Source organism: Falco punctatus, assembly GCF_963210335.1.
Source record: "Falco punctatus genome assembly, chromosome: 6".
NCBI classification, from domain to species: domain Eukaryota; kingdom Metazoa; phylum Chordata; class Aves; order Falconiformes; family Falconidae; genus Falco; species Falco punctatus.
In genome coordinates, this window is record NC_137585.1 from 79,769,269 (window position 1) to 79,913,447 (window position 144,179).

The window sequence follows — 144,179 nt, forward strand, 5'->3', positions numbered from 1 at the left end:
CAAAAAAGGTTGGCACCTATTACTGGTAAATGTGATGGTATTTTACTCATTTGAGGAAATTCAAGACAACTCTGAGTCACTCTCGCTCACATGATGTTCAAGTGCCCACACATGAAAAATAATGTACACAACATTTTACCCCAGAGACTTTACACCTCAAATGTCTTAGGTGCTTTCACTCTAGTTTCACTTTTTCTCAATATAACACTCTGAAAATGAAATCTTGCCAACATGGGATCGTATCCTCAGACCTGTTTCAGGAGGCATCGTTGGCTCAACCATTCCATCACAGGATTTTTCCTCCATCAGGGGATTCCTTACATACTTTTGAGCCATGATATTGTCTTTACCCTTTTTCCTAAAGCTTAGTCAGAATGGGAAAAGCAAAAAATGAAGGAGCACTGCTGTGGTATCTGCAGTTACAAAAATAGCTTCCAATGAATGGGCTAGAAACAGGACAGTGGAAAAGTGACAAAAAGCCACCTTTGTCACCTCTCTCCAATTCTGTGTCATAAGCAGGTGAGAAACTTGTGGAGACAGAAAAAATCATAGCAGTAAACCAGAGTATTTAGGAGGGGAGAAAAACAAGTCATTTCTGAAAAGCCAGCACTCAAGTTCTCTCTTATTTTCAGTAGGACTGCTCAGAAGGTGGCGGGGGGGGGAGGGCGGAATCAACATATTGTGCAGCAGCAGAAATAATATGGTAAAGAAGGAAAAAAGCCAGATAAGGAGGAAAAAAACTAGAGAAAACAATGGGGCATTTCCAGACTTAGAAATCTAACTATGGGTATATTCATTTTAAAAAAGCCAATGGGAGTCTTTAGGCAAGAACAAAATAGTGATTTCTAAAATGGCAGAATAATGGGGAAGTGGCAAACTGAAAAAAAGCCACAAGTTAGGACAAACATCGAAATTGCCCCTAAGCTGTAGTGAGAAAACAAAACTGGCATGGGTGATTTCTCAGTTACTAACAAGGGAGTGATCAGTAGACAGTTACTCTATTGGGGTCACAGCATTGAAAAATCCCCGTCAATTTCCACATCGGGTAGGAGGCACATGCAATATGCTCAGGATCTAGTGAACATAGTCTCAGATTCAACAAAATAAATGAAACCACAAAGAACAAAGAAAAATTCATATTCGATCAGAAAGGAGAGTGACATGCAAGTGCCAGGCTAAATGCTTTACATTAGAAAATTATTCATATCTTTATTTATGAAAACTGAGTGTAAAAAGAAACCAAAGCGAAATGGTAACATTAAAATCTATGACATATAAGATAAACCTGTCTTGTGCATACGTTCATAGTTTATCGTGATATTATTTTATTGTGTAACTCAGGCAACAGCTTTGCATTTAATGAACACTTTTCTAGCCATTGTTACTCTATGTTTTTCACTTTTCTATCTTATCACCCAACAGCCTTAGTCTTACTAAGAACGTGGCACCTTATTTTTTCATATATCCTCAGATAAGCAAGGCAAATGCAGAAACTTTCTGTGTTAGACAGTAGAAGTTAGAGGGAAAAGAGTCACAAAGGTCCCAAAACTACAGTGAGTCATTTGGGCATGACATAGAGAAAGTCTTACAAGAATTTTGGCTAGACAAAAGTAGCAAGGAAGAAACACCATTCTGGAATTCAAAAAAACATGAAATCAGACAACCTTCTTAAAGCTACAGCAGGTTTTATTTTTAAATTAGCTGTATACATACTGCATTGTATACACGTATGTGGATTGTATACACATTCTGTGCATGTATACCTATATATTGCCTATATGCCTACGCAGTTCCAGGTACTCCATCTACATCACAGCTTGGGTGACACTGGACTCTGCACTTACACAATGTGCACACGCACAAAACAAGTGCACGCAGCACAACATCAGTGCAAGCTGTGCCTCCGGAGCCATGGCGTGCACATTTAGGGGCATCTCCTCCACAGGAAAGTCAAGCCCTTGGATGCAAGACAGACATTTCCTTTATGGAGGCCAAGGCTCCAACTTGGCCAGAATAAGGAGGAAAAAACCCAGATAAATCAATAGTTTAAAATAAATAATAATATAAATTATAAATACTATTTTATACAATTTGAATAATTATAAATTCATTATACTGTATATAATTATGTACTTTATATTAGTTTAGCATAATTTATTAAGTATAATAATGTAATTATAATGTATATAATTAATATCAGGAGTCTTCAACTTGCACAGAAGGAACTGGTGGAGAAGCATAATTGCATTTAAGATCAATGAAAAAGGGCATGCATGGTCTCCTTTTTAAGCATCACATGTTTTGCAATATGTTGAAAGAATATAGATCCCCCTTTCTTTATATCTAAAAATACATAGTGACATTTGAAAGAAGGAAGTGTGGTCCAAATATAGATGTGGGAGATTTCAGCGTTGTCATCCTGTGCTGCTAAAAACTGTCATAAAATTACTGAACACCCATTGTTCCATATATGCAGAGCCATTACCAGAAACTGAGCAATTATAGGACACTGTGTATTTTCCATACATTCAGGGCATGATTTTGATGTCTTTTCTCATACTTAAAAGTGCTTTACTTCTTGAGTAGCTCCATTTATGTCAGTGGTAGCACTCATGCAATACTAATAAATGCATTCTACAATTTCATTATTTCTTAATAGTTCTTTACTGTTCTCTTCAAATGTAAGTAAATATAAATACATCCTTCCATTTTTGTGGGTTTATTTTTGACGTTTTCTTTCAAGGATAAATGGACAGAAAAAAATCACCAGTATATTTTTAGCAGAGTAAAATAGTAAAATGGTTACTTTGAAACTTAGGTAAATCACAAAAAGATAATGGTCTGCAGATAAATTGAAAGGCTAAGATTTTTTTCTATTAATTATGATTATTAATTGAAAAAAATGTTCTAAGTGCTTTGGCAAATATGAGACAAGTGACTGCCATTAGGAAAGAAAAAGTGTCTTAGATTTTTGACAGCCATTCTAGCATTTTGTGATAAATTGCTGAACGCACCTATTTCTATATGACATCTAGTTGTACAGACACCTCGGGGGCAGTAGCACATGAATAGGCTTCCTACCTCCATCAGATTTGTAGAATTTGAACACCAATAAAACATCAGCTGTGGGGGTTCTTTCTTTTTTTAATAGACTTTAAACATAAATTGACCATAGAAGAGATGAAAAAATCAGGACCTGGTTACCTCCTTAGTGTCAGAGATTTTAAAGAACACACTGTCATCTCATTTTTTTTCTCAATCTTTCATCCAGCTTCCTTTTTCTTGGTTTGAGAAACCTCTGACAGCCTGTCAGAGAGGAGATTACTTTCCTACTACCTTGCACCAGGCCAGCTATTCCAATTAGAAAATAAAGTTCTGGATCTGTCACTGTGCCATTCTAAAACTTCTGACAAAAATCAGCAACGATGATGCAACTATATTGTCCAATGCCATTTATGCGTACTTCTTGCACTCGAGAGGTGAGAGGAAGTCGGTGTGAAAGAGTTTAATTGGGTGTGAGATCGTGACGTTACACCAAATTCTACATCTTTCCAAATCCTGTACCAGATTTGCTGCTCTGTCTTTCATCAAAAGCACAACAAAAAGCCAAGAGAAGAGGGATCAAGGCCGCTAAACTATTCTTTCACCTCCACACATTGGGTTTTGCATGGCTAGAAATCTTTCCTCTAGAAAAGCATGACCCCGAGGGAGGCACCACAGCTTGAACAGGACGAAGCCGTGAGACTTGACCCAGCTGCAGGATACACCAGACAGCAGGAGAGGGACAGCCACCGCTGCCTCTCCTGTCTCTCTTCCCTTTGCCCTGCCGCAGCACAGATGTGGGGATGCACAGCTGGAGCACAGGCAAGAAGCTGCTTCAGGTGAGGGCATCAGCCAGCACCAACAACTGATAAGTGCTGCACTTGCACATGCTGCTGTAACAGTGATTTTTTAGCAGCGTGCAGCCAAGAATACGTTTCAGCCAAGAACAGCAGACCTGTGCCTAAACTTGGTCCCAGTCTCGTGAAACACTACAATAGCTGTGTAATAACATCGATGTACGCGGTATATCAAATGCAAAATTTTACACAGAATCATGAACTTCACAGCATCTTTGAAAAACAGATAAACACACTGGTATTAGTGTTACTCTTCCCCTTTACACATTAGTTTTCTCATTTCATTAACCCTTCAAACTATGATAGAAAGCGTTTTATGGTAATTAAACGTCTTTTGCTGTTTTTTCAATACAACGATCCCCAACCTGTTCAGAATGTTACTGGGCACCACTGCAATAACAAACATATAATTAAAAAATATTTTAGTTCTCACAGCTCACTGCCATGAATTTAAGTCTTGATTTTTTTTTAAAATAAGTAATATATTTCTATCAGTAGCATCTGCTTTCTTGTTTCTATTTCCTGAAGAAATATTCTGAAAAACGTTACCTTCAGTAATGCTGCAGGCACATGATTTGCTGTATGTATTTTCTGTATTGGCTTTTCAGACACAGATCATGTTCTCCTTCAGTTCTAAATGAGCGACTGTGTCTCCCCTTAGACAAGGTCATGCTATATAAACCAAAGTCGCTTCCTCTTTTTCACAGAAAACTCATTTCCTATTTATTAAACAGAAATGTTAAGCTGTGACTAATATAAAAGCCTAACTATAACTATTTTGACTACTCTTAGCCTCTCAGAGATATTTCACAATATTACTTTAAAATAAGAAACACCAGGTATTTCTAAAATGCTGTTCCTCTAGCATAATTCTGCTAAAGAGGCTATGAAAAATGCTGCAGTATCTTCTAGTAAGTGTCCAGCACTGCATATGATAAAAAACCAAATACATGTATTTAGTCTGATGACTAACAATACTATTCAATATCAAAAGCTAAACGAAAAAGAGCACAGATGGTAACTATTTTCTTATATGGTCAACGGCATTTAGAAAAAATGAATATATGTAAATATTTTAACATTGACTTAAACTATGGGTATGATTTCTCTCCTTGTCCAGTTTAAGCATTCCAGCAAATCAATACACAATTTGTATTACATTTTGCAGACTATAATATAGATTTTTTTGGTAATATTATGAGCATATTTGATAAGCACTGTGATGGTTAGATTCAGAAAATATCATGTGGCATTTTATTATTAACACTCGGGAAGCAAAACGTATTTCCTGTCCTGAAAATGGTTCTGAATCCAATTTTTATTCTATTGCGTTTGGTATTGAAATGTATTTTTTGTCTATGAGTTTTAGATGTTTTTCTGACCCATACAGGAGCTTTTAGGAAATAAACTCTTTATGTGAAATCTCATTTCATCATTAACGTTGCATTTATTGTACACAAAGATGGCATCTTTGAATGGAAAAAGTACTGTTCACTTCATGGAGGTTTACAACAGAGTTTGAGGCAGTCCCTTCCAAAGTTGCTGTGCATATGGTTTTGCCTTGGGCCTGTTCTCTTTTTGCGTAAGAAACCTATTTACAGGCAAAATTTTTAGGATTTTTTTTGTCTTTGTTTAGAATTCTAAGATGCACTTCAATGTATTCAAGATGTAGTCAACTCTGGATGTTTCTGAAGTACATGGGCTTCTTTGAAAGATCAGGTGTAGTACGATCAGGCCAAATTCATACCTGTGAAGTATGTTGTCATGTTACAAAATTTCTGATACGTAGACGTAGGAACCTACCATCTGCAGGTAATTGAGTGCTCTTCAGAGCCTCAGGCTTTATAACTTCTGAGCTTAGTGCATGCTCATAAGTAGTAACATATCTGTCCAGGAAATCTTCCACCCAAGTGCTCCTACTCTTCCCGTAAATAAGGATCAACATTTAGGTTTTGACATTCCTAACACCTACACACAACTTCCAAATCCAAAGGACAGGAGTACGTAACTACGAAGTTCAGCAACTCTGTCCTCACATTTGGTTTCTAAATTCTTTACTGTAAGCCGTTTGCTTGCTATTTCTGAGTCTTGCCATTGAAATGCAAGTGAACTATAGACACATTGACAATTTACAAAGTGTTGGCACCGCTGTTAGTCCGGCCAAAACCCACAGCCCTTTTGCTGGCCGAGGAGCCAGACTGATACCTCGCGAGCATACAGGAACCACCTGGGTTCCTCCCGCCCCTTCTGAGAGAGCACTGAAGGCCACATTCCCATCTTAACATTAGGCATAACAAAATCTGATCAAATGTGGGTTATAGACCCTCAGGATGTCATTTTAGTTGATTTCCACCCACGCTACCCTTCACTATACTCCCACAGTTTCATCATATTGCTTCACTTGAAATTCCCTGACTAGATACCCTGCTCCCCACCCACGCATACAAATGCTGCACCTCAAGATGCCGTTCGGTTCGCACAGTCTTGTGAAGGAACTTTAAGGGAAAGCATTCCTCCCCAAAATCTCCCTTTTCCATAGTATAACTTCACGGCCAAGTAGATCTTCATACCACAACAGCTGTCATAGGAAGCTGAAGAGTAGTAACAGCAAACGGCAGAAACTGGTAGGTCGCTGTTAATAATAGTTAATAAATTTATTCTTTGTAATGAATACATCCACTCTTCATGTCCAACCCTTCATTCAGCATCAGTAGCAAAATCTCCTAAGCCTTTAAAGATGAACCAGACCTTCTAGCCTGTAATATTACATACAGTCTGCTGTGATAGGCCATTCTAGAGCATCCTCTAAGAGCCAAAGCTTCTGACCACTTTGTGTCTCTCCAGAATTTTCAATTGTCTTGACAGTCATGCTGAAGTAGGAAAAAGGAAATATTACTGGCATTTTAGTTGCTATCTATTTTGTTACAGGAAGTTTTTCTATGCTTCCCTACTTTAGTTAATGGTTACTTCCTCTTTATTCAATATGACTAATTTATAAACTAATAACAAAGTAGTTCTTGTTAGAAACTCCCAGGAGGTGTTGCTGCAGCAGATGCTTGAGTTTAACTGCTGAGTCACTGTGTCATCTGATCATTGCAAAAAAGAACTTCTGAATTTACAGGTTTATAGCAAAATTAAATCAAAATCACTAGATAGATTCTTTATTCTGGATCTATATTTGTAAAAAACTACTGTAAAGCATTCAGGATTAAGAAAATTTACTGCAGACCTTTACAGTGGACTGTCACGATCAGTCTGAGCTTCCTATCCATCACCCAGCAGGACTGCATGTTCCTGTCACCCTGGAAGCATCCTTATGCTAGAAAATAGTTTTTCTTAGAGTTCAGATGCAAAAAAACCTCCAGACACACAGCCTTAACTGACAGTCCTCAATGTAGAGAAACATCATAGGTCGTGTAACATTTTTTGATACTCATTTCATTAGCAATCTATGCAGAGAGAGATGTTAACTGATTTTTTAAAGCTAAATCAAATGCATAGCAATGACAGTAAACAGGAAGATGGAAATGAATAAAACAATACGAGTGCCAAGACAAGGAGATGACCAAGATGGCCTCTGTCCCTCCTAAAATATCCATAAAAACATGAAATTCAATACAGATATTGCAGGCTGGGTGCTGTCACAGGCTGTGTCCTCAGGAGAGAGGCAGGCAGAAGGGAAACTGAGGCGGGGGGGGGTGGGGAATAGAGAGAGACAGGACTATAACCTGCAATAGCTGAGCATTGCCAGTAGTACCTACCAGTCCCCGCTAATTATACGCTTGCCCTAGGCAAACTAGTTGTTCCACTTTCCCCTCAAAGATGAAAACCTAATTTCACCAATGAAATTCTATGTCCTATATAGGTTCCCTTGACTAATATATGCCCCATATGTACTCTCAACTGATTGCCTGCTATCTGAATGCACAAACTATCCAAGTCTGGGAGAAGAGGGAACCAAGCCATAAGGGAAAAAATTAGTCATTTTGTGTTGGAGCACAACCAAACTAGTAGGTTACAACAAGGCTTTACCGTTGGTCAGTTTCTACTGTCTGTGCTGTAGCTCCTTCCTCCAGACATGAAACCACACTGCTCCTGCTCCACCTGACCCCCTCTCTCACCATCCTCAGGGGTATTTAACCACTTAGTGGGAACGAGCTACACCTGCACATCATCCATGTCAATCAACCCACTGCCGCTGAGGCAAGGCCACAACTGCATGTTATCAGTGCTAATCAACCCGCTGCCTTCATTCCTCTACAATTTTGTACTCGGGCAATTCTATCTTTGGTCATGTATCAAGAAGAAAATATTGAATGACAAACAATAAATTATGTCACAAATTAAAAGGTTTTTCTTTGTGGTAAATAACTGCATGTCATGCTAGAAGAGGAACAATATTTATTTCTTCAAAGTCAAAAGGAGAGATTCTTGGAGTGAGACCTACACAGTGACATACATGTTGTCTTATTCTGGCTTGCAATTTTATTCGTGATGCTTATCACGTGACAGACATACTTTTAAATTCCCTGAAAAAAAAAAAACTGATTCCTGCAATTCATACAAGTGAAGAACAGCTGCACACAAACCGCCTGCCCCACTGCACCTTCCTTTAAATGAGTAGCCAGGTAAAGACATGGGAGAACATTAAATAGAAGAAGATATTTCTATAACTAGCAGGAGGTCCATGATCCTTTCAGCTCGCTGGGTGTATTCAATATGGGCCTTACTGAGTGAGAGTTTGGCAGCTTTGCTCTGGAGACAACAACCTCGCCTGCTCCCTAACACCACTGTCCTCAACAGGCACAACCTGTTGCAATGAGGAAGACCGTAAAAATGCAGAGTGAAAAGGCTTAGGGTTCTGGCTTCAGTAGCGAACTGACACAGGGAACAAGGTGTTACGTACTGAAAGATACGTTGGGAGAAGTCACTGCTGCGGTGTGCATTGCTCCGAGCCCCAGCAGTAGCCTTCCCTAACCCACAGTCAGCCGCTAGAGGGAATGCGTACATTCTAGAATCATTAACATAGGAAAAACAGATGTTTGCACTTTCCTACTTGTTTGTATTCCTTTTAGAATTCTTTTATCAAAATTGTCATGTACGTAATGATTCTGAAATGTGCTCTACTGAGCCATTTCAAGTCAGAGAAAGTACAGTATTAAGGTTTAAGTGAAAGTGAAATTCCTTGAAGTAAAAAATTGTTACCTGCAATTCAACTTTTTGCAACCCAACCTGCCTCATTTTCCTTCAGATTTGCAGAAAAAAAACAACAATATCACTGTTTCTGAGTAAATCTAAGTGAGAACTTTTCAAGGAACATAACCTAACAGAAAATGCTGACTCACTAAAGAATCATTTTTTCTCAGTAAGTTCCCAATTTCAGTCTCCATGGAATTTCCAGGCAGAGCAGAAGTATGAATTACAATACCGGAGAAGCAGCTCTCCCCTCCTTTCCAGCTTTCTTGCATCCCAGGTGAGGGGCACAATGAAGCAGCTCTTGGATAACACTGAGTTGGTCTATTTTTCAGAAGCTGTTTCAGTTTGCATAAACAAATGAGAAAACTAATTGAAGCAGGATTTCTTTCCTTTCCTTATGAGGTGAATGCATTAACTAGAGGCAAATTTGCTACTCTGGAACCTGTTTCTCCAAGAAATTCTAGTTTCTGGTTTATTCCAAGATGACACAGGACTTTTTTAAGGTCAGAAACTTCTGTACAAAAGAAGATATTGGCCCCTTTCAGCTTAACACTTCTTCATAGCTGTCACAAACAGTACCATGTTTTGGTTTATTTTCTTTGATGGGAAGCACACTTACAGAAATAGAATTAAATTCTGCCTATAGCTGACCTTCTTTCCCTTTACTTAAAAAGTCTGCAATTTTAAATCTGAGCTTGTCTGACTTACAGTTTCATCTGGACCAGTTACTCTTATGTTAAAACGGGTAGAAAATCATTACATGAGTATTTGCTTTTAAGATTTAAAAAGTTTTACACAGTCTTGACCCCTGGCCAGAGAGAAGAGCATTTCCTATGTACGGCACTCTAGAGTATATGGCAAGACCGGTATATCTTCATCAGATATATAAGAAAACTCCTTCAGCCATCAACAGACAAGCCTAGAAATGTAAAACAGTATAGCATGTAGAGAGCTAAATATCTATCATCCAGACTGTTAATAAGGTTTTTAAGCTAGTAATTTAAAAGCTTAAAAAAAAATTCCACAAAATAATTAATAGAAAACAGACAAAAAATATACATAAGCTCCAATTAATAAAATATAAAAATGTGTAATTGGGGTGGGGTGTTAATACCTGCTGAGAAGATTGACCTCTAAAGCACCAAACGAGGCAGTTAAATAAGGCAAAAAATATAGAAGTTCTGGGCTTTTTAATGCAATTAAAGACTAAAATTAAAAATTTGGACTAAGGACAGGCGGCTAGGCTCTCACAAGATCATCTACACATTAAGGAAAATATTTTTTTAAATATTCATGACAGTGTTGCATTACTTGTAGGAGAAAAATACTTCACAAACCCATAAGGTGGCAGCAAACCCCTTTTTAGTTGAGAGTGGGAACTTCTGTTTTGCACAAAGTTGGTGTTTTTGATGTGCTTCAACACCGCCCCCCCATAGTCCAATTAAAAAAAAAAAACAAACACCACCGACCAACCAACCAACTAACCAAAAAACAGCTTAGTACACCAGTCACATACGTATTCCTCTAATTTTAAAAGTATTATTTCTCACCAGGAGCATCAGATGCTTTCATACAGTAAAACCAAATGTCATTTAAATCCTCAGGAAAAACAAACAAACAAACAAAACAAAACAAAACAAAACCACCAAAAACAAAACTCCCACAATGAAAGGACAGAACGTGCCCCACTGTGAACTGACTGGTAACTTCTTTTCATGACAAACCAGCTGAGCTCGGTACTCCGGCTATTGAATGAGAGTAACTAACAACATGGCTTATGCAACGGTTCACTGTGACAAAATCCCCTTCTCTTACATTTTCACGTTACTGAGCCCCATGCCATTTTAATACTCAGGATCTCCAGAAAGCATATATTTGCAAGCAGCATGGAAAAATATGCTAACTTTTCACAGTCGTGTTTAAAGCTAAGAAATACCTCCATCTGTGCACTAGCTTGGTTCAGCGTCAGAAATAAACAAGCTGTATTGTACGTGAAATATTCTCATTGCTACTACAACCCTATGGCTGCAACATAGTGTCTGCGGTGCTGACAAGTCTGGAAGAGTCTCATCTACAAGCCCTGGCCTGTCTTTCAAATCTGCTTGATACTGGAAACAAAGTACCATGTGTTTGGGTTTCCCCAGATATATTTAATCCTTTTTTTGCACTGAAAATGTGTCCAGGCAGAGTGAGTGGTGCTGTACATCTGTCAGGGGCTGCAAGGCACAGGATTACGGCTAGACTCCTGACCATGCAGAAATCCCAGACACAGTTACTCTGCGTATGCATTTCTAACGTCAGTACACACAGAGTTAGCCTGGAACTTGGGATTTTACACACAGCAGAACCTCTCTTGCAATATGTTTGATTTTACACACAGCTGAATCTATATTGCACAAATAGTCCCATAATTTCATGGTACTTTCTGATTCCATACAAACGCTAGCCTACAGCACCCACTGTACCTAGACCAAACTAACAAACACATGCAAAAAAGTCACAGTTCAGTGTACATATCCATTTTAATTTTGGTCATAACCTACACAAGCCTAACCTCATTACTGGAGTCTATATTTAACAGCAAGAGTTTGTTTCCTCGGTTTCCAAATAAAGGAGTTTTTTATGCTTGTTACCCTGGCAATCTCAGCCTGCAGTTTTGCAATCCAAGCTATGTTATAAGCTGTTCAGTTTGTAAAACAGCAAGAATGAAGGCTTGTATTTCTGAGTTGTTAGAGCCTTCCTTGGTTTCACCGACAAGCTAATGGATGAGTGACTTGTGGCAATCCATAACAGCGAGCCAAAGCAGCCTGCGGAACTAGACCTGAACTAGATCACACTGCCTCATCGTCTGCAGGATTTACAGCTACAACTTGAACAGCTGTCACCTTTTCCTTGCCTGTGACAGAGCGAGGAGGACTGAATTTGCTGTTTCCTGACCTTCTCACAGATGTTTCCTACTCCTCAGCCTCTCCTAACTTAGTTCTTGTACAGTTCAGTAGACACTGTTTTCCCTGTGTCTGCTTCTATAAACAATCACTGAATGTTGCATTTCGTCGGCTGAGACAAAAGAGGTCAGTGCGCGCCATGCTGCTACACAAACACCCAGTGTCAGGACATTCCTCTGACCTTCAAATATGACATCCTTTTTTATTTGAATTTCATGCATTACTGTGAGTTTTTATGCTTTCCCGATTCTGTAAGATCATATATTACTCTGTCATAATTAATGCACCAAGATTAAGTGGCTATGCATTAAATTAAAAGCAGGAAACAGAAAAAGAATGAAACAAGTCCCACATCTGCTCATTAAATTAGTATGATATCAGCTGTGAGCTAAACTTGTCAGAAAATTGAGCTGTTTTACTCAAGAAGATTTATCAACAAAGCTTTTACATGGAAGAACTGTGACCTTTAGTTAGCACTATACTTTATTCTTTGGACTATGTTCAGGAGCTAAACTAACTTTGACTCTTGGGGCACAACAAAATAAGCAATAAAATATCTTCTCTATGTAATAAAGAAAAATTCTTTGGGCAGCTGGAAGATGTTAGTGCTTTAACACATACATATTTTGGGAATGGTTTAATGAACCATAAAAAAATACAGTGGTCTAATTCTGAAAAGTTTAATATATTAAATACACAAATATTTATACATGGAATAAAATCATGGTATGGGAAAGATGTCATACAGTTATTCAGTTCCTTTAGAGCTAGAAACAGCTCTCAGGATTGCCTTCTTGGGCAATGGAAAACATGGGCCATTCATACTGCTACTTCTTATACCAGCCTCTCCCTCATACCTTTCCCTTTTCTCCATGTAAGCTGTGACAATATCAAGCTCATTTACATTACCCGAACCCTTAGGAAAATTGAGCTTTTTAAGCAAGACGCATCTTGGAGAATTTTTTGTATGTACTTTCAGTCTAAATGATTGGTATGAACAGCACTGCCGGAGCTAGATTTCTTACCGCGGTAAGAAGTTATCAGCCTCACCTTTTCATTCCATTTCACTTTCTGAGATGTCTGCTGAGTTGTGCCAATTAAATTGTTTTCAGAGCCATGTAATAAACGAGGCTGCTGTGATCCCCCCCACATCAACGTGGGCACAGAAATATGCACATGGGCACAGCTAAGAAGGAAGGGACTGCTTTAGGGGAGTCAGTGGTGATTTAGATTTATCTCAAACTACAGCCTGGTGATGGTGTTTTGACAGCTTTGGCCTAAGCCAAAGGTGTCACAGTTCCCTCTGGTCACTTGTTTCCTCCCATCCCTTGATGCCAACACTGGCAGAGTGAGCTAATTCCAAGAGGTAAACTTGCAGAATATGACTTTTGTCTAGGTTTCCTGCTGGCTTAGGAAGGCAAGAAAGTTCACTGCAGGGTCAGACCAGCAGAAAAGAGGTTGTAAACCCCTGAAACTAGGAGCCAGAAGGTGTGGGGCAGCTTCCTCCTAACATCAAGTTTGGTCAGCTTGAACTGATGTGGAAAGGGAAGTGCAAAGGGGCAGCGCTTCACTGGGAACAACTCTGTGGCTTTCAAAAGGCAGGCAGTGGGTAGGGGTCAGGGGAAAGGCAAGCTGTTACCTTACAAAATTTTGACTGATTAGCTGGGAAGCTTTGGGGACCAACAGTTAAATGTAAGTGACTAACTGATGCCTATGATGTTATTTCTTTGGTTTTCTGCTTCACGTAAAAGTAATTACATTTTAATTTTATTCCATTATTTTGTCAAAGTGAAATGCAGCTTCAGTCCTTTAGTACTATGAAAGGGCAAAAGACCTTAGTATTGCTATCACTGATTCAAGCATTGATTAAAATTTGAGGGGGGGGGGGGGGGGAAGGAGTTAAGCAGAATGGATTTGAGGAAGAAGAGGCAAAGAAACCAAAGTCATCTGTGTAAGATAAAACCCGCTGGCTAAACTCCTTTGCATTATGTCCACAGCTACATAAATCAAAATTCTACTGACTCAGCACCCAAGTTATCTTTGCGTCCTGTGAATAACTTGGTTAAACTATTTGGTTAGGTTTCTACAACGTAAAGGAGCTTTCAAGGTTACTTTCTTCTGAGTTTCTACGAATAGTCTTGTGTTTGGTGAAAAGCTCTCAAGAGAAACTCACATGCCTAATAACATCTGAGCTAGCCAAACTAAAAAACATTTCTTGGAATCCTATTTAATGGTTACTCCCAGAGAAGATGTTAATTTATACAGTCCTCCTGCCACCTTCGGCTCTCACCAAAGTCCAGAGACCCTTCCAAGCTCAGCTGTTCTGTGACTCCGTCAAAATGAGTTAAGCTACTCTGGCCTCAAGGCTGCAAACACCACAGCTAGGGGTGATCTGACAAGAGTGTGATTAACTAAACATCAAGGATAAAAAGAAATTGCTGTCTCTGAATAACATCACCCTAAGCCTGGGGTCTAAGCAAGCCAGATGAATCGCCCACCAGCAGTACTTACTTCCTTCCATAGACTCCAAAGGGAGCTCACAGGGACTAGCTGTGACTCCTACGTTTAACTCCTACACATCTGGAACTGAATGATGAAAAGCTCTTGCTTAGTAATAAGAGACAGCTGTATCTGTCTTCAGAGGGACTACAACAAGTTGTGGACAACCCTGCAATCTGCGTTTATACCGGAGCAATAATCATGATTGGACAGATTTCAACTAACCTCTGTTAAAGTGGGTACTATTAGTAGCAGCACCGCTGATACTCCACATACAGCTCCCATTGGTAGCTCTTTTCTCCCCTGTAGCTGGGTTTTGTTCTTTCATTTACTTATTCTGGTTTGGGGGTTCTTCTGTTTATTGTTATTATTCAGATTGGTGATTCTTATAACTTCTTGTAACATCTACCAGTAACAGTGCTCTGACCAGGAGGTTGGAGTAGATGAACACCCTTCCATTCTGAATGATTCTGTGCAATATTCTTTTTCCCCTCCATCATTTGTAGGCAGTGACAAATCATGGGTAACTCTGAACGGGAGTGAATGTAACTGAGAATGGTGAGGCTCCCACTCCCATCTGTGCAAGCTGTTCCCTGGAAATCCCATCTGGCTTGCCACATTCATTTCTTACTTTTCTTTATAGGTAGGAACCTTAAAAACATTTAAAAATACAAAACATAGTATTTTGAGAACAGCATCACCTCCCCTTCACTGACCCCTGAGGCACACCAAGATTACGATCTGTGGTATTCTAAGATCTCACTGTAGTTTGATGATCTGCTTCTCACAAGATTCACCTTCCCTTCAAAAGAGAAAAGAAAATAATGAATTATTTTTCCCACAGAAAAAAAATCATACCAAAATAGTGATGGCAGCCATGGCAGAATTTTATCCTTAGTTCTATTAGAATTTCAAAGCAGAAGGTATACTTGTGCTACACTATACTAAAATAGGGTTTACAATTTAAATCATAATTATCCCTGAAAGCTAATTCAAAATTGCTGGCATTTTATAATGATCATCCAAAGACGTGAAATTCTGTAAAGCAACTAGAGCGTTCTCAGACTTCACAACAAGACTACTTTTAATGTAATTATAGCAATTAAGACCCTTCTATTAATAACTTTCTTTTCAGATTAACAAGCCACTAATGTAGTACAATATAAAGAGGTTTCTAATTACAGTGACAACATTGTGATTTTTGAAAACTGTTTAATAATGTGAGATAAGTGACTGCCAACTTGCATTAAGATGTTTTAGGAATCCTGCATAGACCTGATGTTTGATAATTCTGTTTTGAAGACATGATTTGAATTGCAAATTGTATTCAAAGGAAAGTGTAGAATTCTTCTGCCAGAAGGAGTAGAATCTTTATTTGCAGTGCTGAGCAGACCTTTAAAAGCATAGCAGCACTTGATAAAACAAGTCTGTAATTTGTTGTTATTTAATGTAGCTGCCCATCTGATGAAAAGCACGGTGATGACAGAAAAATTTCTCTTCATAATTTGAGAGGATCAAAATCTTAAGTGAATTATCTGGTTTAAACACAGTATTCTCTCAATAGGAATGATAAGCTAGTCCACAAGAAATAAATAAAGATATGTTATTTGACTTAGCATCAGGAAATTGTAAAGTGTTGGAACTGAGTTTCTGTTGGTTGTTTCAGAACACTGTATCTATTTTTGGTATATAGGAAGTTACTCACTCGCTGTATACAAAGCTCCTGGATTCTTGAATACTTTTTTTTCAAATGTTATATGGGTTTAAGGAAGAGTTATTATTCATATTTTATATATGAATACTAAGATACAGTTACATCAGATTTCTCAAAGAGAAATCAGTAAGATGTAAAGAATGTTAGGTGACTACTTTTCTGATTTTTTTATCTGCAATACACTATTCAGAGTCATGTAACCTTGTCAGGTTACTGAGCCTAGGGTGAATGCTTGCTGAGCTACATGGCATTCACAGGTTTCAGACTGAGATACCAGATCATGACAAGTTTTTGTGAACACAATTTTTCAGAAGTTTATAATATGGCAAAGTTAGATTCAAATTCACCTATTATTTACACACCATGGAAAGAGAAAACTCAGGCTTACTTTCTGCAAAAAATTCAAGTATTCATTGCACAGATTAGAAGTGCTGCTTACAGTCGGATGCATTTTTTGAGGGCATAACTGAATTAACAAAAAGGCAGTTTTACTTCATCTGATGTCATTTGTGAGGCTGGGCTAAACTTGACAAATAGGTTTTATTAAAAAAAAAAAAAAAAAAAAGCCATTTACAGGGGACTTTTGCAAAACCAGAAAAGTTAAAAAAAGACTTTTACAAAACTTTATCTGCTATGCAGAATAAAGTTTCCAGGGATTATAGAAATTTCCCAGTTTATATATTCTAAGTGTGACTACACTCGCAACTATCCCATATTAAAGGGAGTGGATAATTAGCCAGAAGCAGGGGTTGCTCCTTCAGCAGGGCTTCAGCACAAAAAGGGATATATTAGAAAAAGAACATTTCTTGTCAAAGCTCTTCTGCTCAGTGTAAAATATTTTAAGAACATACTTGGTGAGACAGAATGTTTCCTTGCCTTAGAGGTTACAGGATTTGTGTGGGAGATTCAGTATAAAAAGACACAGTATTAGATGAAGATCTCCCATACTACTACAGCTGAAGGTCCTGACCTCAAGACTATCCAAAAGGAGATCTGTACATCCGCTTCGCTTGTTTGCTGGATGTAGCCATTCACTTCTATTCAAAATGCTTCCAAAATGAGAATAGGCACAAGAATTTTTATCTCTGAAGAAGGCAAAATAATCTCCAGAATTCATGTTTTAGGAAACACCTTAATTATCTGGCATTAAAAATAAATCAACTTCTTTCTCTCCTCTACCGTTCCACATCCACGAGCAAATAAAAGAAAAAAGAAATGACCATAAACAATTTTTTAAAGAAGAAATATACTGGGACGTGAGGCAGCAAAGCTTTCCTCTGAAATGGTTGATGTTTGACAAAGTCACAACAAACTGAAAATAGACTCTGTACTGGGAAGTGTTGGATAGTCTTGGCTGTTGGTACTGTATTTTGTCATTCATGGAAAAATGAGCAAAGAAAGAAATGAAAGAAAAAACCATTGAGAGGCAGACATGTACTTGGGCACACTGACTGCTGACTTTCTTTTCTTGTGTACCTTTTTGTATATATTATTGCCTTAGTATGATAAATGCAAGATGCTAACAAGCTGTATTAAAATACCTTTTTTGAGAAAGAAAGGCAACACAGGGATGAGAAAAGTAAACTAAGACTTCAGTCACCCCATATAAGGGAATGGGAAGAAGATGGAAACTAAATAACAGAGAGCAAAGGGTAAGAGAATGCATACATAGAAAAAAAACAAGCGAAAATATACGAAAAGCTCTGATCTGATGAACAATGTTGTTCATACTCTTTCTTTTTAATAACGTCTTGTGAATTTTTTAGTCTTTACCAGTAAAACGGTATAGCTGGTGCATATATAAAACAGCTGTCAGAAATTCTGCTGTAATTTTACATGCCTAATACAGACAGAAAAGAAGAAACACACTACATGGGCAATGAAGTGAAAACACAAAATGAGATATAATTTCAACTGCTTCTATTTTCTTCAGCATTAATGCATCATATTCTATCCAAAAGCTTTGAGATAGCAATACACCCATTGCTCATTAGAACTAGATGCTTGACCAGTGAATGATTTGTTTTTCAGTCTTTAGCTTATATACTGTAATTATTTTACTACTGCCCATTGAACAAGCCCGAATCTAGACAGTACTGTACTTCAAGGTGCGCAGACATACTGATAATCGTTGGGACTCACAGATTTGTTTTTGTACAACAGACAGTTTCCCAGTGATACAGTATAGAAGACATGAATTCTGGAGTGTCTCCTGAACAACCAGCCACCCATGCTTGCCTCTGCCTGACCCATCTTCAAGGTCCAATCCCTAAACTTCTTGGTGTCCCCTCTGGACACTATTTTGTAGTAAAGCTGTCTTGCAGCTGCATTTAATAGTACTACTGCTTCTGTTTCTGCAATGACTTCTCCCTTTATCTGGCCCCCTCATTCTGGAGTTCCACGAGAACTTCTCCACTCCCAGCTACACCATCATGCCCCTCTCCTTCTGCCCTCTCTGGTGTTTGATTTCCTGCACAACCAGTTCAGCTCACTAAGGTGATGGGAAACTAATTAATCAAAAGACAAGTGCATTTCTCCTGGTCTACTGAGTTGAACTGGCTACCCAAGGAATCAGAGGAGCACCAGAGGTGGCACAAGACAGGTCGTGAGACTGTGCAAAGGGCAGCAGGGAGGGAAGAAGGGAAGAAAGGGAACTGCTGCTTTATTCAGAAATGGTTGTTAGATATGATTAGTTGTCTTCTCTAATTGCTTCTCAGCTACATAGGTACCTTTATTGAATTGGTTTTTTAAGTACATGAAAATCTTTCAATTGTCCCCAAAACACGCTTGTTAATTGTATGCAAGCCAATAAACCATTTAAAGTCACTGGCACTATGTGGCTGTGTGAAGCTAAACACATAGGCAAACTACTTATAGGACAAGACCTAACAAAGACCTAATGCAGTAAGTGTACATAAGCATCAGCCTGTGGCTGAACTCATGCCTTTGTAGGCTCTTTGTTGCTTTTGAAAATTCTTTTTCATTTGCTGAAAATGCAGTTTGCCCTGATTCTTGATCTGTTCTTGAGACGTCACCTTTTTTTTGTAGTGAATACCACTCCTGCAGATCAGTCCTCTTCAGCCATGCTTTTCATCTGTTTCAGAGCTAGAAAACCTACAAAGTCCTTGAAGTCAAACATACAGTGGCCAAAGTGAATCACATCCCACAGATGCCACAAATAACATGTTTTTCAATTTAAATGAAGGCACAAATGTAGGGAAATTCCCTGCAACGATGGCTTAAGAATCTCAACTAGAATTCTCACCTGCTGGATTAGGGCCTAGAAAATTTGTATTAAAATAGAGGCAGCAAGTGCTAGACTCATAGCAAAGTCATATCATTATATGACACCACTTAAGTGTGAAGAAGGATTAGAGTGCAGTAGAAAATCTTCCAGGACTGAAAAAAAAAAAGAAGGGGCAAGCCCAAGCAGGGAGTTTACCTACTGTAGCTTAGATAATTGTCCTAATTTTGATTTTTTTTCTGTATACCATACATAACAGTAGAAACTATAAATCATTTCCACTGAGACTAGTCCTTTGACAAGCTGTAAGTTACTGGATAAGATCTCAAATTGGTACCTTTCTGGTTGAGCTAAGAGTGGGTTTGATCAGTGACAGAAAAAACAAGAGCATCTGATCTATTGATGTGTCAGCTTGGAGATGTATGACCCTAATGACAACCTCAGTCCACTTAAGAGAAAAATTTCTGCTTGGAGGGCCAAGCCAGAAGTTTTTTCAATGTCTATAAAAGGAGTCTCATATGCAGGAAAGCTGATGATCAGTACTTGTTTCCTAAGACTTAACAGGCTTGCTTTACCTCAGATCTAGGTGGCAAATATCCTAAGAGTCTGTAATTATGAATGGACACATAAAGAATTCAATTACCTATTAATGTTCCCTGGCATTTGTAGTCACAAAAGTGACTTTTACTTACTTCCAATAGTGTTAGACATCATCTCTGCAAGCCTAGGTTGAAGTTATTAAACATACATTATAGCAAAAGAGTCACTATGTTTCCATCCAGCTGGTACTTACATTATCCTTTTCTAGACATTATATACAGTCTTGATGTAAATTCTTACTAATGGAAAATCTGAGAACTGCAGAACATTTGCTGAGCTCTCTTGCATGGGAAAGAAGCCAAAGAATTGCTCATAACATTATATTGTCAGCAGAGCTGTATAGGAAATTATTTCCCATGCCATAGTTTTGGGAGAGATCAAAAATTGTCTTGCATTGCATTGGAATGAAACCAAGAATGTTCAAACTGAGAGACCTGGCAGAAACTCCCCTTGCCCTTTACTTAACTAACTACCCCCACAGTGAAAAAGTGAAAAAGTGAAAAAAATCAACATGTGAATTTATAACCAAAGTGAAAAAAATCACCATAGTAACATTTTTCAAGTCTGAGCCAGGTAGAGCAGGTTCACATATTGGTCTTCTGTAACTCACGTAAATACCTTACTCCTAGGTGAGATGGAAATATTTTTCCTGTGTTCTCTCACTGTGATCAGAAATTCCACTCCTAGCGTCTGAATTCCTGCAGAAAGTTTTGATTTCAAAGAACTGGCCTGCTCTCATGATAAAATAAAAACTGTTTGGGATAAAATTTCCAAATAATTCTAGTTTCAAAATTTTGCTACTGGAGATTGAGAGACCTCTGACGCAATTTTCAACAACAAAAAGGGTTTAAACTCATTGACTTAGGTAAAGTCAATGCAGCCAATAGACAAACATCACATTTTTCGATCTCATCAGATGGAAAATACAAGTGTCTAGATAGGTGTCCCAAATCAAAGTAAAATGTTAGAATCCAACAGAAATTATAATGAGGAAAAACTGCCTTAACAGAATTCCTAAAAAAAAAAAATAAATCATATTTGCCTTTAGCTATTTTTTCACATCTTCAGGTGAAACAGCACCTCTCTCTCGGTACTGTCAAAAATCTAGTAACAGAATCACAGAATGGCTGAGGTTGGCAGGGACCTCTGGAGGGCATCTGGTTCAACTCTCCTACTCAAGCAGGGCCACCTCCGGCACGTGGCACAGAACCATTTCCAGTTGGCTTTTGGATATCTCCAAGGAGGGAGATGCCATAAACTCCCTGGACAACTTGTGCCAGTGCTCAGTCACCCTCACAGTGAAAAAGTATTTCCTGATGCTCAGAGCGAGCCTCTTGTGTCTCAGTTTGTGCCCATCGCCTCTGGTCTGTAACTGGGCACCAGTGAAAAAAAAGCCTGGCTCTGTCCTCTCCGCGCTTTCCCTTCAAATATTTACAAATATTGAAGAGATCCCCCTGAGCCTTCTCCAGGCTAAACAGTCCCAGCTCTCTCAGCCTTTCCTCGTATAAGAGATGCTACAGGTTTTTAAGCGTACATGCTGGCTTTCACTGGACTCTCTCCACCAGACCTGTGTGTCCCTTGTACCAGGGCGCACAGAACTGGCCACAACACTCCAGGCACGGCCTTACTAGTGCTGGGTAGAGGGGAACGATCATCTCCCTCAACCTGCTGGCAATACTCCTCCTAATGCAGCTCAGGAGACCATTTGCCTTCTTTGTTGCAAGGGCACGTTGCTGGCTCGTGGTCAACCTGGTGTTCACCAAGACTCCCAGGTCCTTTTCTGCAATGCTGCTTTTCAGCTGGTCAGCCCCCAGCATGTACTGGTGCCTGCAGCTGTTTCTTCCCAGTTGCAGGATTTTGCAGTTCCTCTTATTGAACTTCATGACGTCCCTGCCAGCCCATTTCTCCAGCCTGTCAAGATCCTTCTGGATGCCAGCGTGACCCTCTGGTGTATCAGTCCCATCTCCCAGTTTTGTGTCATCAGCAAGTTTGCTGTGGATACACTCTGCCCCATCACCCATTAATGAAGATGCTGCTCTCATCTACCAAGCCAGTCATCTCAACATAAAAAGTTATCAGGCTGGTCAAGCATGACTTCCCTTTGGGCAATCCATGCAGACTATCTTTTTGTCCTTTATGAGCCTGGAAATGGTTTCCAGGATTACCTGCTCCACCACCTTCACAGGGATAAAGGTGAGGCTGACTGGCCTATAGTTCCCTCAGTCCTCCTCCTTCCTTCTTCTAAACACAGGAGCAACATTTGCTTTCCTCTAGCCTTCAGGCACTTCTCCCAGTCACCATAACTGATCAAAAATTATCAACTGACCTCACAATGATATCATCCAGCTTCCTTGGCAGTCATGGGTACCTCCCATCAGGGCCCACAGACTTACATATATACATTTTGCTTGTGTATGCCCTGACACGATCTTATTCCACCAAAGGTACATCTTCCTTGCTCTAGTCTTTCCCCCTGCTCTCTGGGATTTCTGCAGGCCAGTCTTATTACTAAAGACTGAGGTGAAGATGGCTTTCAGTACCTCAGCCTTTTTCATGCCCTGTGTCACCAGGGCCCCTGCCCCATTCAGCAGCAGACACATTTCCCCTACTCTTCCTTTTGCTACTTGTGTACTTAAGAACCCCTTCTTGCTGCTTTTGACATAACTTCTCAGGTTCAACTCCAGGTGAGCTTTGGCCTTCATGCCTTTGCATGCTCAGGCAGTGCCTCTGTATTCCTCCCAGGTTATCTGTCCCTGCTTTCACCTTCTGTACATTCCCTTTATGTTTGAGTTTGGCCAGGAGCTCCTTGTTCATCCATACATTAAATATTTACGGAAACTTACTATACAATAAGCTTTCCACAGAACAGAAAGTGTAGCTCTGGCTTAGTACTTTCCTGATACCATATTTAAAAAAATTTAATAATACAATTTATGATACATTTTGAGGGTTTTTTTTGGTCTAAGTAAATTTACCTTAATTGGAGATTTAATAATGCAGGAACTTTCTCCAGGTTGGCATGTTTGTAACCACTGATTTTGTGACTGGGACTAAAAAGCAGAGATGAATTAAAGAATTAGCTCCGTTCTCCAATACCTAATTTCTGACTTATACCCAGTAAACGACTAAAAAGCCTAAAAGTTACACACTATAATGCTTGGCTTCTACACTTGGACACCTAAAGCACACAGAGTTCATGGAGCACTTCCATAATCCAGAACAGACTCCAAGCCATGAAACACTGAGCAAGCAAAGAACCACAGTCAGCAAGCAGCTGCCTCCCAGCTTATCTGAATCACCCATACTTGATAGAAAACATCTCTGCCAGCAGGGAAACACAGCCTCCTCCTATCCCGGTTCTTTCAAAGAACAAAGCATGGCTCATTCTTTCCTGTTAGAAAAGATTTTTCTTTTATTGCTTTCTTCCCTTCTCTTTTTGCCTCTAATACTGTCCACAAGGTAGAAGATCTAGGTTCAAGTTCCTCTTCTGATTGAAGGAAGCTTTGATTTTCCTAGCAAGTGCCATAACTGTGACGCCACAGCACATTTTTCCACAATTTTGTCACTGTTTCAAGAACAGAAGAGTCAGAGGGACAGAGATGAAGAACAAGAAAGAGCAGGATTGTAGCCTGTGTTAGAGGTTCTTTGGATAACAAGTTGTCCTCAATTGTAAAACTGTAGGCTTACTCCATACTTGGTGAATGTAGGTCTTGGGACTGCGTACCTGCTAACTTAGATATACAAACCACTCTCTCACTACCTCAATGGGCCTCTTTTTCTCTTCTGTACAGTGGTACTATTGCAAAAGCGTAGTTAAAACATTTTGTTTAACTGTGTAGCCAAAGTCTGCTAGCTAGGCCACAGTCCTAACAGATGGAAGCTGTAGTTTGAATCCCCATCGAGGGGGATTACAATTTTGTATTCCAATTTGGGAACAAGTTCACTATCTACTCGGGCATTACAGAAAAAGTCTGTTCTCACTGAATTCTTTTAAAAAAGCAATAGCTGTTATTGAATTTTGTAAGGATCTTAAAGCAGCCTCTATTTCACGTGTGGTCTCAAACTTCCTAACACATTAAACCTCTCTGAATTGTTAAATACAAGAAGTTTAGTCCATAGAACTTGACTGGATCAAGCACGATCAAGGTGTCAAATTACTCTGTCATTCACAGAATCTCAAATCTAAGTAAGCAAAAAGTAATGCATTTAACAAACAGTGGAGAACTAAATATAGGCTTAGCTGGAAAGCAGATACTCAGTAATGCAGTAAGATTTGTATTTTTTGGTTTAGGCACCCAAGTGCCCTTCTGGGTTTTTTACTGGACCTACCTCAAGACATTCTAGGTAACGTTCCCTTGTTCTATCCAAATGGATACAAAAAGGCAAATGTTATTCCTTTCTCAAACTGAGATTTTTTGTACGAACAAAATTAGTGTATTAAGCCACTTAGAGGCAAGACAGACTCCTATATTTATATTGCACTTAAGAATATACTTACAAAAAAAATAATCTTAAAAGCACACAGTTTCATTAGTTGTAACGTACGAAGCACTGAGTAAACAGTACAACCAGAAGAATTTAGATGGAAGCTAGTCTGAAGTATTTGCTTCAAAGTTTAAACAAATGAACTGTTTATTAAATAACAGCTTTACTAGAAACAAATTTTCAGCATTGCTAAGTCATTGTAACACTACCCTTTCTCACATACAAGGATAAACTCATAAATTTTATAATATCATGTATTATATGGACTTATAATCTACATATCTAATGTTTTGCGATACATAGTTACTCCAAATGCATTCATCGTTATGGTATCTAAGTGCAAAGAAAATCATAAAACCAGGAAGACAATCTGACAGATCATCCATTCTCTGTTGTCTGTGTTCCCAGAAGTGTGTATGGTAGAAGTATTAGCTTTTTCCCATCTTCTGCCTGTTCTCTCCATGAACTTTGTTGTGGGAAAGTTGATGCTGCGATGTGTCTTATTCTTTCTTCAAAAAATACTAATATTTAAAATAGCTGTTCTGTATTTCCTAGGAAGTTATGAGAAAGCCCAGCTCTCTGCCCTGGCACATTTCAGTGCTGTGTGAGCCTGGCATCTTCAGAATCCTTAAGGGGAAGAGCTATACAGGATCACATTCACAAAATACAAAGTTATTTCTGCCAGGCTAATTAAAGTCATAGAAAACACAGAAAAGAATTAGAATCTTACAATGCATTCTTTATTGATCAAGGTCTCAGAGTAACTGTGTTCCAAGAACAATCTGCTGGTTTGCAAAATAGAAGTCTCACTTTACTGTCTGCATTTTCCATTACTTGCACGAATTTGTAGGCTCCATTTACAAATTCATAGATAGGAAGGCTGTTAAAGTAGACTATATTTTGGCACTAAATTACACAATTGAAAGATGCACAAATCAAAACCAGAACACCTCCAACTCAAGAGGTTCAAGAAAAATATAAGCAAATAAGTTATTATTAAGCCAGCAGTATCATAGCTTGGGGGGGAGAAGAAAAATGACATGATCAAAGCTATTATTTTGCTATTATTCTCAGGGAGATAAGAATAAGCAAAATATACCTAAATCATACAAGATTTCGTTTCACCTTTTTAACTTCCTAAAATGAAAATATGCTTCTACATCCATTCCCAAATGAAAAGCATATAATGAGACTATGATACTTTCATTTCTCTGCTTAGCACAGTCAAAGTACCTAGCGAGTCTTTGTAATTGCTGGCATTTTTCACTATTGCATTATATCATTTGACAACGCATTCACTGAACAGGAATAATCTCCTGCTTAGTCCTTTGATTTTAGTCTGAGGAAGCTGTGAACATGGATGGTATTCAAACTATACGGTCCCAGGCATACCAGCTCTTCAGGCACTCTTAACTTCCCCTGGTCTTTCATCCCCCAAATCAGCAGGAAGGAACTACTAAACCAAACAAAACAGAATGAGAGCAAGAAATTAAAAACAACATTTTAAAACAAAACAAAATTCATGCAACAGCCCTTATTATTCACCTCTCTTCAGAACAGGCACACACTGAGCACAGCAGCGTTACTTGATGGTCTGTGTTCTCTTATTTTTTCTGTTACAGCTTGAGACCATCCTCTTTTAGTTTTGTACTGAACTTCTAGGCCAAGGACTGCTGTATAGATTCATTAGTAGGAGCGGTTGGCCCATACCATACACCATGATGCCTGTCCCAGCAGAAAAGTCAGAGTTTTGCTTCTACCCATTAACAGACAACAAACAGACCCAGTCTCATTTTCATTTTGTTAAAAACATCTTTCAACAAGTGATGGCAGATCAAAAAATTAAACACTGAAAGAGAAGTATGTTTGGCCTCCAGGGAAGAAACAAGATGACCTAAGAATTACTTGAGAAAAGCTGGTATTGTGTGAAGAGAAAAATTAGTTTCGACAGATGAATGACAAAATAGTCTACCAAATTATTCACCACCACTGTCTAGGGTAGCTGTAAAGTCTGTATGAACATTTGTTACTTTTTCCAAAGATCACAAGAAATATGAAGGAAGAAAATATTTATGGAAGTATTCAATCTTGCAAATGCTTGATTATTCTGTCATTTTATGTTACATATGCATGATATATAAAATATATTTTATCAGTGACATCCCAGGACTGAGCACATCCATATGAGTTTGAAGACTAGAATTAAAGTCTACATGTTTTTCACAATATCCATCCAGCACCAACAGGAGAAAAAACTGTCGTTTGGTTCAATAAATAGGAAAAAAATCACTGCTGTAAAACATGTGGTAACCCATGATGAGATCAGGTTCTGGTGCATCGAAATCTCTTGAGTGGATGCAGGTGAAAGCAAATCCACAGGGGCAAACCCCGCCATTTCCCCCAGGGGTAGCAGGGCTGAGAGGGAGCAGAGCTGGGCCACAGAGACCGCGTCAAAGAGTGGTTCTGTGCAATTGCAGCGTTTGGGCTGGGCAGAGGGTCGGCACTGGGGTCTGGGCTGGGCAGAAGGATGGGGGCAGCGGGGTCTGGGCTGGGCAGAAGGAAGGTGGGCAGCGGGGTCTGGGCTGGGCTGCCAGCAGTAGGCTCCTGCCCCAGCTGCCATACCTCACCCTTGGCCACCACCTGCACAGCAGCCCTGCTCCCCACCCGGCCCTTTACCAATGGGCACAACCAACTCTCCTCCGTTGCCTCCTCGACAGCTCGGCCCCGCAGGGTGAAACTTTCACTGCTTTTACCAAGGCGTGCCCAGCCCGCCCGCAGCACGGCCCGAGCACGGGCAGCCCCTGGCGGCTGGGGCCCGGCCCCCGCAGGCACGGCCGCGGCTGTGGGCACAGTCGGCAAGGCGAGGGCTCGCCCGCGCTCCGCGCCCCCTCTTACTCATGTCAATAAATCACCGCAGTCCGAGACTTTTCCTTCCGCCCCCCTTTCGGCAGGCACCGCGTTTCCAGGCGTCTGTAACTCAAAGGTAAACGGCCGCGCCAGCAAACGCCTTGCCCTGAGCTTATCGTCCCGCCGGGGATGACTCAGGCGCCCTGCCCGCGGGCAGCCCCGGCCCGGCCCGGCCCGGCCCGGCCCGGCGAGGATGACTCAGACGCCCTGCCCGGAGCCAGCCCCGGCTGCCCCGCCGCCGGGCCGAGCCGAGCCGAGCCGAGCCGAGCCGGCAGGCCGGGCAGGGCGGCGCGGCGGCGGCGGGTGATTGGCTGGCGGGCCGGCGGGGGCCGGGCGGGGGCTGGCTGCCGCCCTGCCTTTGTTCGGCTGCGGCCACTGCCGCAGGGCAGCGGAAGTTTGAGCGCGGCGGCGGGCGCGAGGGGCGGCGGGAGCCACCTCACCTCCGCGCACCGCAGCCGGGCGCCGCCGTCGGGAGCCGCCCCGCACCCCGCCCCGCTCCGCTCCGGAGCCCGGCCCGGCGGCAGCATGGACCTGGAGAGTAAAGTCAAAAAGGTAAGGTGGGGGCTGCCCGCCGAGTTACCTGCCGCGCCGGCCCGCGTCCCCCTCCCCAGGGAGTGGCGGCCGCGGACCCGGGTCGCTCCGCGGGCGCTGGGGCGGGCGGCGGGGCCGTGTGCCGCTCCCGGCGGGCTGCTCCTCCCGCTGGGGCTCCGCCGCCCCGTCTGAAGGCGTGAGGGGTGGGGGGCTGCCGGCGGGGTGACCTCCCGCCGCCGTGTCCTCCTGCCGTCGCCGCGGCCTCGGGCGGAACAAAAAGCTGCTCCCGGCGCTCGGTGTCCCAGGTAGGCGGGTGGGTACCCCTGCCCTGTCAGGCAAGTGAAAGCATGTATCCCCTTCCCCCCCCCCCAAAAAAAAAAAAAAAAAAAAAAGGCAGACAACCCGCGAGGATGTAATAGTTATGTTCAGGTACGTGCTCTGTGTGTGTAGGTGTGTGTGAAACCCAAACTACATCCATCCGAAACGCTGTTCGTGGATATGCTGAAGATGAATTCCAGACCTTTGATGTCACTAGCCCCCTACAAACGCGTTGTCAGCGTCTGTACGGATTGCCCTCCCGAGACAGTAACTCAGGGCTGTGTTGTGGGTTCGGTTTTTTTAAAGGCATACTGACTAGTTAGTTTGGAGTCAAACTGGGAAGAACTGAAGGGTAAGTAACAGGAAGGGATAGGTAGACCCGTTGTATTGGATCACTTTCCAAAACTCACTATTAAAACTTTCATATGCAAAACTGACTTCACGTGGGATGCACTTCTAAAATTTTTAAACTAAATGCAGCACTTAAGCGATGAATTTTTAGTAAAAACTTCTTTACAGTATCTGTTGTGACACCTTGATGAAGGCAGAAGGAGCTTTGTATATGGACATAGGTTAAATCTATATGTAACCCTTATTGATATATGAAAACTAGTCTCTTGAAATGCATGTTGTATGATCATGCATGGCTTGTATTCCTAAATTGTTACATTTAAGGGTGCCAACTGGTTTTAAAGTATGCATATGCACTTTTCTATACCCGTGTGCTTTTCCAGCTTGCAGGCTGGAAACGGACTCAGATACGGAACTATCTGTGCAGTGTGCAAGGCTACCTGTTAAGTCAAGACTGAGTCCTAGTGAAGCATGTTACCCTCTACTTTTAGCTTTCTTCAAGTGATGTCACCTGGATGAGGGTCCCGGTTTGGAGAAACTACCTATCTCACCCACCCCCTTCAACACTAGGCCATCAGTGATAGATGGGTGTAGCTAAGTACTATCAATGTCTTCAGAAGCTAGTTATGTGCACAGGGTTGTGCCCCTTCTGTGACTGCTTGTGTGTAGTGAAAACAAGTTTCTTGAATAGATTTGCTCATATTTTGTAAGCATGATTTGAAACTTAAACTTGATTTCATGGAGCTTGTTCACTCAAAGTTGGGTTTTTTTTAACTCCAGAAGGGGAGAGATGCATATTTGTGGAAGATAGAAAAATTCTGAATAGGAATGCTCTGTTTAAATAGAAAAGAAAAAAAGTGCTGTGAAACACTGATAAAATTCTGCTGATAGTGGAGTCTTGGTGTAAATGAACTTTGGTTGCTGAACGTGTGCTTTATATTGCACTGTAATTATTGGGTAGTTGTGTGTGTTCTAAGTTTATTTGACTATTTTTGTCATATTTTTCTTTGGTAATTTTTTACTCTTCTCTTTCATCAACTTCAAAGATTCCTGAAGACTTTTTTGAACCAGCTCAGACAGACACGGAAGCTAGTGCCACAAAAAAACCCAGCAAAGCTCTGATTGTAGGAAGTAATGTACATTTTCTATTATGTTCAGCTTTAGTATTAATACAGCTAAGAGGTGTTTATGATGTGAAGAACTTCACATTTTCTCTGTTTCTACTATGTATATGTTCAGAAAACTTCTGTTCTTCCTCTCTCTTCACTCCTTTGTTCATATCTCCTCACCACCTCTTTCTTTGTAGCTTGGGTGTGGAGCTCATTTCCCAAGATAACAGATAAAGATTTGTGACAAGTCAGTGCAGGGAGAACTGGGAACCTTTGCTATGTACCAGTGTGTTCAGTACTAAATCTTTCTCTCTTGATTACTGATACTTAAAAAATCTGCAGAAGTTTTTATTAAGTATGCTGAAATGAATAACAGTTCACATGAACTCCACAACAGCTGCATGTCTTCAATCTCCATCCTTCAATTCCTATTCTCAACCTGTTTCCTTATCTCTTACTTCTCTCCCCCCAGCCTCCCGCCTTTTGTAGAACATTCTGGAAAGTTTGCAGTCAAGTTCATCAAAACCAGTAAACTACTTGGCCTTTATGACAAATTTGTCTTGAGATAGAGATGTCCATGTCAGATTTGTAGTCCACCAGCAGTAATGGGTTATTTAACCACACGTCGTGGTTCTCACCCCTGTCTGTCTTGTACCCTGGCCGAAAATAATTTGAGTCCTTTTACAAAATCTGCTTGCTACCTTATGTTAACTTCTTATTTTCTAGTGACTTGTACCTATTTCCCACCTGGCAAATGGAGGTAAATGTTAGAGAGTAGTAAGTGGCTAACCTGCCTGTTGGGTAGGAAGTTCCAAGAACACTGGGCAGAAGAAAGCAGGAATTGCCATGTTGTCCCTAATTAAGTTGTCCTTCCCTTGCTCTTCTGAACTCAAGTCCAAGGTCAGAAGTTGGCTGTTTCATAACCCTGATGTTTAGCACAGCAGAGGGAAATGAATGCCCAGTGGAGCAGTGTGTGGTATAGAGGCTCAGACACTGCTGATACCGTAGAAAAACTTCTTCCCCTGCCCACAACTGCTAACGTATAACCACAGAGGGTAATGTAACGGGATGTTTTCTGCTTCTAGAAAACTCTAGAGATGTAGTTTCCAAGGTGATGTTTCTGAGATTTCTCCCAAGTATCAGTACTCCATTCTGCAGTTGTGAGCTTCTGCGTTGTCTCTTTGGGAAGCTGCTGTAGGTTTTCAAGCAGCTGGTACTGTACTGGAGAGAGACATGCGCGTGTATGTGAATAGTACATTTATATCTGTATAGTGTGCAACTTCCCTGTAGTCGGGTCACTATGCTTCGTGGACACATAAAATGACTGGCAGATGCCTAGGCAGTGAAGGTGGGGGGATACAGCTGCAAGGCAGTCTTTTCCACTACTGTGTGAATGCTAAGTCTGATACCTTGCTGTCTGTTACAGTTTCCCTTTAAAAGGGATGGGGAGTTTAAAGCTGACAATAGTTTTCTCCTTTTTCTCAGGAGGAATTGGATTTGCTCTGGCATTTGAGAATTGTGAAGATAGCTTTGTATATTAAAAGAGATTGCACAACAGAGCTGAAGCCTGAAAACAGTAGCTCCAGCTTGAAAAGCACTTGTGCAACAAACAGACCACTAATTCTTCCAAATACAATATATGCTGTGTTCTCAAACCTTGCTTTGAGGTTATAGGGAGAATGAAGATTTAGTGCTTTTGGTTGAAGACTCTGTTAAAACAAAGTTCTGCTAGTCTGGATTCCTGCCCTGTCTGTCACCTCTGTCAACTTGGTAAAATGAATCAGTAGGTCATGGTCCTGCTTTGTGGTCCTGCTGGCAGCATGGTCTCACGCTTCAGTGGAGAAAATAAGATTCTGGCAGCGGGTCTGTTCTGCATAAGGTTTCACAGTGTGGTACTTTCTTTATAAAAGGAACTTTGATTGTGATGGAGAAGGGGCAAAAGAGTTTGGGGAGAAGAGGTACAACTTCTCCGATGTGGAATGTCTGCATAGTTCTTTTTCTATGGCATGAGGCTTGGTTTTGTTCTGTTATGGTGGAAAACCAAACGCAGAGTGCTTTAGACGTTATTAAGTCAACAACTGTAATACTCCGATAAATTAATGGTGAGTAAAGTATGTATAGGAGCAAAGTCAACTTTTTTCATGTTCTGCAAAGCATGATTTAGTAATACCTGCTGGGCTGTGCTTCCTGTTGAGGTCACTGTTTGTTTTTGGTGTTACTGCCATGGAAACCCATGATAGTAGAGCTTTTCTGTTTTTCCTTATGTAGTAAGATCAAGGAAAGGCAGTTTTATTCATGGCTGGGTTTTGCCTGCAAGGAGAAGTATGGAAACAAGTGTGGAGATGTTAACAAAACTGAAGTAGTTCCTGTCACAAGGAAACTGAGTAACTGTTTCCTGCATATGTTGTGTTGGGATTTCCCCCGCTCCCCCTCACACTTCTTTTTTTTTATATACTGACATGAATAGTTTTCTGCAACGCCTATTTGAATGCACACTGCTGGTTACTTTTTGTCCAGCGTTACATGGATATCACCTTGACAAGGCAAATACGGCACTGCTAAATTAAACTTTTTGATGTTTTTCCTGTGGCAAAAGTACTCCTCAGGTGTTTGACCATAAAATATCACGAAATGCCTGAATAGCGAGCTAAGAATGCAGGACTGCATGACTTCTAAGATCAGGTGAAACTTTATTTGATATGGTGTAAATACAAGCCAAGTGTTAAATTGTAGTATGAAAGATTAACTTCCTTTAAATTATATCTAACAATAAAAAATACTTTATGTAAAGTATTCTGTCGTTAAGGGAGCAAACATCTTTCTGCAAGTGTTCCTGGAAAAGAAATAATTTTCCTTTCCTCTAAGTAAACTAATAATAAGTGAGTAGCAATCGTGAATTTTATTGGTAAAAGTTATTTAAAAACACATTTCCCTTACCTCAAAAAAGTATACTGAATTTGCAAATTAATGGTTCTTCCCAGCAAATACAAAGTTTACAGATGTAATAGAGCAGATGTAAATTTATGTACTGTATTTAACAAATATATCTTACAACCTATTTTAAATAGATACGCATGTTTCATTTACATATATATAACTACTATATATGTGTATGGGATGTGTATGTGTATATATATATGCTTTATGTAGGGTGTATATGTAAAAGATCCCCAATATCTACTTTCTGCTAACATGTGGAATGGGTGAGGTTCTTTGAGGTGCTGGAGACATGCAGGAAGAGTAGGGCCGTGAAGATGAAAACTTGTCACACCTGTTACCTTGGGTCTTAGACTTGGTCAAATGAAGAGGTCAGGGGAGTAAGGAGACTTCTGTCATGACAGTTCCTGATTACAGCAGGTGTAACTTCACTCTGGTACTGTTGCATGTGGGTTTCTAGTCTTTCTGTTTTTTTTTAAAGTCTGCCTAACCCTTCCTGTATGCCTTGTTTTCAGTCTGAGGTTGTCTAGCTGCAGCTTCTAAAAGCACTGATTGGGAGGGGGGAAGGCATGTAGGTTTCCAGCTCTGCTTCTGAAAACCTAATATTAGAAGATGCAAGTGGGCAAGAGTATTGATACCAACACAAAGCACACCAAATATTGTGAAAACGCCGCTGCAGCACTGGGTGATGGATAGTGCTGTATCAGAGGTTTATAGGCAGTGCTATAGTGTCAGCTGCATTCAAACCTAGCTAGTGTCATACTGGACTTTGAGTAAATAGCACTTGTTTTCTGTCAGGCTGAGATACCTTTAATAGCTGTTAGTCTTTTGACAGTAAACTGTATAGCAATGCCTTAAATATTTATATCTTGAGCTGTTTGTTATTTAGTTGAAGATGTTGCAATAAAATAAATTCTTAGTACTTGTATACTGTCATAGACTGCTGCAGCATCTTGATTTGGTCTTCTGTTTTTCCTGCCTGGGTCATCTTTCATTTTATTTTTTTTTTTCTTGGATGCAACCACTTTTTGGCATTCTTCTTTCTGTGCAAATGGACTTCCTTACCCAAGCTTCTACATCTTAATTCCAGTCAACTTTTCCCTAGTTTGCAATGTATATTTAAAAAAAGCTAGGACAGACTTGCCATCAATTTTAGTGGACATTTTAAATAATAACAGATATAGAGTGGTTCGTGGGATACTGCTCTTTATTACAGATGAAACTTCTCATAGTGTCTGTAAAAGTCTTGTAAGAGCATTGTCTAGATACAAACATGTATTTTGTTTGTTTGTTTTTTTTTTCATTCTGGAATCATGAGAAATAACACAAGTCTTCTGTTTTTAAAGTTTAAATGCTGGTAACCTATTTTAATTTCCAGTTTGTTGTGTTGCCCTACTAGAGAAGGCTTCTGCTGGTGCAGAATATTGTCATACAAGGTCAGGTGTCAGCAGTAAAGCATGCACAGCACATGAAAGTTCTCATGTGTCTTGTTCTCATGGTCTTTGGGTTTTTTTGCATACTTGGCTTTACCTTCACATCTTTGGAAGCTCCTAAGTACATTGTGATATGCTAGAAATCAATTCTGTTGTGCTGTACAGGTGTGTTTGTGTTGTGTTGGAAATGAGAAACAGTATCACTTGACGTGGCCCTGCAAATATCCAGATGGATTAATACTGGAAGATTCCTGGGATTTTATGGTAAATCCAGGAGTAGCTTTAGCATGGATCTCTTCACTTCTGCCCTTGGAGCACTCAAGAACACAGCAGAAAGATCTGGAAAAAGGATAGTGAAGAGAATTTTAAGTCTGTTCTGGCACTCTCTTAATGATTGCAATCCACTAATGACAACTTTCTTGCTGTGTAGCCACAACCTTTCAGTTTCTGGAGAGGTCTCAAACAGCGGAAGAACTTCTGATCTTCTGCAGCAGCAAATACTGGTATTGTGTCTTACTGGCTGTGGCAAAGTAAAAGACTAATACAGCTCACTCATCTGGTGGTACAGAAGTCTCCTCAAGGAGAGGAAGGAAAAGCAGCCAAAACCCAGGTTAGCTCTGGTCTTTTGGTGGGACTGAGGAGGTAAAAGAGATCTGGTGGGAAGGAGACTAGAAATGCCAAGTGGAACTTCTGCATTTTGTTACAGCTTCCTCTTTTACCACCTTCTTACTGCTGTACTCCAGGGGCTTCTTTGTAAAGAGGCAGGAAGGTCAGAGCAACTACCTTTATTTGAGGGCTATATATGTACTGGGTGTGATGACTATTAAATGGTAACTATTAAAATAAAGAATTCCAGTGGAACTCTGCCAGGATACTCTTTGTATTGTTTGTGCTCAGCTGCTTAGCGGGAGGAAATAGAAAAGACAGAATTGGACTCTAGTCACTGTAAAGTGACTATATATATAGTGATAATATAGAGAGACAGTGGGCAGAAGCTGCAGTGTGAGAAATTAAGGTTAAACCTTAGATTTTCTTTCCTCTGTGTGGTCCAGTGTTGTAATGCGCTATTGAACCAGCAACTGGCCAAGGCCCTGGGCAAATATGATTTCATTGCATCTGTTCTTTGTGAGCAATTGGGTGACCTCCAGAGAGCCCTTTCAACTTAAAATAATCTATGCTGATTAAAAGCAAGTATAGGCAAGCTTTAAAAACTACTGTGCTGTCTTACATTTTAATTCATCTAACATTTCTTGGGGCTTATTTTTGTTTTTCCTGTGACTGTCAACAATAATCTTGTGTTCTGTGACGTTACACTTCTTTAACTATTAAAAAGCTAATCCTCCATTCATCACAACATTTTTTTCAGCTGTGCTGTGCACTGTGGCCCAGTTTGCTCCATGAAGGAACAAACTTCCTAACAAACATCCATATTTTACCACATAAGAGAAACAATAGCTGACAAAGTATAATTGCATTTGTATCAGTCTGCAGACTAAACTGGCATTTTCATACCATCCTGTGTGGGGAGATGTTTTGTCTGATGATCTCTGAAGTGTGCTGTATTTACAGGAATACAAATTCTGAAATTAATATTCTAAAATTGCAACAAAGCAGGACTTCAACATTTTTTGGCAGGTTTAATAGAAGGGAGAGACGGGACTTTTTGGACTTTTATTCTTGGTCATGTTCATGAAACTTAATGATAAACCCTGCTGATAAGGCAGGTTTAAACTATTTCATAGCAACTGCTGTGTTTCTCTTGCACATCAGAACAAGACACTTAAATAGGAACATTTGGATTTGTAAACTGACAGTAAGCGCTTTTCTACACATGACTTCTTAATGTAAAGACAACCAGCTTTTGGCACTGGATTCCAGTCTGAACTGAAACGGGGCAGTCTTTCACTAATTCTCACTTAGCTGTAACCATTTAAAATTCTTTGCCCTTAAGGACTATTTAACCTTGAAAGCAGCTTGCAATGGATGATCTCAGTTGTATTTATATAGTCTTCTGTAGTCAGACTATGTAAATATGTTAGGTATGTTAGTAATACCAGATGGTTTTGGATAGCTTTTTCTGTAAAATGAAAATTTTCAGTAGACAGACAGGAGCCTTCTTCTGGCAATATTTCAGTTGACCTATCTATGCCATTTCTTCCATAACTCCATTTATGGGGAAAATTGATTCCCTCCTATTCCCAGGAATGCATTCCCACTCCAGTGCACACTCAGCCTGCTCTGCCTCTGGGTGCTCAGCATGGAGTTGGCCATATCCTTCAAAAGGCATGGGGAGTAGATGCATGCTGCAGCTTTAGGCTCTTTGAATTTTCCAAATTACAGCAGAATCAGACACTGAAGAAGAAATGGTCGCTTCTGAAGCTGATGCTTCGTTACCACTGAAGGATGTCTTGTTACAGGACTGTGGAGCAGTATTTGACATGCGCTGACCTCCAGATAGTCAAACTCAAAAGCATTGTGTGCTGTTGTTTTATATCTTTATTTTTGGCAAGCAGCCACATAGTTTCTCTGTCTGAACAAAAGCAGAGGCTGTGCGTGCATCTGGAATTGCATTGAATTTGGTTCTCAATGTGCCCCTTAGTTTCTAGCTAAACCCTTTCCATAAGGTGAGCAGACATTGCATATAGAAAGGTCTCATCCTTTCTGTTTCGCAGCAAACTGAGAAAGTTTGCTTTGAAATATAGATCTTGTTTGCTAATTCAGTTTGTGTCAAGCTGTATAAGCATTTACTAATGATGTGCTCTTTATTACTGGGGAGGGAACATGTATTTCTGAAGGAATCTGCTTCTGGAGAGGTATTTTTAGCTGAAAAAAACCCTTAAAGGTTAGGAAGCTTGGAAATGGATATGTTTTAAAAGTGCAAAAAAAACCCCACTTTTCCTTTTCTTACATTTCAGATTCTGTTTTGAGAGTTCTTGAAATGTTAAGGCTATTTCTTTGTGTACTGTACAACAGCGCTGTATACATAAATGGTCCTAGGTTTCTAAGGCTTAATCACAACAGTAATAGAATTACCATTATTCTCCTTTCTTCCCCTTCCATTCTTCTTAAGGGGAGAGCTGAAGCATAAAGAAATAATGCCAATTTGTAGCTAAGTAGCAGCAAGAGAGAATGGGTTAATGTTGGTGTTGATTATTGGGGGGGCAGGGGCAGGGATGGGGTTTTGGTCCTGGAGGGAGCATTTGTTTTTTAGGGCACTGCAAGCACATCCTAAGTGTAACTGGTTTTAGGGAGGGTAACTTTATAAAACAACCAAAAAAAGAAACCTGTCCCCCCAAAAAAAAACCAACCAACAAACCACACGCTTGTTCTGTGTTGCTTTAGCTTCCTCTTTCTTTTTAGATAACGTCTTGGCCAATATTGTTCTCCTCATGTGTGACAAGAGTGCTCAGTTGTTTTCTTAGGTACAGCGTCTGTGCATGGGGTATGGTGTGTATATACGTGAGGTACATACAGTGGGGCTCTGCGTTCCAGATGAGAAAACCACTGTAAGCACCCATCTTCAGTAAAGATGATTTTTTATTAACATGTTAGCTTTATATATCCAACACAGACAAAATTTTGATAAGTTGATGAAAACTTAATTTTTAAAATTATGTTTATTTAGATGTCTACTGGTCTGAGTTCAGGTTAGTGTCTGTATCATGTGAACTTCTTGAGCCCTTAGGCTGTCAAAGATGTCACCATGATCACAGCAGGCTTGTATTTCTTCTTCCAGATAAGAAAGGAAGAAATAATTTCATGTCCCTCTGTCCATCCCTGCAGTTGCAAGCAGTAGGTTAACAGCTGCCAAAGTATCTGACCTCCCTAAATAGACCTTAATTTGCAGGAAGACTTTGTAATTTCCTCAGGGATATCTAATGACTGTGGAGGCAGTAGTGATCCTTCAAATTATAAAATAACAGAAAGCACGGGCTTCTCTGAATCTTACCATGCTCTCTGTGTTGAGCAGGTGGCTTGTTAATAATCTGTTCCTTCATTTTGGACAGAACAAGTTGAAACTGGAGGTGTTTGTATCCTTGTACATACAAGAGTAGCAGTGTGGCTTCTCAGAGTAAATCACAAACGTCTTAATAGTAAAACTCTATCACCACATCTAACCCTGGCATTGTATTGTTGTCAGAACTAAGATTAATACCAGAACTTGTCAGCTATAGTTTACTTTCTATTCATGGTAAAAGCAAATCTATAGGTGAGCGGCCTCCTTCGTGACCATCCCTCCCACTGCGTCTACCCACAGCTAACTGGGACCATTCTCACGTTGCTGGAGCAATGGGTGGGGGTGTGGGAATGGGTTCCCCCTCTGCATGTTGGGCATGAGCTGCCACAGTTCCATGTCCTTCATCTGTCTGATTTAAAAGCAACATTCCCCAAAGGTTTAAAGAGCCAGAGTGAGGAGTTTAAAATTTGTATTAGATGAATGTATAAGTTATGGTGCTTGGTGTCTTATTTTTTCACCTCAAATTTCCATTGGCTGTTACTCAGATTTGCTGATGTGTTGATATGTTGTGTGAATACTTGGCCTTTACTCTGTACTGGTTTTTATAGTCTCTCATATTTCCTCTGCGTTATGAATTGGTCATCTGTCCTTTTAACCTTTTCACAATGAAACCCTCTGCATATCATTTATGGTCATTGCATTCACTAACTGTGCTGTTTCTCTTTCTCCTCAGAAAGCAAGCTGGTATTAGTCCAGCTGAAATGTAATTGTAAAGAGTATGTTCTGCTTTCAGTTGCTATCAGAGTAGTCTCAAGTATATGTGGAAATTATTAGACTAATCACTTAAATATTTTTTTTTATTCCTATCAGATGCCCAGCTTAGTGTATGTGAACGTGGAATCTGTTTACTTCTTGATCTCTTGTATTTTGCCAAGTCATGTACTGCAAATTACTTTGTCCTGACAGCTGGGTTAAATGTCCTTTGACTTGATGTCTTAATGGCCTCACTGGCTGTGGTTTCACAGCCACAGACCTAAGGAAAAAACCTGCTTCTTGCCTCGTGTGAAGTTTGCAGAGCAAGCTAGGCTGGGGGTGAGGGGGCAAGTCACCAGAAAAATACTTGGTTTTGGCCAAGGCTAACTTTCTGCCTGCTAACTCAACCCTATGAACATGCTTGTACAAACACTGGTCACTTCCGTAGGCACAGTGGAAAGGTGAGTGTGCCCCACAATACTGTCCTGATGTCAGTTTAGTCAAATGCTTGATCTGTTGTTTTCATTGTGGATCACAGATTATAAAGGCAGTAGTAATGCAGCATATGTCTTTAAGCTCACTGTAGTCGTCTTGCTCTGTACACAGATGGGCTTGGGCCACGAACAAGGATTTGGTGCCCCCTGCTTAAAATGCAAGGATAAATGTGAAGGATTTGAGCTTCATTTCTGGAGGTAAGTGACACCAGATGTCTCTAAGCTATGAATCAGCGCTGCAGATCTTGGCACATGTATGCAAATGTCTAAGTAACTGCTTTTTTTCTCTCTTTCAATTAAACTGTTCAGAAGCTTTAAAGAAGCTGTGTCTAGGTTCAGGACCAGGGCTTCTCAACTGCTTTACAACAGAGTGTATAAGTATGTAATCACTTATAAACATGTTTCATCTGCACTGAAGTCAGTGGTACTACTTCTGCTGAAGTATTTGCTTTATCTTAATAAACAATTCAAGTAGGTTTGTAAAAACATCTCTATCCCTACAGTAAGAGAGATGAAAGGGAAGAAGTGTGCGTCATCTTAGTAATAAAATGCTTTCTCAGCTCCTGACCAAATATGTAAGCTTTGATCTGAGATTTTAGGTAAAATTATCTATGTTGAAACTTTGCATATGCTACACATGACTTGGAGGGGTAAGAGGTGTCATAATTCAAATAAGTTAGATAGTACTTGGCCTTGGATGATGCACTGTTCCTAATCCAGTAAGATTTGATGACAGTAGCAGTAAATACTCTATGTTGTGGTATATGCCATTACTTCTGCAGGAACTTTGTATGCCATTAAGACCTTTATTGTTCTGCCAAAACAGAATTAATATACATGTGTATGTCTAGCTAGCCTAGTTCACTAATCATACTGGGTGTGCTTTAAGATGCAGCTTAGCGATTCTGATTTAAAAAAAATAAAAATCTCTCAAAGGGAGCAGTCTGGAAGGTAATTGAAAATAATTGTTAGTAACAATGGTATGTGCTAGCAATGAAAAAACTATTACATTTCACCAATGCAATTTAGCTACAGTCATATCTGTGTCTGCAGTAGGGTTTTATTTTGTGGGTTTGGTTTTGTTTTGTTTTTAAGGTAGGCTTTACATCCCAGCCATAGTGGCAGGTGCAGATAAGGCCTTGGAGATTTTACATCTTTGCCCAAGAATTTGACTTGTAGCTGAGACTCTGTTTAGAAGAAAACCAAACAGACCACAGCCGATGAGGATGTAGCTTCTTGGTTATGTGTCTGTAATATGTAGCTATAGAGATAAGTTACAAATAATGGCATGGAGCAGGAAGCAGTGATACACTAATAAATAAACATGATCATCCAAAGGTAAAAAAAAATTAAATTATTAGTTTATGGAAGACTTTTAATATGCACTCAGTCACAAAGGGGACTTGTGTAGAGGTACTGGTAAAATAAAACTGTACACAGTTAACGTGTGTAGGTAATTCAATAAGACAGAATAAAAAAAATGAAGGAGTAAACAGCACTGCTTATCCATGGCTAGATGAGAAATTATGTCACTTTCTACTTGAAAGCTTGTTGTTCATAGTCAGTGTGATAGATGGGGAAATCACAAGTGAGGAAGGAAAAAAAACCACCAAAGATTAGTCCAGTTAACTTTTTTGAACTCTTCCTTTTTGTCCTCTCTTTTCTTAGTTCCCATTGTTAGACTTTGTAATTACTAGGTTATTCTTTAACCGAGAAGAATTTGGGATGAAAAGAAAGAAAATATCTAAAGCAATTTAGTCACATAATAGCATGATTTCCAAGTTAGAATGTGTATGCTTCTGTGTGTGTATTTGGAGGGTTTTGCATGTGTTTCTTCTTTATGCACATTTCACAGTGCCTCTGTGGGTAGGGCTCATTGTGCCAGGTCCTGAATACATAGCTTGTCAGAGCAGCATCTCTTCTAGAAAGCAAGAGCTTGTAGACAGCAGTGGATTAAAAAGCAAGTAAGAAAAAGGCATAAGGACAACTAAATAGTCACTGGTTTTAATTTGGAAATCTAATCTATATGAGGTAGACCTGGTAAATAGGGTACCTGGAAGCAGTCTGAGAAGCATCATTGAGGTGTTAGACCCAATGTGGCACATACCTCTGAAAGAGTTGAAAAGTTAGCTATTGAGGCAATTGAAGAATGGGTTAGAAAATAGCTGTTTTTCTAGGAGAGCTGCTACTGTGAACAGCAACAGTGTGAATCTGAAGTCTGAAATCAGTTTTGTGTAAGCAGTTTTCAAAGAAAAAGATATTAATATGCTTTGCATGATACAGGGATTTGAGTCCACCGCTTGAACAGAAAGGGACTTATCCCCAAATACCTGTTCACTTAGTCATGTTAGCCTTAAAATCAAACTAATTTAAGCAGAAGCAAACTGTAGCACAAGTAGACAGAATATTGTCTTTATAACATGATTGATCAAAATTATTTGAAGTTTAATCACTAATTTTCACTATTACTCATCTGTAAAAGACAGGTGTTGAAGTAGGGATTGTAGTTAAACTGTTAGATGTTGGGGGAGGGGGGTGCGGGGAGAAAACTGTTGTGGGTTGACCTGAGCCAAGTGCCCACAGAGCTGCTCACTGCCTGTCCCCTCACAACAGGGTAGGGCAGTGAAAAGGGAAAAACAGGAGTGAGAAAACTCACGGGCTGAAATAAAGTCAGTTTAATAGATGAAGGCAGGCATTAGGGGGGAGCAAGTGATGCAAAGGCAATCACTCGCCATCTCCCGCTAGCAGACCCATGGTCAGCCAGTCTCCAGGCAGTGCCCACTTCGGCTGTCAGCAACCCTGCCTTCTTCACCCTCTGCCCCTGCCTTATGCTGAGCATGACGTTAAACGGTATGGAGTATCCTCTGGCAAACCTGACTCTGCTGTGCCTTCTCCCAGCTTCTTGCCCACCCCCAGTTAACTTGCTCAGGTGGGGGCAGAGTCCAAAAAATAAGAGGGAGCCAGTACAGTAAGCCAGGCAGCAGTTGTGCTTGCAGGCTGCTGTCCTTGCTGTGGTCTGTGTGAGGACTGCCCTCTCCTGGGGGCAGCTGAGGAGATTCAGCAATTCTCGGTCTGATAAATGAAATCTCAGTTGTACCTTGGAGAGCTAAGGTGTTAACTTCTTTCTGTACAAAAGAGCCTCAGCTCTGCCCTTGAGGGGACAGATTGGAAAGTGCATAAAAAAAAAAAATAATCAAAGTATACCTATCTAGTAGCAGGGCTTTGCAGAGTTACTACCGCATTCTCCTCTGTACAGGAAGCATTTGGAAAATGTTTCTTCTGGAGTGGCAAGTGTTCTTCACTTTGCTATAATTCCTGGCACAGTGTGTGGGATGGTTATATAGGTGCAGAACTGTTAATTTAGGCTAGTACAGAACTGTTGGTAAACAAAGTCCTTAATAAAGTTTGTTCCTAAATTTTGAAATTCTAAAAGCCTCGGTGTTTGCAAGCTGAACACAAAGTTGATACAATGAGAGCCGCAGTCTACAATGGCAGCTGAAGGGTGAACAATCACCTGCTTTATCTCAGTAGGTTAATAGCTTTTGCTTTTAAAGTTGTCCTCAGAAACATGCTTTCTTCCAAGTGTAGCAACAGGTGGGGTCTTTTCAATGCTTTCTTCCAAGTGTAGCAACAGGTGGGGTCTTTTCAATTCAGGTGTTACAACTCCTTTCAGAGTTCAAAACGGTTTCCGCAGAGCCCGCAGGACAGGCTGGCTGTAAGGGATCGCTACTCGGATGCGGGTTTGCTTTTGGGTTAGTGTTTCCCACTAGAGGGAAGTGTGGGACAGGAGTCAGAAATTGCTGAAAGCAGGAGGGAAGGTTCTGATTTATCTTGGTCGTGTGTATACCAGAAAGTAGTAATTGTCTCTGGTGTGGCTTGCCAAGATATTAAAAAGCTTCTGGAGGCAAGAACCTTAAGCTTGGGAACGACCTTTTCCAGCATCTGCCTTCTCTGCACAAATACAATCCCTGGAAGGCAGGGAGAGCTCTAAGTGGGCTTTAACATTTTCTGATACTACAGCTGACAGCTCAAAGCATTTGCAGTTGCTATAGCCGCATTATTAGCGAGAAAATATAATGAAAGGAATCATAGAAAGAAGTTGGTCTTTCTGCATGGAGGGCACAAGCCGGGACTTGCCAGGTGTTTGTTGAAGCCTTCTCTTGCAGCTGCTACCTTCTGGTGCCAGGCGCCACTGCAAAGCCAGCATAGGAGGGGTCATGATCAGAATTATATTTCTTCTCCATACACCAAACCAGAGAAAAGTAGGAGGATGGCTGACACTTGGTTTTGGAGAAGGAGCTAGAAGTGTTTCATTCTTGCTGCCAGTGAACATCCAGGATGCAGGAATTCACCAGCTTGGGAAAGAGGGTGGAATCTATTTACCTTTGTTCTTCCTCTTTCTACCCACCCAAAATGTGGAACCAAGGCATAGTCTACTGGATCTGCCTTTTACAGTAATATGCAACTTCTAATTCCACAAATTTTGAAGCTTCTTCCCTATCTTCCATGTTTTGAATGGGAAAAGCTTCCAAAATTGCTGAGATTTGACTGGAGGAATATTTTTCTCCTTTGCTGTCTTGAGACAGTCCTGAGAGCTGTGAACACGTAAGCAGGAGTCCCTAATACCCCCTTTAGTAGGGATTGTGCTGAATATCCTCAAGTGAAGGGAAAACCTTTCTGAGAATGCAGATAGAACAAGAAATTCTCACTGCCTGTCTTATTGATAAGAGCCAAAGGAGATATGTGTTTATGTATAGACTTAACTTTTTTTATATAATAGCCACTGGTTTTCCTGGCATATGTAAGGTATTTGCTTTAACACCAAAAATAAAAATTCAGCATCAGTTATCAGATGGACTTGTGAACTCTTAAGTTTTAGGCAACAGGATGAAGTTGTTTCGTAAGATAGCTGTATTCTAGTCAAAGAAATGACTGGCTGATCTATTCTAAGTAGAAGTAATTGGCCATATTCCCTCTGGAGAAGGGAGAGTGATTAATGAACGGGTCTCTGATATAGCAACTTTGTGGAAGAAGACATGAATAAATTGTGAACGGTACTATGCAGGAAGAGTTATGTATGTAAATGTCAGCTGGGTATCTTTTAGGACTGGAAATTTTTCAAGGAAAGGGTTTATAAATCAAGACAGGAAACTTTTTTTCGGTTGTTATCAGTGCATAGATACCTTCATGTGGCTGAGATCTAAGGGATCTTTGGGGAGCAGGGGAAATAGCAACAGCTTAGGGGATTTTCCTTCTTACTGAGAGATGCTGACATCAGTTGTGACTCAACATTCTTCACATAATTTCTGGATTGTTTTCTCCTGCATTTGGAGACTTAATTATCCACAAGCTCTAATGTCAGGACCACTACACTTGTAATTTTGTAACGTAGCCTATGTAAGAGCTCCTTGCAAACTCCGGGTATGCAAAGGGTCATTCACTTACCTTGAAAGAGCAGGGAGACCACATTAGACTGAAGTGTACACTATCAAATTCTTAATTTAAGTCTGAGGTGGGAGAAGATTAGTATCACAGTAGTGCTGGTTTTCAGTGGGACCTGAAGACAAATTGTATGTTTTCACTTTTCAGCTATCTGTTCATGTAGTTATCAGGACAACAGGAAATCTCTCATGGGTACCAAACTTAGTGAAACGTACTAAGCCTTCAAGGTGGGACTGAGGATGATTAAAAACAAATGAGTTGGTGTTCTCCTAGTTGGAAACAGAAACTCAAAGCTCTTTTGCATCCTGAGAGAATACTACTAGAAAATAGTTATGCAATTTTGTGAGGTAGTGAGAGCAAAAAAAAAAGGACGATCTTGTCTCTGCAGGCTGTCAATGCTGCTTCAGCACACCTGGGTGATGTACAAAGTGGGGGGAACTGCACAAACTGTCACACTGCTGCTGTGAGCATGCAGACAGAACGACAATATGAATTGTATTTACTGAGATCTGTCTTGCAAATGGAGTAGTTCTGGATTGCAAGGCCGTACTTAAATGAGTCTGTACAGGTTAACCAAGAATATCAGTTCATTCACCAATGTTATGGGATCACATCCCATCAAGAGGCAAGACTAAAACTGAGGCTTACTTTCTTCACTTTCTCAGCTTAAGTTGTTAGCAATAGTATCTGGTAAGCTATTACTCAGCTGGACTAACTGCTTGAATTTGAGTTGCATGTGCGCTGTGAGACATATAGCTGCATGATGGTCATGATGTAGTAATGAGTTAAACCTGTAAAATGTAAGGTCTGATTTTTGTCACCTCAGATGTCAAAGACGACGTGATTGAGAGTTGGTCATAAGGTATAATCATATGTATGCCTTAAGATGAGCAAAGTGAATATAAATTTCTTTATTAAATAGTCTCTTAAGTGTTGGCTAGGTAAAGGACTCATACAGACTGATGCTGAGGATCTTGCAAAATTTTGTTACAAGTGCTTGAGGTGCATAGTACAGCATTTAGGTGTAATAGGTAATGCTACTTCATGCCTGAATGTTTTGGTAAGCTGGGAGACTGCAGAGTGTAGTGTTTGCTAGGTATCCAGTTGAGTACCAGCTTTGAAATTCTGTGCATCTTTGCTGTTGTGGAGATGAGTTCGAAGTCATGCAAGCTGTCAGACAGCCTAAACTTCAATTACTGATTTCTTTAGGTTTTTATGGGTTGCAAAGTGGAGTTGGTTCTGCTTAACGTTCTTATTTTGCTTGTTATTTTCTCAGTGGCTTATTTCTGTTGCAGTGTTAGCTATTTTCATGTGGAGTGGACTTAACTTCAGTTAACACAACTTGCAGTTGTATAATCGCATGAGCAGGGCAGCATCCATCACACGCTGAAGTGATAGTACCCCACATCATAAAGTGATGTACGTATGTGGTGCGTTTCTTTGGTGCTGGCTGTGTGTCACTTCACGTAACCAGTTGTATGCAGGTCCTCCTCCTTTCCTCCTTTCCCATCACCTAATGGGCCTGCTCTAGTCATGGCATGTTCCTGCCTGTTCCGTCTTGACTGTTAGGTGCCTTCAGGGGTATGTATCTTGCCTTCAAGACTTTAGAAAACAAGATGCAGAACAATATTAGTTTGATGTGGTTTTGGCAAACAGGGTTGAAAAGCATTTTATAGGTAGTGATTTTTCACTATTCACTATGTGAAGAATCAATAATGAAGTAAAATACTACTTTTCTTTAAACTCTAGAGATCCAGAAAGTTGACCTGTTTTCTTGGTATAATAAGAACCTTCAGTTAACATCCAGCTTCACTAATTTCCATGTACTGTGGCTGACTGTGCTTTGAACTGAAGCTCTGGGGAAGCCATTAATAAATAGGAAAATATCTTGTATAATCCAAGGTTCTGTTTATTATATGTGAATTGTTTAATTATGCTTAAGGTAATAAATTACTCTCTAATATCCCATAATCAAAGAAGTTCAAATGTGTTGCATATGGAAGAATACCATTTATATCTAAGTAAAGCCTTCTACCTTTTAAGGATGTTATCTGTGAAAATTCTTTGTACAGCGTGTGCCAGAATACCTCTGACTTGGTTCAGAGCTGTTTGAAAGGTCTTGTCTGTGTAAGCATTTCGCTTTTCTTTCATCTTCTCTTTTAAATGCTGAACTTTGAACAGAACTTGGTGCAATTGCACTGTATATATGGCTGTATGTGGGTTTTTTTCCTTTCTAGGAAGTATTTGTTTCTACTTGATAGCAACCCTGGGTTAACCGCATGATCATGCATGCAGTGAAATGCATACGAAGAAAATAGTATAATATGCGTGGTTTTGAGTATATAAAGAGAACCTAAAAAACTAAAAGCCCAAATAAATGATTGCTGGAGGGAACATGTTGATGCATTTAAGTGAACTCATGGGTGGGTAACCATAATAAATCTGGCAAGTGGGATGATAGTGGACATGTATGTGTGTGATCAGTACTGAGATGCAACTGAAGGAATGATATAGCATCATATTCAAAATGCATTAGTGTAGTTGACAGATATCCATCTGATCACAATCTCTGTGAACAAAGAATATAAATAATACAACAGGAGAAATGAAGAATGTGCTAAAGAGGTGCTTGACATACTGCAGAATTAACTCTATACTCCATAACCAAAGCATGACAAGGTTTTGAGTTCCCAGTGATGATGTTACTAGGTGTGCAGCTGTTGTGGGATGTAATTTTCAGCTGAGACTGTAACTTTGTTGCCATTTCCATAAATTTCAGAAAAATATGCCGCAACTGCAAATGTGGTCAGGAAGAGCATGATGTCCTCACAAGCAATGAGGAAGATCGGAAAGTTGGGAAACTATTTGAAGATACAAAATACACAACCCTTATTGCAAAGCTGAAGAATGATGGCATTCCCATGTATAAACGCAATGTAATGATACTGACTAATCCAGTGCCAGCCAAGAAGAACATATCCATCAATACTGTGACTTATGAGTGGGCTCCTCCTGTTCAGAATCAGACGCTTGTAAGTCCAACTCACTCTTTCTTCATGTTCAAGGCAGGAGTTGATGGAAGATAGAGAAGCAGAGCTTACCAGAAGGATAAATTTGCTTGTTGTGATCTTTTCTTCCTCAAAACTGAAAATGTGGTGCCTGTTCGATGAGTCTTGCCTCTGTCATCTTGCAGATGTGGATGCTTGTCTATGGAACTTCTTGAGAACCAGGGAGAGGTGGTTTTTAATAGATAGGATTAAGTGTTATCTGCTAACCCCCTGGAGTCCAGTTTCTCTAACCTGCCTTATTTTAGTAAACTTGAAAAATTTGCATGGAGTGTGGGCTTAAAAGGAAAAATAATTTAAAAAAAACCCCACAAAACAAAAACCAAACCCACAACAAAACAACCCCGCAACAATGTATGTTATTGTTTAACGTTAAAGGGAACACTCAGTCTTGCATATAGCTTTTACTGTATATGGTAAGAACAAGGTTAGTGTTGACATCTAAAAAAGCAGCTTTCTTCCAGTATGTTTTCAGCTGAAGTATGAGATGGTAGATAGCCTTCTGAACATTTTGCTTCACTTCTCAAACTTTGATTGCTAATTTGCTCTACTGCAGTATCTTGTGATCCATGCCACAATTGCGTTACCTCTGACCTACCTCTCAAAATACCCTTTTTCAGTGATTTAATCAAACTTTGTGCATCTAGATCAACTGTTACTTAACATTCAGCTAGCACTTTGATTTTTAGGCTTGTCCTTGCTTTTTTAAAACTGGAGCACTTTTTTTTTTCTTTATTTAGCTAGAATTATTTATGCAACGGGCTGTGTGCCCCAGGCAGACTAATTCAGCTTCTACATTTTTAAAGCTATACTGACAATCAGCAGTTTTAGATAGCTTTGAAGACACAAGGTGCTGTGTAAATGTTACTTACTCTGAGAAGGAATAACTCTGTTCTGCATGTTGTAAAAGGCTTAAAAAGAAGCCTGTCTTTTACTCTGAGAATAAGCCAATTAATGCAGCTGCCGTATTTTATCTCCATCTACTGTGTTTCAGAAGCTTAATATTTATGGAAAGAACCTTGTTTTGACAAATTTTACTGTCGCTAACAACAGTAGAGATTATTTTAGTCATGTGTTTTCTTAAAAGGATGGGTCTATAGTTGAAATGGCATCTGATATCTAATTCCTCCTGGTTCAGGCTAGACAGTATATGCAGATGCTACCGAAGGAGAAGCAGCCTGTTGCTGGCTCAGAAGGCGCACAGTACAGGAAGAAGCAGTTGGCTAAGCAGCTGCCTGCTCATGATCAGGATCCTTCAAAATGCCATGAGCTCTCCCCCAATGAAGTTAAGCAGATGGAACAGTTTGTGAAGAAGTACAAAAACGAGGCACTTGGCGTAGGAGATGTCAAGCTCCCCGGTGAGGTGGAAAAGAGAAGCACTGACAAGGATAACTTGAACAATGGTGACAGAGGCACTTCAGCTGCTGTAGGAGTGATGGAGGACAAGTCCCCAGATCAGAAGGCATCTCAGTATGTAAGTATAAGAAAGGAAAGATAAAATAAGAAGGTACATTGTCATCCATGTGCTCTCTTTGGTTGTTTTAACCCAATTAACTCTTTTGTTAACTTGGAATAGTGAAAATCTGGGGAGGGAAAGAAAGAAGGGGAACTGGAAAATATTGTGAATGCCTGCACAGAACCCTCGTTTCTGACCATATTTAGGACATTGCAGCAAATAACTTCCTAGGTGACCTTTCCATCCTCATTGCAAAAACACCTTAGCTTGGAGATACAGTATAGTAGGGTGGCTCTTGCAAAATAATAATCAAGAAACTTCTGTAGTCCTACAGACTAATTGCTATGCTTTTCTCCTCTTGAAGAGTTTAATTTTAGAATCCTGTTTTCTCCTCTCTTGGAAGAGCACCAAAATTACTCGCTTGACAAATTGTTTATTATTTCTTAGTTTCATTTAACTTTAAAGTAACACTTCTCCCTCCCATGTCCATCAAACCAAACGGTATAACAGCTGTTTTGACTAGCCTTCTTTTCATAATCAGATCAGTTTTATTTTTGATGTATTTTTTCCTCTGGCATCTGATTTGTGCCTTGTAATAGCTCAACAAAAAAAAAGGTGTGTAAAATTACCCAGTTTTCCTTGATGTTTCTAAACTGTAGCCATAATACAGTATTTCTGACATATTTTGCTAACTACTTCTGTGCATGTCTCTGCTACAAATTATGAATACAAAATAGGGGTAGGATTACTGAAGTAACATTAGGCTAATTTAGTGAAGGTAGACCTTCACTTCAGAATTGCAAAAGCTCCTGTAACTTGATTTCTAGCTGTATTGCAATCATACGTATGAATCACAAAAATTACTTGTGTCCAGATTACATACAGAAAATTAATATGAGTTCTAGATGGAGATAAAGTTATTTGCTAACATGGCTGTAGAATATAGCTTTTGGTGTTATTGGGGTGTGTGGTGTACTTCTTGGTGTGTCTTTGTGCTTTTTAAACTGACAGTGTATTTCTTCTAGCGTAATTAATATGGAATATAAAATTAACACTTTAGCTTTGAACATGCGCACCTACCATAAATAGCCATATGCTGTGCCATTTGGTTACCTGTAGCTACTTTTTAAATTTAATTATTCAGTTATTTTTGCCATTATCTTGTCGCGGAGATTCTAAGATACTAAAATATTATTTTGTTGTGGATTAAGTTGCTGTCATTCTGCATTCATGCAACCTCTTCTGCTGGGTTACTTTAGTTTCACCGGAGCAATTCTTCACTTGTCTCCTCAAGACAGACGTACAGAAATACATACCTTGCGTTGTACCCTGCTGGCCAGCTGGCCTGGACTACGTTAAGTCAAGGGCAGGATGCTCTCTGTCCTCTTGAGCAATTGCATCAACAGGTGTTTTGTTTATACGTTACACCTATTTATTGCTTCAAAACTTTTCTTACTTGTGCACCTGAATATACCTCCTACTGTTTAGGCCAGGCATACCTCACCACTGTGGGCTGTGATTTAGGAGACTTAGAAGTGTTTAATAGTGTAAGTGAATATTTGAGTTGCTTATCTGTTGTCAGGTACTGAGTTTACCCTGGGCTAAATAATCAGCATTTAGAGAGATTATTTTGAAGCAATTTTTTTTGTCTGATTTCTGCAATGTGACTTAGTCTTAGTTATGTGCTATAACATTATCTCAACATCTTTTTTTTTAACAGTTCAAAATAAACCAATACAAAGAAGAGCTCTTAAATGCCTTGCAGAAGAATTGTCATCCTTGTCTATGCTTTTTTCTATTAGTTCTGCATCTTTGCTCTCCATATTTTCTTGTATGTTTTTGTTCAGACTGAATCTGAAAGCATATATTCCCATAGCTGTAGTAAATAGAATGTCTTGAAAAATTATATTTCATTGTAGGAATGGATTGCAATTCCTTTAAACATGATTTCAAAAAATCAACAAAACACAACCAACCAGCTCTCAGCTATTAATGTAAATATACATGTAATAATTGCCTCTGTTTAAAAAAAAAATAGATCTGTTTCACCATGACTGAAAGCTGAATAACAGAACAATGGATATTCAGCATATTTTAATCTTGTAAAGAAGCAAATCTCTTTATGCACCTTTCAACCACCTAGGCTGGGGATGTTACAAATGATAGGTAAATGAATCGGCTTGCTCTCATCTGGGTCCATGCAACTACTAAACCTTCCAATTGGCTTCTCTGGGAGTGTGAGGTCTGAAGTAGAAAGAAGAGTCAAGAAGCTTTATATACATACGTATTTACACTTCCCCTTTCACTAGTTCCCCTTTCATGCTGTGCTTCTTCCCCTTTTGATGTCTTCCTTTGTATACTTTGAAATCGCTTGTCTGAAACAAATACGGGGATCTGATCAATACGCCTTACAGCTGAGACACTTTATATTTTATTTTTCCATTTATTTTAATTTTTTATGTGCATATACACACACACGCCGAGTTAGAAAAGCCATTTATGGCTGGGCTTGTAGTGATGTAAATCATAGCGTAAACCTTCCCAGGATGTTCAGCCCAGTCTGCTGGAGTACAGGAAATGCCAAACTGGTGGTTAAAGTGTACATAAAAATTCTTATTTCAGTAACCTAAACAACCTGTGTTTTTTGACTTGATGAGAAAACCCTGCCTGTAAGCAGATGTAGGACAGAAGACAGACTGTTAACTTTTTGAAATGACTAGTAGTGTAGCTGTGTTCATAAACTTTGTAGTCCCTTTTCCATTATCACGCTCCCAATTCCAAGATCGTTAATCATGGACTATTGGACAACAGCCATGAGTGACTAGCATCTCTAGAACACAGCTTTAAACAGAATGAATTTGAAATATTCACAAATGATTTTTTTTTTCCTCACCAGTGGTACAGATACGACTTGATCTTCTCACGACCTATAAGGACAGCTGTTTTCTTGTCATTTGTTCTAGTCATAGTGTAGTTGGTTAGCTTTGATGGAGGCTCCTTTTTCTTCATTATGTAAGGCTTATAGAACATAACGTCCCGTTTTAATTGCCTGTTTTTTTTTTTTTTTTTCTAAGAATGGACTGTAGCTGCAAGAAGGTGAATATGGCGAAATACAGTAATCCGTTTAGTAACACTAGTGCAATGTCAGTAGAATGTGCATCATCTTGAACTGCTTAGTTAAACCTGTACTGTGGCATCATGTCACGCTACTGTCTGATCACGGGAGGGTAAACTAATGCTTTAATTTTGGTCTGGGAAGGTGGAATTAAATATGTCAGTAATATGTAATTGCTTTAAATAGACATCTTCAAAGACTTACTTAATTTGGCAATAACCTCTTTCCAGTCCTGCTATCGCTGCAAACTGAACATGAAAGAAGGTGACCCAGCTGTCTACGCAGAACGTGCTGGATATGACAAACTGTGGCACCCAGCTTGTTTTGTCTGTTGCACCTGCAGTGAACTTCTAGTAGATATGATCTATTTCTGGAAGAATGGTAACCTGTACTGTGGAAGACATTATTGTGATAGTGAAAAACCCCGCTGTGCTGGATGTGATGAGGTAGGAAATATACCAGACCTTTGTTTTAGCACACATTTGCTCCCATGAGAAGTGAATATGACTTAGTAAAGTATTTCGGTGTAGGGACATGATGTGCTTTCACCAGTTTTAGCTGATCATAGTTGCAAGGAACTCAAACTGATACGGACACTCAACTTTGAGAAAGATCCATAGTTTTGCTTTGGATTTGATGGGCAGTTTGTGTGGTCTGCAGGGACATAAGATGTAATACATGAGTACAAATTCTTCTATGAAGTCCCAGTTACATAGCTGTTTGTGGAGGACCTTGCCAAAGCACACCTTGTGTGACACACAGTGAGCAAGCAGCCTGCCTGGAGCCTGTGGCGTCTATGGGCTCTTCATAAAAAAAAATGGGGACTTTTGGGAAACGGTCAAATAAGTGAATGCCTTTTGTTTTTGTTGTTGAAATCACTTGAAATGGTGGAATCGTGAGGAGCCCCTTGGAAATTACAAGGCATCCTGAGGCTTTATTGAAAGGAATACTATTCAAATGACTATATCAATATTTGTTTGTATCTTACTTACAGCTAATATTCAGCAATGAATACACACAAGCGGAAGGTCAAAGCTGGCATCTGAAACACTTCTGCTGTTTTGACTGTGATTGTGTTTTGGCTGGGGAAATCTATGTAATGGTAAATGACAAGCCAGTCTGCAAACCCTGCTATGTGAAGAACCATGCTGCGGTAAGACCCTTACATGTGTGTTGGCCTTGTGAAAGAAGGGAACATACATCTACGGAGCTTGAAACTCATATGTATGGGAGAACTCATTGGGAGAACATACAAGTTTCAAGCTCTGTAGATGTATCTGAAGAGTACAAGTGGAATGTAAGCTTAGGCTTAAGTCAATTATCTTTTTTTTTCCCCTTTGAAAAAAACACTTTGAATCTACTAAATACTTGTCTGCTTTTATAAACTTGGAACAAAAGCCACTGGTGGGAGGAGGCTGTTTTGAAAATATCTTTGCCAGTGGTGAAGCAGGATTTTGTAACAGGAGGAGTAAAGTAGGTGAAGATAGTAATGCTGCTAAACATGTAGTTTGTGTCAATCATAGTTCATTGTGACCAGTGGGATTCAACTTCAGCTAGTGGGCTAAAAGCCTGTAGGCAGCTGCAATCTAGGTGCTTTCTTTGTATTTCTAACCACATGAGTTATAAAGGACAGTGACTGATGGGATAAAGCTAGAGATTTGGGAAAGGCTGGTAGTTCTTGATTCCTAATTACGCTAGGAACTCTAATCAGAGATGAAGGTCCATTCATATCTACCAATTAATTGGCTGTTAGTTCAGAGTTTGATCTAATGTGCATCTAGACTATTCATGTAGTTAATGGAGGGGAAAATTATTATCTCTAGCTGGCAGTTAATAATCCTCTGAGGTTGGTGTGAGGAATTATCTTTTGGAGAGGCTTTTCTTTCTCTTAAAACATTAACTTCCTTTAAATATAAATGTTAATTTTTTGACAACCAGATTTTAAGATAAATTACATCCAAGACTTTCTGGTAACCTTTAATCCTTTGGCATTGCTTTACAGCTGCCAATGCACAGGAAGATTTGTAACTAATCTGTAGTATAGGGGTTAATACATGAAGATCTGTGCTGTTTGGCACAACAAGCTTTTATCATTACTTTGGCATTGGGAAATCCTAATCATCATAACTGTCTACTAACTTCTTGTGTGTGTTTTATTATTTTGTGTTGTCCTCAGCTGCATTCTGTTTGGAAACTCTGCTTTGAAAATAAAGGAAAATCAAAAGCTGGAGAGTTATTTCAAAGGCTTTTTTTAACACCTGTCTCATCCAAAAACATTTTAAGAATTCTAGCTTTTATTGGACTTGTATAGGATGTGTGTGCCTCATTTAACTTTTGTCTTGTTTCTAAACAGATCTGCCAAGGCTGTCATAATGCTATAGATCCAGAAGTTCAGCGTGTGACATACAACAACTTCAACTGGCATGCTACGCCGGAATGCTTCTTGTGTTCCTGTTGCAGCAAGTGTCTAATTGGCCAAAAGTTCATGCCGGTAGAAGGGATGGTCTTTTGCTCAGTGGAATGTAAGAAAAAGATGGTGTCTTAAGAGAAGATTCACACAGAATCAAGCATTGCTGTGTTCCAAAGGCTCTTGCATTTCTACTGTAAAATATATAGTATCAGGGCATTTAAAGTTATTGAAAGTATTAAATACCATTTTCCCAAAGATTTCTTTTTTTAATTACTAAAACTTGCTATGTAATCTCTGTTTCTTAGCTGTAATAATACTTTCTTTTTTGGAACATTGTTCCTGAGTCTAAAGTCAAATAACTCTGTATCCCAGAAATGTAAGAAAACTGTGTTATGAAATATACTTTAAAGGAGCTCTTCACCGTGAAGGATCTTTTTGCTGTGTCTTGTCTAATGGAAGAAGAAAATGTGAAAATGCTCCAATTTTATTTGTTTTGTATGATAAACGTAACACTTCCACTTTTGGTTTTGCTAATTTATCGTTCTTGTAGTTTCCCTGCTTTCATCAAGCACTTTACCCAAAATGACCAGCTTTACTGCCACATACAACTTTGTTCACTAGTCCTCAAGTATGCAGGGAGAAAGAAGCTTAAAAAAAAAGGTTGCCTGTAATTATTTGCTTGTTGACACACAGGTTCTTGAGGGGAGATAGTGACTACCCACGTATAGTTTGTAAAGTGACCATAGCAATAGAAAACTGTGTTGGCTGGTGTGTGTTTCTTTGTTCATCTCTGGAAAAGCTTTCAGTTTATGAATATTGAAGCTACTTTACAGATATTTGGGGCAGAGTGGCAGAAAATAAGGTCTTGCTCGGACTTAAACAAAAAAAAAAAAATCCACCACGATTGGTGGGTGTCGCTCTTAGCCTTTCAGAACTCACTTTTTTTTTTCATGAATGTTCTTTTCATAAATTGTGCCTTCTATCAGAGGGATGTGGCACACAATACTGTATACATTTCCAAGAATGTAATTCTGCAAAACGATCATACATTGTGCTTTTAATTTGTAAGTTCTTAACCAAAGCGCAAAGTCTTTCTGAGAAAACTTCCAGTGGGGGGGGGTGGGGGGCCAGCGGGCAATCACAGCTATTAGCTTTGCTTACTAGATAAACCAAATGTGTGGTGCTTTCCTTCCCCCCTCCCCAAGAATTACAGATCTGCACCAAAACTTGTTAGTTATCTTTATGCCAAACAACAGCAAATGAGGAGTCTTTGACCTTAAAAAAAAAAAAAAACAAAAAACAAAAAACAAAAATCTATGCAAGTCTTGTGTTCAGCTCTTAACTTTGATGGTGGCTGTATTATAACACTTCTAAATAAAATTTAATGTTGTTCACTTAAGTTGTCTATTAGTTCTGTTCTTGTTGAATCTCCTTGAGGGGGGGTGAAGAGGAGAGGAAATGTTTCCATACTTCTTGAGTTTGGGTTGTTGCTTTTTTGTTTTGTTTTATTTAATAATGCCAAAGCTGAAGTCCTGTATTACTGTAAAGTGCTTATAGCTGCAAAACAATGGATCTTGTTCCAAGAAATATACAACTTCAGAAATTAGTGTGGATTTGCTTTTTGGTCACACAAACTATGGTTCTCATTTATATTTTAAGATCTAGCACAGGAGGTTTTGAATTCACACAGGTAAGCTAATGTGCTGAGGAAATAGAGTACTGCAAAAATAAGGCACAGGTGTAAGGTACTGGAGCTTGAGAACAAGCATTAAGGAGATTTTATGCTGTCACTGCCATAATAAAAATATTGGCAGTTAAGTGTTGAGGCTTTTTTTTTTTTCGTATTTTTTGGCTGTTTTGTCAGGGAGGTCCCTTTGGATCTATTATCTTAGTAAGCTAAGAACAGAAGCTGGAAGCTTTCGTGTATTTCTGTAATAAAAGTACATTACAGATGCAATTTTGAACTCAAAGTACAGCAGTTGAAGTTCTGTGCTTAAAAGTAGAATGTTGTTGAAGAAAACCTTATAAGCACTCATTATAACAGTATATTTTTCAGAGTTAACTGGCTGGAAGAAACAGTCTGAAGAGGCACTTAGCTAGCTCTATTTATCATACCACTGCCAGAGCGATTTTAACTCTTCAAACATTAAGCACCAAATGAAGACAAAGATTCACAGCAGAAAGCAAGTTTGGCTTTGTCACTATTGGCATGTGTAAAAAGGAAAACCTTAAATTTACTTTTGGGATGTAACTTTCTGTCTGTCTTCACTTTATGTTCTGTGTCGCATTTTACGTGGCTACTGTGACAGCATAGGTTGTTATGACTCAAAGTTTGAGGATTTCAGGGTAGAGTTCTGATTTTAGCAACCGTCTGTGAAGAACAAGTAGAGTTATACAGTAGAACTATTAACAGTAAGGATTAAACAGACGTGGGGTGCAGCTTAAGCACCGAAGGTGCAGCTAAGGGTGCCAAAGAGCATGCCAGACCTAACTGGGAGATCTGGGAACTTGATCCTTGATATTTTTCCATATGGCAGTAGCAGTCAGCCTTTTCAAAGAACGCCTAAAATTACCAGTTTTCTGTCCACTTACGCTTTTAACACTCCATGAAGTTTTGAAGCCTGCCTAGTGCCCAGAAATTACAGACAGGGTGCAATGCTGTTGAAGTTATTGGTAAACCCTGCATTACTCTCATCTTGTTGATAACCTTAGCTGGAGCATCTAGGAATCACCTGTTGGTTGACTGCCGAGCTCAGGCGCCCAGGAGGCCCATTGCACAAGCATTGCACGAGCATTTCAAGACTGCCTCTTCCATGCCCTGCGAGCAAAGAAGGTCAGGGGCACTCTGAGCATGTGTAACTAACACTGCTTTTCAGGAGATACAGGTGTTTATGCACATGACAGGATTTTAGCGTGCTTATCCTTTTCTAACCACTTCATATTGTAAAGCTTGTGTATATCACTCCAAACATAAGTGTATTGGAGTCTTTACGCTCTGGATGAAAGAAAAAAAAAAAAAAAAAAAGTGGTTAATGCTATTGTAGCTCTTATGGTACAAAGAACAGCGTTTTCTTTATTTTTTCATTACTTAGTGCTACAACAACATGTTTTATGTCAACTCCAGGCAAAGTATTTCCTTTCTCTGGGAAGAGTTAAAGTCAAGGCCAGCTCAGTTCTATCTAAGAAGTAATTTTGGAGGACACCTTAGCAGACAGACACAGTTAGCTTTGGATTTCATGAGACTGTTACTACCCTTTTATGGTCCAAATCTAATACTGTCTTTTATGTAAGGAATAGTTATCCTGTGGGTCTGTAAAGTCCAGGCTGGCAAAGGCTTTGCAAAAACTTTAGAACAAACCCAAATAAATGTGTCTTTCAATTAGTTACAGAAGCTTATACATTGTCGGAATAACCTATAACTTTTATTGACATTGGGATTGCATCTCCAGCTTATTATGATTATACATGTGTTAGAAAGAAAAGAAAATCTTACTTTAAACAGCTTTTTGTATGTATATTTTATCTCTGAAAATTAATGTCTGTGTCTTAAAATACATGCTAATGAGCAATCAACACAGCGACTTCCCCTTTTGATGCAGAATCCTAAGTTTTGAGAGTTAATGGAACGCAGTTGATGGTGTGAAGTGAAATTCTCTGGTTTTGTTGAAGTAATGACCACTAGCACAAAACTACTTGCATTCAGGCCAATTTGAGGTGCTTGGAACCTCTAGACCATCCGTTCCCAGAACTGATGAGGTAGGGGTGGCAGGGTGGTAACTCTTGATTTGACAGCCTCTGCCAAGTTTAGCATGGGTTTAGGATGCTAGAGCTAGCAACGGATGGCAAAGACAAGGTTGCCCATCCAGGAAAGGGTCAACAATTCAACTGCAGCAGGCTCTTCAAGGGCACAGGGGTGTAATGGCTGACCTGTAAGAACAGGATGAAGGGAGCTAGCATGAGGTTGCAGCAGTTCAAGGGCAGGGACTTGATCCAGCAGTTTGAGAATTCATATATGATGTCCTCAGGTCCTAGGTGTGGTCTCCCACCACAGCAGAGCCCTATAACTTGTGGCATTCCAGTGGAAAACCATCATAAAAATCACCTCCACAAGAGCAGTCCACTGAGTCACTGAGACCGATGTGGTCTTCTCCTTCTCCAGCCCAAGCAAAACACCGTGAGAGAAGATTCCAGTCTAGTGCACAGCACATCAATATACATGAATGATTTTGTGTGTGGTGGAGAAGGATGTGATAGGCCATAAGAAAATCTCTTGCTGGGCCTCTGCATCTCTTTGTGTGTCAGGACTGTAGCATGCCCTGTTTTATCCTAGAACTGACAGGAACCCAAGCCTGCTGCTGGCGTAAGGCCTGCTGCTCACTTACTCGCCATACTCCACAGAGCACAAACAATTTCAGTCCAGTTTTCTGCGTGAAAAATGAGGAAGGTGTGTTCACCCTCTTTTGTATCCCTGGGTGAGTGAAATGTTTGCTTCCAGAAGTGGAAAGTCTGGGTTCGAGGTTGTCCTCAAGCATTTCAGCTCCAAATTGTGCCTCGCAGCTGGGAGAATGTCCCAACCGTCACGCTGTGGTGTCAGCTCGGGGCAGGCACTCTTCACGCCAGCTGTTGGAGGTAGGCCGTGGCAATTCAGGATATCGTAGTCAACATAAACTACACATGGGGCAGTCAATACCTGGGTTTGAATGTTAGCTGGAACACACTATTAAAGTTGTATCGCCGTGTCATTACCAGTCAGCAGTGAGTAGCATCACGCAGAACTAGATTCTTGATGTTTTTATCTAGAACGAGATTTTGTCTTAAAAGGAGCTGCTTGCTAATGGTATCAAGTTGGAGACTCTGACAAAGGTTGTAAGTGATCAGCCACCTTCATGTATTGCACCTACTACCCTACCGCTTCAAAGTGCTAAGGCCAAAAGGCTAGGATCAGGGCCTTCTGAGTCTGCCTTTACTCAATCCATCAGTAAATAAGTAAATTGAGTTTATTAATTAAGTAAAAGGCTTAAGAATGATACCTAATAAAACTGAGTGTGCTGCCAAAGAGATCCCAGTAATAGGTGTGGAATGGAAAGCAAATCATCCAAAGATCATCAACAATCCAGGAGAAGCGAGGAGAAAAATATTCAGTCAAAGTACTAAAAATAACATGTTCATTTTTTCAATGTCTTTATTAACAAAATTATGAAGAAAGGAGCTTTAGGGAGCAAAAGTCTGAAACCAGCTGAGCCAGGACTAGACTCAGACTGTAGATTGCCACCCTGTGTTCACTGCTTCAATCACAAAAGGTGAGGCAGGTATTTCTCACCTGGCACTGGTGAGCACCTAGGTGTACCTGCTGCCCTGTGCCACCACCAGCGCAGCAGTGCTGGGTTTTGTGACTGCTATGAGCAATCACAATAAAATGTAACAGATCGGGGTTTCCCCAGCTGCCTCCCCTCTAAACAAGTGAAAAAATGACCCAAATCAGAGAACGTTTCTGCTACAGTTTAAGCCCAGCATTGTTCAGATTTGGCTTCAAGCCTAGCGTTTTTTAAGAAAACTTTTGCACCCGGTTTATGAGAAAATAGTCAAGCTTCATATATTTGTTAACTTCTCATTTGTTAAAAAAATATAGCATCACAATAAAATATCAAGATTATTTATTGGTTGCCCTGGAAGAGTTATTTACATGAATCAAGACCTGAGAGCAGTCCCATGATGTTCTGCAGTTACCCAGCAGATGCCGTCTGTGCAACGCTGAGCACACGTGCTGCATCCACAAGGCAAGACCCTGGGAAATACTCCGCAGGGAAAAAAAAAAAAAAAGTTTTGAACTGAAAGAGAAGAGATGTTCTGAAGGTTTTAAGAAAGGAATAAAATGAGGAAGGGGATGTAAGTCCAGGAGTCTGTGCAGGAGTCGAAAACAGCGTGATCATGAGTTTAGATAGGAGGAGGAAGCACAAGGGAGGTATTTTAGGATGCACGTGAGTAGGAAAAGGGGGAATAAAAGTGAAATAAGCCAGGGGAAATAATGCTGAATCATGGAGGCACCCTGGAATAATTATGACTTAGTATGAAAAAGTAGAAAACTTAAGGTGGCGAAGGGAAAAAGAAGGAAAGTTGATGATGCCATTTAATTGCTATGGGTAGAAAACAGACCATGAGCTTAGGGAAAGCCTGCAATAATCAAGGTTGCAAGATAAGGAGAAGAGGACAGGTGGTGAGCAAAGGTTGTTCTTCAGCAGTAGTCCACACTCCTAATGATGCATGATTATGATATGATTAAAGTTGTGCCCCATTTAAATAAAAAAGCAAAATGTTTTTTGTATGATAATAAGCTAATGTTCTATGCTGAAGTCTGCTGTCTGAACCTGGCACTTCCTAGGAAGCAGATCTGATTCCTCAGAATCAGATCAGAAGTGAAACACAGGGATAGCAAGAGAAGATACTTTGAAAAGTCTGAGTCGATCCCTATGTTCCCAAACAAGCAGAACACTGATGTCAATTTAAACTTTTCCAAAACCTAAGGGCATCCAGGCCAAGTGTTTATGCACTAATAAAAGTTAAGCAAAATAACAGCGAAACAATCACCTTTCTTTTAACTGTCAATTCAGGGTTTGAGGGCTCATAACATCCCAGAAAGATTTAAACTGAAGAGAGACCTCTGCAGTTCATCTAGTCCAATGCCCGGCTGAAAGCAGGGCAGACTTCATGGGTAATACCAAGTTGCTCAGGGCCTTGTCCAGCCAAGTTATAGTGAACAACCTGCTTGTTCCAACAATGGGGGCAACTGAGTTCTTTATACCACATAGCCTGCTCTGGTTTTCGCTATTGCATGTCACAAAATTGTACCCACCAGGTGCTATTTCTCCCTCTAGCTGAGATCATTGCTTCGTTGTGTTTTCCCAAATTAAACCCAGATCCCCTAGTAAAGAGGTGCAGCTGGATCCTGGGACTGGGAAGAAGCATTCCCGAGTACTTGAACCAAAGCAGGTTAGCTCCCCGTGGTTTTGTGATTAATTGGCAGTCTAGTAGTATTATATTAAGCTGCAGCAGGAGTTTATCCCTTACAGACTTAAGAGAATTTAATTGGGAAACCATACTTATAAATGTATTTACGACTTCTATCCTCATCTGCATTTGACTAGGCAGCAGAGACTCCATACAGGCAAGAACTTCAGTCTGAGGTTTTTCTGCTGTTTAATACATACACTCTGACTAAAGCATTTCCCATGGTCAGGGAATTCATTAGATGTCATTTGCCCGTGTGAAATGTCTCTTGTCTTTTAGAGGCAGAGGCTCAGCATTAACAGACAAAACTTGTTTTGCAAGTTTCCAAAAACTTGTGGGAACTTAATATTAGATGTCCATCCCTCTGCCAAATTTGGCTGAGGTTACAGAAGAGACTCATCTGTCGCTTTCTCACATGCACCTCCTACACTGAAAATGCATCCACACGTGACTCAGTCTGAAGAGTCTTTCCGAAAGTACCTTAACTAGCACTTCAGTGTGGTCTGCACCCATTTCAATCTGACACTAGAAAGCTTCAGAACAGGCTGAAAAATCCGTGTTGAGAATTTTCAGCTTTTCCTACCGGTGTGTTTTGGTGGGGTGACTCTCTGTTCAGCATGCTGGTTATTCTGGCATGAACCTTTTCTGCATTTCAAATTCTGGACCTAAAAATGACAAGTTCTGACAGCTAAGTTTTAGGTACTGACACCTTTATGTGGTCTCCACATGCAAAGAAAAGACTGAGATTTTGTAGGAATTTGAGTCAATGGAAGCTATTGAGGCTCAACTTTCCTCAGTTGGGTGTAGATATTCATCAAAGAAAATACATTTAAAAAAACCCAACAAAGCTTAAAGTTCTGGTTGAAACAAGCTGTGAGGCATTTTTAATTAATAACTTTGAAAGTGTGTTCAGGACAGAAATCAAGAATAATCAGTAAAAATAAAATCAGTAAACAGCTCATCAGTTCTTAGAAAACATTTTAATGACCTTCCAGAATAAGCAGCCAGAACATTGTGGGCAGAATACAAACAGCATCTCTCGCATTCCAGGAATTCAATGCACGTTTTTCAGTTTGAAAACTCTATGATATGCATTCAGAGTTTTTCAGGCTGCTTTTGTGGACTTGCATCTATTCCACCACTTCTTTCTTTTCTTTTTTCTTTTTTCTTTTTTAAATATGTTGAGGAAATTATCACTAAAACTGAATGTTCCTCTACAAATTTCTTATTTACAGCAAACAAGTGGACTCTTGTCCCCTTCTAAATTAATCATAATGCATGGAGGGTATCAATATAAGTTGTTTGGAATGTTTTTTGTGTAACACTTTCTTCCTGTCTAAAGGCATCAGGAGTCAGCTTGGTTTAGTAGTAGACTGCAGGCTGTGACTGCAAAGCAGAAACATCTAAGTCCAGTCCTCTGCTGAATGCAACAGGATGTTGTCTAAATTCCATGGGCACTCTGTTCCTCAGCTAACATCCTACATAAGGTGGGTGTAATAGCAACATCACTGATATTTTGAGGCTTGGTTCACTCTAACTGGTGAAGTTTATTGAAACTGTAAACTTTCTAACTAACACAAATGGTCTTAATAGTCTTTTCCGAAATACTTTTCTATTTTCCTCATTTTGGCATTCCCATGCAAAACTGCTAAACAGAATCTGAGGTTTATATTTATGAAGCCTGTAATCATTCCATAAAGTTCAAGAAATCTGGCAGTGATCTGGAAAACTTAGGAGGCAATAAAAGGTTACCAGCCGGAATGCAGAGCTGCCTTGTATGGTAGTGGAGAGTAGAACCAGCACATATTTTCATAATACAGTGCAGCTCTTGTCTGGGGGGTGGGCCTTGGTTGTGTAGCTCTGCCTGCATCTGAAATGCATGGCAGTGTAAACATTCTTCTAATAACACAGAGGTTCTCTTAAACATTTGTAAATAGTTCAGCAATTTTGAGAAACGGGGTGGAGCCTGGAGATGGCTAAAGAAAGAAGCATTATTCTCATGCTGGTTGAACTCACTTTCCCAAGCCCAGTTCTGCTCTTAATGTAAACCACTGCCACTTGCCTTCAGGCACAGTTGTACAACGTGCATCTGACCAGACTTGGAAGGCACACTCTGTTCCAGAGTAGGATGGGGCTGCGCTGCATCCAAACTTGACCCAAATTTAATACCCTAGACTGAGGATTTGTCTTGACTTAGCAATAAAAAGGTGCAGTACCGGCTGTATTGCAAGTGGTTTGGAGGAAACACTGGTCTTGTGCTGGAAACTACTTATGGTGGAAGATGTAGAGGGAAAAACAAAATTGTAGGATCAAATTCAGTAACATTTTTGCCAGCTCTGATTATGTCAGAAAAGCAATTATGTAGTATAAAGTGTGAAGTCCACAGAGGATAGGAAATTCTGAATTTCAAGCATGCTTATGTTAGTTAATCAGTTCATTAATTAATGGGTTTCGTTAGAATTACAGTAATGCAATTCTGGGGAAAGATAATAATACCACACTTATTTCAGTGGGAGTTACAAAATTAATGGTGTTCATGAAGGACCAGAACTCCTGAGGTATCATTTTGGGGCTGGCTTTTCTTCCCTTCACTGCTACCCACTTACAGAAAGCCATTACCTTTTCTAATTCTGTGGTGTTATTTTTTAAATGAGGGTGGAAGCACTAATGTTTCTGGAATCTTCTGGAGCCAATTAATAAATTTAAAATAATTTAAAGGTGGAAGGTGGTAAACGCTCTACTCTAGGTGATTGCCTGCGTTCTCAACATTCCAGTTTCACCGAACCCAGTAGGGAGGTTTTCTTGGCCAGCATTGCCTGGTCATTGCGCACGGGCCTTGAGGCTCCCTTCCTATCCTGCTTCTCAGCTCCCGTGCTCTGAATCTTGGCTCAGGGTGTCGTTACTTGTATTTCAGAAATATCTTGGTGCTGTTGCTGCAGGTAACTCACTACTTAGTTCAGCCAGCTGAACTTGTACACTGAGTTAGGTCCAGCTATTAATTTACTTACCATAAGACAACATTTTAAATAATTTAGAAATAAAATACATTTTAAAAACCTCAACATCCTTTAATCCCAAATAATCTAAAATGGTCTCGTTAAGATTGCCTGATTCTAAGTATCGTTTGGTATGGCGGCACTATTACTGCTAACGATTCAGAGAGCATCTGTGGGGTGAGTAGATCTGTGCTGGAAAGGTTGTATCTGCAAGTTCTTCATCTTTCAAACTGATAAGAACAGGTTCCCCCTGTCAGAGATCTGGGGGAAGGGAATAGGATGTGGAATTTAAGACTCCCATCTTGAAGGAGCCTGCCAGCATTCATTCTACGAGGTGGTACACAGGTCTCAGTCCCGTTAGCAGAGGTAATAAGAGGGGGGAGCTTTGTGGGAGGGGTCCCCTAGAGACTCCTGTAACAGGACAGGAATTAGAAGCCTCTGAGGAATGTCAAAGCCCCACCCCATGAGCTACCCCCATATCCTTCACTTTACATGAATATGGATAGGGCTGTCATCCATAGATGAAGCAATGGTAGATCTGAACAAGCTCGTCTAGCAAATTATTTTCAGACGATTCTGTACTTCACGTAAAACGGACAAGAAATATGAAGGTATAACATGTTTAAGCACAGCTCTTTTACACCGAGCCAATGCCATCACCTCTGCTGGTGGTAACACTGATCCCTGCAAGAACAACTGTCAGAAGGGGAGACACAGACATGAGACCTGGCCAGCTGCACACAGGTACCACTCTGCAGCCAAGGTAACTGCCTGACAGTACTCAGGTCTAGGAGGGACTTCGTTCTTTTGGGCTTAACTCGGAAGTTGTTGTGGGGACAGAATTTGCTTTATTAAGGACAAACAGCCAAAAAGCTCATTGTCCAGAATGTCTACGTGCAGCTGACAGTGGCTCTTGTGTTAAATAGAAGCTTGCTAGACGTTCTTGCTGTCGGGCCTGTGCAGCAGCTTGCTTAGAGCATGACATTGAAGCTGTATGCACTACACGCCTGGAAAAGTAGCATGAGACCCTTTGGACATAAGTGATGATGCAAAGTCTGGTGAATAATAGTAGAAAACTGTGCGGGGAAGAAGCCAAAAGTGTTTCCTTTGGAAAACGTTGCTTTTGGGTCCCCAAAATGAAGTGTCTCTTAGTCTGCCAGACTGCACTAGGTGTTGACAAGGAAAGAGCTATGAGAAGATGGCAAAACAGAACAAGGAAAAAAACGTTGAAAAGCGTGGATGATAAGGAGACAAGTGCTTTACCTCTGCTGCTGGTCTTTTTTATTTAGCAGCCTAGACATGACCTGACATCAGATTGTCTTTATAGTCCCTCAGCAATGTCACCACCATCACATACAGATGATGGGCCGGTGAAAAGGAAACAGCTGAACTGCTGTTTCTGCAAGTTTCTGAGGTCATGCTTTAGATCATGTCTTCTGATATGTAGGCATAGAAGCAAACATCTGAAGATCTGTGTTTCAGTCTGATTCAAAGGCCCAGATTTATGGGATGCTCAAGTCTGATGGCTCTGGTGTCAGAAGGGATGAGAAAATCCAAACCACTGAATTTCAGTTTTGACATAAGACTGTAACCCTCCTACTACAGCAAGAACTTCTTTCTCTCTTGTGAGAGGCCAGAGCTGTATGCAGAACTTGTTAAGAACAGTATATCACAAACAGATAGTCTTTGACATGTCATTTATTACATTTTTGCTACTAATGCCACACCTGAGATGGTGGAAGTGTCCTGCAGGTAACAGCAGCACATCTCCTTTGCTCCCAGTCATTCATTCAGAGTGGTGGAGGTGGCTGTTTGTTAGATGTGTTTGAATTCAGAGCTCACTCAGCTTTCAAGACCAGAGTGGTCTGTAAAACTGGCAAGTCTGAGAATTATCAGAAATACCGACATCCGCATTTTACCTTAATAAGCATGTCAGGATAAAGTCACTTGAACTAATAAACAATGCGTCACGTCAACATGGACCAAGGTGGTAATTTCCTTTCCCCTTCATGTAAGGAAGTGATACAAGTGTAGAAACTGCTCCATCCCACGTGAAGTTTCTTGTTTGCTGGTGCACTTCTCTAGCATGCTGACCAGTCAGCATCTGCCAACTCAAGCAGATATTTTGCTTCCTGCCATGGGTGGGAGAGTAAAGGTCTAGGCCACTATCTTAGACATTTCTCAGAATGAAGCTATTTGCAGTGGAGCCTCACAAAAATCATGAGTCATCTTGGATGGGCAGCACTGCCAAACACGTATTGTGGCAACTGGAGTTGAAGAAGCAAATGCAAAGTCCCATTTTATATAAGTTGTAAATAAGTCAGTATGTAATAGTCTTCAAAATCTGAAATGTTTTCTTTCCTTTGTTTTGACTAGATTTGTAATAAGTCAAGCAGTATAATGAAAGTCATAGCAGAGGTGCTTAAGCCAATCCTCTCCTTGGCCTAAAACAACAGTAATGTAGGCGAGAGAAGTATTTTGCTCTTTCAGGTCATTTTGGAACCTAAGCTGGGTGGCTAAGTGAGTCCAAATCTATTTCTCTGGAAATTTGTCACAAATTCAACATGTTTGTTTTGGCAGGATGATAACATGCTACTCACCACGTTGAAAGCCAAGGCATAACATTGTTAAGTCACTTCTATTTTATCTCTGTGATATGTATACAAATAAGAGTTTAACCTCTTATACTCAAACTGCAATACAGTTGATGCAGGCCACTTATGTAGATTGCTGTGAAATCGTACTGTAAAATATGGTAAATACCAAGTGAAGAGCATGTTTGCACTGCTTAGACACAAGACTTCAGTGACAGCAGGGTTTGCTTGCCAATTTACAGGGGAGTTAAATGGCCTCAAAAAGGTGCTCTGTGTTCTTGCAATATCTTATTTTTCCATGTACACTTTATACCTTGCCAAGAAACAACCAGGCATTAATGTTGCAATTAAATAGCAAAATGGATAACACTGGCAATTGCGGGCAGCTAACTCTGGTGTTCCCACTGGCCCCCTGAGTGTCTCCTCCCATGGACTACATAGGAAATTTGGATTCCTAAAATTGTATGTCCTAAATTACACCTACAGCAGATGCCTTAAGTAAGCTAAGTAGGCTTAATAATTGTATGTGAAATCTATTCCCACTTCAGTGACTATGCTCTAAACATTCCTGCTTTTTTCAAGAAAATCTCCAATGAAAATAACTTTCAGATGCTCAGTAGCCAGCCAGATGTGAGATGTGCCAGCCCTTTTTCGACACCTTCACTTCCCTCTGGTAATGACAGCAGCATGGACAAGTGATAAACAAATCCTTTCAAGTCTGGCCTTCAGATTTGGAAGCTGTAACTGCACATCAGAGCAACGATATCAGTAGGAACTTCAAGTCCTAAACACTGTTAAAGGTACAGTGTTTGATCCTCCAAACTGATGAGCACTCTGGACATGCTCCAGCAAAACACTTAGAAAGATTGATGGCACCTGTCTTACATTTAAGAATAAGCTTGCTGTTAAATGCTTTGCTGTGTTGGGTGGAAATAGATAATGGCAAGATAAAGTTCATGTCAACTGATTTTAACCACTTAAAAGTAAGGTGACAAACTGATGCTGATCATCAAAGCTCAGCCTGTTACTGAGGAGAGGATGTAAGCACCTCCAGAGGGTGATTCTATTTCAGACATTTATTTCTGATTGGACTGAATTGTAACCACACGTTCCTCCTCACTCTCTCTTGATGGAAGCTCTGGCTTAGACTAGATCCCTGACTTCCAGGGAGTCCAAGTCATTCAGGTTAATTATCTATTAATTTCTGCAGAATTTGTACTGATTTCACATTTAGCCCACATATTTTACAGATTACATTTAAAACATTAAAACTTATCAGCTGAAAATGTTGATATATTTAAAATACAATTTAAGGTCTGCATCTGCCTGTTATCACATGTAAGCAGAAACAGAAAATAAATGCTATCAGCCTCTTAAACTCTTTTTTTTAATATTACACAAAGGGTGAAGTCACTTGGCCACCAAGTGTCAGAGAGGAATAATTTCTTTCTCCCTATGTATTACTGATTCTGCAGATTGCTGTCAGTCACAGTGATGAAAAAGGTAAATTTATACCTAGTTCGCTGATGGAAAGAATTCAGGCAGGGAGAGGTAACTGCGTGTTAGGAGGAGAGCTCTTATCTAGACGTGGAGTCTCAGCTAAAAATGAATTAATAACATGTTGAGACAGAAAAGCACAGCACTCTAGTTCTTACATATTAAAGTGTTTTCACAACCATTTGATCATAACTGAAGCTAAAGATTCTGAAGAAGGCAGCCGCCTAGCGTTGTGGAAAACTCTTTATTTGACGTTTGCCAAAGACCTCCTTGTGTGGTCCAGAGATCCTCTGAATGCTAATAAAAATCCTAAAAAATGTTCTAATAACTAATGTCTTTGTCTCTGGAAGTACACTTGGTACTGAAAGGAAGACACAGAAAGCTTAATCATAAGAAACTAGGATGAGTAAAATGTGGATAGAAGATGTAAATTTTCGTTTGGTACATGGCTAAATTTTTAATTTACATTTAGTATCAATAAAATAAAAATTTTATCACAACCATGACACATTACATTTTTTAAGGTGCTGAAGTATGAGATAAGGCATTTTAGTGATATGTTCCCACAAGCACAAGTTAGCACATCTTAATTGCGTGTCAGTCAAATCACAGTGACTGGTTGTATGCATGGTCCTATAGCCCATTACAAACATACAATCAAACTGGTTGCTTAACCAATCTTCATGACTTTTTACAAACCCATTTTACTTTGCATTTGCAAGAGGCTAGAAGTGCACTTGGAGCAGACATACTACCAGTTAATGAAACTGGTAATGAAACCAGTTAATGAAACATAACAGGTCACTACCAGTCAATGAAAGCCAGTAACATCTTGCAGTCAAGAAGGCAAAGGGAATTAGAAATGGGAACCTGAAGAACTACTGACTCTTTCACAGTGGATTATGGGGGGGGAAAAAGGTAAGATTTTCCCATTTACTACACTTCTCTTTTTTAGCTGGCAAATAATTACGTTATGGTGTAAGCTTGAGTCACAGTTTGATTAAATTCTGTGAAACCACAGGTCAGTCTGCTGAAGGAACAATTCACACATGGTTAGTTATTAGGAAGAGTAACTCCTGAGTAAAATGGCTTCAGGAAAGCGATTGATTTGCATCCTCCAGCTTTTTTTTAATCATAGACTTCCCTCTTGAATCAAGACTGAAAATTCAAGTGTCACCTATCTTTTCTTTCCTGTGTTTTCCCTCAACCTGGCAATATGTAAAATAAAATTTTCATTTGTAGTAATATTGTGAAGATTATTTTTTTCACGAATTTGGACTATATTTCTAGAAATCATTGAGATTCACACATATTTCTTCTTAATATAAGATTACGGTGTGGTTAACTTTGCTTCCAAGCTATTTACATCAGCTCCAGGTCTTTGAGTCACACTGAAATGTAATTGTTTGAAGGAAATCTGCTGGTGCACCTTTGTTTTCAAGAGCTGTGTTTCTCACCTGAGAGGTTAGATATCTGATCTGAGCTTACATGGATACTTAACGCTTTTTCATTTAAGACCCTTAGTACATATTAAGTCATTCCGAGATGTCGATCTAAATTGAATTTTCTCATTAGGAAGAAATGACAAAACTGAAGTATACCCATCAAAAAATCATACTGTACTAATTACAAAAAGTAATGCACTGTCCTGCAGTATGGTTATCCTGTATGGACCCGAGAGCTCACTGGGATTCCTTGTGAATGCAGCAGTCAGTGTAAGTTGTAGGGCTGGGGCATAAGTATCTGTTTGCTTTACCTGTGGAATAGATTCAAATATTCCTGGGAGGGCTTTCAGGCTCTACCCAAATGAATGTGTTCCATCCTGAAGATGGATAATACTGATAACACACAGATGTTGTTTATTTGTAGAAAGCCATTTCTTAGATTTTAGAACTATCCAGGGTATACTGAGGAAGAAAGATTTTCCAGTGTGGTGCAGTGGACCCTTGTTAATGAAGCATTTGACCCCTTCCATAAGCTGCAATCCCAACAAGTGACTCACAGTCTTAAGAGGTTAGAACCACACAGAATTGCTTTGTTTGTAAGGCCAAGAGATTCTGGGAAAAGGCGTCTCTGGAAACTACTTGGTAGTCACAAAACCCACGTAACATCTAAGAGAACTTCCACCAGCTGATGGGTTAGATCTTTAGCTGCTGTCAAGAAGTGTCCCTCATAACATTATGGCCTTGCGATAGTTGTACTAGGCCACAGTAAAAACCCATTTATGCTGACATCTTGTCTCCAGCAGCGATGACAACTCACTGCCTACAAGTGTCAGAGCAAGGAAGACAGAAGATCCTTCACTGAAATGCATTCTCAGCCTTGAGTCATTTTCAAATAAAATTCATTTCCCTGAGATCAATATGGGTAGGTTGTTGCGTTCAGGTTTGCTTTTATTTGGTGATTTATATCATTTATATTTATTGACCTATATAACAGTATATAATATTTATATTTACTGATCTCTTGCCCATGGGCTTGCCCAGTTCTCCCGTAATGCTGTGCAAACTTTTAGTATTCACAGCATCCTGTGGCAAGCAGTTCCCAAGCTGAACTATTTTGTAAAACAGTAATTGCTTTTCTTTGTTTCACACCTCCCTCCTTTAACCTAGAGACAAGAATATGGACATTCGTGGCAGTTCATTGTGATTTTTCACAGTGACGCTCATTAAGGAAGTAGTAAGCTCTCCAGCTCATTCAGCTTTTGCTCTGGTGAGTGCCGCTTCATTTACACCTGATGCCGCTTTCCTCCCTTCCCGAGGAGCAGCCAGGGTCAGTTCCCAGCTCTCCCACAGGCAGCCTCTGCTCTTCCATGGGCACTGACCTTATCTGCATAATCAAGTGATGGAAGTGCTGGTAGTTTAATCTTCTTACGCTTAAAATTTCCACATTCTTAACAATAGTTTACTCTCTCCACCCTTTACTTATCTTGTATATGTAGACAGAATTTGCCTGCCAGAAGGTCTGCTTTCTTCCTAGTATTGGCAGTCCCCTAAATCCAGAGCAAGAACAAATAAACTTGGAGACTGACTTTAAAATTGTGACAATTTAAATAAATAAATACATCTGTCTTCTTTCTATGTTGTTTTCCTGCATAGTCATGTGTATCAGAATATCTTTTTTTAATTAAACAATAGTTGAGACTTTCAGGTAGCACAAGAAAATGGGAAAAAAAAGCCTGAAGAACACTAAAAATCTTGAAAGCTATAATAAAATCATTAATATTACTAACTTCAATTAGTGTAGTTTTACACAGTGCCTAGCACAACAGGCAACTAATACCATGTAATATTTTTACTCTCATACTGTTGACAGCTGTGGGCCTCACAGAACCGTAGAATGGTTTGGGTTGGAAGGGACCTTAAAGATCATCTGGTTCCGACCCCCCTGCCATGGGCAAGGACACCTTCCACTAGACCAGGCTGCTCAAAGCCCCATCAAGCCTGGCCTTGAATGTTTCCAAGGATGGGGCATCCACAGCTTCTCTGGGCAACCAGTCCCAGCGTCTCGTCACCCTCACAGACTCAGGAGTATTATGCTTCTGAAGAAAAGGAAGTGGAAGAACAAAGCACACTTGTGTGTCTTGCAAGTAACTTTCTCCTTGGTCTAGTTGTATTCATGATCATTGTTTTTTTCAAGGTGTTACAGCTCACATTATGAAATTCAAGAACATTTACTTTAGGAGTATTTGAGATGAAGCTACACTAAAAGTGTGATCACAGTGGTATGTCATGTTATCAGAGACAGAGTAAAGGATTTGGGAATGTGCTTTAAGTATGTTCTTCAAGCACTTCTTTAAGTCTTAAGTCAAAAACACATAGCTTTGAGCGTGAATTGTGATCTGTTCAGAAACCTACTGGCTTCAGCAGAAATGGAATCAGTCTTCTCTCAGGTCAAATTATGCGTATCTGAATTCAGATCAATAGATATGGTTTCCATCATTTTTTCTTTCCCTTAATAGATAAAAATAGAGGGGTGAAAAAAGATCTCAACATATCACTAACTCACCTTCCCTGGAACCATTCCCCACAGATGATTATCTCGTCCTTATAGATCCCAATGAAGAATAATCTGCAATATCCCTTGATCATTTGTTGTAACTCATTGACCATGCACTGCTAAGTGAAGCATGCTGTTTGATGGAAAGCACTCTCAATTTGGTAATTTAATCTTAGCAAGATCTGCTTAATAAAGAAATTGTTCATGGGAGCTTTCATTGTAATGCCTTCATCCCCACTAAACTGATTAGGCAGTCATGCTTTGTATTTACCTAACAGATTTGTCCCCATCTCAAAGTCGAAGCCTCTTAACATCCTAGAAAGTTTTGATTTAAAAGAAGCATGAATTACTTCGTAATGTACCTTCTCAAGTATGTAGCTTGATGAAATAGAGGTTTTCTATGTTTTCTTCCAAACATGCTCTTCTTCAACCAAGGCTCTTAGTAAAACAGCACATTTACAACCTTCACAGTGTGGCAGCACAGAAATGCAGTGAGGGACATCAAGGGGGCCCGTGCTCCCCACCACCACCCCCCACACACACACCCCTGGCAGGTGCACTCTGTATGCAGCCAGCCCACCTGGCTGGGGCACAGAGCCCTGTTACAGCTTACCACAGGGGACACTAATGAAAATTTCTTGCAATAAACTTGAAAAAAAGAAAAGCCCTCTTTTTTACTTCACTGTTGGTGATGTTTCGTTTCACGTCATTCAACCCAGCCTAGCTTCACTGAGCACCAAGGTTTTTCACTGCATTTGAAACCTTTCTCTAGCTAAACACAGAGAGCAAAAACATTTAGAAATAACCAGCTTTGAAAACTATGCAACAAATGCAGCCATAGAGATGAATAATGTTTGTTGGCACTCCCTGAACATATTGCAGATCATTTACAGGTCTCAGCAAAATGCCTACAGAGTGCCAGGACCAGGGAGTGAATTAGCGCTTCACGCTGATGAAGCTATTTTCTTTAAACAAAATGCAAAGTTTAGGAACTGCACGAACTTTCCAAATGGCATTTTCTCCTTATCTGGACAAGAAGCAGTAACTGATTAATTATTTCTGGTTAGTTATTCTTAACTTCTTATGATTTCTTTCAGCTCCACTGTCATTGAACAGTCTCTATATGTATTTTAGGTCTGTTACTCAGATTACTGTCCTTGAGCTGCTTACCACAGTCCCTGCCTTCTTTCTGTTTTTTCCCCCTCCTGTAATTTACATGAGATATGTCTGTAATCTGGCAGGATGCACTCTGTCCAGTAGCCAGGCATGTTGCAAAACTCTCTTATTGTTTTTGTGCAGCTTAGCAAAATTATTTGAGGAACATCCAGTGCCTTACATGTTAAATGGTAATCTAGGTATCTGCTGGAAGGGAGCAATTCTTCCCGACTGATTCTAAAGAGTATGGCTTGTACTTTATTTCTAATAAAATGGCCGTTTCTGCTTATGTAGAAGAATTATTCAGACCAACTGGAATAATAATGTGACATGCAGCTACAGTCCAAGCAGTCAGCCAACCAGAGTACGATCCTTTATCATAGTTTTGCATTGTTCTGCTAACTGCATGATGCCAAAAAATAATAATAATAAGGAGAAATCCTTTGTTCCCTTTCACTAACGTAGAAGGTCACAAAACAGACAGTTCCTTCTTGATTACACTAAATAAATAAAAGTCTGATTCACAGAGGGGAAACAATCATCTGCCAACTGCCAAACCCTGTAAAGGGTAAATCTGCTTTTACTTTGTGAGCCAGATTGATGAGTCACCGAAGCTATGACTAATACCAGCAAGAATTAAAATGTACCCAATAGTATGACCTCCCTTTGTACTACAGAAGGGTTACTCAACAGCAGACCCCTGTCCAACAGGTGCTGCTGGGGAGCGGGGACGACCCCAGCATCTGCTCTTCAGAACCATGGGTCCTTGCTATCACACCTATAACGTGCATTTACTGCATTCACAGGCATAAACTCAACGTGGGAGTTGATTAGGTTCTTCATTTGGGAAATTAGCCACTATGGAAATAAACACTCCACCCCCACCCTGCTCTGGATGAGCTGCCTTCAGAACATGCTGTAACCAGAGGTTCCTCCCAGAGCCAGGGTGACATGCGCTTGGATGATGATGAGAGGTTTTTCAGTAAGGAAAACCCAAGGAGGCCAGTTCAGAGAAAGCCAGGGGTTTGGAGATAAAGATCAGGGTTTGAATCTGGATCTTCTTGGTGAACATACACTCCAAGAGGCTCACAAAATGAAATGGTCGCTCAGTATTTTGAAAATTATGCAAGAAAAATGTGTCCAAAAAAAGGGGGGGGTTGTTCATTCATTTAATTTCTTGAAATGGATGAATTTTCTAGTCCATCACAGTCACTGAAAAAATTCCTGGTGATGGCAAGTGGGCCAGGATTTCACCAAATGTACTCATCCCAACTGCATATTTTAGTAACTCATCAAAACTATCTAATGCTCTAAGAATTATTTTTTTTTAAGTACAGCTCTTACCACCAAGACACACCACAACCTAAAAGAAATTGTCTTCAGAGAGATGAGGAAGATATTTGTCATTCTATAATTCATCAATGCTATGTTTAATTCCTAGAATTAACTCTTCTGCATCCTCAGTCATACATGCTCAGAGTCCCTGGATAATACTCAGAGAGTCATCTGAAGTGAACTGAAACAACAGGAGGGAAAAATAACAGTTGCCTATGGATGAAAGTGGTTGTCAATCCACAGATAAGCACCTCTGTTGTCAGCCTGGCAGGTACCTTGCTGTATTTGGGACCCTAAATTTGGCATTTATTTATTAAAAATAAAAAAAACTAGAACATCACCACAGATTAGGTTAATTCTCCAGTCACCTGATTAGAAATAATTCTGGTGAGGATGTCCCAGTCGGAAAAAGAAAGGAAGAATGACACTGTACTCAAACACTTACATCATGGATAGGGAAGAAGGTGAATACCTGCAGACCTTTTTACCCCTGCATGGTTCCAAAAAGCAGAACAGCTTCAACCTGTTTCAGACTGAAATAGTTGCAACTGCTACTTAAAACTGGTTAGAGAAGGTACCTCTATCTTCTCTACTGCACTGTAAATGAATGCTGTAGCCTTTGGACAGTAAAGCTACCAGTGCTGAACTGCAAAACGGTATCCTATTTTTTACTTAATTGTATTTGGTTTTATTTAAAATACTATAAATCGTTCATTTTTCTGATGAAGCAAAGTGTTTAATTTGATTCAAATATTTTAAATTAATTTGCACAGCTGCATACATTTACTAAGTTTGGCGTGAGTCACCTTCCTCAAGAACTCAGAAATTTCATATTAAAAATAGTTTATATTTTTTTAATGTTTTTGTCTGTAGTTGAATGAAAAAACATGGGGTTACAAAGTAGGTCATTCCACTTTTTTATTAGAATTACAACCTTTCACATTCAATCATTGTCAAAACAATGACAATCGATAAGTAATGAAATATAAAGAAATATGCAGAGGAGCACAGTAAGATATTCAGCCTAAACAGTCACAAAAAAGATAGAGGAAGTTCAGATACCAAAATCACCTATCTTCCCAGCATTTGTTTGGATAAAAATCCCTGGTTTTTTTTTTTCTTGGTGATTCCATCAGAACAAATTAGTGTATGTCCCTTGGGAGAGCAGGGTTATAAACTGCAGTCATAATCTCTGCCTGTGAAACCTCTGAATAATACATGTAATTTGTGACTCACATGCCAAGAATCCCAATTCAGGGTGTCTGTCAGTAGTACTAATTGTTCAATTTTTTAAAAAATAAATGAATGAAATACTATTAATCAGTCATTTAAGAGTTGTCAAACTCTCAAAAGCACAAAAGTGTGTGTGTGTGTGTGTGTGTGTGTGTGTGTGTATATAAACCTGCCCAAATAGGGGATGGAAGTCCGTGAAGTAGGACTGAGTCTCTATTTGAAACTCCTTACCTGACTTTGAGCAAGTAGCTAATTTTTCTGCATGTCAATTTTCCAGTTACAATAGGCTCATAATAATTCTCTGCCTTGGAGAAGTGTTGTGACAACAAACCCATAATTATTTGAGAGTTTTACATACACAGTGGTGAAGGAAGCCATAAAAATAAGTAAGCAGATAAAAGTGATTCACTGGCTGAAATGAAATTATGCTAGTTAAGTTCATTTCAAATTTCATTTTCTTGGCTATGTATAGAGACCCATGGCATGGGAAATAAACCGTGGGTTTACCGTTGAGTTGCTGACCTAAAGAGAAATAACTGAAATCTTCCTCCAGTTTCCATTATTTTAATCTTATTTCTTTCTAGACCTCAACGTCTTGGACTCAATTTTTCCAAGACTCTTTGGAAATTTCAGAATTGTTTCTGTCCTGACCCCAGTTTCCAAACTAAACGTCTGGACCCAAGCGTGGGCCCGTGCTGCTCAGGAGGGCTGGCTGACAGGACAAGGCCATGAGCCTCTGCAGGAGCGGGGCTGTGCCCCCAACTCAGCCTGTGGAGAGGCCCTGGGAGATGTGAAGAAACTCAGGGCCTGGCAAGGGGGCTATGTTTGCAGAGGCAAGATGACAAGACACATAGAGGAATCTGACTTGAATGTAGAAAAGACCTAGGAGTGTGAAAGGACGGAACCCAAACCGCCAGTAACAGAGAAGGTTACGCCCAGTGTTACAACTTTGTCTGAACAGTGACATGCTTTTATGTTATCTAGAGTGAGAAATAAAGTACAGGGTTTAGAAATTTTAGGCTACTATTTGTTTCAGCTATTGTAAGACTCTAAAGAGGTGCATTGTAAGTCCAGATAACACACACAGGCTGGAGGGCTTCAAGTCATATGCATGACTTTGGCACCTGATTACTACCAGGTTGCTATGGGTGAGAGGCCCCCAGCTTTCACCAAGAAGCAGCAAACAGAAAGCAATGCACCAGCTTCTAAATGCAAAGAGCAGGAGAGCGCTGTGAATCAAGGGAAGCTGAAGAGTGAGCTCAGTTTACGAGGCCCAAAGACAAGTGGCCTAAAGGTTAATGCAAGCACCCTCATGGTTTCTTTCCAGCAAGCTTGAGAAGTTTACTACAACAGATACAACAGCAACAACAATAACAAAAGTTGTAATAATAGAATCATAGGATGGTTTGGGTTGGAAGGGCCTAAAAAAGATCGTCTAGTTCTGTGAAACAAAAATTTAGCTGGAATAGTTTTCTTTCTGCAGAACTGTAAATTGAGTCTCTGTGTATAATATGTAGCAACCAGAAACCGTACTAAAACAAATTGATCAGGGAGGAGAGTCTGGAGTAACATTCACAATAGAAGTGGTAACAGTATAAAATCTACCGCTAGCAGTGAAATGATTGATTGATGGTGCATGGTTTTCTCCAAGCCAAGAGAGGTTGTAAAGGTGACAAGCTTTTATGTTCTTCAAGCTTTATGCAGTGCTGGTGTAGAGACTTTGGGAACTACCTTCAAGACGTGCTCTTTGAGAGAGGGCAAGGGGCACAGAGGCAGCAACAGTACGGCTATTGTGGATATAACAGCCTAAGTCAACGAGCAAAGTGCTGTCTTAGCATCGTGTGATTATCTCCCAAAAAGTTACCAAGTCTCCTTACAGTCTGGCCTCACTTAGGAGAAGGATAAAGCCAGCGAAAAGCCTTGAAGTTTCTTACTCTTGGTGCTTTCGTTTCTCGCCTGTCTTTGAGCAGTATGTTGAGACAAGCTGGTTCTTTTGGGTTGCTTGGCAAATTAAAATAGGACAGAAAGGGGAAAATAGTGTGGCATATCAGATTCCTGGCTTGAGCAAATGAAATGGAAACAGGGTAATGTTAGCTTTCTGAATATGCTCTAGATCACAAAATTGTAAAATTGCAATGACATTGAAAAGAAAGGTGATAAAATAAAGAGTTGTCACACCTTAGCTGAAGGTTTTAGCGGGGGGGGGGGGGGGGGGGGGGGGGGGGGAAGACTTAAGTCCTTAATGTGTTCTTAAAAAAATTAACTGCAAAGAATGTTCTATCAGAAAAGCTGTTTTTTACAAATGTAGTGAAAAATCTAGAGATCAGTGTGATGCCAAACTGAATTAAGCTACTGATTTATGTAACCATCATATGTGATTCATTTTATTGTACCGTAAAAGTAGTAGGATGAAAGTTGAAGTACATTTGGAGCAAGAATAGTGCTGCAGATGTATGTGAAGCCACTGGTAAAGAATACAAAGAATTCAAATGAAAGTCTACATGTGAGAAAACAGGAAAACAGGAAATCTATGACAAGGGCTCATTTGAAAGAAGACTACCACAGACTTAATGCTGAAAAAGCAAAGGAGAGAACTGACCACACTGAAAAAAAGCAGCACAGGTTTATGCATTGTCATTTCAAAGTCCAATACTGTTGTATTGTATGGCAGGAAAAAAGAATGATTAATAAGGTTCAGATTAGTGCCTTGGCACAAGCAGAAGGCAGTGGCACAGAAAGAAAAAGGACATGGTAAAGCAAACAGAAGAGGTAGCAACAGCAGATATGAAGTACTGTTTTACCCATTTACCTTGAGCAATACACAAAAGAAGAGAAAGTGCAGCTAATTAAATCCAACTCTGAATAATATGATGACAATATCAATTAATAAGATGTTATGCATTACTGTTGTTATTGATATTTATTATTAGGCTGACTCCTGCCAAATGATTTTTCTACTGTATTGTTTTCCTGCAGATTTGATCCCTAATACAATTTTCAAGCATATGTGTGCATGTGCAGATTATAGCAGCATGGGAAAAAGAGCTGCTTTACTTATTAAAAAAAAAAATTTTTTTTTTGCTATCTGATGACATCCATCAGATCCTGAGCATATTTCTTCTTTACACTCTGAGAAGCACCTGTCAGAATGAAAACAAGCTCTCAACAAGTGCAAGCTGTTGCTGGGGGAAGAAGCTTGGTTATAGGCTTCTGCAAGGCAAGCATTGGCATCGACTGCTGGAGGCATTGTATATTCAAAAACCGTGTCTATACAGCAGAAATAGCCAGGATTAGAGAGGCGGGCAAGCAATGAGAGTCTGGCATGGAGGGAAATGCCAGAAGAGGCTTCTTTTAGAGCAGCTGCCCAGAAAACTGGCCCTTTTTGTTCCTTACAGACTTCAAGATAACAGGATTTTTCATGCGCTCTTTGCAACCAAACCAGATTGCCATTGGGAAGTACCTGACCTGTCAAAATCAATAACCCAGCAAGATCTCTAAATAATTGTGTCAGTTTTGGAGCAATATAATTTATTGGCCCAAATGCTGCATGTGCAAAACACTGTATAAATATGAGAAGATCATCTACATATTAATTTATGCTCTGCCAGGTAAAGGAACCTCTTTTGGCTGCATAATGTGTTCAATTTTAACAGCATCATGCCAGTCTTGATAACTAATGTGCAGTTTATCAATTCTGTCATGAGCACTCAGCCTCTACCCGCTATAAACCACACTCCTATACCAAAATCAGGGAAATATTCTAAAATTCCTGATGAACAGGAATCTTGTTTCAATAATTTTGTTTCATTTGTGTAAGCCACTGGTACATCTGTGTGTGTAACTGCTCCCAAGTAACAGACAATGTGAACCTGGGAAAATTATGAATTTACCAGCTCTTCAGCATAAGGGGTAAAGACTTCTGTGTTTTAGCTGAAAAAGCCATGGGTTTATTTGCTGATGCTAACCAAGATAAAATTTATACAGGACTGTCTGAAAGTAAATGTTCTCTTTGCAGAGGAGAAAGACAAATCACTGGAGAGGGATTATATATGAAATACCATAGCCTTCACACTGTTATGAAGAGTATTCTGAGGAATGAGCCTTGTCACAAGCACTTCACAGAAATCCTGCCCAGCTGAAAAATACACGGACAGTCTTTTGCTACTCCTTGAAGAAGAAGAAGAACTTTGTTTTTTCTGTGTTTTATTTCAATAACCTCTAAATCGGAATAAAGTGATGGACAGACTGTCTGAGGCATACAGTCATGTCCCCATCCCTCCATATTGTGTGGGGAAGAGCAGAATGAGGTGCTGATCAAAAGGAGGCAACATGGTCAGTGGAAGTAAATATTCTGCCAGGAAAGGACACTGCAGCATAGAAATCCCAACAATACGTTTTCTTCTTTCCTTTCACCCTGAAGTTATTATTTGATTTTTAGGGGAGGGAGACTTTTCCCCAATCTCACCATGTGTTAGCCCAAGGCAGTTCTGTTTCAGAGCAACAGACACTCAAACCTTGATGAATGATCATACAAAAGGAAAGTGCAACAGCTGAGACTACAATGAAAACTGAGGACAAAAAATAAAACAGGCCCTGTGAGCTCAGCTGCTTTGCCATTTGTTGTAAAACTCAAGCCCAAGTGTTTTTCCTACTAGTCCAGCTGGCGGCCTTCACTAACCATTCCTACACCTTGGCTCCGCAGGCGAGTGTGAGTCAGCTACCCAAAGAGCAGGAATGCGAGCCACAGCGAGCAGCTGAGCACTTACCAGAGTGCACTTGTAGCTGAGACTGAACTTAAACCAGGCAGAAAAGAAAAGCTGTTCACTTAACAGTGTCTTCTTATTTCATCTAATTTAAACATCCCTGTGGGAAAAGCTCAACCCATGAGCCAGCAGAACGCCTTAACCACAGTTCACTGGAGAAGCCCTATTTGTGTAGTAACTGAAAAATACACACAGATATTAGAAAAATCACCAGATTCCTTCATGCATATAATAAGAATGATGGTGGGAATGATGTGGTTGGTGACCACAAGAAGAACTGGAAAATCATAGAGTGGTTTGGGTTGGAAGGGACCTTAAAGATCATCTGGTTCCAACCCCCCTGCCATGGGCAGGGACACCTTCCACTAGACCAGGTTGCTCCAAGCCCCGTCCGGCCTGGCCCTGAGCACTTCCAGGGATGGGGCATCCACAGCTTCTCTGGGCAACCTGTTCCAGTGTCTCACCACCCACACAGTGAAGTATTTCTTCCTAATGCCTGATCTAAATCTACCCTCTTTTAGTTTAAAACCATTACACCTTGTCCTATCGCTACAGGCCCTACTAAAAAGTCTGTCCCCATCTTTCTTACAAGTCCCCTTTAAGGATTGAAAATCTGTTATAAGGTCTCCCTGGAGCCTTCTCTTCTCCAGGCTGAACAACCCCAAGTCTCTCAGCTTGTCTTCCTAGGAGAGGTGCTCCAGCCCTCTGGTCATCTTTATGGCCCTTCTCTGAACTTGTTCCAACAGGGCCATGTCCTTCTTATGTCGGGGGCCCCACAGCTGAATGCAGTACTGCAGGTGGGGTCTCATGAGAGCAGAGGGGGAGAATCACTTCCCTCAGCCTACTGGTCATGCTTCTTTTGATGCAGCCCAGGGTACAGTTGGCTTTCTGGGCTGCAAAAGCACATTGTTGGGCTATGTTGAGCTTAAGGAAGAATAGTTCTGTCCTCCTAACCAATGTATGGGTTATAAGCCAGCAGCTGGCAGAGCCAGCCGTGGGATTTCTGAGGGCTGCTGGTAGTGGGACTACAACATGAGCTGTCCATTTCTGCTCCCTGGCCAGTGGTGGGACAATCATAAAGAAAATTCCTTCCAACTCTATCTCAGCTGTCAGAAAGTGAGCTCAGAGATGGTGACGTGCATTCACTGCACTCATTTCTGGCATGGTTATTTGGCAAATTGTGTATTAGTCAGATAGGATCCTCAGTGAGAACCAGCTGCTGCAGTTTCACTGCTGCCACTTGCACCGACTCAGGATATAGCACTCGTTTGCAAGGTACCAGTACGTCCAGGATTTTTAATTATCACCCCAGAAAGAGTTTCAATAGAGTTATAAAAATTCCATGAGATGATGGAAAATTATCTCAAGAGCCAGATGTTAATAGATATTTTTTCGTGAGAGATGCATTGTTTCTCTGCAGGTTCCATGGCATACTATGCCCCCTACTAGATTACAATATATGTATTCAAATTATAGTCTAATTCATGGCACAGATAAACAATGAAAAGGGACAAGCAGTAGGACAGCAGCTGAATCCATAAGTCCCTAACTGCAGGTAACAGGAAAATTTTTAAGGGCTGAAGCATCCTAGCAGTTAGTGATAGACATCCTGTGTACTCTGGCAACTACTCAGTTTGATATATTTCTATTCCTTTCTCCACTAGTCTAGCTTTCCCTGATTAATTCTTTTTCATCTTCCCAAACTTTCTCAGCCCTATACAGCAATTCATTGTCAGCACTAATCTATGTTGTTAAACACACATAACGCTCTATCTTTTCTGTGAAAACAATCACAAGAAGAGACGATCACATTACTTTTCCATCTTTTTCAGTTGCTTTCATTTGGCAGAGAAACAGAACTACTTTTTCATATTATTTCCCTGCACTCTTAAAATACATGAAATTGCAGGTGTTGATTTTCCCCGTGCTCTCTCCTTATTTTCCGTTTCATCAGCCCTCTCCATCACATGACAGTGAATGATTGCAGGGTCTCCTTTTTGCATTCTGCACATCCTGACTTAACCCAACCATATTGCAGTTGCACTGCAAGCCCTGCATCCGTTTCCTGGGGGGCGGGGGGGTGTCTCTGGAGCTCATACACTACAGAGTTCCTCCTCTGTAGGGTCCACAGGCTGGGAACATATTTCATTTTCTGGTGCTTCTGTCCTTGGCAGCCTTGACTCCCAGCACATTCTAAGCAGGAAAGCTCTGGCCTGTTAGAAAGACACCTCACACCTCTTCCATTTGCCTCGGTGCCACCATCACCTCCCTTAGTCTGTCTTGGGTATCCAGTCCTGCTGCTGAGACTTGACTTAAAATAGAAGGAAACTTCTTTAGTCCTCCCACATCCAGGGTCATCCCACAGTAAGTCAAAGGCAACCCTGTGAAGCCTTTCCACTTCTTGGGCCCAGTCCCTGAGGTCAGGCCCCTTTCTTCCTTGGGGCATGGCTTACAGGGCTCTGGGCATCACCTCGGGTTTCCATCAGCCCCTCCAACTCACTGTGAGCAGGACAGAAGACCAGAGCACCAATCCTGAACACAGTGTGGTACCTTCCCAACTGTCACCTCCACCTGAGCAGATCACTCTGGTCCTACTCCCTAAGGGCACTGCTGGTGCACATCCCACCCAAGCCCCACCTCGAGCATGCTGGATGGGGATGGGGAGGCCAAAGGGACTGCCTCCGACCTACAGGGGGCTATAAATCCGGCTCACACCAGAGGAGACACTACGTTTCTACCTTTCTCCCACGGGGAATTGGCATTTTGAGTGATAAACGTTTTCTAAAACTGTGAAGGAGCAAACCCTGCAACATTTTCATGTTGCCTTTTCTCATTAAATCTCCTCCCCTTTCTGACCACACCCCAAATGGAGAAAAGCAAGAAGGATTTTAACAAACATTTTTTTTTTAACGAAAATGCAATTTCTCTTTATGTCAAAATGAAAAATAATCTATGTAACTCCAGGGGTTTTAAAGCCTTTCTATCAGAAAACATCTTTTTCTTGCATTAGCTAATTCAAGTGATCCTTTAAATAGTCCTCCAGAGACTCCAATTCCCTTTTAGGAGAGTTTATCTATCTTTTATGACTTTGCTCTCATGAAAGATTAACAGCTGCAAAAGTCAAGGGCCATTGTGATCATTTAATCTGACCTGCATCGCATAGGCCATCAAATTTTACCCAATAATTCTTGCACCGAATCCTATTAATTGGAGATGAAACATCAAATATCTTTTAGCAAGAAATGTTCTTTCAATTTGAAGGCAGTGAATGCTGAGAAGCCTGCTGCAGAAATTTGTTCCACTTTTTTTTTTTTTTTTATCCTGATGTTCTCTGAATTTTCACTAGGGCTGATTAGGAATTTTTCAATGAAATATTTTGTGCTGAAGAAATGTGGGTATACAAATTATCAAAAGTGTAGTCCTTGAACTTTGCTTCACTGTTTTACTCCCGGAAAAGAAAAAAAAAATAAAAGGAACAACAAGTAACATACCCCTCAACACATTAGACTTTTTGTTCTGCTTTGCTTTGTGAATGTTCTTTCCCTGAATATTGGGACAACTAGAGAACTAGCCTCCTCATGTTAAATGTGTAGAGCTAGGCGGTGGCAATGCCTCTCATGATGTCTTAGCCAGACCACACATCCTCAGACACGCTGAGCTGGGACCCCCACCCTCATCAGGTACCAAATACTAGCACAACCCTACAATTTCTATCAGGCCAGTGTTTCTACTTAAAAGTGCCATAAAGCCCATTTATTGCCTTCTGGGGTTGGAAATATGGCTTTGGGACCAGGAAACACTTCCATTGCTTTCAAATAAGCCACCCAAAATAAATCAATCCGGCAGAAGGTTATAGGCTCCTAGGGGCAATCTGCTAACGTACTGGAGAAGTGTTTGACATCTGTCTGTTGACAGATAGATGGCAAGCCAGAGAGGCACTGGTAATCTACAGCCTGAGCTACACCGATTAGTTTGACCTAGCAAAACAGTGCAATGTACAGACATTGAAGTGATGACAGTAGTAGAGTTGTCATTTTGGATTCCTTAACATCCTTTTCCAACGGATTATCTTTCCCATGGATTGAAATTTAGGTACAGCACCATGAATTTATCAGAGTGGCTCTGACATGGCTTTCCAATAATTGATTTATTCCCTGTATATGGTATAAAATGTAATCTTCTAGATAGAGCAGGCTGAAAGACTTCAAAAGAACTTTTTTCCAACAGATAATTTAGTTTTTATAAGCTGATATTTAAAAAAAATATCAGTTTTGCATCAAATAATTTTCAAAGAGGAAAACATTCAGATGAGCCTAATTTCCTCTTTCAAAACAGAATATTTTGTTTGCATATTCTGAAGACTCTTTATTTTGAAAATAATTTTTAATACCTAGTAAAAAATAAAAAAGATTTTTCAAAACAATATGCCAAGAAGCTTTGATCCAAAACATTCTTTTACTGTTAATTTTAAGAATTTTTAGCTTATGCAGCTATGTCAAATTTCCCAATATTACAGTCTTCTGAGAATCAGAATAATTTCAGACCTCATTATGACTACACTTACCTATTGGTAACAGAAATTTGGACTACATAAATCTCACAAACGTGATTACATCCGTTTTATGGTAGAGGACAGTGTAAGTCACTTCTTCAGATTCATGCTCAGAGACCTTTTGGACAGGCATGAGAACTCAAGCACACTCCTCACCTTTCTCCATTGCACAAGGTTCTCACGGCAAGTGTAGTCCTCATCTTGTCATCTTTGCTCAGTGACTAGCAGAGGGAGTATGAGTCCAGATCCAAGTGCCTATGAAAACACATGATGCAACAGCAGAATGAGACTCAGAACCTGTGAGTTCAGGAACACAGGCCCAAAATTAGAAAATTCACATTAAAAATACCGATGTAAATCAATTTTAAGCAATGCTTTCTCTTTGCCACTTCATGCAATATTTATTTTTCTTCTTTCTGTGGTAGTAAAAGATCAAGAAACCGAAGATTTTGTGAAGTGCTCTGAAAACACGATAAATTAAAGTATCATGCCAAAAGTGTTCACAGCCTAAACACACAGAGAGCAAGCAGATTAGAAATGATGACAGTGAGACCATGAGAGCGTTCAGCATTAAACCAATAAATACATTCTGATTACAGCTACAAGCATACTGAACTGGTTTGTCCTTTCAGTTACACTGGTGGCTCTCAAATGACTTTGAATGGGAATATTCCTCTACAACATAGGTGTGAGTAACAAGAAAATCATGTTCGCTGTTTTTTAGGCTGGAAGAAAAGAGGTGATTTTTGCAGATGGCAGGCAGTGATCATCAAAACCGAACACTGAAATGAATCCTCTGACATGCTGAACACTGTTAGGATAGATTTGTCATTCAGCAGCGGATTTTCCTTTCTGTATCTGGTATTTCTAATAGCTATTATACCGGGCAGGTCATTCTCACAGTCTATTGTTAAATTTGAATAGTAGTTACAAATTCAAGCATTTTCAAGAGCTTCCTGTTTTTGACGGTTCATTTTTTTCCCTTTTGTAAAATAAGTTCTGTGAATGTTTTTATGGTGCTCATTGTCTCAAGTTTTTAATCTCCTATTTGAAAAATGTAAATGGTTATAGAGTTCATTCTCCATTCCAAAAACTTGCAATTCATGTATGTGTGCTGTGGATCTCTGAATCTGTGATATTCTGCCGGCAGAGCAAAAGAGCTTCATTGTGAATGTGCTTATTGAGAAGTCAGTGTTTGGCTGACCCAGAGAAATCCCCCTTTTGATTCTCAAAACATCAGCTGCAAGGCCACTTCACTCCAGGAACATCAGCACAGGGTCCTGGAGTTGGTTTATTGATGGTACTCACGTTGTAATAAGACTTTAGCACCTCTCTGAACACCATATCTCACAGGTGTGTGGTGTTTTGTACAAATACTGCCAGAGCACAGACCTGCTGGGCACAGCTAGAACAGGGACGTAGCAGCAAAACTTGCTACTGCCACCACTGTCATTTTTTTCAGTTTGACTTTGGGGACTTCTCACATCATTTCCTACAAACCTGGCACCCTGGCTTTCTGACCTAATCGAAGCACTTGAAGCTGGGAGCTGAAAGTGCTGTTGAAACATACGGTTTATCCATGGAAATCACTGCTCTAGTCAGTAATGCTACAATTACAATAGATTTTCACAAAACGAAACTAACCCTTTGACCTGCATATCTTACCAGTTTATCATGATTATTTAGCCGATAAATGTTCCTCATTGCGTTTCAAACATCCAGATACATATTATGCTTGTTGTGTGTCAGATACCATTTTTCTAAGTGCAATGGCAACAGGCTATAACCAAATCACCATTTTCTCAGCCTTTCTTCTACAATACTTAAGCTTAACCCGTCCGCAAGGTTTGGACTTGTACAGCTGCATGTTATGGTGCTACACAGCAGATCTGGCTTAAAGCTCACTGATGCTTCTCTGTGCTGTGACATCGACTGTTTCTATTTAAGGTAACATGACAGCCTCATTGCAATTGCTTATGCAAAGAAATACTACTAGAAAATTATTTCACTCAGTTGACTTTTAACACCTTTTCAGATATGCAAGACTACTTGACACTGAGTTGTCGAACACCTACACAGAGAATAACAAGGGTCCATGCAGCATTCAATTTGAGAACCTTGGCTGAATCACAGGATTAGAGTGAAATACCTGTCTACTTAAACACAACAACTTTTGTACAATAATAATTCACCAGAATAATGATTGAAGCCTTTTCAAATATTGAATAAAGACATCCTTAAGGAGGAAGGCCATGCTTCTCCTTAAGCCTCTCTATACGTTTTTTCAGTGACCAATCACATTTATTTGTGAGGGCCTTGCATTTCGGTGCAAGAAAAATGCCAAGCATAGGCTGTGTCAGAGCGGCCTGACGTAGCGGCTCTTTGTCTGCCTCACGTGCTTCTTCAGTGGGGCTGAATACCTTCAAGCAGCATGGCCAAACTCAAACTCACATCCCTGAAACTCCTCCTCTGTCCTGAAAAGGAGGAGGTTGCAGGGAGCCTGTGTGGAAGCTGGTGGAGCAAGACCTCCTCAGCTTGCTCAGGGAGGGACCCTGGAGATCCCTTCCACTGCCACGCCACGCTTCAGCTCTTGGTATGTCTGGCAACTAGGCAGTTTGGTCAACTGACTTCTGTAACTTGCAGAAGGCATTTAATCTGTCCTATTGCCCTATTCCTAAATTTTCCATCCATGATGACACAGGTTCTGAATGATACAGCCACCAACTTAAATTAGAACTATTCATATCTGGGCCATACTGGTTTAGGGCTTAGATTTTCTAGATCTGAATGCAGCAGGAAGATGTGGGCCCCAGGGATAATTCATACACATGACACAGAAGGCTCCTCGTAACAGGTTAGAACAGTCCAGTACAAGATTACCTGTTTTCTATTTTTTCCCCTGAGAAAAGCACTGGCCTTGAAAAATCAGTGTGTGTTTTTGCCACACGTGATGCCACACGTCTTACTGAAAGATATTTCCAGTTACTAAGAGGCCAAACCTAACAAGAGCCAACAGGAGAAGAACAGACAAGTTAAAAAGAAAAATGTACCTTTAAATTTTATTTTTTTTTTTAGATCAAGATAGGTAATTATTTCAAGAAATCATCACATAAAGCAGTGGATTATCAGTGTACTCACATCTGTAATCAAGTTTGGATGCCTTATGGAAATGTATGCTTCAACCTAGGCAAGCTGTTGGATCAGTTAAAAAATAAGATTAAACTTTGACTTCTGTTATAGAGGACAGGTAAGGTAGTCTGAGCTTTTCTTCTGTCCCTAAAAATCCATTTATTTTTTAAAATCTCCTCAGTTTTTTATTTTCACTTTTTGAATTTTTACACAAAAAGTTGCTTAACCAAAACTTTGGGTAACAGCCATCATTTATAAACAGTATTGCACAAGGAAGAAATAAAATGCCCCACTTAAACATAACCAAGTAAACCTATAAACTAATGTCTCATCTCTTTTGGCTTTATAGAGTTGTTTATTTGCTTCGTAGTTGTGACTCTTGGGGCTGTTAATATGGCAAATACATGAAACAAATGCATTTTTCTTAACCCCTAATTTTCACACAGTTTTTGCTTTACTGACTGACTTTTGCTTGTGATAAATTGCAATTATCTCTTTCCACTTGATTTCTGCATGTTGCAAATTTGTATAGACAGGATTCTATTCCCTTGCTACAGGAGTGGCAGTCCAGAAGTAGTATCTTATTCTCCATCATAGCTTGCCACTGGGAAAGTCCATCCAAATGGATCCTAACAAACTGGAAATAGGTAATTGCTCCTGACATCAGTGCTTCAATGTTGGTATTTATTTTTTTTTTTAATGTTAGTTAATATCTGGGGAGTCCTAGCTTCCAGAACTACGCAGCTGGTCCAGAAAACAATGAATTCACTTTAAAGAGAATTCCCAGCCATCAGAGAGTTCTGACAACTTGACCTAAAGCCTGAAAATGCCAGGCAGCAAGAAAAAACAACCAACATTGCTTTGACTTTAAGCCAGTCTGGTACTTTTTGTTGCATAACTCACATTTTTCTAATCCCGAGCACGGACAATACTGTACATTGTCCTTTCTTGTGGGGTCCTGGTTTAGGATGATTGATGGTTTTGCATTGGGCTCTTCTCCTCGGTGTCATTTTGACTGCAGAGTACACAAGTGCTCTCCGAGTGTGGAAAAATATAATGGTTCTCCTCTTTGCAGGCAAAAGGTAGGTTGGAGTAATGATGAGCAAAGGGTAAATTCTTGCCCTTATATGTCCAGGCTGTTTATGGAGAAGCAACTAGAAAAGCTGAGGCATGTGGCAGGAACCAAGCCTATCCTGGCTTGGGGGAGTGCGTGCCGGAGCCTGCAGCTGGCTCCTCTGCAAAGAGCGCGGTGCACATCACTCCCTCGGCAGAGATGGCTGCGTCATGGGGACAGAAGCAGCCCCATGCCAGCCCTTCCAGTACAAGCACTGTAGAAGCAGGCAGCCACACACACGCTGCTCCTGCTTCTGCTATGCAGTGCCTTGCTGGACACCAGCACAGCAAGAGCGGCCACAGAAAGGGTCTCCGGAATCCTGCTTCCTAAGAGGCGATTGCCAGGCGGAGGCAGGGGCACATTTGCCTACCTGATAATTGCTTTCACAGACACACACATCTCTGTCAGGCTGCTCATGGCAGTGAGACATTTCCTATTCCACCCTTCACTGATTTTTATTTTTTTTTTTTTGGTATCTGTTACTAATTGGACAGCAATGCAATAAATAAATAGGAGCTTTAGACTCAAGCTGTGCTAGCCCTCCTCAATAGGCAACAGGATCCCTGAACATCTAAATGTCTATCACTCCTCTAAGACTCACAACAGCCTCTTAGTCACAGTGACTAATGGTATCTTTGACCATAGGATTATTTTTTTTAATGCATCTGAGCTGTTTATCCCAGGCTAAAACCAGCCCAGATCCGATGAGTGCTACAGTCCGGCTGCATGCTGCTAATCCCCCAAGGGGAAGTGTCTCCACAAGTGTTTAAGATGATTCCTCTCGCTAACATCTAACACCAGTGGATGAGGTGATTTTAGGGAACTTCACAATTCTCTCCCCCGGGGGTACAGCAGGGACAGCCTGTGCAGGATGAATCAACGCCATATGTCAAGCACTGTTTGTATATGTTTCAGTGTATCCAGGCAAAGTCTTTTAACTTTCCATGCTAGAGCCCGAGCAGTACTTTCCTGAATGTCAGCCAGGAAAATTTTGTAGATTTGGCAGCAGGACTGTGGGAAGCCTGGTTGAAGACCAGCCCGGAGTGCTGGAGCAGAGGCTTTATATAAAGAGAGAGAATCCAAACACCTTCCTTTGTTTCGCCCTACAAACGAATTCAAATGGAGCCCTGAGATCGCAATCAGGCCCTATTGTATAACACAGACCTTTCCATTACTCCATTACAGCTTTTTGGCATGTAGAATTTCATTATTTTTCAGCTGGAAAACTAATTAAAATGGATTCTTTTTTATTTATCAGCGTGTTAATGCTTCGGTTTTCTAGTCCTCCACTGGCTTCCAGCCATTTAATTTTGGTCCCTAGGGCAAAGCCTGACAAATTAAGATAAAGCCATTACTTAATGTTGTCCACTCCGCCCCCCTCCCCGAGAAAAAACAAGAAGTATTTCCTGCTCTTATTAATTGCATGAAGTCAATTTCCGTGGTAAAATTTCAGCAGGATCAGAGTCTCTGCACCCAGCATCTCTGTGCTGCTCTACTCTCTGCTCAGCTGCAGCGGCGGAGGTAGGGAGGGCTGCTGGGCTCCTGCTGGGCTTTCCCCAGTGCCCACAAAATCGCAGGGTAAATGGAGGCTTCGCTCAGGTGCTTGACCTTTGCCACTTGGGGGTCACCCTTTCCAGAACCTCTAAGGTATTTTTGCTTGGAGAGTGCTGTGCTTCACCTCCAAGGAGAAGCCGCCCCCGGGGAACCCGGCCGTGCCAAGCAGGTTAGTCAGAGCTGTGGTATGGGCGCTGCCCAGTTCAAGTGCATTCAAAGCAGCCAAAATCTGCCTTTATTTTTTTTCCCTCCCCAAAGTGTAGATCACAAAAGTTCACGTACTTGTCAAGCAGAATGTTGATTTAACCGATACTGTTTCTCCATCCTCCCCAGCTGCAGATCCTGGTGCAAGAGGTAACAAACAGCCCTTCCCATGGCAACACGATTTAATGCCCTCGCATTAAGGGGAACGGGAGTTCTCCAGTGAGCAAACCAGCCCGCTGAGCCACAGCTCGGGAAAGCAGCCAGGATGATGCAAAAAGTTTAGATGGGAAGCAGCAAAATAAACAGCAAGGAAACGAAGTGATGTGCCTGCAGTTGTGAGGGGACAGACAGAAACAGACAGCAGCATCAGTGTGTTTCCCTCCTCATTTGGTGTCCCTGGTACAAACCTCGTGCCCCTGGGCCACCAGAGCTCTGCCCGGCATTGCTTCACTCTTCAGTGCTCTCTTTATAACATTCTTGCGTTTAAACAAGGCTGACAACATTGAAACCCAGCTCAACAGCAGAAGCTCCCCCAAATATTTTCCTAAAGCAGGCTAGTTTAGGGAAAGGCTTGGCTAAACAAGGAGACAGCATGCTGAGCGCTGTTGAACTCTGTTATCTAAGATTTGTTGCCATGTTTGGGACAGAGAGGAGAAATTGTGAAATGCCTGTTGACTCGCTGGCAGTGGCACACGGCTGGCACACCGGGCCAGGCCATACCAGTGCCCCAGGGGATGAATTTGCTGTGCAAGCCTCTCCAGGCTTGGGACGCAGCTCCACAGGCCACACTGGTGCAAGACCTCGCTAGGAGCCAGGAGCAGCTTGCAAAAGCACCAGCATGTCTCTGCTGTGCCAGCACCTTTGTCCCCCACAGTGCCAGGCTGTGCTGCACAGCCTCCTCCTCTGCCATGTGTCTGAGTCCAAGCCACCTCCTGCTTCCAGGCAGGGGCTGAGCCCCGTCCCACCTCTGCTGCCCAGAACGGCAGGAGAACCCAGCCCGGAGGTGCTCCCAGCCAGGGCCACCCCACGGCTTGTCCATGCCACCACTGAGGCTCTGTCAGATTGCCTGACACTGCAAGCAGAAGGGGAAGCTGGGGAGGAGACAGCCATGCCCAGCAGCATGGACTTGGGCGAGGAAGGTGCTGGAAGCCCCCTTCTCCCACATTACTGGGGCAGGCACAAACAAAAACATCCTTGAGGGCAGATGTTTGGAAAGGAAGTAAAGTATGCAGCTCAGCTTCTGCTACACCATGCCAGCCAAGGAAGCAGCCGAGTGAGGCATACACAGGAAAAAACGATTCACCAAAGACCTTTGTGCTGCCCGAGTGAACAGCAATATACCCCTTGTTTACCTTACGCCCCCAAATCAGTTATTCTTTGCTGGTATTCTTTTAAGAGTGCTGTTTATTAAAAACTAGACATAGGATTTGAAGATGCCTTTCTAACTATTCTTTGAAAACTCCAGCATTTTAGGAGGAAATTATTAATTTATATTTCTAGCTTTGCACAGAAATTCATTGCACATTCACAGTTTATCTCAACACAAAGCTGTCATCTTCTCCTACCACCTATCACTGAATTCCATACAGCTGAACTGTACTGGGCATATACATTGTTAAAACAGCAGACAAGGTTATGAAAATTGCAAAAATCCATCCTGATGCCATTTGGAGTGATTCAATGGATTAAAATGCAGAAGTGAGCAACAGTGAGAGTCTGGAACACATTTACTGCTAAAGCACTTCAGATAGATTGTTACCATTATGGAAAAAGTCATAATGGCCAGTGCTATGTGACAAACACCATTTAAATCAACATGATTCAAGTATTCCTTTTCACTAGCCATCCTGAGAATTACATTGAAAAGTGTTATCTTCTTGAAATGTTTTTGAGAAAGATGTGAATGGCCAGTTTTGCCGATAGCTTAAGCAGATGCAGTTTCTGTGCGCTTTGAAGTCAATAGGGAATTCAATATTTTTTTTTTTTTTTTTTTTTTTTTCACATGCAAGTTTTAAAAACCCAGCTGTGGCTGTTGCCCTCCACAAGGTCAAGGGAAATTACATGTTCTTCTTATGTTAAAGAATTTTTTAAGACATTTATATGGGGATATTCTTCTGCTTGCTTAGCATGAAGGAGGGACTTGAATCTAGTAGAAAGGTAAGATGTAGCATGTACTTCTTGAAGTCCCTAAGAAAATCACTAATTGACTGTGTTTACCCCATTTCCCATGGACAGTAGAGTTTTATTGAAACTTGTTCTGTGGTTGCTCCACTGACTCTTCACCCTCTCAATGTTCTCTACACAATGGTACCATAGAGCAACCACTCTCACGGGTCTGGATGTGAAACCTGTATGCTTTCTGAGATCCCACTGCTTAAATGCTTGGGATGTGAAGACGAGGTAAAAGTGGCGACCTGACCATGGAGAGCTGGTAAGTGAAAAAGCAGTAATAAGGAAGGATGTGAGGAGGAGAGTTGCACTGCTGTGGGCAGTAGCTGGGAAAAGAAATGAGGAAGGAGGGAAATGAGCCATCAGCAAGGTGACTTGTGAGCCTACTGACCAGGGAAATCATCTAGAGTGGAGGAAATGGGGCAGACTTGATTTCTGATCATTACGTTTTGTCACACGCAGTGTTGCACAGATTCTTACTTCTTTCCCACCCTCCCCCTGCCCCCGTGCAGTAACACAGCTTGAAGAAGAAGGATACAAATGCACTCCTGCCTTCTCTCCCCATGCCCTCCTCTCACACAACAGATGGATTGAGAGTAAGGATGCTCCCCTGGCAGTACTCAGTGCAGCTATACCATTAAGTATTTCTCTATATATAATTACTAATTACTCAGTCATGAGACAGATGCCAAGCTGTTTTGCATTTGCACGGAAAGCCCCTGCGGAACTTTGGAGTGAAAAAAATATATATCACAGCTCAGTGGTGTTTGGGCATCCAGAGTTTAGGCAGCTGAGCAGGAGAATTTAAAATCTGGTTTCCAACTCACATATCTGCAGTCCATGACAGAGTTTTCCTGTAAACTCTCCAAACTTCAGAGCGCTTCACTTTGCACTGCTAGCTAATATTTCATTAACTTAGGTGTTTATATGATATTTCTAAGAAACCATGTCATTCTAAGCTGAGTTGATTAAAGACATGTATTACTAACACTGACATTATTTTGCTTCTATTTACATTTTTTTTATGTGAAGAAGCAAGCCCTGCTGAACTGCTAAAAAGGTGAAAGCTTTTCTACTACCAAAATGTCACTTCTAGCCACTGTTAAACATATTTCCATTGGTTTCTTACTCTATAGGAAGACTAGCAAAACAAAGCATCTGCAATTTTTCCGAGTACACCCAAAGTCACAGGGGAACTGGGAAAGAGAGACAGCATCTCATTTGCAATCTTGGGAAACCTTATAGCCCTGAGGGACAGTCTTCAATAGGATCCAACATTTTATCTTAAGATCAGATATTCAGATGGATTATTTAATCTCAATTGTCACTGGCCATAAGGATTAGGAGAATAAAACATATAATAAATACATTGCAGGAAGAGGGAATGATGGCAACACATGCCAGCTCGATCCAGTTTTCATGGGCAACCATAGCAGGAAAGATGTAGTATCCTGGGATGCTGGGAAGTTGTTTAAATGTGTTAACATCCACATGGCCTTGTATTCTCCGCTGTGATCAACTGCATTTGGGTTTTGTGTGGAAAGCACAGCTAAAAGCTTTTACAGTGAACCCTTGTTTCCTCCTTGGTGGGGAAAGGTAAGCTCCTAACATGAATACATGTGATATTAAAAGTAGACAACCACACTGTAAATTGCACTACAGGTAAAAAAAAATCCAGATAAAATGAACAGGCAGGTCCAAAGTGCAGTATTTATCCTAAGAGGTTAACTTACAGGAAAAGACATCTAAGGTCAAGAGGTATGATTTATTGCTGAATAGTGTGTGGCCTACAGAAAAATGCACAGATGAAAAGATAAAGACATAAAATATGACACTGTCAAGTTCACTTTCTGATTTCATTTTGTTCTAGTACTTATTCTCCACAGGTTACAAGTGATTTTGTGGGTGTTTTAGAAAATTTAGACATTCTCTTACCACACAAACTCAGGTTTCAAAGAACTTTCTCAAATATGCAGTGTTTTGTCTCCTGACAATTTATTCTTTATATATTGGATGCTTATTTCTTTTTACTTCATTGTGTTAGTGCTTATTTATTATTATTGATTTTGTTATTAATAATATATTATTATGGAGTGCTCAGCACTCAGCAGGAACTGCGCCGGTGAGCCCGCGGTATAACGGTTTCCCTTCACCCACAGAACAGCACTGTGAGAGGAAAGTGGGTTAAAAACCTTGCTGGACCTGCCAGTTTGCTTTGTGAGTGGCACGGGGTGGTACCCCCTTCACAGAGCCCATATACTGAAGTGATTGTAATGCTATACCTGTCCCCTGTATAAAACCACACAGTGTCTGCTTCTTAAATGGTGTGCACAGTTCTGATTCCCTAATCTTAAAAAGCTATAGGAGATCTGGAAAACATGCGGAGAAATGCTACCTATATGATCCCGGCCATAGGGAACAGCTTCTGTATCAGGAGTAAGGTCAGTTAAATGGACAAGCACGATTCAGCTTGAGAACAGAGAATATTGGTAAAGATCTAATAACAGTCCCTAAAGTCACCAGTGATGGAGAGGATGAACGGGGAAATGCCTTCCCGAGCTATGAAAATGCTACTGCAGTTACAAGTGTACGGGGGTTTGGAAAGCAACTAAACAGATCACTGGAAGAAAAGACCACTGCAATAAACGGCCACCATGTGCTGCGGCATGTAAAGGTGCTGCCAACAGCTATGGAAATCCCTTGGGTTTTACAAGCTGGAAAAATGGGAAGTGTGCTGGGCAAAGTACTGTCCCACATTCGCCCCTACATGTTTCCCTTTGCATCCATTTTGAGCCAGTGGCAGGATAGTGGGCTGGGCAGATCTTTCATCAAGGCCAGCAAAGCATGTCTTACATTCTTACATCCACTTTCTGGAACGGGCTTAATGGCACACGTGCCTTCCGTATAACAACTGAGTAGCTGACAACAACAGCATAATGACCTAAACTAGACTTTAAACAACATTTTTTGGAAGGAAGCTGTTGCTCAGATCAGATGAGCAGTCCTGATTGGCATCTTCCATACCACTCCTGAGCCCTTTGTGCCACTCGTGTAGCTGCTTAGAACAGAGTATCCTTCACGGGCCAGGCCACTGCTGTAAGCTGGGGGTGCTGCCAGTTTGAGAGGTGGAAAGATCTTTGTCAGAGATGCTTCTGCCATCTGAACATTTTGGATGCCAATGGTGTGTGTACCACATGGGTGGCTGCAGCATAAGATCAAGAAATCTGCTTCTGAGTGCCCAGGATAGAGCACAACAAAAAGACTGACTTGCAATTGCATAGCTAAACCTTTTTCTTTTTCTTTTTTTTTTTCTTTCAGATCTACATGGTTAAATTTCCACTTATCCCAAGTTGAAAAAAGAGAAGGAGGACAAAGATGTTGTTAGCATTATGTCTAGCTTAACAATCTTCTCAGAAATATCCCTAATGTCAAAAGGAAGTAAACAAAGTAGGGCTACTTTAAATAATTTTCAGCAAGAGCCTGCAGCAATGACTTGGTATGCTGGAGAGTTAAGTATACAGAAATAAGTTCCCCTTCGAAAGAACATTTACTTACTAATCCTATGGATGTTAGAACTTTCTGATAAAGGACTTCCAACACCCCATACAGAATATTTAAAGAAGATGAAAAGAGATGTGTGGGTTTTTAACATCTTTAGAAACAAATCTTTTACAAATATTTGAGTAATTGAATGCCTCAAACCGGGAGAGAAACTGGGGAAAATATGACTATAAGTGCTTTAGTGCCAGAGCTATCAAAACACACAGCAGTACACTCTGACTTCACACGAAATCCTCCATATTGAGCCCCCAGTCAGACAACTGAGATTACAGACTGAATCAAACCAACACATTCAATGGACCCAAACCCTCAAGCTTGCAGAAGAATTCAGATGTGATGCATCTACAAACTATTGTAGACATAGATACTTGGTCTGGATGCACAAATCCAGCAGAAATACTTACCAAGCAAGAACACCTGATCAACAAAATCATTACTTCCTAACAATCCTTCATGATGCAGAACAATCCTAATTTTAGGCCTAATTCCATTCCAGTTAAAGCCATACAGCCACCTCCCAGGAAATGTTTGGTTTCCCTAAATTTAATAAAATGGAGATCCACAAAGTTATTGAAGTCATTCTCCTGAACAGTTTCTTTGGTTATTTTTCAGCTCAGTGTTGAAGAATTATTTGTGAACAAGCCATTCTTTTTGACTTGGACTCACCAGCAGATGTAGACATGCATAATACTTCTCCAATTAATTGTTTTCAAGACTTTTTTTTTTCCCTTCTCAGTTGGTGACTAATGTAATTCAAAAGAACTCCGCAGTGTTTGCTCTCTGTCATTCAGGGGTGGCCCTATCTTTCATTAGAGTGCATTTGGGTGCTTTTAGTACTTCACCCAGGCCTAGATTATATTGTGTGTGGCACTGACGAGACAGGATGCTCTGGGCTCCTGAGATGGGCAGGGAGGTGGGGCAGTATCCGTAATGCTTGGAAGATGCACTATGTGCAACATGTCAGTAAAGCAATAAAGTCATTTTAATGACTCTGCCCTAAATCCATTTCTCCATCTGCTGAGTCTGTCAGCACTACCTCCAAATCTCAGGTTGGGGTGACTCTGGTGAGTACTCACATTGCCAGCAGCCTTAGGGCAGACCCTCCACAATGACATCCCCAGTTCAGAGTCCAGTCTGTCCCCACAGCTATTTTGTGCATTTCAAGCACTCATGAGCTTTTGAAAGCATATACTTTCTCTATATAAGGCCATAAGAAGACTTACATGCCAAATTTTTTCAACACGCAAGACAGATTTTTTTCCTGTTCATTGTGTCTTCCAAAGCAAACCCAGCAGAAAAGCGTCAAGATGATACCCTTTTGCTTTCCTAATTGCAAGAAGGGCAACGTGTTGGCTGTAGGAGCTGGAGCAGGCACCCAAAACAATTCAGAGAGCAGAAACTGACAAAAGCTGGAAGCATCTGGGTTCTTTCCAGCTTCTAAATCTGAACCTGTACCTGCAGTCGCAGGATCTAAATACTTCAGGGGTGAATACCTCCTTCTGGAAAATCCCCATTACATAAATGGAAACAAGTACGTAGACACATGCGAAGGTACATACCAGTAGAGGAATGATAAGTACTCATAACTGTATTTGAAAATATTCCTTATTACAGTTTTTTTCCAGATGCACAGAGCAACCATTTTCCCCAGAACAAACCATTTGACAGCTTCTATGGTACATTGCAGTGGTGTGCGTGTAGCTGTTATCATTGAACCCTGGGTGTTTCCTCAAGAATGATGTTTACTGTCTTGTTCATAGCAAGTATCTCTGCTTATAAAGAATTATGGAAGAATCACAGTAGAAAGGGAGTAGGTTTTTCCTGTGTGTGCTTTACAACACATTGTTGTGCATTTAAGCTCAATCAGACCAGTTAACAAAGTCATGGAGTACTGATGAGAAGAAAACTAGGCTTTTATAATTTGAGTATTATTGATAAAATGAGTGACTGTAGAAAACCAAGGCATTTAGAAGGGGTCTTTAACCTGAACTGAAAAGCCGGGAAGCAGCAGAAAATAGCTGTAGTAACTCTCCTCCTCAGGTTCACCCTGGGTGCTGTTTTCTGAACGATTCATTTAGATATCCGCACAGGCAAACAGTGCTCTACCAATGAAGCTGTATGTTTCCTTGAATTAAGAATAGGCACACCCAGCAAGAGCTTACCACCCCCAAAAATGACAAATTAGACTGATTTTTTTAAAAACACATGAAGCGGATCCTTTGTTAAGCTTATAATTAATGGGTTTTCTCCATGTATCTCCCAGGTGCTATGAAATCGCTCAAAGCTAGTCTCTGTTTCTAAAGTGTAAACCTGTGATGTTCTGGCACAAGCCATTTTCTCTCCAAGCCGACCCCATATTTGCTTGAGAGCCTCCACCAAGGAAAACCTCCTCTCCCCCAGGGCTCCCTGAGCAGCTGTGGGCAGGCAGGAGGCTGCCCAGGACACCAGCTTTCTAGGGAAAGCTCCAGCTGAATGTTTTCTGCAAAACAGAGGCAATTTTAAACGGGAACTGGGAGGTCCCTTGAAGGGTCCCTTGAAGGGTGATTCCTACCAGCAGCTGCTCTGAAGGTACCGAGGTGGCTTCAGTGAAACCCATCTGCAGCCCTCACCCCTCCAACAGTCCTGGGAGCCCTGACATCAGCCCCACCACCATGCAGCAGAGACTCAAACAGCAAAATATAATTACAAATAACCATATGTACTTAGGGGGTAGCAAAAGCACAAAATGTAAGGAAAAGCACCTTAAAGACGAATGCTTCCCAGTGATGGTCAAAATGATTGCAATGTATGAAGCCCATGAATCATTTTGAGATCTTCAGTCAGATGGATAAAATATTATTATTATTCCATGTAAGTTATTACTACATTGCATTTGAAATGTCTTTGTAATTTCCTGTCAAATGCTACCCTTAGGTCTCCTCTATATTACTGCTTTCCAATTATCTTTTATTTTTCTTCTTGAATATATGTTTTGAATTATTTTTTCATCTGATGTATCAGCCCACAGTTCTCCAGATTGAATCTTATTTTGTTATTTCCTGTCCACATTTCTACAACTAGGAGTTTATTGTTTTGGAAAGCCAACCAAAAAAAAAAAAAAAAACCAAAAGCAAGAAAAAATAAAAATACCATGAAAGGATCTTTATGTCATATGTTTGTATTTAGATCTCAAAACACATAGCCCTTGCTACAAGCACTTTCTAAAACATCTTAGGGAGATGTCCTAAATTCACTATCATTCACATAGTCTTGTACACTCAGATTAAAATAATAATGATTAAAAAAACCCAACAAAAACCCTAGACTTTGTAATCATATATTGCTGTCTAATCACTCTTTGAATTGCAAGGCACACTCAAGCCAAAAGGAGGTGGGTAAAATCCAGCTCTGCCAGGCTAAGAGGTGGAGAATTTGAAGGTCAATGGTGCTCCAGAAAAATTCTTCTTGAAAAAAAAGGAATCACTTCATCTCAGAGCACCAACATAAACCTATAGAGAGATGAACCCCTCCAAAAAGGGTGAGAAACCCCTCAGGAGGAAGGTCAGGCAGAGCATCCAGACATGGAAGAGGCAAGCAAGCATCCCAGGCAGCACCAGCAAGGAGACCAAGAAGCCCCTCAGCCACCAGCTCTCCACATCATCACAAGCAAAACCGTCCCTGAGTGACCACAGAGCTGGCCTCTGCTGAAGGCTGCGGATTCAGAGCACTGGAGATTTCACTTATTGATCTTCCCTTAGGTGGGGGGTACATGACTTTTTTTCACATAGAAAACCCCCAAACTTCCTCATTTCTACATGCAGCGCCTTTACTCAAACTTCAATGAGGTTGTTCACAACCAAACCCGATAACAAGTCTCATGGGAACTTGTTCACTGCTTGACACATTTGGCATTATCATCATCCTGTTCTCCTTCCCTTCAGTTGTTTTGCGGTCTTACACTGCTCATCTCAGCAGAAATTTTAAGTAGTCTTTAAAAAAATCCTTTCCATTTAACTGGTAGTGACTGAGGATACAGTCCTAACTTGAACTTTTAAAATATTTCTATTAGTGAAGAAGGCAAAGCAAACAAATAATAAAAAAATAAAAAAAAAACCAACCACACCAGTAAAGCCTCCTGAAATACGATTTTTGCTGTTTTCTCAGCAAAAAAAATCTGCTATAACTTTTATAGGGCTTTAAAATCTATAATTAGATTTTCTAAAATGGATGCCATTTGCAGGCAAATGGGTAAAGAGTATTTAAAAACAGAAATTTCATTTTAAATCTTCAAGGGTTATTAAACTGTCACACTCTCTTGTCTGTGCAAGAGATGACAAGAGCTATATAGTGAATTGCTTTCATGCCTGCTTCTCAGTCATTTTAAGTAAACTGAGGGTAGGACGGACTATTTGCCTTTCTCGGGTTTCTGTTTGCTTTGTTTTCATCAATTCAACAACTTCTGTGTATTCTTTCATTTTCAAAGCCACAAGTTCCCCAATGAAGTGGACTAATTTAGTCGCATCAGAAAGAAGAAGATGTTCTGAAACCTCCAGCTGGCTGTCCTGGGAATCACTGCAGCAGTTTAATAAGCCTCAGTTGTCTCTTACTAATCTAAAATAAGACTTGGCACATGATATTTGCCAGCTGTTGTACATTTACCAGCTTAACTACATTTTTTAATGTCGATGAAGCACCATGAAGGACCAACTCGTAGCCTTATTTGGATTAAACTTTACACCACGCCATATCAGATGTCTTTTTTGTTTGCATGTCTGTTTGCTTTGTTCACTTATTTTTATTGGACCCAGATATCAGCAGTGTCTTGTAGTCCTTTAATTAGTACACATCGTTATATGCCTGGAAAGATGAGATTTAATTCTCCTGCAGTGGGAGACAGTTTAGAATATTTGGAAGTCAGAATGCTGACATGAGACCCTCTCTCTCCACCCAAAGGAATTGCAAATCCTGTTTGTAATTAATTGTCATACCTCACAGACTTTAAAGCCTGCCATACATCACAGCTCCAGGATTTCTAAGGTGGACATTATTCGGCTTTGCATGGGAAGCTTGCAGCTGCATATCAGTCGTATTTTAGCCACAAACCACTCAACTGCTCAGCTTTACACTTGGTAAATCTTCACCCCTTTCAGTGAGCTTACAGAATGAAACTCTGCTCATTTTCTCTCCCTGAAGTCCTGAAGAACGACAGAGGCCATCAACCCACAGCAGCTGCGGCGCGGGGGGAAGCTCCCTCTGCGTGTGAGCGCTGGGCGCCCACTTGCTCCCACGCTGCAACGTCCCTGGCCGCAGACAGCAGTTGAGGCTGACATTCTGCTTCTGCCAGGAGAAGCAAGACTTCAGGCCTTGCTCATGTTGCTTGCCCTGACACTCATCTCCAGAGTGATCCGCAGGAGAAGCTCAGGGCTTCGGCATGGTGCTGGCTGCGGCCCTGGGGGTGGCTCCTTCCCTGCCAGCAGCACCCTGGTGCTCCACGGCTCCTGCCACCACGGTGCAAGGGGAGCCCGGCATCCTTTTGCCTCCCTTCTGCCAGTGCCTCAGAGACAAAGCCACTGCGTTCATGTCCTTCATCCTGTTTGTTAGACATGCCAAAGACAGGCAGCCCTCAGCACGCTGCAACTGGAACATACTGATTTCACGTTGCAGAGCAGAAGGAATGGGCTGACATTATAGTATTTGTAGACTCATAAACACAACGGTCACACAGATCTAACCAGAAGTACCAAAGCTCACCGAAACTGCAGGTTTTGAGATTCTGGATTTAGCATTTTAAATGAGACTCTCTTTATTGGTAATGACATGAGAAGAAAAAAAAAAAAAAAGTATGTTCTTTCAGCTCAGTTCAGATCCGAAATCATCATACCTGCTCACAGAGCAATGGACTTGGGAGAAGTACAGGATTCAGAGAACACCCTCCAATGTAGCTGTGTCTACAAAAATAAAGTTTAACCAAAACAGACAAGAAAGTAATTAAAATGGTCCTTGGCAAACTTCATTATGCCATATTCTTCATTTTCACTCTAGGAACTTAAAATTTCACAGATAAGACTGTCTCGTGTGAATGCAACTGCAAATATTTTGGTGAAAGTAATTATTCTGTCCAGGTCACTAATGAATATTCATTCACAGTGGAAGATCTAATAAGAACATGGTATCTTTTTCAGGAAGGTCACACCAGGTAAATGTAACAGTTCATTATTGAGACTCAGACGACCATCTTTTTGTCTTGTGGCTGTTACAGGAAATGAACTCTGTCCATATTTATTCCATACTTTTATTGCTGTTTACAACAGCACAGAAGGAAGAAAATCTGTGAGCAGCTGTAGCAGTGTGGCCTGGGGACAAAGCCAAGATGATCTGGTCAAAAGCAGCTTCTTTTCACTCCCTTGAACAAAATCCTAGGCTTGCTTGCAATTTGGCTTTGTGGTAATAGTCACAGGGGAAATTCCCAGTCACTGGCCATCTGAGGGCATGACGACGAAAAAAATTTCCTATTCACCAGAGATCACTTCTGGTCCATTCTTCCAGATCTTCTCAAGATATAAATTATAGCAACTTAGAATATGGAATTGTAAATTCTCATCTTTCCTCCTCTGCTGACCAGTAATAGCAGTTCTGTGCCTTTGACAACCTTCATGAACAAGCAGATAAATCACCTGTGAGACATTACACCAGTTTGAAGTAGAAAATACATCTCTAATAAAGCAGATTCAAATCTCAGGCACTATTTCCCCCTGTGCAAAAAAGAGTTTTCCACTTACATCTGTACCATCAGCGTGGTGAAGTCACTCCAGCCAAAGTAACTCATTCTTCCGAAGCATTATGCAGCCTTTCCAATATACTTCTCTGCCTAGTATCCTCTACTTCCAGTTAACATAACCTAAAGGTTTAGGAAATAGACATTCGTTCTGTATTTGAGGAATACTCATCTTTGTCAAAAACCTCTAATTACTGACTGTAATAATAAAAAAATACTACTGATCACAAACCTCCTATCCTTAGCTTGCTCGCTTCCCATTCACACTCTGATTTCTGCTTGCCGGTTTGATGTGACCTCACACCAAAATTTAGGACAGGATCTTAAAAGAGAGTAAGAACATGTGAGACACCCCCCAGTTAATCTACGTTCAAACTGGACTGGAGAGCCTTACCATAAGAAACTTATTGCATCTATTAACTTTTGAGGTTTTGGCACACACCTGCTATTAGGCCACTTGAATTGTGCTGTTTTTTGTCTACAGTGTCTGTGAACAAGAAGGTATGCAGCGTGTTCAGGTGACATTTTAGCTTATTTGGCAAAAATATTTTGATGCGTCTGCAAACACAGAGAGTGCTGCTGACCATGGAGTCAAGTGTCAGACTTACACACTATCAGTGTAGCAATAGGAAAAATATTTTCTTCCATGGAAATTGCCATGATTTTTTTTGTTTTGTTTTGACCTTGTTAGAATGTTTTCTTTTCAAGATCATTTTGAATTCTTGCACTATAAATCCAGTCTTCCATTGCTTATAGAAGATGTGGAAGCCATACTCTACGGCATTAAAATTAGTGCAAGAATCACTCGGTATTAATCATCTGTATGAATACTGATAGATAACAATAATATTCTCAAGTTATTTTATTTTGGCTTATTTCTAAGGTGAATGAAGGGATCTAAGTCAGTGAGGGAATTTGGGAATATTTACTGTATTTCCTTGTAGACTGGATTACACAGTAAGTATAGAAAATGAAATGGCTGAAAATCTCCACAGATATACACTGCAAGGGCAATAGAACCCAGTTTTTAGATTTAAAAGCCCGAATTCCAGTATATTTGTCATTTTATTTACACAGCCTGGGAACTGGAACACAAAGGAAAATTAAAAGAGTTTTAAAAGCTCTTGGAATTGAAGATGTGCTTGAGAGACACCTCCTAAACAGAGAGGCTGACACAGACAAGCTGCGTGGGGGGAATTTGGTCCTCTGGATCAGGGAAAGGTAAGTGCAGATGAGAAGATATGCAAGCCATCTACTGTTTTTAAGATAAACTTTTTCTGAAATGTTTTTGTTATAAATAGGGCAGAATTATGGAAAGAGGAAATGTCTTTACTAAGTAATTTCTTGATTAAGTGCTTTTATATCATACCTAAGGCTGTCAGGCTGCACCCAGGGTTTGGTGGTAAATAGCTCCTTTTCAAACAGGCAACCTGTCAGAAGTGGGCTCCCCCACCCATCGGTACTGGGCCCAGCACTGTTTAATAAGTTCATAAGTGGTCTGGATGATGAAAGCAAGCGTAACCTGAATGAAGTTTGTGGATCACACCAGACTGAGTGGGGAAGTGGACGCTTTGGAAGGGAAAGCCACCCTGCAGGAAGAACTGGATTGGAAGGAAGAATGGGCTGGCAAGAATCTTTTGAAGTTCAGTAAGGACAAGTGTAAGGTCTTGCACCTGGGAAAACATAATCCAGGAGTGCAGCACAGGCTGGGATCGACCTGGCTGGGGAGCAGCTCTGTGGAAAGGGACCTGGGGGTCCTGGTGGACAAGAAGCTCAGTATGAGTGAACAGTGTGCTGCTGCGGCCAAGCAAGCCAACAGGATGCTGGGCTGCATCAACAAGGGCATCACCAGCAGAGATAAAGTAGTCATTACTCCACTCTACTCAGTGCTTGTCAGGCCACACCTGGAATGCTGTGTTCAGTTTTTGTGCCCGCTATGCAAAAAAGATGTGGACAGGCTGGAGAGGGTCCAGAGAAGGTCCCCAAATATGATCAAAATTTCCTGCCATGTGAGGAAAGGCTGAGAGATCTGGGTTTGTTCAGCCTTGAGAAAAGGAGGCTTAGGAGAGACCTTACCAGCATATTCCAGTATTTGAAGGGTAGATACAAAGAAGATGGAGACCTCCTTTGTACAGAGTCATATAGCAAATATGAGGGGTAATGGGTACAAGTTACTTCTGGGGACATTTCGATTGGATACAAAAGGAAAATTTTTCACAGCAAAAACAATCAGACGAGGGAACAATCTCCCCAGGGAAGGGGTAGATTCCCCAATATTGGATACTTTCAAGATTCAGCTGGACAGGGTGCTGGGCCATCTTGTCTAGACCGTGCTTCTGCCAAGAAAGGTTGGACCAGATGATCCTTGAGGTCCATTCCAACCTGGTATTCTATGATTCCATGATTCTAAACTTTATTCTGCTAAAAGGTATTCCCATGTTTCTTCTACCCTTGGAACATCATGGCCACAGCAATTCTGCAATAAATACTTTCTTTAAGAAAAGGCAAACCAGTTTTATAGGGTACTTGGTCACACACCTGTGACACCCCATACCCTGGAGGAAATGGCATCCCCTGTCCGCAGGAAGCCCCTTCCAAGGGACAAGGAGGCCGCTGGGGCACGTTCAGCTCTCACACCACAGCGATCAGGGTGTTGTTTCATTCCAATTAACACCAGCTTCTGTTTAAGTAAAGAAGAGAGCATGGCTCTGTGATTGAAATGTAACTTCATAATGCTACTTTCTTTGCTACAGATAAAGCGTATGTTATGGACACATAATGGAAAACAGAACTTAGTAAGTTGTAGTTCATTACAAAAAGACATAAAAATAAAAACTATGTCAACCAGAATCATTGCATACAGACGAAACAGCAGAGGTTGTGGTCCAGGGTTGACTCACAAGCTGGGTCAAACACAAGCATCTTAGTATTTATATCTGTCCCACAACACTCAGTACCACTCCCATGATCAGGACCTGCCCCGTGTCCCAGCAGGAGGGATTTTTTGAGGAGCAAGTGCTCAAGCAGGGCTCTTTGCCACTAAAAAGAGCATCATTAGCAGCCCTGCCAGCAGTTGTTTCACCTGATCCCCTTGCTATCAGGTCCCATGACATCTGAGAAGGCTGATGAGTGAGCAGGTGGGAAGTCCATATGGCAGCCCACCAGCTGGTTAATGTTATTAAATCGCCAAATATTCTTTCCTTGAAGTTTCCTTCAGGGAGTTCAAATGGGAAGCCACAGAATCTGAAAAATCTCTAAATGACAATTTGCTGAATCAAAGCCTGGAAAAGCATTAACCTTTAGTGTTGCTTGTTCTTGGACATGTTTTCCTCCTCCCTTTGAGAGTGGTCTATATGGGTATGTTGAGAGACCCATGGGATATACGTTTGGGAAGGCGAGATAAGAGTCCTTAGAAGACGTGCTGTGAGAGCGAGGCATATGATTGATGAAGTCTCATGTGTGAGAATCAAGTGGTTCTTTAAAATTGGCTCTTTCTAACACCAGCTATGATCTAAATGTGAAAAATGTAGAACACAAACTTTGTCGTGTTGTTGAAGGCTGGCTGATAGCTAGGATTGTAAAAGTCCACCAGTATCTCCTCCTTAAAATGTTCCAGCCTGGGATCCAAGCCCATGGGCCAACTCTGATCTTCTTTGGAGAGCTGTACTGTGCAAGCACTTCAAACTGACCCCTCTTCTGAAACTGAGGAAGACTAATCTTGAATGGTTTAGGCAATCTATAGTCATTGGGTAGCTCATCCTTTATCAGCTGATAAAATGTCCCCTGACATAGCCTTGCTTTATCTTTGTCTCTCTTTCCTCTTCCGTTATATAGTGGTGACAGAATTCCAAGTGCAGTCCGTGGTCCTTATGGTCAGGACTGCTCTGGGCTGGCTCTTATCTGCCTGGAGGAACAAGCAGGTGGAAGAGCTTTCCTGGATTTACCGGGGCAGAAAGAGGGCAGTGAGGAAATCGGTAGATCCGTACTCATTTAGCATTCACAGCATTCACCAGCTGCAAAAAGTTCACCTCCTAACCATTTCAGAGGCTGCCCAGTCCATCCTGGAAAAATCCACCCTGACCTTCCACCTCCAGTAGAGCTTTTGCTCCACAGCAACCATCACTCAGGCGGTCATCAGTCACAGTCTGACACTTGGCACAAGCCAAGGCCAGAGATCTCCAAGGAAGATAGAAGAAGGTTTGGTAAGGAGAGGAAGAGAATGATGATTTTTTAAAAACAGAACAGAACAGAAACCAATTGTATTAGAAACCTTTTCAGTCTGAGGAGGTTTTCCCTGCCCCCAGCTGCCTCTTCCTTCTCTACCCTTCAGCGCCCCCTTTAAGGGTACCAGTTGCCAAAGCGTTTGGCATAACTGGGTTCTCATGAGGGGAGAATATTTTTACTGGGTGTTCAAGTCCTTTAGCTGCTGCGCTTACAAGAGCTAACAGTCTTGGTCTGCACTGCCTCTGCAATTTAAGCAGAACAAGCATGAGTTAATGGCTTACAAAAGTCTGGGTTTAGTCTTCTCCTGAAGTTTGTGAATTTTGTGACTTTGACTTGGCTGCCTTCCTTTGAAGGCCATGTTAGAGTGTCTACCTCATCTTCATGCCACCCAAATAAGCCAAATTCTGAGCAGGTCATATTCAGTTCTTCCATAACTATGCTAGTATCTTCTTCAGTGGGTTCCTCCAGATCTTACTAACAGTTACTGTGCTTTCCCTTGGCCAGCTTCAAGGGAAGAGCATGTCTCCACCTCTCTGTTGGGAAAAGTATTTCATTCATACACAGGGGCCTCTTTACAATCTGTTTCAATGAGCCAGAGGAATAGCCATAAAGGGATGAAGACAGGAGAAAGATTTAGCCTTACATGGCAAGAAAGTGAAAGGCAGGCAAGAGTCCAGTGAAAGTGCATAAGGAACATTGATCTGACAGTCCCATGCTGCCATCATGAAAAGACCGAAGCTGAATCTTGAGTTTGGTACCATGATTATCAAGAAAGCCTAACATCCTGTAGTACGTTTAACTGTTAGTTCTCCTATGTTTGTTAGAAGATATTTATTTCTTTTTAATTATATTTAATGTTAAAGGCAAAAACTACTTGTAGGACTCAAAGCTCAGCAAAAGGATTGGAGAGAAAAGGACTGAAATATTTCTTGATAATGCTGAAATGTCTCTGTCTAGCTACCAGTGTGAGCATTGGTAGTTACACACCACAGGGTCTGCCTAGCTCTATCATTTCTCCCAGTAAGAAATACAATCAGTAGATGAAGCTCTGAAATTTTAGAAAGTTATTTGGATTTTTTTTTTTAAGATAAGGCAGATTCCTCTCCAAGCACCTCTGAATATTGCCTCCAATATTCAGCAGACCTAAGCCTTGAGTACTGATGAAAACAAATGTTGCCATTTGGGGAATTCTCCAATTCCCATGTCTTATAAAACATTTTTTCACTTTATAAAGGGGATTTTGAAAACTGGTGCTGAGCAATGAGTGTGGGGCAATGGAGGGATGGTCAGTACTGTGCATGGCAGCATGGGCACATCAATGCCACCAGCTCCTGTGGAACTGTTCCAGTCACCAGGGTATGCTGAAAATACAGGGGTGTAGCCCACCTGAGTTCCTGTATAAGAGGAAAGAAGTATTGAAGTGAAAGGAGGGCAAAACAGCAAATGATAGACCGTATTTGCCAGATCTGAAGAATTTTCTTAATCCATTGTACACATATGTTTATAATCCACAATTTGGCTGACTTGATATGCCTTTACTAAGAATAGAAATTGTCGTGTCCTTAAAACTTGTTTAAAAAAATACATGTTCTCATATGCTACTCCTGTTGCAAAAAAAAATGAGCAAAGACTAACAATGTGTGTAAAAACATTAAAGGGCATCTGCTGTATGTTCTGTCTCTCTTTGCAGTGTATTTTTTCAGAAAGCAGGTTTAAAGGTGGACAGTTTAAGATACGTAATAGCATTCCCTTGGCCACTGAGTTGTGCTTGATACATGTAGTGTAGTATATGCAAATGCACATGAAACCAACACATGAGCTCTCCACCATCTGCAGCCTGGCTCTAATTTTTTCCATGCTTCCTCAGTTCTGAGAAGGAAACTGGAAAATCTCTGATCTGCTCCATCTGTTTCCTTCATATGATGCCACATGCTGATCCCTGAAGAGCACAGGCTGCATTGCAGCACATCAGTAAAACTGGCTCAAATGAACTTGAGTGAGTTTTGTTATAAAAATCATGATAAACCGTTGTAATTCTTTATTTATCTCACAGTTCTCTGATAAAACTGGATAGGCTTTTTTGTGATTTTGGCAATGTTGAAAGAAAATGCAGCACAAAGAGAACTTTCATTTACTTGCAACTCATTTCGGCAGCTGGCAGTCTTGAAAACCCAGACTGGCACGAAGCTTGGACAGCAAAGTAGCCTTCCTTTTTATTCATTCACACGGCAGTCCACAGCCCTAAGGAATGCTTATGATTTGTAGTGTACCTCAAAGAAATCAGAATTTCAGCTGGAGCAGTATCTTCCTTTGATTACTGCTAGCACTAAACAAGCATCATATTCTCACCCATGCTGATAAAGGGAGTTCAAGCAAAACGCAGCTGTGCCACCAGTGCCAAGATGTCCCTGTAGCATCCTGGGAAGTGCCTGAGGCCAGCAGCCTGGGAAGGCAGCCTGCCACCAGACCTCAGCCAGCCTGGGAAGGCTTTCTCCAAACCTTCCTGGTCTGCTCATCTCAGCTGCATCTCGCCCATGCCAGGAGGACTTTCACCCAACCAGTCAGCCAGGGGCAGTGCTCGCGAGTTTTTCAGCGTTATTAAGAGTGCAAGCAAACCAAAGTAATACAGGAAACTCTCTGGGAGCTTTAAATAGAAGAAAAACATGCTCTGATGCTACAGATTGAAGGGGTTTGGTTTTATTTGCTTTTCCTGTCCTACAATGGCAGGTTTGAAGGAGTGAGGCATGTAGCCTTCTGTGCTTTGAAGTAAGCAGATACTGCTATTTCTGATAACACCACTTGGAGTCTTCGATACTTTCTCATCTCCCAGACCCTGGAGGCAAGAAAGGAAGTCTGGAGAAAGGAAGACACTTCCTTGGTCAAGGAGGATCAGGTTAGGGATCACTTAAACAAACTTGACACCCACAAATCCATGGTCCCTGATGGGATGCATCCCTGAGCACTGAGTGAGCTGGCAGATGTTACTGCCAAAACACTCTCCATCACCCTTGAAAGATCATGAAGAACAGGAGAGTTACCTGAGGATGGGAGGAAAGCCGATGTTACTCCAATTTTCAAAAAGGGCATGAAGGAGGACCCAGAAAACTAGATATGCTGGCCTCACCTCCATCCCTGGAAAGGTGATGGAACAGCTCATCCTGGACATCAACTTTAAGCATGTGGAGGAAAAGAAGGTCATCAGGAGTAGTCAACATGGATTCACCAGGGGGAAATAATGCCTGACCAACCTGATAGCCTTCTATGATGGAATGACTGGCTGGGTAAATGAGGGGAGAGCGGTGGATGTTGTCTACCTTGACCTCAGCAAGGCTTTTGACATTGTCTCCCATAACATACTCAAACTCAGGAGGTGTGGGTTAGATCAGCGGACAATGAGGTGGACTGAGAACTGGCTGGATGGCAGAGCTCGGAGGGTTGTGACCAGCAGCACAGAGTCCAGCTGGAGGCCTGCAGCCAGCGGTGTGCCCCAGGGGTCAGAAATGGGTCCAGTCCCACTCAACTTATTCATCAATGACCTGGATGAGGGGACTGAATGTACCCTCAGCAAATTTGCTGATGATACAGAACCGGGAGGAGTGTCTGATCCCTCAGGAGGCCGCACTGCCGTTCAGCCAGGCCTGGACAGGCCGGAGAGTTGAGTGAAAAGGAACCTAGTGAAGTTCAGCAAAGGCAAGTGTAGGGTCCTGCACCTGGGGAGGGACAACCCCATACACCAGCACGGGCTGGGGCTGACCCGCTGGAAGGCAGCGCTGCAGAGAAAGGCCTGGGAGTTCTGGGGGACAGCACGTTGCCCATGAGCCAGCAGTGTGCCCTGGTGGCTGAGAAGGCCAGTGGGATCCTGGCGTGCATGAGGAGGAGTGTGGCCAGCAGGTGGAGGGAGGTTGTCCTTCCCCTCTACTCTGTCCTGGTAAGGCCATACCTGGAGCACTGTGTCCAGTTTTGGGCTCCACTGTTCAAGAGGGAACTACTGGAGAGGGTCCAGTGGAGGACTATGAAGATGATGAAGAAATTGGAACATCTCCCTTATGAGGAAATGCTGAAAGAGCTGGGCCTGTTTAGCCTAAAGAAAAGAAGACTGAGAGAGGATTTTATCAATGCATGCAAATATCTTAAGGGTGAGTGTCAAGAGGACGGGGCCAGGATCTTTTCAGTGGTGCCCGGTGACAGGACAAGAGGCAACGGGCACAAACTGCAACACAAGATGTTCCACCTGAATATGAGGAAGAACGTTACTTTGAGTGTGACAGATCACTGGAACAGGCTGCCCAGAGAGGCTGTGGAGTCTCCTTCTCTGGAGACACTTAAAACCAGCCTGGACAAGATCCTGTGCCAACTGCTGTAGGTGGACCTGCTTTAGCAGGGGATTGGACTAGATGATTTCCAGAGGTCCCTTCCAGCCCTGATCGTTCTGTGATATATCTATTTTTTTTATATAACAGAATTAAAAACTAGTAATTCTGAACTCTGTAAGGGAAAAGAAATCATCACATTCTCATCTGCTGCCATGGGAGCGTTTACAAGTGTGTGGCTGAAGTGAAGAGTGGTGTCCAGGCGCATTGCTCCTACCAACAGAGCTTCCATCCACTACAAATTTTACTAGTCATGGTGTAAACACATGCATATGCATCTAGCAAAGGCAAAGACATTACTCTTGAGTAATACTGTGCTTTGAAAAGAACTGTGTCACAGACATCACTAATCCTAAAGGAGGAAGGATTTCCATCTATGTATTTCTTAAAATTACAATAAAGGATGTTTGTTAACAGATACGCATAGACGTGGGTACACACACAAGCAATGAAATGCATTTTATTCTTCCCTTACACAATACTGGACTAAACAGCACTGACGTACTTCAGAAAATTCCCATACATTTTCTTAACTTATTAATAATAACTTATTATACTTACTCAATACTCCAAATGAAATGCAATGTGGTTTCTTCCGTATTTGGCAGGCACTTGGGAAGAGCAATCAGCCGTATATAATAGCTGTTTATTTTGAGAGAAAACTGTAATTTTACAACAATCAATGCTTAAAATGCCAATAACTCAAAATATTAAGATACAGTGTGTGATCAGCACTCCGTGCATTAAGGCTTCACAGTAACACTAACCGCACTGGTTTGCTATTGAATCTGGATCACTGACTCTGCCAGAGTGACTTCTGATTAACACAGGTGTAAAATGAAATCATATTACCAGTTTTTCACTGGTTAGTACACAAAACTATATTTTCCTTTCTGGTAAATGTTTACTCCTTTTGGAAGTTCATTGTAAAATCTGGCAGCTAACAGCCGTTCTTCAGCTGAGAAATTTCTCTTTTCTCTGCTGCAAATTATTTTCATGGTATTATTTTTGCTTTCCTATGCATTTTAAGTTCATTGATGGCAAAGCACCTGAAATGAACTTCCCAAGAAGTTAGCCTAGAGAAGTTCCAAGAATCTGGCATGGTGCACGGGGCACAGCAGCTGGAGCAGTGTGCAGCAGTGGTGCATTTTGCATGGACTCTACACTGACACTGGAGAAGCGAGCTGCTATCGCCACCGTTCCAGTGGAATTTTCTGAAGTCTCCTTTTCAAATAAGGAAAGCTGAGGAAAGAAAGCTGAAAGTCAGCACTTCTAGATAGCATCTCTGTATCAGAAGAGAGGTTTCAAAGCTATCGACTGAGCAGAGAGCTTCCCATCTGGAAAGTAATACGTTAAGGAACTAGCAGTTGAAATGGCTTATTTAGTCGACTCTAATAAGGGCAGAATATCCTATTATCTAAATCCCTGATTTAGGGAATATTTGGCTACTTGGTATGCAGTAGGAAGAAAGTAAATTCAGCAGTAGAGTCTGTGGCCAATATTCTCAAACAAGCACTCTGAAGCAAAAAAGCATGACTCACCTCTGCTGCTAAAAAATTTGTCCTTCCCTCTTGGGACACTGTCATTGATGTCACAGCTGCTTCTGTGTGGCATTTTCTGGACCATTGCTTCTCCTTTTTCTTTATGCCTGTTGGAATAGTTCTGCTGCATTCGTGGTCAGGCTGAAGTGCATGCAAGGAAAAACGCTGGAGCAGTGGAGAGGAGGCATTGCAGGCTGTGTCACCCAGCCTGGGGCACCTCATTCACCTACCTGGGCTGGCAGTGCAAGTGTAGGAAGACTTCTCCCCAGGAGGAGGCTCCTAGCTCTTTTTGTCCTAACACAGATTTTATCTACACGCTGGGTTTGAATCAAGCTCAGCAGGCTCAACGGAATCCTTCCCAGCCTCTCACGAAGAAATGCTTAGACTACTACATTTACTACTCTTTTTCTAGGCAGCAGATAGTGGAGGAGAAGGTGAGAATTCTGGAGCTGGATTAGAAGGCTATGGGTTGGGAAAATGACTTAACACAAGGAAAGAAAGAAATCCATCTGTGTAAGACTTGAAATATTAGAGGAAATACTGACAACTTTAGCAACTATATGAGTTGACTTTTTATATATATATATTCTTTTCTAGGGGACACTAGCTGAAGGATTGATTTCCTGAAATGTAAAGGAATCAGCAGAAGTAATAGGAAAAAGCTTCACTCTCACAGAAAGAGAAAGGTTATTTGATTATTCATTCAGTATGATTTTGTTTGAAGTAGATAGGAACTAGAAGTATGGGAAACACTCTGAAAATACTATTAAATTATTTTCTCATTATTTTTCCACAGCCCTTCCCGTAATTTCACTGATTAAAATTCCACCGAGTGCCTGTAAGAGCTGCCTGGCAATTTACAAACTAGTTGAAGAGGCTTTGGAACCATGGGTTTACAGATACTATTTTTTGTCCAATTGAAGAATACACACATCAAGTCCTGACTGTTGCCAGTGTGAAAGTGATCAAAATAAATATATTGAAATTACTACTATAAAAACCTTTTTCTATTTTTTTCCTTCGAGTTGACTACAAAAAAAATATACTTTTAGCATGCATAGCTAATGATCACAGAAGTCTCTGAAATTGCTTTTTTACTTCTATGCTTTTGATAACCACTTTATTATGCAGAATCCTACCAAACCAGCAGATTTAGAATATGTTTTATTTAATTTAGTTCTTACCAGGAATTTTTGTAATACTACAGCTAAGCAGTCAGCTCCAGTGGTATAGAACTAATTCACTGTTTGCCCACTGCCTGGATGTAGAACATAACTCTTAATTGGCTATAAAGTCCATTAACAAATAAAACAAAACAAAAATAAAAAACCCAAACAAGAACTCCACTTTTTTTAAGACCTGTTGTATTTGGGACACTGCTAAAAAGAAAAGCTTCAAAGCTCTTAGTCATATGTTCAAAAAGGGCTTTAGGTCTATGTGGAAAACTAGTGTTTATTGTTCTTTATGGATTTTCTAGAAGCTGGAAAGACATGTTGCAATTGCCTGGTCTGGCTCCTGCATAATATGAGCCATTAGATTTAATTTAGCAAGCTCCATAGTGGAGTTGGAAACTACCGTCTGAACTATAACAAGTGATTGTGAGATGCAAGTTGAGGCTTCAAGCCTTCAAGTATAACTTAGGTAGCACCTTCAGCAAAACCCACTCAGTAACTACATGACTTTATGTCATGGTTTAACCCCAGCCAGCAACTGAGTACCATGCAGCTGCTCACTCGGTCCCCTCCTTTCCCCAGTGGGATGGGGAGAAGAATCAAAAAAAATAGGTAAAACCCATGAGCTGAGATAAGAACAGTTTAATAATTGAAATAAAGTAAAAATAACATAGCAACAAGAGCAATAACAATAATAATTGTAATGAAGAGGAGAGGGAGAGACAGAAATAAAACCCAAGGGGAAAAAAACCAGGTGATGGACAATTCATTCGCTCACCACCCATTGACCAGCGCTCAGCTGGTCCCTGACCAGCAACTGGCAGCTCCCAGCCAACTCTCCCCCAGTTTATACACTGAGCATGACGTCCTATAGTATGGAATATCCCTTTGGAGAGTTCAGGTCAGCTGTCCTGGCTCTGGTCCCTCCCAGCTTCTTGTGCACCAGTGCACTGGCAGAGCATGGGAAACTGAAAAGTCCTTGACTTAAAGTAAGCACTACTGAGCAACAACTAAAGCATCAGTGTCCTAACAACATTATTCTCATACTAAATCCAAAACACAGCATTCTACCAGCTACTAAGAAGAAAATTAACTCTATTCCAATCAAAACCAGGACACTTTATTTCTGTGGTTTTTTCTTACCTAACTACAGACTTACAACTGTATATATAATATGTAATACTATATATTGGCATATCAGTCCATAAAATGAACAGAGTAAAAATTGCCAAGATATTATTGAATATGTTCATTTTTAGAAAGATAATGAGCACCTTGTGGTACTTGAAGTTGCTGTTCAGTTAAACAGGAATACAGTTCCTGTGAACATTTGTCAGAATTAAGACACTAATGGCAAGATCCTCCAGCTGGTGCAAGCCAGCATAGCTCTAGGGGCTTCCTTGGCTTTGCAACTGTTGAAAACCTGACCTTTTTTTTTTTTTTTCTGGGATTTTCTTATATTCTGAAAGATGAAACCCTTGCTACAATGGCAAAGAAAAAACAAAGATTTTGGAGAAGCAAAGAATGTTACCATTTTTTTTCCTGTCTTGTCAAAATGCCTGGATGAAAGGAGGTTTCAAAGCTTGAGCTGCAGTTTTTCTTCAGTACCAGGAAGGCATACTACCACAAGCTATTAGTTCTCCTGTTCCTGCAGCTAGTGCATGCTTTTTGATATTTTTTTTTCCTGAAGCCATTAGCACATGTTGTCTTTCCACTATTAAAAAGATACAGGCTTTCGAAAAGGGCAAATGATCAGCCATCTCACTTGGATTTGGATCCGATGTCGCATACTTTCCCGACACCCTACCCTACAGCATGAGGAAAATAGGCACTTAGTAGACATACTGCTTTATATATGAATGCATTGAGTTTATATAGTCTACAAGATAGTAGATCTAATTAAGAGTTTCTGTCCTGTGATACCAATTGCCACTGCAGGAAAATGGATAGGACAATCTGAACACAGCTGAGACATCTTCGTTCTGACAAAGCGTTTCTGCCCAGATGCTCTGGCCTATGACACAGAGTGCTCTCCCCCTTCAAGAAATCTGGAGCGGTAGACCCACAAGTGACCAGCCACATCTTTCTTCTGTTTGGGTGAGAGCTACTGTTGTAGCCCATCAGCCACAGAATGAGTAACAAAGGGTCATCTCAGACCTCCTGGTGCAGAGTATCAAACTGAAGCAGAAATGATGACCAAATAAAGGCTGTAGGAATAGCCAGCCTGAACAGAGTCCAAATATCCAGGTCCAGTATGTAGAACATCTAGCAAACTGTCGTTAGATGAGACCTCAAAGCAATCTTTAGTTTCACAGAAGAAAACCTAAGAGAAAAAAAATATTTCTACTATTAACAGGCACAAGCAGCACACTAACCAAGAAGTTCGTATTAGATAAAAAATGTGAAATGCCACAAACTTGCTCGGCTCCTGACACAACTCCACTGACTTTAGCCTAAGCCAATGGCTACTCCAAGTACCTAAACTTCATTCCATGGCTTCTTTGAACAACTTGAAAGTATTAGAAGTCATAAATATTTCAGAGGATTGCTTCTAAACTGGGCCTTTGGTAAATAAACAGAGATCAGACTAACAATACTGCTGTGTGAGGAGGAGGAGCACAAAGGGAAAGGTTTCCAACAAGGACACAAGGCTTTCAAACCACAACTCTGCAAGGGCATGTTAATTGTCACCATGAGGCTGTTTTTTTCTCAAAAAAAAAACCTCTCAGGGTTTGCTTGCTGGCCACTTCAGATTCAAGTAAATTTTTGGGGCCAAAATCCTGAGTTTGCTTTGTCTTACAGCTGTGATTCAAATGGAAAGTAGATAAATCTGATAGACTTATTTAGCCTTTGTTCATTAAGATACTGGACAACATTATTAATATTTGTTAATTATTTGTGAAATATTGCCAAAACAAACATATATGGCACACCAATGCAGGTAAATAAATCCCTATTTTACCTTGCTCATAATTAAAGTAGGGAGGATGTTTAAATAGTAGGTGTACCTAGATCAAATTAAAAACACAATGGCAGTGACACACAGAAAACTTAGGTTAGTTTTACAATTTTTTTATTAGGTCCTTTATTTTCTGTTCTCCTTCAGCTAGTGATACTGCTTCAGGTTGTGTGGCATCATAAACGAAATAAATGATCAAATAAACAACCTATTAATTAAACTGAAATAAATCAGGATTAGATATCTTGGGATTTTGTTTGGTTTTTATAGTGCTGCTAAGTGACAATTACTTACACTAATTCATGGAACTCAAGTGACATCAACTGAATGACTGGAAGGGTGTTACAATCCCTCCTGCATAACATACAAAGTCCCCAGAAGAGAGCTGGACAGCTTCAATTTGTACATTTACACAGTTTTAGGAGCCACATCTAGGTGTTCCTATTCATTCCAAAGGCGTTGCGACTTTTCCTGATTGCCTATTGTGTTAAACAAAAGTTGATAGTTTAACATAGTCACTTCCATCTTAACCAAAGATGAAGAAGAAGAAGCCACTTTAGAAAAATAAAACAGCAGAAGGAAATTCTTACAATCTGCATGAGTCACAGGTTTGGTGGCTTTACTTCATATCCAGTCTCCTATGTGGGGAAGGAGATGCTGGCATGGAGCCTGCTGGTCACTTCATTGTGGCTGAGAGTTAAAGAACAGACTGCTGTAACCAAAACCTCACTGTTCACGTTCCCTTATTTCCCCTGCTAATTTTCAGGTTTGGTTTGAGCCTGAATTTCCGGTGTTCTCTGCAGTTCGTGCATTGCTCAAGGTCAGGCGGTGTTCTGCTAAAATAAAAGAAAAGCGTATAATGGCTATAGCTTACTGCAGGTGGATTGCTGTCCCCTAACTCCTGCCTTGTGCGTGGGAAAGCTTCCAGGCCAATGAGACAAACAAACAGACAGAAACTCAAGTAACATAAAGCCGGTATACAGAAATCTGTGGGTGAGGCATCTGGAGTATTCAGCTACAAAACAGAGGGAAGGAGGATAGTAAATTACAGCAAGACTGCTTGAACCTGAATGGTGTGAGGAACCCTGAAGAGAAAGGGGGAGAGTGGACAAAAAGCCATCACTTGGATTTGGCAACCTTAATTTTGGTGTTTCAGAAAGCAGCAGTGTTCTAGTGGAGCACATCAGAGAGTTTTTTCAGATATTTTTTTTATATAATTGTTTTATATATATTTATAGAGATAATAATTTATATATTCAAAGCATGGATGCATTTTCACAAAACTATTGCCACTTCACACTTCCAGATGGCCAGGGAATCCAGGCAATATCTACCTACTCCAGGATCCCTTCCTAATGGATCTACTTGAGGGTATCATCTACGGTGCAATTGAATACTGCTGAATGCATTGAATACTTTCAGCACTGGATCTGAAGAAGGCACCTGAGGCAGGAGTTAGGTGGGATTTCACCACCTCAGCCTGCTCAGATTGCACTCAGATGGCATTTTGCTTTGAAGACATCTCTGCAACCCCCTCTTTTACAGAAGAGTCCCTTAGGGGTCTCATCCTCCACTGTTCCTACAACAGCCACAGCATTTGCAGGGCACAGCATCTCTGTGTGCACTGCCTATCTAAGTCTGACTGGCACCCAGCCCGGGGGGGGGGCGGTGTCAGGTTCAACCTGGGGGAGATGTCAAAGCTTCCTATCTCACTCTGACAACCTTTGAAAGCATAAAGGCAAAATGTCTGTAGATAGCAATTGGCTGTCTTGTACTGAGATAGCTGGTACTCCGGTGAAGGTGTTCATAGTTAGAGAGGTGAATATGTGTGATTGGTAGCATTTACTAGCCTGATTAACTTGAGGTTTTTCTGATTTATCATGGCTCTTTTTATAGGAAAGAGGAAAAAAAAAAAAAAAAAACAAACAAAGAAAGAATAAGAGTAAACAAAAATAGGCTCAGAAAAGAGAAGCTCTGTAAGGTGATGCCGTACTGTGACTTCCCTCAAGGAGCACACACATGGGATGGGCACCCACACTGAGCATCAGCCTCATGCACAGGCTGTCCAGCCACCAAGCTTGAAACTCAGCCTTTGGCCCTGAGGGAGGGTTTAAGAATGAGGGAGTGCCTAGTGCCCATCTGGCATCTCTCACTGCCTTCCCTGATGCAAGGAGCAGGAGCCACTTCCCCTCCCCAGACAGTGGGTGGAAGGACCCAGCTTGGCAGCTGGCTCTTGTACCATGGACGGAGGGTCCTCCAGGGTCAGGAAGAAAAGCAGCTAATGCAACCCCTTGGCCCTGCAGCTTTCATTTCCATTTATCTTCCCCCTCAGCACTGACGGTGGGGACCCTCCACGAGGACCTGAGCTCTCCAGGTACCCTACAGAGCTTTGCTAGCTGAGCTGGGCTCCTGGAGGCAGCTCGGCAGGCTGGACACCCAAACGCCAGCCACTGCTCAGCAGGACCAGCATGCCACCTGCAAACAGGAGACAAGATATAATATCCTGATGACAAAAAAACGGCAGAAGAGAGAAAAACACAGTGAGCTCCACTTTCATTCAGCTGTGCTCATAGAGCTAGCTCTGGCTCCTCTTGGTGGCCCAGAGGTGAGGGCACCCAGCACTGCTGTCCCTGGAGGGGAGCACCACGATGGCCAGGCCCTTTCAGTAGCAGCATCAAAAAGCAGAAAAAAGAAATTAAAAAGAAAATCTCCTGAAAAACAAGGGTGAGGAACCCAAGAGGAGAGTAGCTTGTGTCTGTAAATAGAATTTTCTGTGGGGAGAACTCAGAAGTGTGAATAGTTAAAAGGCACTGAGAATTTTAGTTGGGCTTTTTTATGTGTAAGAGTTGGCATCTCAATAAAGCCATAAACTTCAAGTAGCTCTGAAATGTCCCTGTTTTGCTTATCACTCTTATTCTGCAGTGTTCATTCATGCCAGTGATCCTCTGAGGGCTCATCTCTGCATCACCATTAAGCTTCAAAGGGTAGTAAAAGTGCTTTCTGTAGTAAAGCACTGTTACTAGCTCAAGCAAAGGGAATGAACATTCAGGAGAAAAGCAGCCGTGTAATGTGGGGTTAGAATCAGCAGGTTAATTTTCCTTTGCATGGATTTTTTTCCCCAAAAGGTTTTAGGGATATTGATGTTTTTGCTACGATTTTCACTTGGAGTGACTCATAGCTGTGGCTTCCTATAACAGAAGGGATTCCTATTTGGACTCCCTACAAGGCACCTCCTTTCTATTTACGTATAAATCAGATGCAGGAAGAGATTAGCAGCGTCATTCCAGTAAATGCAAGCAATCCAGGTCCTCTGACATTCACATTTAGCAGGTTTGCAAAGAGATACGATATGAGCTGCACAAACGACTCTGGGAAGTGAAAGGCAGTTCATTTTCCTTTTCCAGAAAACAAACCAACAATCAAACAAACACACATACACACACACAAACAAACAAAACATAAAACCAAAAAATCAGACAAACAAAAAAACAAAACAAAAACACACACACAAAAAAAGAACTATTGCTTGAGCAAGGAATTATGAAAGGAATTATGACTGAAAACCCAGTGGAAATCCCAGAAATAAAAGCAAATCTGTACTGACTTGAAATGCACCTGATAGAGGTATCAGGTCTTTCTGATTTTTCTGCTTTGGATACAAAGAAAAAAAAAAACGAAGTCAACCTTACAGGCTTTGATGGGGATGAGCAGCCCTATTAAAGGACCAGTTTAAACCTAATAAAAGTCACTGAAGTCCATACATCAGTCATGCTGTTAACAGTCTGGACTTGAAGGTAAACAGCATTAATTCAGCATGGGGCTGACTAGAGTGCTGTGAAATACCTGCAGGGACCAAGAGAGGAAAAGGGACAGAAATCAGATTGACATTGGAGTAACGTGAACTATTATGTCCAGATTAAAATATCAGAGATGTTTGAAAAGCAGCCACGAGGAGCTCCCCCAGCCTGGCTGGAATGGATTTGGCTCAAGGGCAGAAACCTGGCCCAGGCAGCTACCGCCTGCCAGGGAAGGGCAAGCAGGAGTCACTGGGAGCTCTGGGTGCGCAAATCCTGGAATAATGTAATTCTGCCAAGAGCAGAGGGGGCCATGTGGCGGTGCAGCTGGACCCTGGCAGCGGGTCCAGGAGGTGTGAGTGCTGCACAGCCAGAGGGAAGAGTCCTCCTCAGCCCACTGCTGCCCTGCCCTGCTACTCTTAGTCTGCAGTCAAACTCATATTAAGCTGGTAACTCTGACAAAAGCGAGCTTCCACACCAGACAAATGTGCACAGCAGTGCTTCACCTGCATGGATATAGGAGCTCTTTACATATATTGTATATACTGCATACACACACACACACACACACGCATACACAGAGTATTATATAATTACCTAATTAAATACATACACTGAGTATTACATGACTGTATCTTGACCAATTTTTTTCCCCTGTTCCAAATCCCCAGGGACTGATCATGATTTCACTTCCACTGACGTTCAGCTGGAGCCAGCAGTTACACCAGTGCAAAACTGGTGTAAATTTACATTATAATGAAACTATGATAAACTGTTCCCACTGAAATACGGTGTTTATTTCTGACAGGCTGCAAGCTTTGCTCAGGAAACTAGTGAAAAGAAAAAAGTTCTTCCAAAACAGTTTCATTTGAAAAGCCTCCAAGTTATACACTCCAGCACTGTAAACAAGGTTCTCTTTGAAAGTGGTTTTAAGTGTCTTTCCATGAGGTCAACATTTAATACAGGTGAATTTGCTATTCAATATTTCCTTTATGGATTTTATTGTCAGAATAAACATTTATAAGGCAGATATTAAGATTATTTGATCTGTTTAGGAGCTGAACCTGAAAGAATGCTGGGTTTAATCTGCAAGGTTTTTTACAGGCTTTTATCCACGAAGTCATCTGCCACAGAGTTTTCCAAATATCCTGGTGTAACCGAAACTTGACAGAGACTGTGTCTATATTATGGTGGGTTTTCTTAGGTCATTTTCTTAAAAGGTGGGAGGACAGATAAAAGGACACAAAAGTCAAGCTAGTATTTATAGCCATTGATCTAGTGTCAGGGAGTGCTTTAAACTTCCCAACTGCCACCACTGTTCTTGCATGTCCCTCCTTTGAAATCAAGGGACTGTTACTCCCCACTTACCAGCTAAGTTGCTCTCATAATATGTATTTCTTCCCAGCGACCTGTCCCATGCAGCAGTAATGCTTTGTATGCAGGGGCTTCAGGAGCTGAGCAGAGGCTGCAGAAGCGATGGAGATGCTCCACGGCAGGGAGGTGGGGGGTGGGAGCAGGAAACTGGGAGGAAAAAAGCAATAGACTTGCAGAACAGAAGAGCAAAAAGCTGCTGCTGGGAAAATGACAGCAGCCAATTTAAAAAATCCCACTTCATTTTTTGAATAATATTCTTTCTTGAAAAACTGCAGTTGAACAGCATCTATATAAAATGCATAATCCTTCAATCTTAAATCTTTACAGTACACTTTCTCTATTTTGCTAAAGGAAAGCCACATATCAAATCATTCTATCTGGATGATGTTTTTATCTAATAATAGAGTAATTCTCCAGCATTTGGTTATCTCTTGTTTTGGCATTTTAAAATCATACTTTTTAAAAAGTGATTTAGATTTTTGGCATTGTTTGGTATGGTCACAAGTGTTCACACCAACAATGGTCCAGAATAGATGACAGAAAATCAATCAGCAGCAGTTTAAATATATTTATATGTAAATCATTGATTTGCAGAAGATGTATGTCGAAAGAAGAGAGAACTGAAGGTTCAGTCATGATTTACTTCTCTGTTCCACCTGTTGTTCCATTCAGGGCTTTTTAGATAAAAATAATTTATTGGTTTATTAATAATTAAATTATTAATAATCAATGACAAACAATTGAAAAAGACTAAGTAAACTAAAGACAAAAATACACCAACTTGCCAAAGCATGGTACTGCCCTAATAGTAAAAAAACAGATATGGCATTTGCTTAGTTTTCTGCCACAAATCAGCAACATAGATAACTGCATAAAGTTAAACCATGGAGAAGGAAATTTTTTTTTAGTTACAACAGCATATAGCATTTCGTTAGTAAGTAACAGAAAACCAGCCACGTCTTTTTATGTAAATCATACACAGCCAATCTGCATATTTTTTGTTTTCATAATATGAAAATGAAATGATAACAAATATCCAAGCTAATACCCTTCCTGTAGCCAAACTATGCCTCTTCAGGAACAATGTAATTGGATACAATATAATATCATAATTCATCATCTAAGACATTCAATACAACTTCACCCATATCCACAAGGTCACTTCTTCCAGTCGTCGTTTAAAAAAACATAACTTTGTATTCCAAAAATATTTATGCTGGCTTCAGCAAAACAGAGTCTGATCAGAATAGTCCTGAGGTCATGGTATCTTGAGGATGCTCAAGTTCCTGACATTTCTCACTGCTGTCCCACGTGAATGTAAGGACTTCACAGAGAATCTTCAGACACTTGTATTAACAATTTCTTCTTCCTCTTCATCAAGGTCAAACAGATTTGGAGGTGCTCAGGAACACACAAAAGCAGGATCCTTATTTAAAATAATAATCTTCTCAGTGCCAGAGCAAGTGTCAGCTGGTCTTTGATTCTGTAAATAGAAAGATCTCCCCATGCTCTCATTAATAAGGGCTGGGAACTACCATTTTTCCTGGCCCTGTGCCTTTCTGAGTCAGAAAGAACCCCAGGCTCAGCACCTACTTCTGCAGCCCCTGGAGACATAGTCTCAAAAGATAACAGATAATACAGACTGACATTGCAGAACAACACCAAATTCTCAAAGTTACAGTTTTGTTATTTATTAAACATAATTTTAAAGTTACAGGGTTTTTTTTCCCCCCTACCCATCTTCAGGTTCCATCCAGGTTTTAAGAGGTACCCTGTTTTTTCAAGATGGACAGTTGACCGCTGGTGATGTACAGGATATACGCAATTGATGCAGGACCAGATTCTCCCCTCTCTTTGGCTACATGGAGGCAGAGGGAAGTAAAGACGGTACTTGTAGAGACAAGCCCTAACAGTTAAAGCTTGCAGACTGCAGAGGAGAAAAGTAGGATGCAATCCTCATTTGCGTGGGACAGCACATTTTGAAAGTGATTGCATCAGGGACAGGGGAGCACTTGTGTGCAGAAAAAAAATGTCTTACCTTCCTCAAGAACAAAAGGAGGAAATACCATCACTCCTTCCTTTGGATGTATTTTGCCAGCATCAGATGGAATTTTGTACAAGTGCATGAATATATCCACAGGCACACATGCATAAGCACATAGAGGCATTTAAGATTAAAGTTGCTCAATGCTCTGGACTAACATAATATCACAATAATTCCTGCTCCACTCTGATAAGGAAGATGGAAGAGAAGGGAGGAAGGGCAAGGATGAAAAAAAGAATAGGGATCCCAGCAAATAAATTGTCCACGAGAGACTACGTTTTGCTACTTTATTCCCTCTTCTTCAGCATGAGTTTCTCTTGTTTCAGTAACTTCTGAGAAGCATGAACCCTTCAGCCCCTCTGGAAGAAGCGTACCAGTGTTTTCTTTCTCCCTTGCCTTAGATTGCCCTTTAATGGAAGCCTAGAGGCTTATTACATTTCTTATCTCTGAAAAATGTTTAATGCCTTTTGACATTCTCACCAAAAAAAAAAAATCGTAACTGATTAGTCATCTCATGGTTTTTATCGTGGCTATTATTCATAACTTTGGCTAATTTGCTAAATGGGCCAAAAAGGACATACTCATCCCCCTGACTGTGGTGATGTATTCAAAAGAGCAGGCACATCGCAGATGTGACACTGAATCATTCATATCAATCCAAACCACAGGTGGTGGTATTGCCCAGAAAAGACGTTACTCATTTAGAGGTAGCTTAGACTCTGATGTAAACATTGCTCTTCCCAAGCTGTTCACATGTTCACTCCTAATCAGAGAACAAAAACCAAGAGTCCTACTGCTCCCAACACAGCACAAGCCACACGGGAGCCTTCTTGTCTACATTTTCTTTGGGTTCATGATTTCTTCATCTGGGCTATCGGTAGTCTATCTGCAATAGGAAGGATGGAGTGTGACCCCATCCCAGTCTAACACAGAGGCTGGGAAATGGGAGGGGGCTGGGACTTCCTCAGGATGTAGAGGAAACTGAATCAGATCTTCCACTTCCCAGGCAAGTGCTTTCCCCCCAAGGTCATCAGGACAACATGGCCACTGCCTTTCACTCTTCCCTAGGTAGTTTATTACTATCTCTTGCTGAACCGGGAGTGCTCAGATCACTTCTAGCAAATCAAGACCTTCGAGGCAGAAGCCGTGAACTGACTAAATTAACCAAAACTGTGGCCCCGTCATGTGTAGCAATGCCACTAAAGGTACCCAAAGAAGCTTTTGGGTCTAAGGTAAGTATCTGAGCACCTACACAGCCCAGGCAGGCTTTACATCGATTGCCCAGGCAAATCTAGCTCCTTAAAGTGGGCTTATAAAGAAACATAGGTGCCTGAATTGTGAGTCTGGCCATGAACCTCTCTAACTTTGTCCATGCGCTGTGCAAAAGCGTGAGTCTAGGCATATACTGAAGTCCAGACCCAGACACGGCTTTGAGGCAACCTTTGGAGAATGCTAGAGGAGAAGATGAGAAACCATGAGCAAAATGCACCTGCAATGTGAGTATTAGCATGCGACCTTCTGCTTTGACTGACATTTAGGGTGGGAGCCCCTGCCATGCTCCAGCCTTGCTGTGGGAGCAGTGAAGAGGCAGTGCCTCCACCATTAATGCTAGTAGGTGGTCCACCTGTCATGGAAAGCTAAAAGTAGCCATAAAGTCAACTCTCTTATGACCATTTTCTAGAATTTATGTCATCTGCACTTGCCCCAATGTAAATGCTAATACGCTAATACAGCTTTCTGTGCTTATATGCCTTCCTAATTTCTCATGGCAAATCATGAGTTTCTCTAACAAAACATTTGTATCAAGAAATCATACAGTTGCATTACTTTCTAGATAAAAAAATATAATTGCACTGATATCAAATCTGAGAGAAAGAAGTCAAGAATGGATAAGGAGTTTTATTTACTGACACTAACTTTTCATTCGTACCTCCTTCCAGGTTTTTACTTGAGATTAAAAGCCAAGATTGGGTGTAAGTTCAGAATGTCCTGGCTTTTCTTAACCTGGCTCTTCTTAGATTCTGGAAGAAGTAAATATTAGTAAATTCTGGATTTTAGTAAATATTTTGGGGTGTGACCTGCACTTTTCTTTCTGTAAAATAAAAATAAGCCCCCAAAAACTAAATACCAAATATCTACTTTTTCTCCTCTGAATTTGATGAAACAATGGAAAATATAAAATTTTCCTCGATGATAAAGATTTATTTATTTTTTATTCTAGCTCCATAGAGCTGCTGAAGAGACAGTGATTAGGACAAAGTGAATGGGACAACAAGCAGGATGAAAATCTGGAAGCCAGTTTGGCTTCCATTAGCAGTTTCAACTGAATATAAATCTTCTCAGATATTTTTCAATATCATTAGATCATATTACCTCATGGAAAACGGTTCTTCCAGAAAAATTCAGTCCATTCCTAATCAGAACAAAACAGATCATGAGTAACTTTTCAATTGTTCTTTAAACAAGACCTGGAAATCTATTTGATGATAAATTTACAATTCCATTAAAAATTATATAGTTTCTTCTTTGACTGTTTAGCAAAAATCCTGCTGCGGCTCCTTGCTATTTTTTAATGACTCAGAGTCTGCAGAACCTTTTCTTTCATAACAAGAAGATCATTTAGTGTAGGGAACATTGACTTATGGTGTTTTGTCCTCTTCTGCAGGGCAATAAAACATGTCTTACTGTCTTAGACATAGAGACTTTTCCAAGATAATGTTCTAAAACCAAGGGATTTTTCCTGTATACCACTGAAATCACTAGTTTTGTCACTGACTTCACTAACAGAAGGACTGGAAAGAGAATGAGAATGTTTAAACGTAATTCTGTGAAGACCATATATTTAGAAGCCATTTAATTTCCATCAAGTTAATTTATTTCCTTATATCCTTGCCTCACACAGTACTGTTTAGAGCAACCACCATTAGAACTTTAGTCAATAGGTATGAACTATGTACACTGAATTTTTAATATCTAAAACAGAATGCACTGTTCCCAAAGAGTGATAAAATTTCTGCATCCTAAGGGCATTTTTATATTTTCATTTGGGAAATATCCTCTTTTTGCAGCTGTTAGCCAAAAAACAATGCGTGAGCACAGCCAACAACTTGGAGTGGAAAGGAGCTACTTATTTCCTTGCCGTGGTCCAAGGTGTTTTCAGGATTGCTGAATACAGTTTCCTGGTTTTTAGACACTTCTTAAAAGTGGACTTTTGGGGAAGCAAATTGGTCTGAAAGTTGCACTAACTTCAAAGTAATATCATTGATTTCCCTAAATTAGTCCTGGTTTATATCACTATGGCTCCATTTCTTTTGTATTTTATTAAACACAAATTAACTCAATGCATGTTCAAGTATGTATATATCCATACTCCTGCTACCCAACACTGGGAACAGCTTCAGTTTTATGAAGTCTTTGGAGTGATCAGTTTAATTGCTGTTGACATTTGAGATAGAGCCGGACGTATGTCTGTCTCTTGCATTGCTCTGTGTCATGGCAAGAAAGCAGATTTTATTGCCAGGTTTGTGTGTCCTTTTTGTCTCATTGCAGCACAACTTTAATTAGGCTATTGGCAAGCTCTTGGAAGCCAAGAAATTTATGATGGACTCTTTATTGATAGGCCATTAATTTATTGATAGTCTGTTAGATGCTTCCATGAAGCAGATTTGTCAAAATATATGTCAGCAAATTTAAGGAGTTCTCGCACTTTGCAGAGCACAAGTCCCTCTGAGATGAATCAGAGACAAATTTGAATGTATTGCCATATGGCAATGTCTTTAAGTAATATTTTTTTTTCTGCAGGTAAGTACGCAGTTTGAAATAATCCTAAACTATTAAGTGATATGTTTACTCATAACTGCTATTCTGTTGTCTTCAAGTGTAATACAGTTATAACATCCCTTTCCATCTTGTTTGAATGATCATTTTATTACCCTGTAATGTGGAATTGCCCTGATCTGAGGTTTCTGATGGAGAAGAAAAATAAAATTTGGTTTTCATACTAAAGTAGCCCCCACACCTACAGGACTACAAACATTTTTTTTCAGGTTCTATGCAATTCAGAGCTCAGTATATATCCAATTGGGCACTGGTAAGCAAGCCTCTTCTTGATATTTTTCCACACAGCTGCTTTATTTTTGATATCACACACCTGCTGTCAGGCTTGGTTGCTTACAAAGGTGGGATGACATTCTTGCAGACTTGGTACTACAACAGGACTATAGCTCATCTTTCTCTAAGCAACTCGTACCTGAATTAGACTTTTAATTCTTATGGCACCAATACTGCACAAAATCACTTCAACTGTAGCATGCCTAATCATTAATGACAGTTATAGTAAATACAATTTAAGTTCAGTAGATTAAGGAAATTATGTTTAGTAACAATCAGGTTTAAATTTTACTAGAACCAGGGGCATCCCTGTCCTGTAAGCTTTACTGTTGAGTTAATTTAATTCCTCTGTTTAGGACACTCACTCACAACTTATCTAGAAAACCATTCACAGAAATTTGTTTATTCACTAGGTCAACCTTTATCTTGGAATGTAAATATTTTAAGACCAAACAGGGACTGCTGATAGGAGGCAGCATTTTTAAAAATAACAGCCCAATGAAAGATGTTTTTGAAAGTTGTTGGCTTGCCTCTTTTACTCTTTAGGTTGTACAAATTCATGCATAACTCAAGTTTTACCTTTCCTGGAGGATTTCCTAGCATTTATGGAACTGGTAAAATTATCAGATTGCAAGGAACTACAGACCAAAACTTCATCAAATGACAATGGTTTTCACTATATTTAATACTGTGTTGCTTCCTTCTGTTCATACTTAATATCCTGTGGATACCTGAGGACAGTGCTGTCCCTTCCAGAGAGTCACTTGTTCTGCTTTCTCAGCTAGCTTGAGCAATCTTAGCACCCACAACCCTGAGGACCTGAGGCTGTCCTTCAGTTGACAGAACCAGAGTCAGAGTGCAGAATGGGACTCCAAAAAGGACGATCAAAAGATGATGTTCAGTATCTCTCATGTTCACTATTTTTCTTAAGAAAAATACATAAAACTTGCATGCATTAACATGGAAATACATATCAGTGGGGAAAGAGTTTACTGTACTAATTTCTGTATTTAAGAAAAGTGCACAGTACTGAAGAGCTGAGTGTATAGAACAAGAAAAACTTGGAAAATTCACCATTAAAATGAATTAATGATGAAATTATGACTGAACAGCTACTTCACTTTACATGCTATCAGGCTAGAAACAATTTTACAGACATCTGTATACATTTTAATTATGTCCTTTTTCCTTTCAAAGACAAACTGATGGAGAAATCTGTTTGATCAATGATGCTACCCAACATTTTACAGTACCTTAGTGGAAAATATATTTCTGCATATGTACTAATAATCATCTTTAATACCCAACATAGACTGCATTGTTTTAGTAATACTGTTTTATTATTATTAGCAGTGCTTAATATTCTGTAATTATATTCTCAAAATATCATCCTAATGATTTCTCATCTCGCTGTAAAAATGAGTCTGTATTGCTGGACTGATTCTTATAATGTAGAAAACAATGTTGTTACTGAAAAAAAAAAGTAAAAAAATCAGAAAAAGTGGTGTCATGAATAATACTAATACCTTAACATGTTTGGATAAGGGGATGACTTTTATTTTTCTTATTATTTCATCAATTTGAAGTTAAAAGAAAAACAGTCCACACATCACATATTCTGAGGAAATGATAGAACTTCCTGTTCTCTTACATCTGGAACATTAGCAAGCTCAACCTCCAAAAAAATAGAGGCTAACTAATTTACCACACTGTTTATTTCAAAGACCTCCTTCCAGAATTAAAGGAAATCTATTTGCATGTTTCTAAAGGCATTGTTCCTTCAGTCTGTGATGTTCATCAGTCAGGTTTGCTGCTTTTGTTTTTGTAATCTAAATAAATATAGTTCAATGGTTTGGAACTCCATGGTTATCCCAGTGGATTCCTCTATACCTATTGTGTGAGGCAGAACTAGGGGAAGCAAAGGATGACTAATTTTATGAACATGAGATGATGGAAGCAAGTGGAAATGTCTACATTCTGCTACAATCTGTGACTGGTTAAGACTCTTGTAAAGCTTAATCTTTCAATAGTTTCTTAATCTCTGACAGCTAAGTTTGTTTTTTTCCATTTTCACTGATTATTTCTACAATTTTCTTGGACTCATTAATTCATTATATATTGCTAGAAATTGGGTAAAACCACCTGTCATTGACCTGTGGTAGGTATGTACACACAGGCGCCTACCAAACAATAACTACTGGGTGTAAATCGCCACCTAGCTTGCAATAATATGTTCAAAAAGTCATGGCCTTTGTAAGAAACAAGTGTTGAGGTAAGGGAGAAACAACCACTGATAAACAGCAGTTGAAGAGTGAAAGCCAAGGGAAATGCAACACAATATGCGGACAGAAGGAGTTAAAATGCAAGTAGGTTTCTTTTTTTTTTTCTTATACATTCTAATTTTTAAACATACTTTTGATTGGAAAAGTTCTGCAAAGCAATTACAGCTTAACTAAAGTAAGCTGTACCAAAATCTGTGCAGTGCTTACTTTCAATGTTTTTCACAGTAAAGTAGACATCTGAGAAGGTTTTTACCTTGAGCAGAGCTTTACAAGAATGAGGCTTTCTGTTTTGTGGGAAATTATACAAAATATGTATGAAACAGAATGTTTCTGTATTTCCTACTAAAACTGCATTACAATTGGTTTATACGTATATGTGCTGAATGTCTTCATTTGAGCAAAATATAGAAAAAAGATAATTTAGTTGATGCAACGCAGATTGTGGCCCAAAACCACCACCTGTCTTTCTATTGAAATCAAAGTGACTCTAGGCAGGATCACACAGCGCACAATGAAGGACTAAGCTCAAGACTATACAGACAAAACCATGGAAGGCAATGCATAACTGAAAACAGCTATAAACCAGCTGGATTTTATTCTGAGCCTGTCCCTTACACTGTCTCTGGTCAAAAGGCATCAGGTCCTAAGAGTATTTTAGCCTAACTATAAAATACACATCTAAAATAACCAGCCAAATCACCTTCTGAAAAGCCTCTCCTTCTGCTAACCATGGAAAAATTAACTTAGGCTAAATGTCTAAATTATTGAATTTCCACGTTTAAGACAGTTAAGTTTGGAAAAGAGAAATATTGATTTATTATATGTTTTATTATTGAATCTGAGATGGCCACAGTTTCACCCAATCTTTTTTTTATCCAGTGCCTGCTAATGTTTAAATACATAGCTGCTGCCATTGAGAGAACCTGAGTTCCATAACGCCACTGAAGACCAAATTCTTCCAAGAATCTCTAGAAGACATCTAGAGATCATTTCCATCCTCACACTAACCTCCTGAAAACCATGCCCAGCAGACAATATTCATAGATACCTTGGGGAACTCTTTCTCACAGTGTGGCCTAATGCAACATTTGTAGTTTATGAGTATTTTTATTCCCAGTTAAAAATACGAAATGTGGTAGCATTTGGCCCCTTTGAACATCATGAATAGCTCAATTAACGTTTGGTCAAAGTCACTATCACAGAGTGAACATTGTATTTCAGTTTATAGAGGAAAGGTTTGGAAGACAAAGGGCAAGGCCAAAATTGTCCTTAAAGCTGTGTAGAAGGCCAGTGCAAAGTGACTGAGGAGAAGGGTGGGACATTTCCATTTCCTTGATTAAGCCCATGCTTTAGCCACTGAACTTTGGGTGCTGAGAAGCTATGAGACTTACTAGCACAAAAGTGGCAACAGGAATAGTTAAGATGGGAAGTGATTAAGGCATGAACAATGTGAAGCTGGAAAGTACTGCAACAGGCCATTGGGAAATAACAATTACAGTGTCAGCACTGAACTGCCAAATGTGTTTTCTACTGACTGAAGTAGGACCCAGGATTTCTTTGTCACAAAGCATGGCATTGCAAAAAATAAATATTTGTCTTAATCAGTGAATAAATCTAAATAAAGTGGTGTTGCTTCCCACCTTCTTGGTGGACACATTTGTGCTGTAGATGGTCATGGACAGCAGATCAGCACTGGGTTAGTCAGCAGCCCATGCTCCTCAGCGTAATTTTCCTAGTTGGTGGTGAAGTGTTGTCCAAATGGTGAATACAAAACAAGACAGAGTGCCTTAGCAACATGTTTCAAGAAGAAACATACTGAAAATTCACTGGCAAATCAACAATATTTTTTTATAGAAAGGGAATCACTCAAGGGGACCTTTCTCAAGACCAAAGTTTGTGCAATCTAAAACTTGGAAAGAGGTTTTGACTAGACTGAGCAATCTGTTGACCTTTCAGAGACATGCTCTTGGTAAATTAATGTGTACCAAAGGTACTAGAGCTGATATACTATGAAGCAAGGCAATGCCGGCTCAAGGAATGACCCAGTTTCATGAAGAATGTAAATCTGCTATTTTTATAGTACCCCGAAAAAGTTACACAGCCAACTCATATTGTACAACCTCTAAGTTCTTTCGTATCAAATTAATAAAAACATTCCATAGACACAAATTATCATCACAGATGCTAAAATACTGCCAGCACTGAGTCAGTGAAAATGTTCTAGGCAAAATGTTGAGTTAAACATATTCTTATGGGGAATGTTGGGGCTGGAGGAGTCTCCATGTCACAGTTCTCCAGCAGCTCCAAAAGTTGTTTCATGGACACACATAGTCTACAATAAGGCATTTGGAGTGGTCTTTCTCTTTGCTCCTGTAAATGGAATTTATCTTCAGTTTTCTCACCACAAGATAATTTTTAAGCCACTGTTCACACTACAGCATTCACCAGTTCAGTATTTTACTTTAATGTTGTCATCTCCATAAAAATATTCTCAGATGTGGCTACATGCATTCGTGGATAATTGACCACCACTTGAAAATGCTTTCCCATTATTCAGTTGTCTCTAAATAAAAACTATGCCTGTTAAAAGCAGGGTCTTTAGAATAGACAACACAGTAAATCCAGATAGTTCCATCATAGGACATTTCATGAAGCCATGTGCTTTTCTTCTGACTTCTTACATCACCTTATTACATCAAATTGATGAGGAGTGGTCCTTGTGTTCACTTCAATGCAAGAATTGCAATTCAGGTCACCCCTGTTGTTGCAGCCCATGTGGGATGGAAACATTCCCACTGTCTGCACCAGCACTGCCTCCCACATCCAGTCCTGTTCCATCCAGCTCACAAAGATTATGTCCCACCCGTGGGAGCTGGACAGACTTCTGAGCTGCAGGACCCACACACCCATTCGTCCCTGCTTGGGAGGGCGCTGGGGCTGCCCTGTCTCCCTCCCCACCATGATGGGGGTCCCACAGGACGGCAGCCTACCTAAGCCGGCGGGATGGGGGCTGCAGCACATTCCTGACAGATCCAAGATACAAGACATATGAACAGGCAGGATAGCCCTGATTCTATTCTCAGTTACCCAGACATTAAACAGCCTCGGGACTTCTATTGTGTAGGGGTTGTATCTTGATGGGTAGAAGAACAAAGAAATGTGTCAAAACATACAGGAATATTTCTCCCGACATGTTCGCGTTCTTCTGAATGTTATTTAAATAAGCTCAGGTGGCTTTCCCTGGTTGTTTACACTTGAACTTTCCATCAGCTTAATATTCCATAAACCAAACTACACATGCTATTTATTCATGAATTTTTTAAAATGCATGCATTTTGCTTCCAGAAGCAGATGTTACTGTAATATAGTAGCAAGAGATCCCTCAGCAAGAATAAACAGGAATCTGTGTTTATGCATGATACAGAGAATTGTGTAGGGAGTTCTCCTCATTAAAATGGTAAACCAAGCTCAGTTTAATTACAGCTTGAAAGCCAAAGGGAAGTATGTTACTATCTTATCCCGCAGGACACAAGGTAATTTAAAAACACACTGGCATGCTAGTAACAATGTAAACAGAAATACAAAATCAGAGTAGGCAGTAGTATCTGGCATGCTTCATACCTATAGAGATCTGTTTTCATTTCATTTCTGGCTCGGCTACTCACTAAAACAAAGTTAAGCCAGTTTTTAAAATCTATCTTAAAGCACATTCCATCTAGCTCCATCATACAACACTGGAAAACAAAATGAAACGTGTACAATACACATTTTTACTCTGAGGCAGTATGTGCAGGTTCTAGATTAATGTTCTGCAAGAAACAGAGAGAAAGCACTTGTAAAGACAATTACATTTTCTTTCTTCTGACAAGGAATTAGGAGCGATAAGCTTTCTCTGTTTCCTTGCCTGATGACAAAAGGCTGTAAACCAAGATATTAAGGAATTGGGCCAAGAAGAAATCTGAGCACCAGGATGTAAAAGTCGTAGTACTGAAGACTTTGCCGATGCTGTGAAAGGCAGCATTTTGGACACATACTTGGTTTGCTTCATTTTTTTAAAATTTTTTTTTTTTTGAAGGTGTTTCCAAAAGGGCCTGAGCACAGTCTGTCTCCCTTGTTGTTTAACAGCAAGACAAATTCAAAGCCTAAACAAACCCTCTCCTGCTAAATTTTTAAGCTAGAAGTACTGTAAGCTGTCCCTGTAGGTGGAAATAATGCATTATATTATTAGGGTTCTTTTGGCATCTAGCTTCTTCTATTCACTTATTCTCACCCAAAAGATGAATTATTTTCCTGTTGAGTTGAGCTGATATGTCTCCAGCTAAAATATCCACAATTTGCAAAGTAGATAGCCTTGCAGTCAGCATATATTAATAACTTTGAGATCAGAACAGTCTGTAGTGCTGTCTATCTCTGCACAGTATCACTGCGGTTAGTGGTAGAGTAGCAGAACCACTCTATAAATAAGATTTGGGTTCTGTGCTCTCGGCTTTTTCAGCCTCCAGGAGGCTGGAAATTAAAGCCTGCATATCACAGGGAAGTGCACTATCCAGCCAACACGGAGGAAGAAGTAGGATATTGTGGTTTTTACTGGCACACAATACAAATAATCTAACTGCTCCCACATCACTGAACATTTTTAAAAGGTTTAGTTTTATCAAAAGTATGTAAGTTGCCAATTTTTCAGCAAATATGGCTTAGCCAAATAAAAACACCCAACTGACACCCAAGAAGCCAATGAATACATCAACCTTTCAAGCCTCAGATAAATAAATAAATAAAAAATTTTCACAAAATGAAACTGTAACCCCACTGCTAAAAAGAAGGGTTCTCTTCAAATGAGTGCAGAGGAACCAGAAACCACAACAGCCCCCCCTGAGGCTGCCACTCAGTTCTCCTGGCAGTGGCAGAACTTTTCTAACGAGCTAACACCAATTAATAACCATGCTGTAGGTTGGCACTCGACCAGTTCCTGTCAAACAATATTTATGTCTCTCGTATCTGGTCATGAATTGTTAAACTTGACCTTTTAGCATACCCAAACAATTACCTGCCTGTCATAAAAGTGTGCGGCGCATTGCCAGAGGCATTAGAGACCTTCTATTACCTACATTAGAGACCTTCTATTTCATACTTGTGCTGGTAGATGGAGTTGGTAGACAGAGACGCCACCTTTCCTGAATGAATGGGCTGAGTCTTCAATCTTTAATTCTTATCTGGTGAATGGAATTAAAATGCTTAACCAACCACCCAGACAGATGTTACCATAGTTGTTATAGAACCTGACCTCTCCCAGAGCTCTTCAGAAACCACCAGTATTCCTTAGCAGTGAGAACGGCTAGTAGTGAGGGAACTGGGCTTTGATGGATCACTGATATGGAAGTTCATCTGCCAGACTATTAACATAGGTGAGCATGCTTAGGCACATTTTAATGCAAAAATGCTTAATGTTTTTTCTCTTTTCTCTTACTGCCCAAAATCAGAATTGAGGGATCGGTGTTTCTCTTGTAACACTAGACCTCATCACTGCCTTGTGCCCAGCAAGCAACTGGGCTCCAGTTTCTGCTTTAGTTGCCATACGTGTGTCCCCAGTTCTCCTCGGCTCAGATTGCAGAGAGGTGCTGTGCAGGAGCAGGTCTTCAGCCATGCTAACTGATGTGCTGGCAGAGCTGACACTCTGAAAGTTAGTGTGAATGTGAGAAACTTTAAACAATTATCATAACAGCTCTTCTTCACTATCAAACCCTTCGACCGTTAAGAGAGCAAGAAATACTGTTTCAGTAGCTAACTTCAGTTACTGCATTATACAACTAACAAATGACAAACAAGGACTCTCTATCATAAAGATTTCTACTTCAGTACCTTTCAAATCCTCCCCACAGAGAAGTTAGACCAAATGGGTCCATCTCCCATAGCAAAGAACCGAGGTAGGTGTTCTCAACCTTTCAACCTCTCCATTCCTCAGGCTTTCAAAAGACAGAGCCGCCCTGATCTCCAGCTGGAAAAGGGCAGCCCCAGAATGTAAACAATTTCTTTGTGCTGAATCTCTCTTTGCTTTCCCTGAACTTGAGTTGACATGAAGTATTTGGCTGAGCCATGAGTGGACTCCAAAGGCCAAGCCCCCTTCTTCTCTCTGCCAGGCACACTGAGAGAAAAACACAGGTAAGATTCGTTGTTCCTGTAACTTCTGTACGTAGGAAACATAAAACCTGGGCAGCACTTAGCTTCTTTTGGATGCCGTGTGTAAAAGCCACTAGACCCAGAGCACAAAAGAGGCAAAATTCCACTCCATCCAGACAGTGGTCCATAAATTCCTACTGTAGAGACTATTGGTGGAGATTTGTAGAAAGCCCAAGGGGAAAAGACAATGCTGTTTTGATATCAGGCTTTTTGCCTTCCTTATCTTTCACTTTCACCCATTCTCCACCACTGCAGCTTGAGTTGCACTGGTTACCTGCCTCTGCCACAGCAGCTGCTCTCTTGCAGCCATCAGGCCATGGGTGCCCAGAGCACACACGCTGCCGGGGCAGATAAGAAAGAGCGAGTTTATTAGTGGCAAGAATGACATAGGCAGTACTGTACTCTTCTGATTCTTTGTTAGTCACAGTTTGCACGTGTTACAGGACAAACAACTCTGCAACATTTCCAAACATTGCACGCAGTGGAGGCATGTGGCACTTCTCTGCAAACATAGGAATTCCTGGCCAGCTTTCCCCACTGCCCAGCTGACTTGTACAGAGCACTTAGCAAGCAGCAAAAGTTTTTGGCTGATGAGAACATACTAATTACAAAAGCATGCTTCTGTTAATAATGTCAGGCTTCAGCTCTGTTCCTGCATTTTCTTCAGATTTTTGCTCTCCACCCACTTCTTGCTGAGCTCTGTGTAAATGCTTACATTGTCTTTTGTTAATCTTCCTTGACTACATGATGATAGCTCGTTTTTGATCAGTGTCTGAACAAAACCACCTTTACTGGATGGGTCATGACATAGGGTGGAATTTATGAGGCATCTTTCTCCAGATTATATTGCCCTCAGCTATGTTCTGTCAGAGACACTCTGTAATACTCTGTAAATACATGCTCTTTCATGTCACAGTGATCTGGAAATAATGTCTCTGAATGGAACAAAACAGGGAAAAAAAAGAAAAAAAAGGTGTTTTTCTCACACGCCTATCTTAAAATGGCATCTTTAAAAATATCAGAATAATCAGTATCCTATGTATGACAGGTGAAGGTGAAGGTGAGCCCCTTTTTGGTCTGACACCTATTAGAGGGACAGATAGGCTGCACAGCCCTTGTGTTGCAACTGCATTCACATTTATTTCTTAAAGATCCCTCCCAGCCAACCTCTGACAGGAGGTCTTCCCAGGCAGACCGAGCATTTTCAGTAAAATACATCCCAGTCAACTTGCAGAATGCCTGGCCCTAAAGGTTGCAAAGCTGTTTCTACTGCAAACAGTTCTGGGCAGGCTTGTGCTTCATCCTGTGCACTTATTGTGGGTAGCAGTGGACTCTTCCATGTCCCTTTGCACCTCAGCTTTCCTCCCAGTATTAACAAAGATCATCACAGGCAACAACACAACGGTGAAACCAGTCATCTGCTTCCTAACTGACATGGGTGGGCAGGCAGTGAACTGGCAAAAAAGCGGCGGGGTTTTTGACCCTGCCCATACCATTGACCTGACCTACTCCAAATCAAGAACTGGGCAAAATATATCTCCACTGGAACAAGAGAGCAACCAGTAAACAACCTGATATGTTGCTTTTTCATCAGACTTTGTGGTGATTCCAGAGTTGAGCCCTCTCAAACCCACTGTGAAGATGCAGGTTGCATCCACCTTATCACACACAACAGGCAGTGTCTATTTAAAACAGCTTTCACATTCCTCATGGCGTTCCCTACCACGCATGCTGAACAGTACTTTCCCTTACTGCAAATCAGTTCAAGAAGCAGAGGCAATACCAATGAGGCAAACTAAGTGACTAAAAAGACTTAATATACTATTTCTGAGAATTTACGCGCGGTGTCACCAGGATGTGAACTATAAAATTAATCTGAGAGAAAAGGAGGTTGCCAGAAAGTTTTGAATTTTCATGATACAGATGGAGGTTGTGTATACAGTATGGTGCAGCACATGCTAACGGGTTTTTAAATGGCACGCTGGGCACATATAAAGGCAAATGTGTTCCCTGATACGCTTCACAGGATTAATAAACATGAGCCTGACAAAACTGCATTTCATTCCCACACAATAAAATGGTAATGAGTCACACAGATAAAGACAATATAGCACAAAAAGCACAGATGTCTTGCCAGCAGTTATATATAGAGAAAAACAGAACGCTGGTCTATCAGCTCTCAGTGTTCAGATGACCATACTCGTACTTCTGTATTCATGTCAGAAGGTCCTCGAAAGCTGTGTTCTCCTGTCTGTTGCTTCTCTTTCACTAAAAAAAAACAAAACTGAAATAAAGTAGAAAGCCTACAATGAAAATAATTAAACAAACCTCAAGTACTTGCTTAGGGCACCAAAATAAACCTGGAGATGCTGAAATGGAAAACCAAATGAGTCATAACCCAAGAAATGCCTCAGGCTTGCCACGCTCTCAATATGATATGGCAATATTATCTAATAAACCTGATATTCAAAGGTTCAGAGTGCCCAGCAATGTTTTAAACCTGATATTCAAAGGTTCAGAGTGCCCAGCAATGTTTTAGACAGTCACCGACATGAAAACAATGTGTACATATACATTCATCTTTGTTGCCTTGTACTTTGGGACGAAAGAGATGCTTCCTGGGTGCTTCCATAGAAGGGCCCCAGGAACCTTCTCAGAGCATCACTTGGCCCAATGTAAGCAGGATCTTTAAGGAACCAGAGCTCAGGCTGAGGGAAAACTGCCACAAAGGGCAAGATGGGGCTAAGTCTCAGGGGTGGCTTAGAATTCAGAGTATTGCCAGGGTTGTTTTACCATATATAGCCTGGATACAGTCATTGAGTACTCTGACATTCAAGTCTCTGATTCTGCCCTTATTCCCAAAGGTTCCGCTGGAAAAGCTGGAACTCTGACTTATTTCAACTGTTCAACTAACAGGTTTCTCACTGGAGGGTGAGGGTCTTTAAACAGAATTCTTTGTCAAAGAGGAAAACAAGAAAGCTACGGAAAAGTGATAAATAGCATAAAAGAAGGAACATGAACACACATACACATTAAAAAATAACCAAAAATGCAGCTATAAATTGAAGCAGCCTACAGAAAAAAAAAAAGGGCAGACCTTCAGTTGGCATAAACAGAATCAGTGGAGGTCAAGCATTTATTCTGGTTAATCTTAAAGCTATAATGCCTAGAAAGCCCATACTAAAAAACTAATTGCATTGTTTGCAATACAAAAAAAAAAAAAACAAACCCACAGTTTTGAGATACTTTCACAAACACAACATGACAAAAAGAAAGGATGTGAAAATCTATCCATAGATTACCTTACTCTCTGCGTGCCTGCCAGGAATTTTATACACAGTTATAGCCATCTAACTATCAGAAAGAGAGAGGAAGAAAATGGAAAGAGTCCAGAAAACAGCAAAAATGATCAGAGAGCTGGAGAGACTGATACGTAGTGAGTGACTAAAATAGAACTGGATTTTTAAGACCTTGGCTTTATGACAATTAAAGAAAAACAGCAATTTACAGTTTGAAAGGCATGAATACAAAAAAAGAGAGGGACTTCTATGGCAAAAGAGGAAGGGCAAATAAATAAGAAAGAAAAAATTCATGCTGGATTTCCAAAATAGATTGAGTAGTCTCCCAAGCATGGAATGTGTAAAAGATCTGCTAGTCTAGGACTCATAATGCTTTCTTGTCCCAGACATGTCTACAGCAGTTCTCTTAAAAAATTTTGTATTCCTGTTCTTATTAGTTCATCTGCACAATCCAATGTTCCTTGCCACTAAGACAGCGTAGCTGGCATCTTACTCAAGGATCATTTAGCTCTGGTCGAAACAGTTTTGGAGACAAACTGGTCCCTAACCTAGTCACTGTTCTCTGTTACGCCTCCTACCACTGCTGCCACAAGCACAAACATTGAGGGAAAATTTTAAGATGCAAGCATCACATTCATATAATTTCTTGCAGCATTTGTTGAACTCACTGGGTGCTGCTGACTCATTTAGGCAAGAGTTTCCTTATTTCATCTGGATTTAATAGAAAGCTATGTGACAGAAAAAGAAAGAGCACATTGCCTTGGGAGGGAGCAGTCTGGAGGGAAAAACCCCAGAAGTAGCCAAACGGAGGTTAATCACAGTTTGCTAGATTTTGACTATTGATCATGTACATCCTGTCTGGAAAGTAACTTTGCATTCTGTCTGCTCCTATCTCCTTTCTTTGGGTAAGCTAGACAGAGCAAAACACTGTAGTAGATATACATGTGTGCATATAATATATATATATGTAAATATATTATATATAGTGTGTCATAATACAGGGGCTAGTTGCATGGAAACCACAGGAGCAAGCCAAGTCGTACTAGAGAAGTCTTACAGACAGAAGGATTTTATTCCAAGTGCACCTTCAAGAACAGGAACAACTATATTTATTTGACGCAAAATACTTAGCAAAAATACCCATTGCATACATGGACATTTGTCTTCCATTCTCTCATATCTCTTCTCAGTGGAGTTTTCAAAGTAATCTTCAAATTGTATACCCTTTGAAAAAGTATTCTGCAAATTCTACTTCTTACAAAGCAGCAACCATTTTCATAAAGGAAGGTTTTTACCTCCAAAATTACTTGATTTACCTAAAGAATTCAAGATTCAACCAAGCTATCAGACTATAAAAAGATAAAGTATGCATTAAGAAAAAAACCCAACAATAGTGTTTGTGAGGCACTCCTTGTGCAAGTAAAATTCAGACCTTTATGAACCCTAAGTGTAGGAAAAGCCAACGCCTTGGAAAGGAAAAACTCCACTGTACGCAGTTGACCTATATGTATTCCTGGCTTTCCAATAAGCCATTCTAAAACTATATCATGAATAAGAATGGAAAATAATTTTTTTCTATATTTTAGCAAAAAGAAAAAAAGGTTTGGTTGTTTCTCCAAGGTTGGATTAATTTATTGCCAGGAATGTCCTAAATTCCTTGGAGACTTTCTGGCTCATCAAAGTATTGCAAACAGACCAAAAATGCATTCTTAGGATAAGTAGTTTATCAGATTGTAAGTATTTTTGTAAAGGAACTGCACAAGACAATGACCTAATTTAAGTATAACACGCTCAGTATTCCCCTTCCATATCCAAAGCATGAAAAGAGCAGAAATCTGTGAGAAGATCAGAGATCTCAACACAGAAAGCTGTTAAATAGCAACGTGCAGAAATCACATGGAAAACTTAGTGTTATCAAAATCCTCAGGTGTGGTTTAGAGATGCAAAGTAAACCATGCTAGTCTAAATCAAGTGATTTAGACTGATAAATGTCACATTTAAAGTCAGATTCCAGATGGATGGCTTTCATAAACAGATCTGAGATGTCTTTGATCCAGCTGCTGAACAGATAGGAATCTGCACCTTCAGAAAAATTATCACGTTTGTTTGGGTTGTTTTTTTTTCAAATGTCCAAAGCACCTACACTTGTGGCAGGTATTAAAGAGTTGAAGGGTGGGTCTGATTTTCATTTTTTTTAAAGTAATTCACCAATGACAGCACTCTGCTTCCACCAGACACGAGCGTCCTGCAAAGCGACACCCCATCCGCAGAAGTATAAAACTACCATTAGCAGAGTCATAATTAAACCAGAGCATTTAGCAATCTCCAGAAAACATGGTGTAATCCCAGCTAAAGAGC

At 40.5% G+C, this 144,179-nt stretch overlaps 1 protein-coding gene and 2 long non-coding RNA genes across 4 annotated transcripts; 1 reads left to right on the forward strand and 2 right to left on the reverse strand.

The window, feature by feature from the left end:
• Positions 1-16,803: 16,803 nt before the first annotated feature.
• LOC308065282 lies at positions 16,804-27,110 on the reverse strand. The gene is made up of 2 exons (XR_013928731.1): positions 26,169-27,110; positions 16,804-26,038 (listed from the first exon to the last, which is right to left on the reverse strand). It is a non-coding gene; the product is annotated as an uncharacterized lncRNA (long non-coding RNA).
• Positions 27,111-27,830: 720 nt separating this feature from the next.
• Positions 27,831-56,260, forward strand: TES (testin LIM domain protein). 2 transcript variants are annotated; one of them, XM_080391023.1, is made up of 7 exons: positions 27,831-28,041; positions 39,486-39,571; positions 47,595-47,847; positions 49,019-49,354; positions 52,682-52,897; positions 53,446-53,604; positions 54,805-56,260. In XM_080391023.1, the coding sequence occupies exons 1-7, from the start codon at positions 28,015-28,017 to the stop codon at positions 54,994-54,996; spliced, it is 1,269 nt and encodes a 422-aa protein (XP_080247149.1). In that variant the 5' UTR covers positions 27,831-28,014; the 3' UTR covers positions 54,997-56,260. The 2 variants fall into 2 exon arrangements, with proteins under 2 accessions (XP_080247149.1, XP_080247150.1); XM_080391024.1 differs by lacking the exon at positions 27,831-28,041 and adding an exon at positions 29,750-29,820.
• Positions 56,261-60,498: 4,238 nt separating this feature from the next.
• Positions 60,499-102,682, reverse strand: LOC308065279. The gene is made up of 2 exons (XR_013928728.1): positions 92,070-102,682; positions 60,499-86,245 (listed from the first exon to the last, which is right to left on the reverse strand). It is a non-coding gene; the product is annotated as an uncharacterized lncRNA (long non-coding RNA).
• Between the last annotated feature and the right edge of the window lie 41,497 nt (positions 102,683-144,179).

Bases quoted from the DNA above. Each gene is read 5' to 3' on its own strand.
- TES (XM_080391023.1), top strand. From the start codon at position 28,015: ATGGACCTGGAGAGTAAAGTCAAAAAG. The intron at 39,572-47,594 runs GTAAGTGACACC...CATAAATTTCAG, and splicing joins TTTGAGCTTCATTTCTGGAG to AAAAATATGCCGCAACTGCA. The intron at 47,848-49,018 runs GTAAGTCCAACT...CTCCTGGTTCAG, and splicing joins CTGTTCAGAATCAGACGCTT to GCTAGACAGTATATGCAGAT.